At 53.7% G+C, this 140,548-nt stretch overlaps 2 protein-coding genes and 1 non-coding gene across 11 annotated transcripts in view; 1 reads left to right on the forward strand and 2 right to left on the reverse strand.

The window, feature by feature from the left end:
• LOC128123505 (U6 spliceosomal RNA) overlaps positions 1 to 63 on the reverse strand; it is a 107-nt gene extending 44 nt beyond the window's left edge. Inside the window, exon 1 of the small nuclear RNA XR_008222687.1 lies at positions 1 to 63. This exon is cut by the window's left edge and continues 44 nt beyond it. This is a non-coding gene — a small nuclear RNA (U6 spliceosomal RNA).
• An 8,752-nt stretch (positions 64 to 8,815) lies between these two features.
• Positions 8,816 to 66,747, reverse strand: Bahcc1 (BAH domain and coiled-coil containing 1). 6 transcript variants are annotated; one of them, XM_052756567.1, is made up of 27 exons: positions 66,519 to 66,747; positions 45,064 to 45,243; positions 35,844 to 35,966; positions 31,216 to 32,967; positions 30,884 to 30,992; positions 30,384 to 30,574; positions 30,095 to 30,253; positions 29,564 to 29,814; positions 29,070 to 29,400; positions 27,190 to 28,008; positions 23,629 to 23,831; positions 23,374 to 23,498; positions 22,651 to 22,779; positions 19,867 to 19,981; positions 18,654 to 18,946; positions 17,787 to 17,965; positions 17,403 to 17,704; positions 17,132 to 17,239; positions 16,904 to 17,051; positions 16,706 to 16,820; positions 16,532 to 16,607; positions 16,286 to 16,394; positions 14,571 to 14,690; positions 14,213 to 14,389; positions 12,895 to 14,066; positions 11,595 to 11,831; positions 8,816 to 11,385 (listed from the first exon to the last, which is right to left on the reverse strand). In XM_052756567.1, exons 1-27 carry the CDS (start codon positions 66,694 to 66,696, stop codon positions 11,179 to 11,181), a joined length of 7,908 nt encoding a protein of 2,635 aa, XP_052612527.1. In that variant the 5' UTR covers positions 66,697 to 66,747; the 3' UTR covers positions 8,816 to 11,178. The 6 variants fall into 6 exon arrangements, with proteins under 6 accessions (XP_052612527.1, XP_052612528.1, XP_052612526.1 ...); XM_052756568.1 differs by having other exon boundaries at positions 17,159 to 17,239; positions 23,362 to 23,498; XM_052756566.1 differs by having other exon boundaries at positions 23,362 to 23,498; positions 23,629 to 23,828; positions 66,519 to 66,746.
• A 552-nt stretch (positions 66,748 to 67,299) lies between these two features.
• On the forward strand, positions 67,300 to 114,209 carry LOC128121693 (collagen alpha-1(XXIV) chain-like). 4 transcript variants are annotated; one of them, XM_052756572.1, is made up of 6 exons: positions 67,300 to 69,609; positions 71,249 to 72,905; positions 106,121 to 106,212; positions 110,012 to 110,103; positions 110,221 to 110,361; positions 111,819 to 114,209. In XM_052756572.1, the coding sequence occupies exons 2-5, from the start codon at positions 72,233 to 72,235 to the stop codon at positions 110,291 to 110,293; spliced, it is 930 nt and encodes a 309-aa protein (XP_052612532.1). In that variant the 5' UTR covers positions 67,300 to 69,609; positions 71,249 to 72,232; the 3' UTR covers positions 110,294 to 110,361; positions 111,819 to 114,209. The 4 variants fall into 4 exon arrangements, with proteins under 4 accessions (XP_052612532.1, XP_052612531.1, XP_052612534.1 ...); XM_052756571.1 differs by lacking the exon at positions 110,012 to 110,103 and adding an exon at positions 76,936 to 80,138 and having other exon boundaries at positions 67,300 to 69,590; XM_052756574.1 differs by lacking the exons at positions 110,012 to 110,103; positions 110,221 to 110,361; positions 111,819 to 114,209 and adding an exon at positions 106,336 to 106,958 and having other exon boundaries at positions 71,249 to 72,921.
• The last annotated feature ends 26,339 nt before the right edge of the window (positions 114,210 to 140,548 follow it).

Genomic DNA, 140,548 nt, shown 5'->3' on the forward strand with positions numbered 1-140,548 from the left:
GGGGTCATGATAATCTTCTCTGCATCGTTCCAATGTTAGTCTATGTGCTGCCGAAGTGAGCCCAAGACGCCGCTTTCCTCACGTTCTCCTTTGCCTTGGATTCCTTGAGAGGTCAGTGTGACTTTATTTTATTTATTTGTTTTTTTTTTTTTTTTTTTGAGACAGGGTTTCTCTGTGTAGTTCTGGTGCCTGTTCTGGATCTTGCTCTGTAGACCAGGCTGGCCTCGAACTCACAGAGATACGCCTGGCTCTGCCTCCTGAGTGCTGGGATTAAAGGTGTGTGCCACTGCCTCCCGGCTAGTGTGACTTTGTTGTTGTTATTATTTGCTTGTTTTGAGACAAGGTTCCACTGTGTAGCCCTGGCTGTCCTGGAACTCGCTCTGTAGACCAGACTGGCCTCAGACTCACAGAGATCCACCTGCCTCTGCCTCCTGAGTGTTGGGATTAAAGGGGTGCACCACCACCACCTGGCTATCCTTTTTTATTTTTTGAGACAAGGTTTTACAGTAGCCTTGGCTTGGAGCTTATTTTTGTAAATCAGGCTGGTATAACTTACAGAGATCCACCTCCCTCTGCTTCTCAAGTGCTGGTGGGATTAACATAGTGTGCACCACCATGCTAGCTCGAGCCTTATCTTAGCCACAGTTATGATAGTTGCCTTGGGCACCTTCTGGTTCAAAGGAAGGAGTGCTGTTCTCTCTTGGTCCTGGGATCTCATAGGGATGCTCTGCTTAATTTGAAGCTGCTTCAGGACATGAAAGAAAATGCATGTGGCTCCACCCAAGAAACTACAAGTCAAGGTGTCCTCCTTTCTTGAGGTGCTCCATTCTGAGTCTTCCATGTTGTTCCTGGGCAGAGCTGCAGATGGGAAGGCCATGCCCTGGTGGGAGGGCCAATCCTTATCCCTGGGATCAACCCCTGTGGTCTCCCCTGTCAGAGTTGCAAAGGTCCCTCATCACATCAGCACATCACAGAGGAGTGGTTGGTTCTGAGGTTCTCTGTCCACAGGCAGGCCAGTCTGCCAGCCCACATTTTTTTTTTAAAGATTTATTTATTATGTATGGTGTTCTGCTTGCATGGATGCCTGCAGGCCAGAAGAGAGCACCAGATCTCATTACAGATGGCTGTGAGCCACCATGTGGGTGCCGGGAATTGAACTCAGGACCTCTAGAAGAGCAGCCAGTGCTCTTAACCTCTGAGCCATCTCTCCAGTCCCCAGCCCACATCTTATCCTCCATCTCCCTTGGCCATGGTTGAGGGTCCTTTTCCCTGAGCCACCCGGTGACATGCCGTAGTCCTCATGCTGCCGATGGCTAGGCTCTGGACACTAGTGTGCCCCGAAAAACCCCAAATTATAGCAGGCTTTTTTGGACTGCCAGCCCCCAAATCTTGACATGGAGACTTAATGTTGGTTATGAATGTCTGGTCTTAGCTTAGGCTTGTTTCTAACTCGCTCTTATAATTTAAATTAACCATTTCTATTCATCTTTGTGTAGTCATGTGGCTTATGGCTTTCACCTCTCCTTCTGCATGTCCTGCTTCCTCTGCAACCGGCTGGTAACGCCTCCTTTCCTCTTCCCCAAGACTTCTCTGTCCCCAGAAGTCCCTCCTAACCTCTTCTTGCCTAGCTATTGGCCATTCAGCTCTTTACTAAACTGATCACAGTGACACATCTTTACAAAGTGTAAAGGATTATTCTGCAACACCAACTCCTCTCCCTATTCCTGTAGGCCCTGCCCCAGACCAGCAGGGCCCTGGGTACCCAGGTCGTGGTGAGGAGGGGTCATGACTCAGCTCCTTGTGAAACTATTCTCACACTCTATTGCTGTGGAGATAGGTGGGGTGCTCTGCAGAGAGATCAGGGTTTGTCCAGTTCAGAGTAGTGTCCACTAAGGGCAGAACAGGTTCCTGCCTGTGCTACGATGGAAGGGCTCACAGAAGCGTGGAAGCATGATATCACAGTTGGAATCGAAGTATGGAGATTGTTCTTGGTTTTTCAAGACAGGGTTTCTCTGTGTAGCTTTGCGCCTTTCCTGGAACTCACTTTGGACACCAGGCTGGCCTCGAACTCACAGAGATCCATCTGCCTCTGCCTCCCGAGTGCTGGGATTAAAGGCGTGCGCCACCACTGCCCGGCTCTTGTTTTGATTTTTTTGAGACAGTGTCTCTTGTAGGCCAAACTACCTACAAACTCTCTATGTAGCCAAACTAGTCCTGAATTCTGATCCTCCTGTCTCTACTCCCCAAGTCCTGGGATTACCAGTCATTTGCCAGTGGGAATCAGTGGGAATCCAGGCCCACTGTGCACATTACAGAGTCCCATGATGGGGTCCTTGGTGCCCACAAGCCCATTAAGCAGGCCTCTTCATTTACTCATCTGTGCCTTTGGTGATGTGCAGCGTCAGGCACAGGCCAACATGTCTTCTGCCTTCTATGCCATCAACTTCCTTTAGCCTCAGACACAGAGACAATTGCCCCATGCTTTTTATCAGTCTTTGGAGGTTTGTTTTGTTTTGTTTTCCTGCAGAGAGGCACTATAAGGTCTCAATTGCCTACTTGAGGCTGGGCTACCACCCTACAAGGAGCTGTTTGCAAAGCTGGGCTGCCACACTTTTGGCTAGCAGGCACTTCTCAGAGGCCATGAACGTGTGGTGAGGGAGAGCAAGCATGACCTCTTTCGTGCACAACCTTTCTACCCCATGCAGGACAGCTGGGGTGCACCTGTTTATGGCCAAGGGGGCTGAGGCACACCCAGTATGAATTGGACAGTTGGATTTCACAGTTGCTAGACTTAACCAATAAAATCTGAATTAGTAGGCTAAATTCAACTTCAGCTAAAGAATGAGTCATTTTTATCATAAGTATATCCCAAATATTTCACGCAACATTTATGCTACAAATATTTGCTCCTTCTCTAAATTAAATGAAATCCAAAGTCCTGAAATTTATTCAGCACCTTATCAGTGGGTCTGGTTCTTGCCAGAATGTGCTGGAGTGATCACTGAGGGGCTAGGTCTATAGTATCCCTTCATGACCATTCCCAAGAAACACTTAAAAGCTGCCGTTCTCTAGGAGAAAGCCCTGATTGGCTCGTCCTGGGTCAGGTGCCCACCCCAAAGCCAATCACCATGGCTGGGGAAGGTGGAAGTGCTGTGATTGGCCTAACCTGAGTCATGTGACTAGAGAGGCACATGGCAGTCTACAGAACCAACTGAGAACAGGGAAGACTTCCCAGGAGTCCGTAGACACTGAGTAGGCTCTCCACTATAGCAGCCTGGGCACTGAGGCTGGGGGTTTAGATGAGTTCCAAACTTTGAAGTCCTGCATGCTAGAAGCTAGAAGCCTCCTAGCAAGCACCTCAGAGCACCATCATCTCTGAGGCACTCAAAGGCTAACCTCAGGCTGCCTGGTGCCCTGGGCCTCTTCCTGTTAGGCTCTCTTCCACACCCACCTCCAGCCTCTCCATTGGCCCTCTTGCTTGGGTTGTCCAGCTCTAGTCTGGCAGGCGCCCCCAAATGCGAGACATTCAGGGCTTTGAGGTGCCCTAGGCCTAAGAGCTTCACTTAGGGTCAGAGTGCAGCTGAGGACCTGGAGGGGGAAATGTAATTACCCAGCAGTGTGGCGTCTCCTCACTTGCCTGCTCACCGCAGCCCGAGACTGTTTCTCCTAAGTAGAAACAGATTTCCCAACAAGGGGCAAGATCACAAACTTCTTTGGAGGCTCCCAAATAAAAATGGCTGTTTTTTTAACTTTCCCTCCTCAGCAAACCAATTTCAGAAGGGCCTCTAGGCCCTCCCACGGCTGGGGGGGGGGGGCTGCGTGGAAACTTGGGCAAGGTGAGGCCTCAGGTGGGCTCCAAATCAGCCTAAGGAGGATGGAAAGACAGACAGCTCAGAAGGAAACAGGCTGTGTTATGCAGGTCTGGATCACAGCCTTGTCCTTAGAGCCTCTCTGATGGCCAGGATCCCATCACAGGACTCTTGGCAGTATGGCCAGTCCTGAGCTATTGGAGCAGGCTGGAGTGCAGGGGCTGTGAATCTGCTGCTAAGGGACTGAGTAGAAGGCGGTGGCCTGGAAGGCCTAGTCTATTCTTGTTAATTTCTCACACTCACATTCTGTGGATGTGTGCTGCCTGTCTTGGGGTGACAAGGCACCCCCACAAACAGATAAGAACATACTGCAGAGGAGCCTGTGGACTCCACAGCTGGAACGGCACTACTCCACACTCACAGGAGGTCAGAGACACAGTGGGGGTACCGAACCCACAGGGCTGCTTTCCATGTTCTGCACCCTGCGAACCCCCCTTGGCCTTGGCAGCTGCTTTCTGTTCTGCTGGGGTCTGCGGCTCCTCCAGCTTCAGGAAGGCCCTCCCCTAAGCTCTCAGGACTCCAGTGGGTTGTATGGAGGTCAGACGTGTCTAGAATGCAGAAATGCCATAAGTGCCCAAAGAACTCTCCTTTACTACTGCCCCAGACATAACAGTGATGGGATGGAGGCAAGGCCCATTCCTGTCTACACATGCTGGGTGCTCTCCAGGGTTCCTGTGGGTGGGGATGGGGGCCAGAGCCCCTGCAGAGCGGGTGGGGACTGCAGAAAGCACTGTTTGCTCCCAGGGCACAGCCCCTTCCCCATTGCCCTGTCTATAGCAGGATGGTTTCCAGCGCCTGGATCCACTTCTCTCCTAGGGCCAGCTCTATCTGAATCCCAAACCCTGACTCACCAATCTGGCTTTTGTTACCAACAGAGTTGGTCCATGCTCCTGGTGAGGAGGGTGTGGCTTCTCCAGAACTGTGCATGGGGCCACAGCACCCCTCCATTCCTTCGGGGGTGTGGTCCTCAGGTAAATCTGGTGAATATTTTCCTGAGATTAGGCTTGTGAGGAAAAGGAGATGTGCAGTTTGAATGACCCAGTTGGGACCCTCCTCACTTCTGGAAAACGCTCCCTACTCTGTCAACAGCCCTCCTGCTCTGCATGTCTCTGCCTCAGCCTGCCCAGTTGTGGGACCCGGGACCCTCCATGCTCCTGTCGTTTTGCTATTGCTCCCCCCGCCCCCCCGCCTCCCGCATGAGTGTGGAGAGAGAGGTCCATCTCAGACCTATCAGGTGGGCATGGCAGGTAGATGATACCTTTACAATTAGTGCGGCTTTCTGAGCAGATGAGTAAATGCAGGGCCCTCATGTGTCTGTCCTACAGAAGCAATACAGGGCTACACCCCAAGATAACCCACTGTCACCTAGTCCCCGAGGAGCTGCTTAGGAGAGAAGCTGGGACCACATCTCTTGACAGGAGGTGGATACCTATTTTCCCTATGTCAGTTGTCCAATTGAGGCCTCGTTATGTCTCCATGTCTGAGTCCCACCAGGAGATGTTGAAGCATTGAACCTGGGAATATAAAGGTGTTTTTCCTACATGGGAGCTGAGTTCGTGGATGCCCCTGGTAGGGACTGGGATAGCCCTGTCCACATGCTGATTCCAAACCCTTTTGACTGTCTCCTGTAACCCTCACCCTAGTCTCATAGCAGGTTGGGGACAAGGCCTGTGAAATCAGACACTGCAGGTCCTGGTCTTTTGCCTCGCCTGCCTCTCCCCAGAGTAGGCTGGAGGGCTGAGTCATGGCCTCTTGGTCCCTCTTGGTCAGCTACCGAATGGTGCTCAGGGGACAGAGTGAGGACTGGATGTGTCTCCCTGGAGGGAGGTTCATCACGGCTTATGCAGTTTTGAGCAGGTGGCCTGTGGAGACCCAAGGGGTGTGTGGTGTTCAGGAGTGGCCCAGAAAGTGTAAGGCTGGGTCTCTGGTTGTCAGAGGAGAAAAGTTGTGGTTCCCGAGGACCTCTGGGAGGTGAGGGGACAGTACAGAGGGAGAGTGAGACCACCTCTGGAGTCCTGGTACAGGCTTGGCCGCAGTAGTGGTAAGTGCAGGGAACTACAGTCATTCTCCTGGCTGGTTATTTCAGGAGCTTCCTTAGCCCACACATGCACCAAGGCGGCCCCTTCTTACCTGTCTCTTGCCCCTTGATGCACGGGATGCTCAGGCAGGGTTGTGACCCCAGGGCCTCCAAGCACCTCTCGAAGTTGAGCGCCGGTGAGGGTTCCCCTATGTCTGGCCTAAGTAGTTTCAATGCCCTGCCAGTCCCCAGCAACCTTGCCAGGGCTGGGGCCCAGCAATTAAAGCCCCCTCGTCTCCAATTGGTTTGTAGTATTAAAAACGAATTGCGATCGGCCAGGTTGTCATTTCTACCTGATAAAACATCACTTTTATTGATCTCACTCACCCAGGGCCATCATTTATCTTGCTTCAGCATTTCACATAATGGCTCGTTTGTCTTGCTCAAAGTGTAGTCGTGCATGTTTAACCCCCGGGGCGCCACAGCCTGTGTCCTCTCCGCGTGCATCCTGCCCTTGGACCAGGCCCCGTTCTGAGGGTAGCAGGTTCTGGAAGGCCAGGACCACAATGTCTGAGGCAAGGTTGGAGGAGGGAGGAGCAGAGGAGCAAAGGGAGGCTGGGGATGTGAAGCCAGTGAAGCCTGCTCCTGCTCGACTATGTCGGACCATGTCTCCTGCAGCTCCTATGGGGAGGTCCTGAAACTGGGCACTGACTCAAGTATGCTGTGGTCAGTAGTCGCCTGCCTGGGGCTTGTCCCACTTGGGTTCTGTGAGCAGCACACCTTAGTCCTGCCTTGAGCTCCCCCATACCAGGGCCTTTGTTTCAGTGCAGAATCCCTCCTGGAGTCTGGGCCAGCCTGGCCCCTTTAACCCTGACCCAGGGCCACCAAGAAAGCCACCTGTCCGTGGACTCTTGGCACCCTTGAGGTTACCTGCTTGCCAGCTGCAAGTCCCATCCTGCTAAGGGCCTTTACTCTCCGCCACCCTCTGGCTCCAGCCCCCCACCTCCTGGCCGCTGTCTCCCCACTACCGGCTCTGCCCTACCTGGGACTCCCTTCTCCAGGAAGCTGCCTAGATCAACCAAGGGACAAGCAGAGCTGCTTGCTTCACCAACCACGATTATCCCCATTAGTTCTAGAGCCCTGTGCAAGACACAGTACTGTTCTGGGCTGGAAATGGCAGGACCCACCTTGTGGTGCTGTGAGGGAGCTTGGCCACCTGGCCCCAGTGCAGCTGCTGGCCAGCTGTCCCCAGTCTCTCCCGTCTGCCTGTCTGAGGTCTTGGAGCCATGGTGTCTTGGTGGCTGGCCGTTCAGCTGCTCCTTGCCATGCTATTGCTCAGCACTGCTGGCCGCAGTGGAATTGGTTGGATAGAGAAGCCCAAGGCCTGCTGGGGGTTCTTCATGCCAGGCTTCATGGCAGATGTCACTGACACCCTCCAGGCTCTGGCCCCACCCACTTTCTCGCATCAGAGCCTCCTTGTATGACCTCCTGAGCAAAGCAAACTTTTTATGTTCTCTCTCTGCCTCTGTCTCTCTGTCTCTGTCTCCCTGTGTGTGATGTTACTGGGAGTAAACTCAAGACCTTGCACATTCTAGGTAAACATTCTGCCACTGAGCTACATTCCCAGCAAAATTGGCTCAAGTGGGCAAAGGATGACATTGCTAAAATTTGTCTCAGGGGCTCCAGGAGCCACGCTGAGGGTCAGCCCCACTCTGTGCCCATCAAGAACCCAAGCTCCTGCAGTCCTCAAGTCCACAGAGGGTCCCTGCGCCAGAGGCCTAGTGAAGTGCAGCTGTACCCTGGACTCCAACCTTGGTCACAGTGTCCACTGGGCAGCTAGGAACGACAGGACACCTGTCCCAAAGGTTATGACGTCTGATCATCTCAGGGCTGAGTCCACAGCCCCACACAAAGCTGACTAGTCTTCTAGCACCCCAGCACCTGTCTTTGTGGCCCTTACCTATCAGCTCTTGGTGGGCCTTGGAATCGGTTGAAGGGAGGATTTGGTGGCAATCTTTGTACAGGTACCTGCTGGACCATACAGGCATTAGACCATGTCCTGCTTCCACAGGAGGGACATCTCTGACCAAAATCGTTCAGTGGCAGGCAGGCGGGCGACAGTGGAGAGAGACCTGTCCGTCAGGCAGGGCTGTGTAGATGCATAACCAAGCTCTCACATATGGAGGTGGGAAGCGAAGGACCCAGCCTCGCTCCCAGAATCAATCTTGCTGTTCCACATCTGCCCTGGGTCCCATCTCAAGGTATCTGGAGTGAATTACCAATCAGGGCTGTCTCGCCTGGCCAGTGTTGAGCTTTCTTTGGGTCTGCAGCCTCCTGATTAGGGGACACATGGTCCTCTCCACTCCCACTTTACGCCCATTGCTTGACTTATAATCAATCCCCTGCTTAACAATTAGAACTTTTTACCCCCTCCCCATCAAGAGACAGGCTCTTACTATGTAATCCTGGCTGGCTTGGAACTTGCTACCAGGACCAAGCCAGCTTCAAACTCGGAGGCCCATCTGCCTCTGCCTCCCGACTAAAGGTCCTCATGCCCATCAGGCATTATGTATTATTCTCTGCATAGCTGTCTGGCAGAAATATTTTTGTTGAACAAATCCATTCAGACCCTCACCAAGGCATTGTTCACAGTATGGAGCAGTGTTTGGGGTCGCCCTTCCCCGTTGTCCTGTGTTCTGTAGGCTCCACATGCCTATCTGAACCAGTTCAAGCTGGACAGGTGACCAACCCATTTTTCATTCATACCCGACTAACAAGTCCAGCCCTAGAGTCAAGAAGGACTTGTGACTTGGGTGGGGGTAGGGTGGTGACTCTAAACGCATCTAGTCACTCAGCCTTCTCCCAGCCCAGACAGGAGTGACCACGTGACACAGAGACAGGAGGCACAGTCACAACCTGGACTATCGAGCACCTGTACAATAGTTCATATATTTATTCTTAAGCAAGTTATCAATAAAAAATTTAATACTAAAATGCCTTTACATAGAGTTTGCTGTTCATAAAACCTTTGTGTTTTTGTTTGTTTTGTATTTAGTGTTTACATTGAAGACAAAAATCCGACCAGCCTCTTAGTTTACACATTTACAAGGATCGTGCTTTCGCCACGGTTAGCCACGGTTGGAGAGAAGGGGTCACGCCATTCGCGTGTACACACAGAAAGGAAGGGGGGGGGGATAAAGACATAGAGAGGAGAGCTCAGCATAGGGAGAAAGAAACATCCAGAAGGCGGCCCACAGAGCAGCCTTTCCACTTGCTCCTGCGCCCCTGGGCACGGGGTTCCGAGCAGTGTCTTCCTAGCTCCAGCCTGGCGTGCTTCCTTCACTCACCGTCTGATTCCCTAGCTGTGAGCGGGACCTTGGCGGTCATCTCTTCCGATGACCACCAGGAATGAAATATTGCACTCATGTGGAGAACAGAAAGCCTCAGGGTGGTGGGACAGCCAGGAATGGGGTACCCTTGGTTATGCTGTGGGTCACCAAGAGTGACCCTTTGGGCAATTAGTGAGATAAATGAAGTCCTTGGAATTGAGACAGACTCCTGGTGGGCCTGAGCAAAGGAAGAGAGGCTGAAGGGTCCCAGTTAGGGTTGGGCTGGGTGCCCATCAATACTCCTTGCTTCCTGGGAAGCCTTGGCCTGGTGGGACATTGGGGAGCATGTGCGCCACAAGGCATTTTTGAGGACAAAGGCCTTCAGTCCATGGGTCCAGCCTGTTCTTTCCATCAAGGGAGAGGAAAGGCTGCTGAGCTTTCCTGGTACTTGGGGCCAGGGTGTGGGTACCAAGAGGTCAGAAGGGACTCTTGTTATACACTCCATCATGAGCCTGCCACGCCATCTGCCCCGAGTGCCTATCAAATAGGGCCAGAAACTGTCATGGGGTGGGGTGGACAGGGGGCCCCAGGACCAGGGGCTGGGGTAAGAGAAAGGGAACCAGATGGGCCTTGCCCCCTTGGGTGAGCAGCCCCTGACTTTCTACTGTTCTTTTTGACTCCAGTACCTCCGGCCCAGCCTCATCACCATCCACACTTGAGGTTAGCCAGAGGTGATGGGGCCCCGGGGAAAGTGTCTGGTGGGAAAAGGGGAGTCTTATTGGTGAGGAGGTACTCATGCAGAACTGTGGACCAGCCCCAGGTGGGCCCCAAATTCTGGCCCAGAAGGGATCTGGACCAGCTGCACCATTGTGGAAGCCCTACTGCTCTTGGGAGGAGGCAACTGGTGCCCTGGAGGACAAGGAAGGGGATGAAGTGGTAGGGGTGAAGGGGGGTGAGGGGCCAACTACACCCTGCTTGAGTGAGGCCAGGCTTCTCTCCCTGCAACAAACTGGCTGTGGAAACGGAAACCAGAAATAACTTGGAATATTCAGGAAAGGAAGTCTAAACATCCATTTTTCTTATTGATACTTCAAAATATTTGTTCGTTTGTTTTGTTCCAAACAGAGGTAAGATATATATGGTGCTGCCGTACTCCTGGGCTGCAGAGCGGGGCAGGCCGCCGGTCCTGGCTGTCCTCATCTTGTGGCCGGAACCCCTCTCCTTCCAGGGGCCTTCATCACTGCCCCTACCCCCAATACTTTTATGTACGGGATGTACTGAAAGGAAATAAACTGCAGTGTAATTTCCTTCACATAGTTGGCCCCCAAGAGACTGGAGGGTATGATTGGGTCTCATGTGACCACCCCATGGCCTTTGGCCCCCATTCCAGCAGCCTCTGCAGTCACAGATGCCCCTGTTGGAATTCACCTAGGCTGAGAACAGTGCATTTCCAAAGAAAACCCCAGGACAAAACCCTACACACACACACACACACACACACACACACACACACACACACACACACGCCCTGCACGCACGTGTGCATGGGCACACACCCACCCTTTTCACGAAGGTGGGGAAAAATCCTTTTCCATTTTTTTCCCATAAAACTTCCCCACAGAAATACAATATTTACATAGAGAAATAAATAGACAACACACCTGATTTCTGCTTTCCCTGGTGGGAGACAGTCGGAGGTACTAGGGAAATATGGCTTGGATTCTAATCTCTCGAGAACTGTGCTGCAGTAGCAGAGCAGCCAGCCCCTGTGGGACCAGCCGGCCCTCCCTCCCTCTAGAGCAGCTAGGATGGGACTGGGGTCCAGCCTAGGAGCTCTCTCCAGAGAACTTCAAGGAGAAGTCTGATCCCGCCTTGGGGGGTTGCATATTTGCTCAGACCAGCTCCTGGCTAGCTGACCTCTTGGCTGCAGCCATGGATGAGGGTGGGAAGAGGCAGCGGCAGCTTAGCACAGGATGGGCACACCGTCAGCTGTCACCAGGCGTCCAGTGGTAGGGTCATAGGTGCCCGCCAAGTAATAGAGGTCCTGCTGGTCCTGGTACTTGCGGCCTCGCATCATCTGCTCGTACTGCTCCCGCCCTACCACCTGGCACTTGTGGGAGATGGTCTGCACGTCGTTCTCATCCTCGTGGCAGGACTGGTAGAGCGCATTCTGTGGGGAGGGGCACAGTGTTGGGGACGGTCTCAGCCGACACACCCCGACACCGGGGGAGGGTCTGGGGCTTGGGAAGGGTCACCAGGACAAGGTGATGTTGGCTGCTGGTCTCATTACCGGTCTCCCATTCTCCCAAAGGTACCTCACCTTTCCCCACCCCGCCTTCCCACACCTTGCCTCCCCCCATCCCGCCTCCCCCACCTCACCTTCCCATCACTCTGCCGCTTCCCCAGCTTGGTCTCCTCGGGGTGGTAGAACCATTTGACCTTCACCACCATGCTGCCGCCCCATGACTCCCACAAGCTCTCGATGCGGCCAATATAGGGCAGGTTGGGTCGTCCAGCCGACAGGAAGACTGCACAGTCCCCGATGCGCAGCGTCTCCTTGCCTCTGACGATGGCCTTGTAGAACAGTTTCCTGGCCTTCCCCTTCATGCCTCTCCTCTGCAGGGCAGACCAGCAGACAGACACACAGTGGTGAGGAGGGACCCACGGACCTTAAGGAAAGGTGATAGCCAAGGAAACAGAGCATGCTGGAGGCACAGATGGTGTGTCTCTATATGTGTTTGCAAGGGCAGAAAATGGCCACACAATGGATAGAGAAAGGCCCCTGCCATATATTCCTTATGAGGTGGGCTACATTTGGATTCTCTCTGCATATTGGTCATGATAGAAAGACTGTAACAGAGCCCAAAGGCACACAGGATCTGAGGGCAGAAGCACATATGAAATGTTCACTGCAGTTTGGTTTACAAGGGTAAAAAAAAAAAACCCACAGGCAGCTGAGCAAAGGGGTACGCTGTGTCTTTAATTCCCACACTCAGGAGGTGGAAGCAGGCGGATCTCTGAGTTCCAGGCCAGCCTGGTTTACATATTAAGTTCCAGGCCAGCCAGGGGTGCACAGTGAGATTCTGCCGCAAACAAAAAAATAACACAACACAAACAGAAAGGCTACAAATAAGCACAGGTCCACTACAGACAGACACCGGCAAAGAAAGCTGTGCGTCCGTCCGTCTGTCCGTGCAGTGGTGACTTGCAGCCTCCCAAAGCTGGCTGGCTAAGCAGCAGGAAAGGCTTCTCGGACAGCACCGCGGCACAGTGCATGGAGAGCAAGCACAGCACGCTCCCCGTGTGTGGCTCTAACGCGCACATCAGTGCTGGTTATTGGTTGTATTAGATTACTGGTGGTTTTTTGTTGTTGTTGCCTTGGGGTTTCCAAATGCTTTGAGATTAAAAAAAAAAAAATTATGTCTATGTGTGTATACCCCTGAAACTGGAGTTACGGGCAGTTGTGAGCTGCCCTATGTGAGTGCTCGGAACTGAACCCAGGCACTCTGCAAGAGCAGAATTTGCTCTTTGCCACTGAGCCATCTCTGGCCCCTGAATGCTTTATTTGAAAGTGAAGAAGAAGAACCACAGAAGAAATGTTAGGGGTCTGAGGGAGCAGAAACAAGCCCATTTCTCTGTTGACACTATGCTCTCTGAATCAGGGAGACAGGCCCCCTACCTGTGTGGGGTTCCCGGACCACTTCCAGAGCTGCCGGGCAGGCAGGAAGGCTGAGATCTTTGGCCGGTTTTCCACGGAGGGCAGCCGCTGCCTCCGAGAAAGCTCTTTGGCTTTGGAGAAGCTCAGGGCCTCCTTGCGCTTGAACTTGGGTTTGCCACCACTGGGGCCAGCACCAGCACCTGCACCAGCCACGCCGGCCCTGGACAGGAAGCAGCGCTGGGCATGGGTGTGGGGGCTGCTACCCTTGGAGCGCAGGGCTTCTGGTGGGGCCAGGAGGGCGGGTACAGGGCGGGTGAGACAGGTCCGCAGCAGCAGGGCAGGGTCCTCATCATCTGAGCTGTAAGAGGAGTCCTCGTTATCTGAGGAGCAGAGGCTGGAGGTGGACATGGAGCCTGAGGAAGAGGATGTGGACGAGCCCGAGGAGGAGGAGGACATGGAGAGGCGGGTGAGGAAGCGGGAGGGCACACCGGCGGCCAGCCCCGGCCCGTCCTCATCCTCATCTGAGTAGGAGCTGGGGCAGTCACTGTCACAGGGCAGTGGGTACTTGCGCAGAGCCAGTCCCATGGGTAGTGGATGCACAGGTGCCCGTCCCTTCTTGTCCTTGCCCATGAGGGCTGGGTGTGCATAACTGGGGCTGGCTAGAGGCCTCCCCAGCTTAGGTCCAAAGTCTTTGTCGCCCATGAGCAGAGCCTTGCAGTTTTTGTTCTTGGGAGAGGTCACACCCTCATGGTCCAGCTTAACCAGGAACTCGCCACCTGCCCGCCGCCTGCTGGCCTTTTCCGCTTCAGCCCGCTCAGCCTTCTTGGCCCGAAGCAACTTGTGGGCTCCCCCTGGCAGACCTGCCCCAGCCCCTCCAACAAAGGGTGTGTAGGAACTGGCCAGGCTGCTGAAGGAGTCAGCGCAGAAGCTGTTACCGAACACAGGGGCAGCCATGCTGTGCATGGGAAACAGGGTCTCCCGGGCCCGCAGTTTCTTGGTGCTTCCGTTGAGCTGGAAGAGGTTCTGCAGCACCCCGGGCCCTTTGCCACCTGCTGCTGCAGCTGCAGCCACTGCTTTCCGCTTGGTCTGAGCCACTGCTGACCAGCTCAGCAGGGGACTGCCCCTGCGGCCAAGGAAGTGGTCTGAGGACCCTGTGGGGGACTTGGCACCTGAGGCTAGGAGGTCAACTTTACCTGGGGGTGGGAAAAAGCCAGAAGAGTCAGCTGTACCTGCTGGGCCCGCCCAGCTGTCTCCACTTACCCACCAGGTCCCATGTGCCTCCCAATGACCACACTCCCAGGAGCCCTCCCTTCCCGGTTCTCAACAGTTCTGCAAATACCAGCTTTGTCTTTGCTGATGGATTTCTTCCCCAGGGTCTTGGAAGCTTCAGGGCCATCCTGTACTTTAGGGGACAGGCTGGGAGAAGGAGCTTCGCTAGGCTGGGGGGCCTCGTTGGGTGCCTTTTTGGTTCTCCGGCAGCTGCTGGACACCAGCAGGGCTGGAGAGGGTTCTGTACCTGTGGAGTGGATGAGGGTCTCATCACAGGCCTGCTGGTGGATGACTGCCACCCTTTCTGAACATTGGGAACATATCCAGCGCCTTGGGAACATTTCCAATGTTAGTGAGGCCCAGGTAGAAAGGGCCTCGGGGAGCTGTAGGCGAGGGAGCGAGAGCCCCAATCTTAGGTAGATGCTCACACTGGATCTTGAAGTCTGGAGGCAGCAACCTGATGTTAGAGACAGCTATGTGGCCTGTGTCTCCATCGTCAAACTCGACCACCACAGAGTCCAGGTCCTCTTCTTCATCACTAGAAGCACCTGCAATGGGGCATGCCCTGAGCATGTGGCCAGCCCGGCTGGCCAGAAGGCAGGGGTGGGCAGGAGGACAAGAGATGCTGAGCCAGGGTGCCGCTGCAGCCCGACTACATTTGCACTCTGATAAACCAGCACCACTCCTGTGGGCCACCTGGTACTACAGCCACACACAGGCGCACACAGAGGTCCACACAGGCCCACACAGCCCCACACACAGGCCCACACACAGCCACACACAGGCCCCCACACAGCCACACACAGGCCCCCACACAGCCACACACAGGCCCACACAGGTCCACACAGGCACACACAGGCCCCCACACAGCCACACACAGCCACACACACAGGCCCACACACAGGCCCACACACAGCCACACACAGGCCCACACAGCCCCACACACAGCCACACACAGGCACACACAGGCCCACACACAGCCACACACAGGCCCACACACAGGCACACACAGGCCCACACAGGCCCCCACACAGCCACACACAGGCACACACACAGGCCCACACAGGCCCACACACAGGCCCACACAGGCCCACACACAGCCACACACAGGCACACACAGCCTCCAGACACACACAGGCCCCCACACAGACACACACAGGCCCACACACAGACACACACAGGCCCACACACAGACACACACAGGCCCACACACAGACACACACAGGCCCCCACACAGCCACACACAGGCCCACACACAGGCCCACACAGGCCCACACAGCCTCCAGACACACACAGGCCCCCACACAGACACACACAGGCCCACACAGGCCCACACAGGCCCACACACAGACACACACAGGCCCACACAGCCTCCAGACACACACAGGTCCACACACAGGCACACACAGGCACACACACAGGCCCATACACAGATACACACAGACACACACAGGCACACACAGGCCCACAAAGCCTCCAGACACACACAGGCCCACACACAGGCCCACATAGGCACACACACAGGCCCACACACAGATACACACAGACACACACACAGACACACACAGGCCCACACAGACACACACAGGCCCACACAGACACACACAGGCCCACAAAGCCTCCAGACACACACAGGCACACACACAGGCACACACAGGCACACACACAGATACACACAGAACACACAGGCACACACAGCCTCCAGACACACAAACACCGGAGCGAAGACTTCTCTCTGCAAGTCCTCCGAGGAGTACCCAGTGGACTCTTGTCCATTTGCCCAATCATCTTTAGACCAGGAGTCTTCCTGCCGTCAGGGCCCCCCATGCCGTTTTGCCCAGGGCAAATGGGCTGGGCTGTACACATGATGGATTTGGTGACCCAGGTTCTGGGATTCTAGGCCTGCTGGGCCTGCTGGGCCTGCTGATTAGCTGGACAGGGCAGTCTTCCCCCACCCCTCACCTCTCACTTTCTCATGGCTACTGGTGAATTGATCTGTCTGTCTGTCCACTTACAGCAGACCCAAGTCTGCCTTGCTACAACCCCCAGGAGAAGCTGGACTGTGGGTAGGAGGAGTCCCTCTCTGGAGCTCTAAAGGTCACAGAGGGGCCTTAGCCCTAGTCCTGGCCTCGGGTGTACTTACCTCGAACCACATTGCCTGGATATAGGCACCGAGACTTCTGACTCCAGTAGGCACAGACCCGGGTACCAGGTGGAAGGTACCTACTGGACTGTGGCCGGACATCAAGAACCTGCAGGGAGCCGTGGAACAGTAGTCTATCAACAGGAGGGTTGGGCCACAGGGCTCCCTGTAGGGCCAGGCCAAGGTCTTCCTAGTGGTGGGGAAAAAGCCACTAGGCTTGCCTCCCTAGGCAGGAGCCATCCTTACCGCCTCCTGCAGCAGCTGCTCCAATGAGTAGATACGTTGCCGGTTCCCTCTCTCACCCTCGATGACGATGCTGTAACTGAGGGCATTGTAAGGGCACGTGAGACTCCTGCAGGAGTCTCGCTGCCCGACAGGTCACACCCAGCATGCATTCCTCCCACCAGGCCCGGGCCTCACATGTCGGGGGGCTGCAGAGTCCTGACGCTGCCGGCATACAGCAGACTGTCCTCCTTAGGGATGAGCACAGGCAGACCGTCCTGCAGGTCCTCCTTGTGGATGGTGCAGGACCGTGCTGCAGGGGAGGACATCAGTGCTGGGCCTGCCCCCGCCCTCCATTCCCTCCCTAGTCAGCGGGCACCTCCTCAGCCTGCTTACCCAGGGCAGCGCTCTGCTCTGCACTGAGCTGGACACTGGCCTCCTCTTCTTCCTCTTCCTCATCCGAGAAGCTGCTGTCATCGTCAAACTGGAAGTCATCCTCCACGGCGAAGCTCTTCAGCAGCCGGCTGACGGCTCGGCCCTGGCCCTAGGTGGACCACAGGGGTCAGGGGAGGAGGCTGGAGGGGCTGGGCCCCCACGGGGCTCTGAGCCTGGGAGGGCTGCTACCTGCGTGCTGACTGTCTCTCTCTTCACCTTCGTCAGCTTCCTGCTCTTTCCCAGGATGGCCTTGGCATTGCGGGCTGACAGGGCGATGGACAAGGCCCCGTTCTTCCGCTGCTCAAGAAGAGAGGACGGAGGACAGCAGTGAGGACCGGAATGGCTTCTCTAGCCAGCGTGGGCTGTGACTCAGGGCCGAGTGGGGAAGGCGGGGAGGCTGGATTCTCCCCCTTTGGATGCCCCCTGACCACCCTGATGCCTACTTGACCCCCCGGCCTACCCTCAGTACTGGCTGCAACATGGCGCTCTTGCGTGTGGCTCTCTTGAGGCGCTCACTGGCAAGTTTGCTGCCTTCCTCTCGACAAGCAAAGGTCCGCGTGGGGCTGAAAAGGGCATCCCTGCTGGTGGCGGCCCCAGGCTCCGCACAAAGGCCACTTTTCGCCTTGCCCTTGGCTTTCTTCTTGCCTGGTGCACCTGGGGGCCTCCGCCCTGGTGCCCGCTCCAGCTTGGGGCCCCCCTTGCTTTTCACTGCCCGTCTTTTGATCTTAACCTCGCCCTCAGGACTGGATAGGCGGCAGGCCCCTGTGGGAGGGAGGGAAGTGGTCACTGGGACCCTCGTATACAGGGTGCACAGCAAACCAGTCTGCTCTGGTTTCTTGGTTACCTAGCAAACCCTGCCTCTCCTTTTTCTTCTTGGCCTTTTGGTTGGCTTCCATCTTGACCACGGAGGAAGGTGAGGGTCCCAGCACTGCCACACCGGCCCCTGGGTGCAGCACCAACCCAGACTCCCTGGGAGCCGCCTCTGTCCCCAGGAGTGCCTGGCAATCCTCACTGTCATAGCCACTGCCTGGGGGACAGCAGAGAGAATTTGGTAACTGATGTTGAACCTGGCTATTTGGGGTGGACCTAGGCAGTACGGCCAATGAAGACATCATCATCATCCTCTGGGCTGCTCGGGGGTGGGGGCAGGAACCTGGGGCACTGAACCCACCCTGAGAGTATTTGGCAGGAGAAGGGAATGGGATTTTCTTTCCTGCAGCTCCACCTTGCAGAACTGAGCTCCTCTCTGGGGAGTCCCTCCCTCCCTGTATCCGCTGGCCCAGCTGGCCCCTGCTTCCTGCCCCCACAGCAGCGGCGCTTCCCTTTGCCTTCTCTCAGCCTCCGACCCTGGAGGAGGAGCTGGGAGGGAGGAAGCATCTATTTTTCCAGGCTGTTTCTGGACTAGTCTGCTAGGGAAGGAAGAGATACCCCACCAACTCGCCGGATGCTGAGGGCAGAGGTGGGGGAGGCTATTTTTAATATGTTTCCAGGGTGTGTCCAGGGCTTCTTACTGCCCTGAACGGGGAACTACTGAGCCCTGGCCAGGAGACAAAGGCTCCTTCCCCAGCCTTTCTCAACAAGAAGTTGTCCCTGGACCTGTCCATCTCACAAACTCCACGGGGTTCCTGTGGTAGCCATGACCCCTGTGCACCCCTCCTTCAGTCCCCAGGTGACCACGACGGCTCAGGCTTCAGTCACTCACACCACCAACTTGCCTGCCTCATGTGCCACAGCCACTGCTGGCTGGGCTGGGAAACTGGGCATCTCCCTGCCAGCGTCCCCATCGGGGTGTGGCCGCCGTGCCGCCCCCGACACCGGGACACTCTTGCCTCTAGAGAGCTTCTGCCGGATGCGCCCACCTAGGGCAGCGTCTTTGCGCGGGAAGGCACCGAGGCCAGCGGGCAGCCCTTTGCTCTTGACTCTCGGCTTCAGCTGGGCCACCGTGCGGGCCACCGAGGACGACAATGCGGCCTGGCCACCACTCTTCTTGCACCGTACCTTCTCCTGTGAATAGGAGGTGAGAGCTGTGTGCTCAGGCACGGCCCCAGCCCCTGTCATTGTGGGGCCCAGAAAACAGCACCCCCGGGGACCTGCCCTGAAAAGGGCCCTGAGGACATCTGGCCTGGGACAGAGGGCTGCCTACCGGGCAAACACCACGCCCATCTACCTACCCCCTGCCCCCCATTCAACTCCGGATGGTAGAACAGGGGAAGCTGAGATCCGGAGAGCTCCTGTATATCATGGGTATATGCTGTGTGCTTTTGTGAAAAGAAAGATAGAAGGGCTCCTTAGGCAGAATGACCGGCCAGCACCCCGCCCGTGCCTACAGCCCGTAGCGGGCAGAGAGGGAGGATAGCTCCAAGTATGAGAACAGCATGATCTACAGAGCAAGTTCCAGACAATCAAGGAGTATGGAGGCAGAAACTGCCATCATCACCACCAGCAAACCACCCCCAAAACAAGCAAGCAAAACAAAAACAAAAACAAAAACAGCCTTCTGATGTCGCAGGCAACAGAACAGGCAGTAAGAGGCCCGGGACCTTGGAGAGTGAGAAAAGTGGGAGGGCCCAGGATTCCGCCCGGTGCCGGTGCTGGTGCCGTAGGCGTGGTGTTGAGAGTCAGGCACTCTGACTGGGGATTCCCATCCTCAGTACACTGCTATACATTTTACTTCTACTGGAGTGTGTCTGTGGCAGGGGACGGCTCAGGGGACCAGTGACAAGCCACACAGGAAAACGGTTGCCAGTGTGGTGGAGGCAACCACCCCCCTGGTTACTACATCTGCATATCTGTGGCATCACTTCCTTTAATCAAGGTATCAGAGGCTCCCCGAACACTGGCAGGTTCACCGAGCTCAGTGCCTCATTCCTGACATGGCATGTATGGCGCCCACCTGGGGTGAGGGTGGAGGGCTGGAGACTCACCGAGGAGGCCGTCTGCAGGCCTGGGTAGGCACTCTTTTCCAGTTTGCTTCTCTTCCTTGGGGGCTCATCACCTCGTAGCTCGGCACACAGCAGACTTAGGCTAGCACGCACAGCCCTAGGGGGAAGGCAGTGCTGGGCACAGGGCAAGCATAGCAGCAGGGCCTGTGTATCATATCCTTCACACAGTCCCTGAGGTATGTCCCGAGGGTGTCCAGCCAGTACTGAGCCTCCCGGCCAGTCCCTCCTGCCTACTGACTACCAGCTCCTGGTGGTCCGTGGGGCAAGGCTGTGCTGGAAATAAGACATCTTTCCCTTGCTCCACTCATATTTCCTCCCTGCTGGGTTGGGATGCCCTTGGGGTGTCCAATCATGAGCCAGTGACCTAAGGCCCAGGCAGAGGGATTTGGGAACTGGTGAAGACGTTGGGTCCCTGGGATACACCCCAGTACTTGTAAGTCAGGGCTGTGTAGTAGCTATCTAAACCTCAGTGTTTTGGGTCTGTGGCCTCACTCTCCACCTGGAATATGGGAGAGTAACATAGGCTCCTGTCTGTGGAGCTGGGGTAGGGAATCACTCAAGTCTGGGTTTAGCCCTCAGGATATGTATGGCCAAGTGGTGGCACACACCTGTAATCCCAGTGCTTAGAGGCTGAAGCAAGAGAGACTATCAGAGCCAGGCAGGAAGACCTGGTCAGACCTTGGCTTTGAAAAAAGGCGGGGAGGGGAAAAGGATATTGGGATACAAATAGGGTCCCCTCCCAGCAGGGGCAGGAAAGGACAACAGGCAGGAGTAGTGGGCCCCTACTCCTAGACCTCAGAGGCTTGCTGGGGGGCAGGTCCTCGATTTAGGATCCTGTGAAGGAGGCTCACACATCAGGGTCCATTTTCCAGATGGGACCAGGAAACTGGTGCAATTTTCTTGGGGGTGTCGGCCAGTACTGAGCTTCCTAGTCAGTCCTTTCTGGCTGCTGAAGCTCATGGTGGCCTTGGGGCCCCCTCCCCTCAATTCCTCCAGCTGTAATTTCCCCATGTCCCATGGTGAGCTATCTCCTCTAGGCTGATAGTTAGGTCAGGGGTCAAGATGGTCAAGCAGCTACGGAGGAAACAGAAAGAGGGGTCCTGCGCGATCCCTCCATATGGCTCGATTCTCATGTGGGCAGGCTTGTGTCTCCCAGACATCCCAGTGTGCTCAGTGTGTGATTCCATTTCCTTCCCAGTACCCCACTTCCCATGAGGAAACCAACACTGCTTGTCTGCCTGTGGCTGGGCAGAGGCTGGGGTATGGCCTCCCACCCGCCCATCCCTTAGCCCTCACAGTGTCCAAGGAAACTGGCTGCTCAGGAAAATGAGTGGCAGATGGGGACTGAGGACCTGGCCCAGCCCTGACCTCATATGGCCAGACACCGCTCTCCACCTTCCTGCCGGCAAGGAGGCTGGACCTCTGAAGGCAGGGGAGGCGACGCAGGAAGCCCCTGCAGCTCCGGGAGCCTCCCTGACCCCAGTTTCCTGCCGCCTTTCCTGGCCTCACACTTCCTGCATGGAGGAGGCCTAGCCCTGGGGCCCAAGGCCTGCTACCTCAATGGGTTCTGGAACAGGGCTTGAGAGTCCAGACAGAAGCTGGAGGTGGGGAGACTGCCAGAAAACCCACTCTTTGGAAAGAGAGGACCCTGGCTGTGGATCCTTCCCGGCCTCAGGCTGCTGGCTTCTCTGGGTCACGGGAGAACTTGGCTGCAAGGTGGCCATAGGTTAAGCTTACTTACTGGAATTTAGGCTAGAGTCTAGCATGGGCAATGTGGCTAGAGCTGGTCAGGGCCAGAGAGGACAAGGTTTGGGGGTACATTATTGGCCTCGAGCAGGCTCCCCAATGTCCTCCACTGCACCTCAACCTCCAGGGACCCTATCCTGCCCAGCAGTCTCCAGGCTACAGACTGGTTCTCAAAGGAAGGCCCTTGAGGTCCCTGCTGGGTGACACCTGGGTAGGACAACGGGACATCTCAGTGAGGCCCCCAGCCATATGGTGAATCCTCTCCATTGCCTGCAGCCCACACAAACTCCCCCGCCCCATAACCTTCTCTGCATTTGCTAATGTTTTGTGACATAAAGCCCTGAGATTAATTTTTTGCCTCTGTCTTAATTGAAGGAACCATTTAGTGCCGATTTAACTATTATTACCAAATCATCAGGATTGATGCAGTGCACACGCGTGCGCGCCAATCGTGTTTGGAGGAGCTCGGAGGATTTATGCAAATGGGCCTGCCGGGAGAGGCAATTTGTAGCCGAGAAGGACAATTATACCCGGCCCGGGAGTGCGCCAACGACTGCGCCGGGCGGGTAATGGATAATAACATCGCGCGGCAGCCGTGAGCAGCAGCGCAGCGTGACCAACGACTTTATACAGTGCAGATAAAGAGCCTTTTACGCAACGCCGCCTCGTATGCAAGGGGCCAGGGCTGGCTGGCGGCTCTGGTGGGGTGATGCCACCGCCTTGGCCACAACCAGGTCCCCAAAGTTGGTGCAGCCAAGCCTAGGCCGTGGCCTCCCAGGAGGGGGCGCTGATGCTGATGGCCATGCCGGGAAGACGATGTCTGTACTGGATGGTGCCAGTCCCCAGCAGGGATCTATCTGTTGGACACTTGTCAAGGCCTCAGGTTTTGAGAGGGGACACACTGGGCCTTCAGACGTTGTGTGCAGGGAGCCAGCAGTTCCTGACGCCATAGAGGAACTGTGACCCTCCGTGGTGACCAGGCCTGTCCCATATACTCCTGTCCCCATACTCCAGACTCACCTGGCTTTCCTGCCTTCACTCCTGGCAAGCTGGCCTCCAGGACGCAGAGTGGGCAGTGAGCTTGAATGTTTGCGCTTCCTTGGCCGGCCAGGCCCCCGTCGTGCAGGGCTCCGTGAGCTCTCCTCTCTCCTGAGGGTTACAGAGGGCATGTCAGAGACTTCAAAACACTCCATCCTGAGGCCTATTTGGAGGGCACTGCCCTGCGGAGGAATGTTGGGGACAACAGTACTCTCCAAGTGTCATGGGTGGCAGGCTGAAGGAAAGGCTCAACTAGGTCCCTGCTGCCCCGAATCTGTGTAAGTGTGCAGCGTTCTCCTGCCTCATCTGGGATCTAAGTGCCTTGGACACGTTGGTCAGGAGGCTCCCATTGCCCCTCACGTTTCTTCTCTCCTGGAGTTAGGTCCTAGCATCCTGATGGCTTCCCAGTCCTCAGTCACACTCCGTGGCTTTAGCCGCCATGGCCATTGCCTCACCATCTTGTGGACAGGCCTCTCTATGCTGCCTCTGCTGAATGACTGGCCCATCCACCCAGACTTTGCGCCTCGGTTTGTCTGCCCAGGTCTCATGAGCACCACGCACATCAGTCTCCAGGCTGTTCCAGCACAGCCTCTGCCCACAAGGTGGCAAACAAGGCCAGGAGCTGCCCTGCAGGGCCTCCCCAGACGCGGGGCTAGTAGGAAGCAAGGGTGCCATCCCCACCGGGTGCCATACTCATGGTCATGCCTGCGCTGCAGGCGCGCCAGCTCCCGCTGCTTCTCCTTGTAGCGTCTCTGCAGCTCTGCCAGCTGCATGCGCATCTCCACTTCCTGTGTATCCAGCCGGTCAATGGCAGCCTTCAGGGGACATACCTGTGTGCAAGAGTTCAGGAACCTGAGCACTGTGACCAGGCCTCAGGGTGGTGTGGGAGGCAGCCAAGGCATGCAGAGCTCTTACCACCTATCATGGCACTGGGTAGTGTGTGTCAGGGTTCTCACTTACGGGCTTGGTTTTGGGGGCCCAGGTGTCCTTGCGCTGCAGGATCTGCATTCTAGGGGTGAGCCTGGGGCCTCTGTCTGGGTCGGCAGCTGGGGCCTGCAGTGAAGTGACTGAGTTGTCCAGGCTAGCCGCCTCCACTAGGGACCAAGCTGTGGCCAGTGTGGCAAGGTGCTGCAGGTTGAAGGCCAGCACATCCTCATCCTCTGCTGGAGGGAGAGGTATGGGTCACACACTACCCCTCCAAGAGGCTTTTGATGTCAGCTCCCTTCCCAGCCTGGAGCTGCCCAAGTTCCTCAGGATGTGAGAACCGAGGGTGGAGTCAAACCACAGGGAACAGCCTGCCTGCCAGGCTACAGCTGGGGAGAGCCACCATAGGGCACAGTGCAGGGCGAGCAGGTTCACGCAGGCCCAGGACAGTGTCTACAAGCCTGCATGTGTGCACCCGCTCTTCTGGACACTAGGAAATGAGCCGACTGAGGATGATGAGGCTTCCACCATAAACCAAGCGCAAAACTAGGCAGACCAACTCTTCTCAAATCCTAGGCGGTGCAGCTGAGCTGTGCCCTAGAGCCTGACTTACAATCACATGCAGCTACCCACTACAGTCCATCCCACAGTCCGTCCACCCTCCCACCAGCATGAGCTAACAGCTAACCACAGAAGGAAAACCTGGGCTGGGACAGGGCAGAGGGTAGCATGGATTCAGGGAAGAGACTTGGGGCACAGACGCCATGAAGGATTTGGGGATGACTGAGCTGATCCCACAAGGGCATCTAAGAAGGGTCGGAGACGCAATCCAGGAGGAGCCCAGCGGGGTCTGAGTGGACAGCAACACCCCACCCCCCAACCCTGTGGCAGCAGGCACCGATCACTCCGGTCAGTTGCACTGACCACCTTCTCCATCGGAAGGAAATAAGGCTCCTCAGAGACAGCTGAGGCTAGAGGGCTGCAGGGTGACCCTGGAAAGCAAGGAAGTATTCCAACAGTGACAGGGGCATGTGGAACATACCCAAGGGCTCCACCACCCAAACCCAAGCAATTTGGTCATCAGAACAAAGGGTGACAGCAATGGACCACTGTAGCAGAAAAGACTCTATACCAGGAAGGTCGCTGAGGTCAGAATATCAATACAGAGAGGAAGAGACCTCCATAGCTCCACAGTGCTTCTGCACCAAGGTTCCACACTACTGAGGGGCAGGCGAGAATCATCTACACCAGGGGGAACCCAGACCACCAATGACAAATCAAAACTTCAGCCCTCTTGACAGTGGACTGATGCCTTGGAGAGGTGCACACAGCTTGCCCTGGAGGCCCAAAATTGCGCTACTGGAATCTAGTCAACAGGAACATCAGTGAAGCCCAGCCGATCTGCCCCACAGTGATGGTGAACACCCATGTCAAGGACATGAGGCAGGATGAGGCAGGGATGCACAACACAGGGAAAGACTGGAAGACCAAGGAACAGTCTCCTTTAAACGCTGCTGCTGGCTGGGCAGTGGTGGTGAATGCCTTTAAGCTACACTTGGGAGGCAGAGTTAGGTGGGTCTCTGTGAGTTCAAGTCCAGCCTGGTCTACAGATCGACTTCCAGGACGGTAAGGGCTACGCAGAGAAACCCTGTCTCAAAACAGGAAAAAAAAAGGGGGGGGGAGGTTGCTTCCATGATGCCAGGAGGTATCTGGACAGGCAGCTGGCAAATACTCAAACCTTTGGGCATAATTTTTTACCATGGGATACCTTCCAGCCTAGAGACAGGCTGTAGGTCCCTAGCAATGAGAGAAGAAGCAGGCCTGGCTTTCTCTTTAAGAAGAGGGCAGATTCAGCCGGGCGGTGGTGGCGCACGCCTTTAATCCCAGCACTTGGGAGGCAGAGGCAGGCGGATCTCTGTGAGTTCAAGGCCAGCCTGGGCTACAGAGTGAGTTCCAGGAAAGGCGCAAAGCTACACAGAGAAACCTGTCTCGAAAAACCAAAAAAAAAAAAAAAAGAAGAAGAGGGCAGGTTCCTTCACCATCTGCAAACCTAAGTCAGATGTGAGCCCTGTACCTCCTTTGCTGTGGTTGCCCTTGAGGCCAGGACTTGGCACAGACGGCTCTGCCAGGCCTGGGCCACCCAAGGATCTCCCTTTTATCCGGGTACCAGCAGCCTGGCCCAGCACCTACTTTTCCCATTTGTCTCCTCTCAGATTGTTTGGTGGAAGAAGCTGGCCTGAGTGACTTCAGCTGCAGCAGCTACCACACTTCGTAAAGCTACTATTCCAGCAATGGCTTAGGATCAGTCCATTACAGGAGAAGGGTAGGGTATGGTACTCTAGGAGGACCAGGTGGACATGGCATAGCTGGGCAGCTGCCAGGACTCTACTTTTTGGGATAGCACCCTGTGACTAAAGCCACAGCATGGCTTGGCAGCTACAACACCCACACTGGATGTGCACCCCCACCCCCGTACAGCTAAAGGTATTTACTCAATGAATGGGCTCCAGTCTTGCCAGCATCTACAGGCAGTGTGGCAAGAGCAAACACTGTGCCCAGCATCTGATTGGTACCCCATGAGTCCCCCTCACACTACTGTACAACCTTCATATGGGAGGCCCTGGCAGCTTGGCCTTGACACAGGGCATCCCACATGACTCAAATGAGGCCTCAGCAGGGGTCCAGCCAGGGTTCCTGGTCTCTCCCCTCTACACAGCCCAGCAGGAGCTCCTCCAGGGCCTGTACTTCCTGGCACTGCCCATCCCCTCCCCCGGAAGAACAGGGGCCTTCAGAAAAATCAGTTTTACAAGAACATTCCATCTATCTCCTCAGAATGTAAAGGCACAGGGGCCTTGGGAGCTTTAGGCATAAGGAGAACACAGCTGAACCCGAAGACTTTGTACTTTTTGCTATAAATGACATGTTGAACAACGGCTGTCTGGGATGCTCCTCAGTGAGGGGCTTCCTTTGCAGCCCCAAGGGAAAGGCTGCTTCTTTGGCACTGAGGAAGGGCAGCTGGGGACTGTGTGGGGTCTCTCTGCTGCGCAGAGACGGTTCAGGCCCCAGTCTCATCCTATTTTACTGAGGGCCTCTAAGTGGTTGGCTGGGCGAGTTTAAGAGCACCTTGTCTCAGAAGTCAGCCTGAAGCAGGAAACCCTGCAGCCGCAGCCTGGTGAGATATATGGGAACCCTCCTGAGGCTTAGGGGTTCAGCGATCCCAGTCTGGTGCCACCTGCCCTGACAAAGCAGGAGAGTGAGCTTCCTGGCCCCTCTCCGGCTCCTAGACCCTCATCTGAACCTCTGCCTCAGGTCTCAACATCTTCTGCTTGAACCTGCCAAAGAGGAGTGGTCCTAGTCCCAGAGGTCCTGCCCAGAGCCAGTTGGCTCCTCCAGGCTAGAGTGGATTCTGTGGCAGCTGGCACAGCTGCATCTGATTTCCATGAAGGAGGACCCATGAGGGCAGGAAGATCTCCTCCCTGGGGTTTTCCTTTCTTCAGGGACAACTGCACCAGGTCAAAGGCTACTACTATCTATCTGTCTGACCCTGAGGGTCCAGCTCCCAGGGTCCCAGGGAAGGATGCTGTAGCTGGGGCTCACCTTGCATGGCCAGTTCGCTCTTCTGCCGCTGGATCTCCAGGTCAGCTAGCTCACTGAGCAGGGCAATCCCATGAATCCCTGAGGTATGGGGCAGAGGGGCCGTGCTGAGGGGCACCGAGGCTGCTGGGGTCTGAGGATCTGGCAAGTTGATGTCGGGTAGGTCCCCTAGGTCCACAGTGGCAGCCACCAAGGCATCCAAGCCCAGCAGCGCTTTGGGTGGTGGGTGGCTGTGGTTGGGAGTCCCCCAGTCCTCCTCTGAGTCCTCCCCATTCTCCTCCAGCTGGGCTTCCTCCTCCTGCAGCTGGGTGGCATCAGTGACCTTCTGTGAACCTTCATCCTTGTCCAGAGCAACTGGGCTCCCTGCTATCTGTTCCAGTGCTTGAGGGGTAGCCCCCGCAGGGGGCCGTAGCACCCCCTGATCCATAGTCCTCTCATTTTGCATCCCTCCCTGAGTAGAATTAGTCTGGCCAGTAGCCTCAGTGCCCCCTCCCTCAAGGAGGTCTCCGAATCTCAGTGCTTGTAACCCTTCAAGTGGACTGGGGTCCTCTGCCTTTCCTGGTGGGAGTCCCCGCTCGACAGGGTGGGGTATGATGGCAAGGTCCTGGGTGGTCTCCCTGGCCCTTGAGAGCAGCCCGGGCTCCTCTAGGCTCCTGGGACTGCAGGGGGGTGGCTCCCCAGGTAGGAACGTCCTTGTGGGCTCAGGCCGAGTCCCTGGGGTAGTGGTTTGCATAGTTTTGGGGTCTGGGAGGTCAGAGGAGTGCACATCTGCAGTGAGGGAGAAGTCCACACCAGCCGTGGGGGTCAATCCTGGAGGCAGGTCTGTGAAAGAAGGCACATGTGAGGCGCCTGCTGGGAACAGCAAAAGCATGTTCCCACTACAGGACGGAGGACAGAAGCTTCCTGGCCTGAAGGACATGAGACACATGGATGTGGGTCATGCTACTCTGAGGTGAGGCTTCAGAACCAGCACCAATCAGGGACCCACAGGGATGGACCCTCAGGAGCAGCTCTGGTGTGGCTGTCTGGAAAAGAGGATGTGGTTTTGTTTTGTTTTTTTTTTGAGACAGGGTTTCTCTGTGTAGCCCTGGCTGTCTTGGAACTCACTCTGTAGACCAGACTGGCCTCGAACTCACAGAACTGCCTGCCTCTGCCTCCCGAGGGCTGGGATTAAAGGCGTGCGCCACCACCGCCCGGCTGGAAAAGAGGGTTTTTAAACCATGGTATTTGAATTGGGGTTTTCTCTGATCTAAAACAAGTTGGCAGCATGAGCGGCATTATGTCCTATTAATTTAAGACGAAACAAAACAAAACACTCAAACGTAAGACCTCTGCTGGCTCGGTCTCCTTACTATGGAATTGGGACAGGCTTTATGTTCATCAGATGGGTTTCCAAAGTGCTCAGCCTGGTTCAGAGAAAATCATAGGCTACTGGAAAGCTGGTGCGTGGCAGACACAGGACCCCAGCACGGCCACCTCTTCTTGCCTCAGGCAGGGCAGACTGTTCCTCTGGTCCAGATGGTGACACTGTCCCTTTGCTCAGCTTTGTTAAAAACCTGGGGTCACTGGCTGGGGACAGGTCCCCAGTCTGATGCCACCATCTGTGGCAGGCCAGGCACGTCACCACTCACAGGCTCCCTGCACTGGCCAGTGGACGGGGTGGATCTTGTTCTTATTTTGCCCCATTTACCCAGAGTAAAGGTAGCCTAGATCTGGGCCATTAAATTAACCCACGGATCACAGGAGGATTGTTCAGAGGGACGAGAGAGGAGGAGGAGGGGGACTTCACGGCCTCAGTATGGGAGTGCCTGGGTAGAAGAGGGGCAGCCCCACCCACCCAGGAGGGGTGAGACTCGCCAGACCAAAGCAGCTCATTCCCTCACCTGGTTCCAGAGTGGTGAGGTCGGTTCCAGCCCGCTGGCCCTCCCCACTCTTGTCCTTGGTGCTAGGCACCTTGGAGCCAGGCCCCGGGCTGCCAGGAGGACAGACGGATAAAGTGCAGGGGGCACTGGGACGAGGTGGTGGCGTGGGGCAACTAGCCGGGGTCTTCAGAGTGGACGAGTGGCAGCAGGGTGATAGCTTGACCAGGCCTTCAGTGGCAGATGAGGGGGTGCCCTTGGCCATGGGGGTTAAGGCAACTGGCTTGTGGGTGGACTTTGGGGCCTTCTCCTGGGCAGGTTCCTCCAGCTCCGTGTGGCGATCCTCAGGCTTGCGCTGTTGAGTGGGAAGAGAGGATCAGACGGCCACACCCTCAGTACCCCAGTGGCCCACTGCTTGGTGGGAGACATGCGAGGGTATCCTGGGGTCATCTGCATGGGACCTGGAGGGGTAGAATAGTCTTGGGTCTCAGGTTGAGTGGCTGTTGGGAGCATGGTACCTGGAACTGGGCCGCTCGCTGTAACTCCATGGCCTGGGTGGTCCGCTGCTGCGGCTGTTGTTGCTGTTGTTGCTGCTGCTGCTGCTGCTGCTGCTGTTGCTGCTGCTGCTGCTGCAGTGCATACAGCTCTTGCTGCCTAAGCAGCTGGGACCGAGAGTACACTGGCAGCTGGCCAGGGTGCTGCATGTGTGAGGCAGGGCCCCGGGCGCCATACATGGGGGGCCACAGTGAGGCCTGGTCCATAACTTCAGCTGCAGGCAGAGCCAGAAGACTATCAGTTCCAGCTAGAAATGAAGGACCCACCTGGGCAAATTTCCCCCTTATCAACCAGCTCCATCTCCCTTCAACCCTTCTGAGCCCATCCCTAGCCCTGTCCCTGAAGAGGTAAGTCACATACTTCATAGTTCTCTCCTGGGTCTCGGTCAGCACTTGCCTACTTGGTCCCATCCCTCCTACCAAGACTGATGCCCTCCTCAGATCCACTGCCAACAGCCCCACATGCAAACAGCCAGACTAGAGACGAGTCCTTACCAAGTGTGTGAGGGGTAGTGTGGGGTGTGGGTTCCGAGGGCAAGATGACTAGCTGTGTGGGTGCATCCTGGGGAAGAGGAAACACTGAGGGCATGGAGCCGGGCACAGAAGCTGGGAAGCCAGGGGGAAGGTTCTGGTGCAGGGCAGGGTGTCCGAGGCCTGAGGAGCAAAAGTGTAGTGTTCAGGCCAGACAGCCCACATGTAACTCAGGCTTCCCACTCCTGGGTGGCCAGGAGAGGAAGACCTCCAACCCCAAGACAGCCTCCCAGTTTGCTCTTGGAGCACTGACCATAGGAATGTCCCCCCATCCACAAAGAGGGACTTCGGGTGCGGGGCAGCCAGTGGGGGTGGGCTGGGTGGGGGTGGGGGGCCGGGTCCCCGCCCAGCTGGCCGCCTTGCATCATGAGGTGGGGGGGCAGGTCTCCAGGACAGCTGCTTGAAGGGTGGATCCGGGCAAATTCCACGAGGTCTTTGTTGTCTCTGTAAGATCATTAGAGTCAGCTTGGCCCCCCTCCCTTGCCCTAGCCAACCCCAACCCCTCAACAGACTGTCAACCTGCAAGGGGAAATGGAGGTGGAAGGCTCCTAGGAGACCCCAGGCTCTGGGCCTCAGTTCCCAGCAGTGGTGCTGCTGGCAGAGGGTAAGTTAGCAGAACCCTTTGGGAATGTTGGAATTCCGTGTATGCCCTGCACATGACAGGCCAGTGCCTGATGTCATGGTTATGACACTCCCTTCCTCCCATGAGGACTCTGGGCGGGCAAACCCACCAAGGGCCTCCACTCAGCTTACTGTAAGAGCAGTTCACGGCCAGGCAGCCCCAGGCGGTCATCACATATCCGGGTCCTTTCCTCCTCACTCTCCAGGTCCAGCGCGTTGGTAGCACGGGATCCTCCAGCAGCTGCACAGAGTAGAGATGACAGGAAAGTCAGGCTGTGATATCCAGAGCCACTGACTGAAGCATACCTTGAGTTGGGGGCTGATGCACTGAGGCAGGGTCCCCTGGCCCTGGGGGTTTTGGAGGATCTTCTAGGGGCAGAAGTGGAGAGTCCATGGGGTTCACAGACAGGGAAGGAACACTGTGGATGCTGTCCACCTTGCTCCCCTGACCAAGGATATCATACCTTTGAAGGTGGGGGCGGCCCTGCCCTGCCGCCCACTGTTGGTACTGTAGGCTGTATCGGGTCTGCTGACCGTGTCCTTTTGCCGGGCCAAGGCCACTGCAATGCCCACAGGTGGCTGCCGCACTTCCCCATCTCCATGTGGAGCCTCGTGTTCTCGGCTGCGGGCACAGTCAGGTCTCTCCACTGGGCCTGGGCCCTTAGTGGCTGGGAACTTGGCTTCCTGCTGGACACAGCTGGCCTTGAGGCCACCCAGACCCACAAAGGGAGCCTTCTGGCCCACGACCAAGGCTTGGTTGCTGTACTTGAGCAGGTTCTTCATGGCTGAGACCTCATCTGGTGGAGTGGGAAGCTCCTGGGACAGGAGGGTTGCCTGCTGCAGGCCACTGCCGAAGGGGTCCAGGTAGGCACTGCCTTTTCGTTCCTCGCTGATGGCCATAGAGGTGCTGTGGCTTGTCTGGACACCCCATGGAGGTATATGTGGCCCACTATAACCCAGAGAAGCCAGCTCCACGGACTTGCGTTTGGCCTCAGCACCACCGCCTCCTGATTCTACCTCGGGAGCCACCAAGTGCTGCTGGTGCCGGATCCTGGCCACCTTCTGGGCCCCTAGAGGGCCAGCAGGGACTTCTTTGCTGGTCATTTTGTCTAAAGTGCAGCAAGCCTGGGTGGCCTTCCCACTCAGAGAGTCTTGGTGATTGGGCCGGGCACAGTCCTGCGGAGGGGTAGGCAACTCGAAGTAGCCACTTTTGTCCAGACCACCTTTGGGAAGTCCAGGGAAAGCGGCCTCGGGGCCTGCACCGAGGTACTCCAGGCCCTTCAGCCGGGTGTGGAGGGCCGCCTCAAAGCCCCCAGGTCGCCTTTCACTCTTGCCCTCGGCCTTTAGGTGGGCATAGGAGACGCCATAGGGTGCACCATGGTCGGGGGCCATGGCCCCATCCAGGTGCCGGTCCTTGCCATCACCTGCCACGGCACAGGCCTCTGCTACTTGGAAAGGGCGGCTCTTGTCAGCCAGGTGTCCCACAGAAGGCACAAAGGTGGGCCCGCTGGCCTTTAGGTCCCGGGAGGAGACTTTGTCCTGCAGCGGGCAGAGCCCATCTGGACCTGCATGCAGCTGCAGGCAGGGGAAAGAGCCTGCAGGACCTGTGCTGAGGGGAGGGGGTGGCCCGGTAGGCAGGCCAGAGGGTACTGTGTAGGACACAGCGTGATGCAGCATCTGCCGCCGCTCCAGGCACTCGCCGAAGGCCGGCCCAGGCTCCACAGGGCCCACCACCTCCTTGGCACAGCGTCCAGGTGCTGCTACACCCGTGCTGGGTCGGCCTAGCATGCCCCCTGCGCAACTGGCCAGTGAGGCCTTGCCCATGTCACCATTGAGTACCTTGGTGTTGAGCAGGCAGGAGGTGAGGTGCTTGGGGCGGCCCTCACAGGACCCCCGGGGTGCGGGACCCCCCTCCTTGCAGGGCCCCTCGGTGGGCATGGGTGGCACCAGCTTTTGTCGGTCTTTGCCACTGTCCTCCTCTGCCACTGGTCGTTCTCTGCCCTCTGCTACCTTGCTGGCTTTTTCTTTGCCCAGCTCTTTACCCATGAGGAAGCGATCAAACTCCTTAGGACCCTTCTGCAGCGGGGCAGCCTCAATGCGGTCCCGGCTGCAGGATCCGATGGGATGAGCAGGGGTGGCTCGGGGCACTCCAGGGAAGTTGTGGTTGGCAGGTAGGATTGTGGGCTGTGGGGGCAGGTTTCGCAGGTAGAAGTTTTCTGTGAACCAGAAGTGCCAAGGTCAATAGGAAGTGGAGAGCAGCCAGCCATGAGCCTAGACTAGCGTCCACAACCCTGGAAAGGTTTTTGTTTTGTTTTGTTGTTTTGTCAAATCACAGAGGGGGCTGAAGAGCTGGCTCAGTGGTGAAGAGCACTCACTGTTCTTGCAGAGGACCCAGGTTTGGCTCCTAGCACCCACATGATAACTGACAACCATTCCTAACTCCAGCCTCAGGAGAGCTAACACCCTCTTCTGACCTCTGTAGGCATCAGGCACGCAAGTGTTGCACATACATACATGCAGGAAAAACACTCATGCACGTGACATGAAATTTTAAAAAACCAAAAAATATTTTTGAAATCATAGACACATATCTACAACATAAACCACCACCTTCAATTGTTCGGTTGGGGCAGGCCCCTAAGTACAGCTGGGGCATTACCACCATCCACAGCCAGAATTTTATTAACTTTCCAAACTGAAGCTTCCCTTTCTAAACACCAACCATCCCCTTCTCCCCTCCTCTGTTTTAGCCCTAGGAGTCTGGAGTTGCAGGACCTTGGCCCTGTCTTTTCCTAGCCAGCTCAGTGTCTTAGATTTTCAGGGTAGAGGTGGGTATCTCTTCCCTCTGCTACCTTGCTGGCTTTCTCTTTGCCCAGTTCTTTACCCATAGGAAGCGATCAAACTCCTTAGGACCCTTCTGCAGCGGGCAGCTCTACAAAGCTCCAGTGATGTGCAGCCTAGAACAAGTGCTGTGGACAGCCAAGTGCCCAGTGGTGCGGGGGCAGTGATGCCTGCAGTTCCTGCCCCTCTCCATACCAGGTGCTGTGACTGCCATGATAAGAGCGAGTCCAGCGTATCTGAAGATTGGATGGTGTGGGAGACCCACCTCTGGGACATTCTGAGGAGTGCCCCCCGACCCACCAGCCTACAACATCTTTTTTGACTATCTCAGATTAATAGGATTGGGGGGCAGGGCAGGGGGGGACGGAAAGTGGTCTCTGGTGAGACAGAATTGTCCTTCCTTGCATCCCAACCCCAGCAGCTCTAGGTCACCCAGCTTGCGGATGGTAGCTCCTGAGGATTCCCTCTGCAGTTGGGCCCTGGATCTGGGGCAAACCCTTCCTGTCCAGGTAGGGTCAGCTCCAGGTTGTCATCAGTAAGCCCTGGAGACACCCACTCTCTGCCAGCCAAGCTACAGCCACATCAAGCCTCTGGTAGACCCCAGGGGCAGCCCTGCCTAGCTGGGTGGGTGGACAGCAGGGCCACGGCCCTGGCTAAGGGAAAGTACCAGGCAGGGAAACAAAAGAAAAAACGTTTGCAACTTGTAAAACTGTCCTCAGTCATGTAAATTCCTTGTCAATTTCCTCTAATTAGAAACAAGGGGGAAGGGGAGAAGGAGAGGGTAGCCCAGGAGAAACCTAATTAGCTCAATTTCCAAAACCAAATAATGTTCTTGGATGAAGCTCCACCACAATATTGTGAAAGTGGAGAGGCCTGGCCAGCAGCCGCCAAGACACCAGTCAGCCCTACCGCCCAGAGGGAGTCCCTGGGCCCAGGTTCACCAGTCTGGTTTCTAGGGCTTAGCCTAGCCACCTGCCCACCCTTGACAGATGCTGTCAAAACAGCTGCAGGCATGGCGGGGGGGGGGGGGGGGGGGGGCGGGCTGTGTGACTAAGGGCTTGGTGGATCCAGCCCACAAGTGCTCAAGTCTGATCCCTGGGAGCATGTGACTGGTCTGTCTAGGATGGATGAAACCAGGCCCCTAAGTGGGGCTGGGGTAGGCTTCCTGGCCACACCCCAAGCAGGGCAGCCTGCACCATTCACAGCTAGCCCAGTACTAGCAAGGCCAAGGCTATTCTGAGCTTCAGAGACTCTAAGACTCTTCCATGTCCAAATGTGCAGAACCATTCCAAGGATTCAGACATGCTAGACACCCTCAGGTCCTTAGTTCACCTTTCTGGTCCAGGAGGGCTCACCAAAGGCAGTCCGTCCATATCTCAGTTCCTAATGACTACTGGCAAAGAGAGGGCACTGTCCTCTACCTCAAGTGGAGCTCTCTAGGGATTTGTTGAAACTACCTACCCTCACTCACTCTCCACCTACTGCACATCAGTGCCTTGTTACATGGGAAGCACCCATGTCTAGCACCCCCTGGAAAGCCCCTAGCCTCCATCTCTAAGCTGAGTTTACCTCCTCAAACTATACTTACTCAAGTAGTCCCTCCTACAGCCTGGGCTGGAAACTAGGGTCATTAGGAAGACAAACCCCTGCCCTGGTATGCCTTCCTGACGTCACTAACTCTGGCCTTATGGGACTCTATGTCTGGGTTTGTGACTTATCATGGGGCCACCTCAAACTGGAGCGTGGCCACTAATCCAATGCCAGCCCTGGGTCTAGCCACACCACAGAAGAATGTCCCAAAGTGCAAACAGCCCCCACAAAACAAAACACCTCCACCTAGTGACAGAGACTGAAATCTCTGACTTTACCCCCAGCCACCTCCAGCCAGGTGGGAGCTGATCCCTGCTCTTGTAATGCCTGCGTGAGGAACTGTCTCATGGGATAGGGCTGGAACAGGGGCTCCTGGCAGTCTAGAACCAGCTCAGACCCAAGAGTAAGCCAGGAACGCAGCTTCTGTGCCGACCCCCCAGGACACTTCCTGTCCTGACCCTTGGTCCTACGGGCAGGGAACGAGAGCTTGTGGGTCAGCATGGCTGCTTCAGAGTACCCTCAACTGAGTACTGCACCTGCACCTGGTGGTGGTGCTGGGACATCCTCCTCTGGGCCCCACCCTGCCTGGGGAGGGGGGCTCACCTAGTTAAGTTCATCTCCAGCATGCTCTGCACCCCACACCAAGCCCCACAGCACTTGCCTTTTTGGGTTCCATAGAAACGATGTTGCCCATAGAGAACATTGCTGTTTCCATGGTGATCCAAGTGGCTCACGGGTAGGAAGGTAGATGCCAGACTCCCCGAAAATCTGGGGTACGCAGGAGCTAGGGAAGCAAAGCACTGGCTGTAGAGACAACCCTTAGCTCCCTGGCCCTTACCACCCTGACCCCAAGGAGGCCGGAAGCAGGCAGGCAGCCCGGGAGCAACACCCCACAGAGCCTGCTCACAGCCCGCCAGTGGGAAATCAACCCATCAATACATCATATTAACTCTGACTCGACTAATACCATCCCTCCGGGGCAGTGCAAATTGAATTGCTGATGGGCTAGGGGCTGGAGGGGAGGGGCTGGAGGGGGGGCTGCCTTTGGTTCCCTCCCAGCAGTGCTTGGTGTGGCAGGAGTTTCCAGGCCAGGCAACAAACGGGCTTGGAGGGGCGGCTTGAAAGGAGGAATGCAATATGGACTCTCCGTGAGTTCTCAGCCAAGGGAGAGCCAAACCAGAGAGGGCCTCCAGCCTGCACCCTCCACAGACACCCAGGAAAGCAGATAGTCTTGGTAGAGTTGTGCTGTACCACAGCTGGTCTGGGTGACTCACACTCTAGGTAGTTGAAGCCAGGATATGGCCAGTTCCCACTTGTTGGTAGCTACGGGTCTCTCCCCTCAACTGGCTTCTCTATGGGAACCCAGCATCCTATGTTCCTGTCTGCAAGGTCCCTGGCATGCCACACGGCGTACAAGGCCTTAGCCCCAACGGCTACCCAGCAACATAGCAGCTCCCCTGTCTGCCCCTCAGAGGCAGCCAGAGTTCTGAAGGGCTGTACCTACATGGCACAGTAATGCCGACCACAGCCTAGAGCCAATCCCACCCTGCTGACCTTGGGCCTACAGTGGCTCCTGTCACCTGGAACAATGTTCCTTTTCCCCTGACTCATGAGGTCCCAGCTTGCAAGAAAAATGACCGATCCCTGACAGCAAGCCTTAGGAAGGGGCACAAAAGCTGTAGCACTGCGAGCTGGAGAGATGGCTCAGTGGTTAAGAACACTGGCTGTTCTTGCAGAGGACCTGGGTTCAATTCCCAGCACCACAAGGTGGTTCACAATCACCCATAACTCCATTTTCAGGGAACCCAGCATCTTCTTCTGATCTCAGTGGGTACCGGGCATACATGTGGTATAGACATATACGCAAGCACAATACTCACATACAGAAAATAAAATCAGTACATCTAAAATATTTTTTAAAAGGAAAAAAAGCTGCAGTATCGCAGACTCCTCTGGGGAGGCTCAGAAATGGAGACTCGGAGTGCTACCAGCCCCTAATATTAATGGCTTCTTGGCTGGTCCCTCCCATCAGGCCTGACAGGAGCCTGGGGACCTGGACCTCCATCAAACCCACCAAGGAGTCTTGCCTGCTAGTAGCTACCGACCCTACCCACTGCTGTTACCAAGACAGTTGCTAAGATATGGGGAGGGGAACTTATGTCTCCTCCAGTCTGGCTCACTGGCTCAGGCAGCTGGCTTTCTCTGTTAAATGGATCTTCGAGGACACTGGATCAGACTGAAACTATCCCTATAAGGGACTGCATGTCCTCAGCAGCATCAAGGTCTTCAGTCAGCTCAGTATGAACCTAAAGGCCAGTTGTGGGTACATGAGGTTGGGGTGCCCTGAGGGCTGTCATGAACATTAGGCAGAGGCCCTTCCGGGGTGAGCTGGGAAACCTGTAGGAGCAACTCAGAGATGCTCTGCCCGGGGGGCAGGCACTTCCCCACACTATAGAACAAATTAGAACAGGGCAGCAGGCTGGGCCTAGGGGGGTCTGCATATATGCTGCTCTGGACATGTCTTCATAGTCAGGCATCAGGACTCTCTCAGTGTCACAGTGAATTCAATGACAAGTCTCGCAGCCCAGCTTCACTCAGCCTTGCTTTACTTGGCTCCTCTGATTCTTTTACCACAGAACTCCCAGGCTGTTGAGATGGGGACTTCTTTGAACCCCTCATGGCTGAGAGTTTAGGAGAACGAGGTGACATCCTAAAGAAGCAGATCCAGAGCCACATGACCGCTATCTGGCCATGTTTGTCCTGTCTCCAAAAACTGATCTGCCTGGATGCTGAAGTCAAGGAGGCCTCTGGAGCATCCTTGACGCTCAGCTCAGGCAAAGGACTCAGAGCTGGTAAACAGTTCACAGCACACACACACAAGTCTTGGGCAGAGATCACACGCTACACCCTAATCCCATGGGACTACCACTCAGACCCCTGACTAATGACACTGTGGGACAATCTCTAGTTTGGTGGCTCTTGGGTGCTTCATGTAAGAAGAACTCTATCTTGTCTGACAGTGCAGTCTTCCATCTGAGTCACAAGGCCGGGGGGGGGGGGGGGGGGGGGGGGGGGGGGGGGGGGCGCACGGGGCGTGTGAAGACTCAAGAGATTTCTGTGACATGGAAACCTGCCCACACAGTGTAGCGCCATCTCTCAGATGAGAGTGTACCCTCAGACCACATGGGAGGACTTGGAGACAGTGCCCACTGCCAGGCTTCTTCTCTCTTGCTGTAGAGCAGGCTGAGACCAAAAGACCTGCCCCACTGGCCTCACATCTGCAGCAGATGTTAGCCAGATTAAACTCAGCTCCTGGAAGACTTGACAAAAGCCGAAAGAGAGGCCTGGGTGGGAGCAGCTGGGCAGGGGGGTTGGGGCCTAGAGGAGGGGGGGGGGGGGTAAACCACTGCAGCTGTCCCCTGTAATTGGCTGCTGTTAAATGTTTTACGGGCCTCGTTTTTTGGTAAACAGAAGTCTGTAAATTCCTCCTTCCCAGACAATGTTTCCAGGCTCAGAACCCCCCTTGCACTCCAAGGAGGCCTGGGCCTCTTCCTGCTCTCTAGGGGCAATGGGCACTTGGCTAACTGAATAAGGGACTCCCTTCCCACCCATGGTACTTAGGATGCTGTGAAAAGTTTGGTGGCTGATAATCCAGGGAGCGGGGCTGAAATCTACTGGCCATTCATGGAGGTTCTTCATCTCCCAGGCCTCAAATGGGGGAAATGACTAGAGGAGGAAAAGGAGAAGGGCAGAGTCTGGGGGATGGAGTGAGGAAAGGGGGGTCCTCTTAGCCCAGCAATAGAAAGGACCCTTTCTTTTCCCCAAGACTACTCCCTGAACTGAAGAGGAAAATAAAAAATGACTTTCAAATCCAAGCTCCTCTGAGATAGGAACCAGGGCTAGGGACACAGCATCCTGAAAGGGACACCAGACCTGGGATGGGAGGATCCTGGCAGGGAGCCAGGGGCACTGGGGAGACGACCCTAGGGCAGAGAGAACTCACTTCTGACCACCATGTCTACTCCGCCCGTTCTCCTGCTGGAAGGTCCAGATCCCAGGGCTTCCCTTTTCCCACAGCCTCTGCCCATCTCCAGCTGGAGCCGCCGGGATGGCTCCGGTGATCACATGACACACCTAAAGACACTCCTAGCTGACTTGGGGAAGGGGCCCTGGGTAGGTGTGGGTTGAGGATGTCCCATCCTGCCCTGCACTGCCACAGCTACCAGAGACACTGATGATGGTGAAGGTGGGGATTCCCGATCAACAGGCAGAAAAAGAAAAGAAACTGGCCAGCAGTGAGGTCATCTAGAAAGAGCATTCCAAGACACAAAAGACAGCAGGGTAGGCCGGTAAATGGGCAGCTGCGCAGGGGAGCCATGAGGCAGGGGCTCCTCCTGCCCACCCAGAAGATCCTCAGACTGGCTGCAAGTCTCCACCTTCCCACTGGGAGACATGGGGCCTGGGACCATTTGCTGTCACTTAGGATGCTGTAACATGTGGATGCTCAACAGGAACTTGGTGCTAGCCCTCTCCCGATAACACCCCTTCCACTGCAGTTTATTCAACGAAAGACCAGAGTGCTGGGCTAAGAATCCTAAAGCTAAATTCTCATGCCGCTTAATTGACTAGTAATGTCTGCCCTGGGAACAGACAGGATGTGGCAGCCAGTTCACAGGACGCTTGCCATCTCTGCTTTAGTGGCTGAAGGGAGTAACCCAGCAACAACCCAAGCTCTCCTGCCAAGTGCCCCCGCTTCAGGGTCTCCTCATGCTATTGGTCAGAATCCTAGTCATCGAGGCCAGGATTTCAAAGTGCAGCTCCCAGGATTGACCACCCAAGTGGCTGGAGATTAGAATGGCAGCCTTCAGAGTATGTCTCCTCCCTAAGGCCTGCAGAGTGCTGACCCATAACTGCAGGGAACAGGGCCCTGCAGTCTCCATGTCCCCAGGCTGAGAGGAATAACTAAGAACCCAAGGAGCCAGGCTCCCACGGGCAGGCTGCCCTGGATCCAGAGGGACAGTCCTCCACATCACAGGGAGAAGCACGGCACTGGGGCAGTGGGCAGAACTGGGGGGCTGGGGAAGTCAACCGAGGACGGGAAACCCCAGGGCAGGCGTTTCCTGATGTGGCCCCAACACCTTTCTGGCATCTAGGACAACAGTTCTGTCACCCACACCTTCTGCAGCACTCCCAGATGGTCTATCGTGCCTGGGACTCCACTCACCCATGGGCAGTGAGCATGTGCATCTGAATGGCAACTATTTTTGCTCAGGTGAGACCCAAAGATCCAGTAAGATCTTTGCTGGTGACCATGGCCACTGCCCAACCCACAGCCCCCAGTGTATATCTGAGAAAGGGTGCTGCAGATAGGAGCTACTCTCTGAAGTACTGGTCCTGTGTCGTTCTGTGTCCAAGCAGCTGGGTTAACCAGCGTGGTTTACAGGTGAAGAAACATGCTCGGAGCCTCTAAGCTGAGCAACTGAACCTAAGGCTAAGACAGTTCTTGAGGCTGTGACAACATGAGGATGAAACCCTGACACTCTAGCTGTTTCCTTCTGTCTGCAACGAGGCTGGCTGGAGGTAGCCTAACCAGTGGGACACCTTGATCCCCACAGCAGGGTCTAAGAGTTCACTCCATGATGGTCTCCAAATCTTAGGGTGGCCAGATTTTCCCAATTAGCTCAGCAGCTCCTTGGACATGGGGAGGGACACCATGAGATTTGGAGGACCGAGGGTGAGGCAGTGGACCAAAGAGGAAGGGCCAAGGTTCTGGGGGGGGGGTCAAGGGGATATTTCATGCAGCAGGTGTAGAGATGGCTCAGCAGTTAAGTGTATGTACTGCTCCTGCAGAAGACCCAGGTTCTGTTTCCAGCATCCACCTCTGGTGGTTCACAATTACCCGTAACCTAACTCCAGGAGACCCAATGCCCTCTTCTGGACTCATGAGCACCTACACTCACATGTGTATACACCCCCCCACAGAAACACATTTATACACATAATTAAAAATAGTATTTTTTTTTTAAGGGAAGGAGGAGAGTTTGCAGGGTACAATGGATCATGCCTACATATCAGCAACGAGGAGGTGTGGACAAAGGATCACTGCATTTTCTAGACCAGACAACCAGCCTTCACGGCAAGGTCTAGGCCAGCCAGAGTTACAGGGTGAGTCTGTTTCAAGAAAACCAAATGAAACAGCAAAAGAAAGGGAGAGAACGCCCAGGTCTGCAGAAAAAGTGTTAGGGCACGTGCAGCCACCAGGGGGCAGTTCCAGGGCATGGAGCCTGATGGGCCACAGAAGCCTCTGGCCCACCCATGTAGGTGGATGCTGGATAGGACCTGTCTTCCTGCTGGACATGTTCCAGCCCCTGCTTACTCCTGTGCTAAGTCTTGAGGTCTCATGAGGTACTGAGGGAGACAGAGGCAGCTGGAGAAATGTGGGAGTGTGTGGGGTCTGGAACAGCAGGGTACACTTGGTGGTGGCTCCTGTCTCACTGGGATCTAGCCAGGCAGGGGTGGTGAAGTGGTCACCAGGGTGGGCGTGGCTTTGACAGAAGCTGGCCAGGCAGCCAGCCAGTGCTGGCACATGTGTCATGGCTCCCCCTCCAGGTGGCACAAGAGACCAGGACTAGCAGGGCCGAGTCAGCCTGGAGCTCCTGTACCCATCCCCAACCCCCTAGCAACAGCATCCCCTTTCATTACCCTGTGGGTGGTCCCAAGCAGGCAGCTGGGGGCGGGGGGGGGGGGCGGGTGTGTGTGTGTGTGTGTGTGTGTGTGTGTGTGTGTGTGTGTGTGTGTGTGCAGGCTCGCTGACAATGGGGCCAGCTGTGCTGCACCACACCCCAACCCCATCCACCCAGGCCAGGTTGGCAGTTAGCCACTCACCTCTGGCCCAGGCTAGTTCTGCTGTCCACCCTACCCCAAGGCCTGGATGGTCCACTTCTGGCAAGACCCATCATCTTGGGTGAGCCAAGGGGCCAGAAGGCCTGGGGCTCAGCAAGAAAAGTCCTGCTCCAGGCCAGATGTTCCTAGGCGGCTCCTCCAACACCAGGGTGCATCCCTTGAACCCCCAGCTGTTCCAGGGACACAGGAAGCCCGGGCCCCCACTCTAGCAGCTGCCTTGCAGATGGTGAGGGGAGGGTGTTCTGGCGGTCTGCGAGTCCCTGTCAGGAGTAGGAAGGCACCTATGGCTAACTCCCACATGAAGTGCTACTTGTCGGCCCCATCCTGGCCTACCTGCCCTAGACACAAGAAGGCAGGGAGGAGGCTGGGCAGAGTCCCTGCATCTCTACATTCAGGGGGTGGCTGAAGGGGGCAGGACAAGGGCAAGGCTGGGCCTCCTGGCCGACTGCCCAGGAAGCCCCCATTGTGGACGGCCCTCTTTCTTGGGCCGTGTCGCGTGCTCCCGCCTGCCTCGCCCCCCACCCTCCTGTACACACATGGCCGAGAAACAGGCCCCAGCACGTGCAGCCAGCTGGCACCCCGTCAGACTAGCAGCCAGGCACGCTGCCAGGGCAGCCAGCCAGGCTGCCACCCGCTCCCGCCCCGCCCGCCCTGGCCTCCACCGCACAGAGCAGGCTGCACCATGTGGCCTGTCAGGGAGTGAGGCTGTAGCCGTAGAAGACAGGGGAACCCCGGGGGGGAGGGCATTGAGGGGTAACCTGAGGCACAGGCCTGAAAAGTATGGGTTGTCACATGACTCCCGGACAGACGCGGACTTGCTGCCACTGTCTGGGGGAACTTGGAAGGTTCCAAGTGTGCACAGCCCACTCCAGGACTGCTGCCTCCCCACACACCTGTCTCCAGCCCCCAGTGGGCCCTGTGCTCTGCTGTGGGGAGCCGTGAACATCCTGCTTCTTGTACTGTATGCACCTGTGCTTGCTCTCCCCTACCTGACTCTGGGAACTTCATTTTACACCTGCTACAGTGGGTGCCCAGCAGTGGGCAAAGAGACTCCTGCTGCCCTTGGAGCTGGTCTCAGAGACAAACGCTTTCTCCTTGGGACACAGCCAGGCCCCTATTCCTGCCTTGAATGTGGGACAGAGTGTGAGGGAGTGGTAGGACACAGCCCAGAAGCCCAGCTAGGCTCTATTCTCCATCCACAGCACACTGCCTGAACACCGGCTTTCACCAGCCAAGTGGGCATCCTTGGGGCTAGGGCATGAAAACAGAACCTATAGAGGCTGGGCTCCATGTCGGGGGCTGAGGTTTGAGGGTACCTAGGGTGGGTTATAAGCAATTCCACCAGACAACCGTTGATGTAAGGGGAGGTAAGTGGTTGTGGGTGCTGTCAGGAGGCCTCCGCCCACCCTCTTGAGTGAGTGGCCCAATAGGGAACAGGACTGGGCTCTAGGGCAGGTGGTACCACCCACAAACCACTCTTCTTGCTGGTGGTGTCTCCTGGGGTGGGATGGAGAGGAAGCAGGCATATGTGTCTTTACTGAGTAGGAGGTGGGCTGACATTCCCGGGCACTGATGGGGCACCGCTGGTTACAAGGATGGAAATCACGTCAGGTGGCCCAGGTACGCCAGTCCACCTGTGGTCAGTCCAGGGACGCAGCCCTTTCATGAGTGGCCTCCACTGCTGGTTCCTTCTGCTTGGCCACCCTCATCCTTCCTGCAAACATCCTGGGAGCCAGATGCTATGGCCAGCTGGGAGATGCCCAGCAGACACAAAAGGCTGGTTGGGGAACAGGGAGCAAGTGTTTCCTTCAGGGTCTGGGGCCACCCACAGCTGGCCGGGGAGTCTCTTACCAGGGCCCAGTTCTGTCAACCCAGACTCCACCCAGGACTCTGCTGGGAAGGCAAGGGTAGGTCTGGGCTGCAGACCCCACTCGGCCTCTTTGGTCCTCAGGACTTGGCCTACCCTCCGTCCAGGGAAGCATGGTCTCTTATCGCCTGTCCAGCTTGTGTGCTCTGAGCAGAGCCCGAAGCCAGATTACTCCAACAACTGCCCTTCCCTCGTCACCTGTCCTGCTTGGAAAACGGCCTCTTCTTGTTGCACAAAGAGGTTTCTCAGGCTTCCAGCAGTGCTGGGCGCTAATCTCTCTGCCTAGAACACGGACGGATGGACGGGCTGTGCGCCGTGTGTGGGTCCACTGCGCTCTGTAAACAGGACGCCTGAGCGCAGCAGTCATTGAGTTACAGCAGCGCCTGGTGCCAGGAGCGAGAGCTCTGTGTGCCCGCTGCCAACTGCAATTACCTCCCGCGTGCCAGTCAGGGAGGGGGTTAACCCTTCCTGTGCCGTGGGGGATGCACAATCAAGAGAGCACAGCAATGACCAGGCTGGGAGTACTGGGGACCTGGGGCCACCTCCCAAGTTAACCTCAAGACACCTGGACAGGGCACACCGCAGTCTGGGAAAGGCCAGGAGAGGTTCTAGAGACCATCCTGTTCATGATGTTTGAGAGTAACAGGTACTCTAAGGTGCCAAAGTGTACCAAGTGCAAGGCTGGTGGCCCAGGCGAGCTTTGTCACAGGCAGGCCTGGGGTTGGGGTGGGAGCAACAACGGTCTCTGCCTGCTGATAGCTTTCTTCTCCCTGCCTCTCCCTCCCAGCTGACACATCTGGAACCCATGCCTGCTTGAGTCTGGGGAAGTGGGGGGCAGCCCATGGTGGAGGGCACAGCCCAGTCCGGCTGGCCCAGCTGCATTCCAGATTTCCTTCGTTCCCTGGAATCCTCCCCGCCTAACATCTGGAGCACACATCTGGCCAGGACCAGTGCCTACTGGGGCCACCCCCATTTCCAACCAATTACCTACTCCTCTGAGAGACTTCCTCAGCAGGGAGGCAGCCCCCTGCCCTAGCACTCTGGGCAGGGCCTGGCAGCAAGCGCATCACCACTTGGCTCACGGTCCCTGGGGCACAGGGACCTGACTTACCTTCGTGGGAGTGGGAGAACCAGATCTGGGAGGTGGCAGGGTGGGATCCTCGGTAGGCTGGCTCAGAGGGAGAGGATGTAGGGCCACTGGGGTGTGCAGAAGCTGCTGATCCCAGGCTGCTGGTGAGGAAGCTGCCCATGAAAGAGGAGGCTGGGGGATTTCCCATCAGACGGCTGCTGGCTGTGGACACAGGACAAGAGTGAGTCTGTGGTGCCAGGAGGCACCTATTCCCCAAAGCCCTCCTCCAGGTGCCTTGCAGGAACCCTAACTCCCATAGGGCCCCTGTCTTCAAATATCCAAAAAAACCATGGCAGGAAAAGCTGCCCACACAAGTCCTTGACAATCACACCCAGGGTACTGAGCCTCTTGAATCTCTGGTGTCTTAGGAGTAAAAACCCTTTCACTTCAAAACCACATTACCATCACCATCTCCACCACTACCACCCACAAACCATTACTATACCCACAACAGCAACAACGACCACACCATCACCACCACTACCACCCACACCACCACCATCAACCACACCATCACCACTAACCACACCACCACCACCAATCACACCATCATCACCACCACACCACCATCAACCACACCATCACCACTAACCACACCACCACCACCAATCACACCATCATCACCACCACACCACCATCAACCACACCATCACCACTAACCACACCACCACCACCAATCACACCATCACCACCACTACCACCCACACTACCACCATCAACCACACCATCACCACTAACCACACCACCACCATCAACCACACCATCATCACCACCACACTACCACCAATCACACCATCACCACCACTACCACCCACACCACCACCATTAACCACACCATCACCACTAACCACACCACCACTACTACCACCCATACCGCCACCACTAGCCACATCATCACCACTTACAACCATATCACTACCATCCCACATCACCACTACCACCCCTCATTCATATCACCCCTCATTAACCCCACCAAAACCCACACCAACAACCACCACCACCTACATCACCCCCAGCACCACTACCACCACCCCATCACCACCACCATCACTATCCACATAATTTGGTCACCATCATGTCCTTAACCACCAGTACCACCCACATCACCGCTACCAAACAGATCACTACCATCATCACCATCACCATCCACTCCCATATCAGCATCCCTATCCCACTAACATCCATATCACCACCACCACCAGCTATATGACCACCATTGCCACCCATATCACCTCCACTATAAATACCACCAACAATTATATCACCTAGTCACCATCACTAACCACATCACCTAGCCGTCATCATTAGCGTACACATCACCCCCACTGTGACAACCACCATCACCACCAATTAATCACATTACCACCACCACCACCTAACAACCATCATAGCCTCTACCATCACCATCATCACCAACAAGGTACTCAGTATGACGTCAAAAGCACATTTAGGACTCTGGGTGGACAAACTCCCCTGGGCCTTCTCATTAGCACAGCTCTCAGGCCAGGCGGTGGCACCTGAAGGCCTCTCTGATGCCCATTGCTCTGTCAGCAAGCTCTGCTCATGCCTCACTGAGGGGCCCAGGAGACGCACCGGAGGCTGTAGGAGCAGAGGTCCCTGCCCTTTCCTGGGAAGTGTGGGAGAAACAGGCCTTTCCCCTTCCCCACACCACGTAACTGACTAGTTAGACAGGGGTCCCAGTCCCAGGTGAATAAGCGGAGATTGAATTGAAAGGAAGACGGACATGTCAGGCAGGGAAGGAGACCAGAACTACACAGAGCAGCTCTTCAAGTCCCCTCTGGGTTGCTCAGGATCAGGTTCTGACGGAGCTGGCATTGAGCAGAAGACAGTCATTTATCTGAGGCTCAGACACTGAGAGTCCCAGACTTCTTGGACTGGTCCAGCATTTTCCTCAGTGGCCTGTGAAGGCAGTAGATGGTGAGCTGCCCCTGGCTCCAGGCTGGCCTCCAGGGCCTGTGCACCCTCTTCTGCTGCCCACCAGCCTGATACATCCTCCACTGGTGGCTGTCATGGTCTATGCACCCTCTCTGCCGGAGTCCAGCAGTCAGGGCCAGGCCAAGTAAGTCTCCCTGGTTGTCATGGCTACCAGCTCTTGTCTGCACACAACATACGTGCATAGAAAGCCTCTGCATACACGGCCGCTCAGTGGGTGGTCTGGGCTGCACTGTTGGCCCTTTACCCCAGCATGGTACCCTGGTACCTTGCCACCTCTGTCCCTGGGCAAGAAGCCTAGTCCATGGCCAGCCCAGGGTGGAACGCAGAGCAGAGTAGGCGGAGCCTGGCCATCCCAAGGTGAGTCACAGCAGTAGCTTCCCGCCCAGGAGGCAGGGAAATTGGCGAATTGGTGATGCCTCATCTCGCCTGGCCTGGCCCTGGGAACTTCCCAAACACAGTGTGACTCAGCAGGGAAGCACTCAGGCTAGGGGAGGGGACTGCCCCCGTGGGACCCTGGCATCTATGCTGAGTTCCACTAGCTTCCAGCCTAGCGGTTGGAAAGTGGCTTCTTCTCTTCCTGGTGTGAAGGAATGGAGCACACAGTGGAGAGGACATGGCCACAGGAAGGGTCTGTGAGACCTAAAAGGGTCCTCTGCTTTGTGCAGGCCCATGAAGAACATGCTGACGGTGCCCAAGAGCCAGGGACTTCCCGGACAAGACCACATGGCTGGGGTTGCCAGGGGACCCAGTCCAGACCACAGGCGTGTCCACGACAGGGGAGGAGACTCCAGGCTGGGAAGGGAAGTGTTAGCCTTCTTGCCCTGCTCCAGGGACTGTGGGGGGCCATGCTTGTGGGCTGAGTGTGGCTGTTCCAGCTGCAAACTTTCTGCCCCCGCCTAGCCTGGCCAAGTCCCTCAGGCCTTTCTATTCCTCCTACCCCAACTCCCTCCTAGGGAAGCACCGCCCACCCTTTCCTCTCTAGACCATGGGAAGCGATAGAGTCCAAAAGTTGGGTCTGCAAACACAGTTTCTCCAGGATCTTGGCTTGGGAATGGTGTACCTTGAGCTCTCTCACATCACAAGATGTCACAAGATGTGACAAGATGGCATTGACCCTCAGCTCAGTGTCCCACAGGACCCATGGACCCACGAAACTGAGAGATGGCAACAGGTCCCTCCTAGTCTCCTGGCAGAGAGGGGGACCAGCACGGGTCTGGACATCTAGGTAAACGGCTCACAGCCTAGCAGGGTGTCTGAGTGCTGGGCCCCCAAGTCAGAGCCCAGGTTGTCTCAGGCCATCATGCTCCAACCCAGGATCCTGACCCTGAGAGAACTACGTTGACACTCTGCTCCAATATTGCCCCAGAAGAGGGTCCTTCTGACTGGAGAACTGAGGGAAAACAGCCTGGTCAGCCCCCTACCCTAGCTGAATGAAGGCAGGACCTGCTCCAGTGAGAGGCTGGCAGACCTGGGCCAAGCTCTTCCAGCCTAGGGCCCTCATCACCCCATACTGGCCTGTTTCTGATTTGGGGGTCTTTTAGGGGTGCTTCTTTATAGCTGCTTCAGCTAAGCCCATTAAAGCAGGGGCTGCTGTTTGCAGGGTCTGTGAAATTCAGGGGGTTGGAGCAGGTCACAGTCCTGCCCCGCTGGACCCTCTGACAAGTCACCTCCTATGGGTTTCTGGCTGTTCCTGGGAGTCTTCACTTCCCTCCCATTCCTGTTGAAAAGTGAAGGGCCGAGTACAACACCCTCATCACACATGCCACATCTCCTGTCCAAGCAGTAAAAGCAGCGGAGATCCCCAGCCCTAAGGTCACTTCCATGAGTGTTTCAAGGGCACTTCTGGGCACTGGTGACCTTGGCCTGGAGTTCTCCTACGGGGTAGCCAACTTCCTGGAGACGTCACTCCCTTCCACAGCTCAGGATGGCCCAGGCAGGCCCCATATGGGCCACAGATGATAGTGACCATGACTCTAACTTTGGAAGAATGGGATTCTCCTCGCCATCCTGGCCCTGGTGGGAAACCTGCGAGAGATCCTGTGGGCCTTGCCAAGCGGACAGCCTCGTGGTGGGTGGCAACTGTCCAGGGGAAGAGAAGCATTGCTATTCCTTGAGGCTTTCCTCAGCCTACCCGGCTTCTAAGGGACCTGAAAGAAACCCCAGGACCTGGGATCTGTGTTCCTATTGTCACCTACACCTTTGAGGACTGGTGTGATGGCACTGGGCCAGGCAAGCAGAGCCCTGGGCAGACCTGGCAGCCACCTTCTAAACTCTGCCTGCTGACCAGGAGCCAAGCCCAGGCAGGGCTGGTGCAGTGGCTGCCTGGGCGCCCAGTTCAGCTTGGGCCCTGGCCAGGGCCACTGCCTCAGGCCAAGTCCAGCCGGGAACTAGGCTGAAGGCCCTTTCCTCTTGGCAAAGTTCCCTGTCTATGAATGCTGTGGTTACCAGCCTAGGAAGGCCATGGCGAAGCCTGGTACCAGTAGAGAGGCCCAGAAGGGCTCCTGATGGCGAGGCCCTTCAGTCAGGCCCTCAGATCTTCACCCCAACCACACTGGGCCCAGGTCCTAAAGAATATGTTCTACCCTCCATTGCCAGTCCCAGCCCACAGCCCCAAGGACCACAGGCTGGACAGGTCTGCAGAATAACGCCACTGTACACACGCCATCTGAGTGTGTACAAGCCCAGCCCACTGACTGGGAAGTGTGAGGAAGTGGCCTCCAGGATAGGCAATTCTGTGCTGCATGTGCATCAGACATGTGCTGGCCACAGTGGACAAGTGGGCCCAGTGCACACATACCAGCGACTCTACTGGCCTGCAGCTCTGGACATGAGGCAGGTGGTGGTCCCAGCTCCAGGGATACCTCAGCTCTGCCCAGGACACCATGAAGGCCTGGCTTTGAATGCCTGGCTGGCTGAGAAAAACATTCTGGAAGCCAGCACCCGGAGGACCGACCTGACGCACCTCAGACAACACCGAAGGCACAGCCCTGTCCGCAGGAGGCTAGTCTGTCCCCATGCCAAGGCTAGTGATCTGCATGGGCCCACAGGCCACAGCTGGATCATGGCTACTCCAGGGCTACCGAGAGCAGGAAGACTGGGGAAACTGCTGGGCAGAGCAGAGAATGGTCTGCTAGGAAGTCCCTCGGCACAGCACAGCTTTCAGACCCCTTTCTGGGAAGATGGTATACCTGTGTGATGAATGAAAGAGAATGAGAGTCCCTGGGCTTGTCAGGGCTCCTTGGAGGACTGACCATCAACAGCACCACAGGGGAGAACAGCCCCTTCAACCTGGCACTTGGGGTTATAGAGGCTGCAGTCCTGGACAACCTGGTCCCGAGAGAAGCCTCGGTCAGGAACTGCCTAGATCAGGTTGGCGTGTGTGTGTGTGTGTGTGTGTGTGTGTGTGTGTGTGTGTGAGAGAGAGAGAGAGAGAGAGAGAGAGAATCTAGCTAACCGTGAGCCAGTAAGAAAGTCAAAGAATGGACTAGCAAGCAGCCTCCTTCCACGGTTTCTTCATCAAGCTCCTGCTTGAGTTCCTAGTTCGACTTCCCTCAAAGATGGAACGTGACCTGGAAGTGTAAGCCCAATAAGCCAAATGGTGAGGTTGTTTTGGGCCAGACTGTTTAATCACAGCAACAGAATGAAACCAGAATACCTGGAGATCTCTGACCACTGAGACCACTGTGTGGTCCATAGGGGTAGCAACAAACGGCACTGCCTGGGAGGCAAATGTGGCCTACATGACTAGACACAACTCTTGGCAGAGGAGGAAGGAGAGACAGCCCTCTTTCCTCTCACCTATGTGTGCACTGGGCCCACTTGTCCACTGTGGCCACGACAGTCCACGGACCTGATGTCATGGGGCAACCTGAGAGTGCCTAGGAGCCAGGATGTAGCCTGGAAAGGATGTCAGCTGAAGCCTTGGAGCACAAAGCCTTCTGGGTCTGACTGGCTGCCTCACACTGTGTCAAAGATCCCCAAGGATCTGGCCCACCAGTGCTCATTCCTGAGTGGCTGAATGGCCAGGTGCTAGCTAGTCGGTGCACCCGGCTCTCTGGCCAGACTGTCCCATCTTGGCATTCTGACACCATGGAGAACCAGTGGGATAGGGGGAAGCAGAGCCTCAGGGAACAAGCGTTTGTTTTGAGTTAAAGCAAGTCACTGAGACAGCATCCTCCTCTTCTGGAAACTGTGAAATGGGTTGTAAAAAAATAAAACCACAGCTCACTGAGATGGCGGCAGCTCCAGAGAAGCAAGTCCCTTCCCAGGCTCTCCCCGCTCCTGTTGCTTCCGGAAGCCCAGCTGACTGGCTGCTGGCATGGGCCTCCTTGGCTGTGTCTGGCGGCTGCACTCACTGCCTGTGCCAAGCTCCCACCCTCCTGTTCACACCCATTCATACTCCCCTCTACCTTCAGCATCAGCTTCTGGTTCAGCCTTCCTGGTACCCTGTAGGGCTAACCAGGCATCCGTGACATCTAGCCCACCAACTAGTCTTTGGTGTCCCCAGGAGACACCAGGAGTGGCAGACCGGAAAGATGAGCATCCCCGGGCAGTTAATGGGGAAGAGGGCAGGCAAAGCTCTCCTCTTCTCATACTGAGCCTGTCCCAGGGGGAGTAGTGGAGGAAGAGACAGCCCTTCTGCCCCACCCCACATTCCTCTCATTCCAGGAACCCTAGGGAGAACAGAACTTCCACACAGGGCTTTCCGCAAAGACAGAGGATCAGAAGAAAAGGCTCCAGTCTAGCCTGCCTAGTAGCTGGATGATATCTATCAATCCCTCTACTGCCCAGTGAAGAAGGGGTTAAGAATGGGGATGCCAGGCCCTGGTGGAGAAGCACTTCTGAGACTCCTCCCCAAACCAGGTGACTGGAAGCAACAGGGTTTAGAGTCTACCTTCCGGTGTGCACTTGTCTGTGGGCACACAGAGACCCGTGGCATTCCCATCTGCTGGAATCAACTAGTTGCCCCAGTACCTGATGATGTGGGGAGTGTGAGCTACACACATGGTAGAGGTGGAATGGGACCTGAGACAAGTCCTCGAAGGCTGTGTCTCCTGGTGTGTGCACATTTCTAAGTGTATGCCTATGACAATGTGTGTGTGTGTGTGTGTGTGTGTGTGTGTGTGTGTGTGTGTGTCTGTGAGTGTGTGACAAGCTGGCTGTGCATACATGTCTAGAGTGTGCAGCTGTGAGTATGCACCTATGGCTGCCTGCATACAGCCTTTACAAACTCCATTCCAGGGCAAGAGGGCACACAGACTGAGCACATTCTCCAAAAAGTTATTTCCCAAGTGCTGGGTCTTTACCAGACTCATACTGACTGGCCTGGGTGGACCCTGGTAAGTCTGCCCACTGCCTCCCCTAGTGTAGGGGCACATCCAAGCGACCTGTAGGAGAAGGGGAACAGAGGCTCAATTCAGCCCCAGGCTGCAGCTCCAAGACCTCAGACTCAGCATAGCCTTCCAGACGCCCCTCTTGAGGTAGGAAAACCTCAGACCCGAAAGTGGCTCAGGAATTAGGAGAGCTCTGGAAGGCAGGCCACATGGCCAGGGTTGTCTCCCCACAGCTCCTGGAGAAGCAAGATCCAGCTTTCCTCAGATTTCAATCTCAGACACCTCTTCGTGGGCTAGCTTGCTAGCAGGGACAAAAAGCCCCTAAAGCTTCAGGCCTACTGCCAGCAGGTGTTGGCCTGTGGCTCAGCATCATCAGGCTTCTCTGAACTTCCCTTTCTGCCTTCAAAGCCCTGGTCGTGTCTGAGGGCACCCGGTCTTCACAGGGCGCCCAACACCACAAAAGCCATGGACCAGCGTCACGAAGGTGGCTGGAGGAGGAGAGGCTAAGACAGGCCCAGAGTGGGAAACAAGAGGAAAGAGAGGAGGGAGGCGGAGTGGAAGGTCCTGGAACCACAGCCTGGGGCGGGGGCTGAATGGGAGGCCAAGAATGCTGAGCAGTGGGCGTTGGGCTTGGCCCATCCTGGGGACATGGGGGTGGCCTGGGAATGATCACCTCACCCGGGAAGCCCCTCAGTCAGTCCAAGAGAACCTTCCGGAAGTCCCAAAGGAAGCCTCTCTGAGGCCATAATAGGAAAGCTCTGTGGTTGCTGAGCCACTCCAACGGGCTACCATGGAAAAGGCCGGCAGGCAATGATGACAAGAGACAGGCCCGACCGACAGCCCAGAACTAATAAAAGAAAAGGAAAATCGGATATAAGTCTGGTTCTTATTAAAAGAGTAAATTTAGCCCTTTGGCTAGGACAGGAGGCGGGGTGGCCAAGGCTCCCCACTGCAGGGGGGGTGGGCTGGACTCCTTCCCAGAGTGATTCAGTGTCCCAGGACAGGCAGGCAGGGGCTGGAGCTGCAGGAGGGGCAAGGAGCACATACCCTCTCTTGAAGTCCTTCACACCTTCCCTTGTGTCTCCCTCCCTCCCTGGGCAGCTGGGTATCCAGGACCTCTCCCAATTGCCCAGGACTCCCCTAAGGGTGGTGGATGGGCAGCATGGGTGTGAGGAAGGTGACCAGGACTGCTCAGCACTGCTCTTTGGAGCTACACCCCCCAGTTTGGAGAGCTTCCACTACCAAAGCGGGCACTTCCCTTCCCACTGCCTTGAAATAAGCTAGCCACATAAAGGAAGGCCACCCCAGTGTAGTTAGTTATCGGGTCCTCACACCCATGCACGCTCACATATAAAGCTATACACACATATGCACCCGTGTTCACAGTGTACACTCACACAAACATATTTATACATATACTCTCATGGACCTACAAATGCACACACATGCTTGGGTCTCTTCTCAGGAGAAGCAGTGGCCCCATGAACAAGACTGGAGCTCTGACCCAGCTGTGGATATCCAACATGTTCTGTACCTAGCCTCTCACCCATGCCGTAACCCATAAGGATGATGACCCATGGTCAGGGGGAACAGACCCTCACCTGGTCACGCTATCAGCAGGATGGGAAACTCTAATGCTTTCTAGTTGAGTAACTGCACCAGGCTGGCTGGATTTCCCCCTCCTGACAAGTGGACCGGTGCCTATGACGCTGTATGTAACCCCATGTCGATCCAGGACACACAGTGATGATGTGGGCTGCATAGAGTAGATATTCCAAGGACAGGGTGGCCTGAGAAGTTAAGTGTGGGGGAAGGTGGGGATTATAGCTGCTTAGGGACAGCTCCCCACCCTTCCATGTGACCTCACTCTCATGGCTTCACTCACGCTCACACATCTCCTAGTCTCGCTGCCCAGAGGTGTGAGCCCTCGGTCCTTGCGGCTGGGGCCTAGCAATGTGGCCCACAGCCAGAGTGTGATGGCTCTGTGCACAGCCACACCCCCAGACCCACAGCACTGCAGGGACAAAGGGTCACTGAATGTGCCCGGTGCCAGCGCCAGTTTCTGCCTGTATTTCCCAGCACTTCTCCTGCCAACCCTCCCCACACCCAGAGGCTACCTCCATTAGATATCTACCCAGGCTTGGCCCTGGAGCAGCAGAAATTCATGTTGTGTCTCTCCTAGCCTGGGCCTCCTTGCTTCATAGGGCACTTACAACCGGAAAGACTGACTCCTAAGCCCCTTTCATGCATAAATTAATTGCAGGATTCCTTTGCCTGGCTGACACTGGTGGTCTGAGAAGAGGAAAGTACCACATCTGCTAGAAGTGAGGAAGGGCCAGTCACGTCCTCCAGACAGCTTCCCATGGTGCCCTGGGGCAAGCCATAATAAGGCTGAGAGCTTGGGCTGGCTTGTACTCCATGGAAGACCTGAGGAGCCATCCAGTAACACCTAGCAAGACTCAGGCCCACGGGGCACCTCTGGTACCTCACACCTAGGCAGGGCAGACACTGGCCTATATCGAAGAGCTTAAGCAGGTAGTATAGCAGTGGGAACAGACATATACATGGTGGCCATCGCCTCTGGCATTGGGTCAACTGCCACACTGGGCTGGGAGAATTCCAGCTGGCCATAGGAACCAACTGTCCTGATATCTGGGGAGGAAGGCACCCAGGGCCTGGAGTCCTGAGGGACACTATTCTTCAGGGATGCTGCAGGGCCATGGGCATTCTGGGTCCCTGATGTCAGAGCCAGAGTTGTGTCAATTCCCAGACAACTGTCTCAGATATGATGGACTCCAGCCACTCTGAGACTGACACTGTGTTCTCTTTCAAGGGAAACTAATACCTGCCCCCCACCTCAAATCCTCAAGGCTTCCACTGAAGATCCCTGACTGACCACTTCTCAATGAAAGGCCTTCCCTGGAATTCCTCACCACTCCCTTTCCCTTCTGCTGCACGTCCCAGGGGCTGAGGTGGCATCTGTCTCTTGTGGCACTTGGCTTTGGGCCAGGCATCACATCTAGGCTAACCTGGGGCAAAGGATCTCAAGCCTTGGACTAAGAAAGGGAGAGGGAAGGTCTAGGAAAGAAGCATGCACCACAGCGGCCTTGTGCTCTGGAGAACAGTAAGTTTTGGGCAAGGGAAAACAGGGAAGCGACTGTCAGACTCAACCCCAGTGCTCTCGCCTAGGGGCAGGTCCCGGTTCCCAGGAAGACCTCCCAGGCTTAGGTACTTCCACACCTGACAGGGTGGAAAAGGGAAGGATGGGGAGTCCAGAAGGCAGGGAGCAGCAGGCACGCACAGGAGAGAGACCTGGGCATACAGCAAGTGCTGAAAGGCTTTGTGGGACTCGACAGGCTCGGAGTGGGACAGAGGGGTCTGGGGTTCCATTTCTCAGTAAGGTTGCATCACTTTGCCGGGCTGCAGAGGTGGGGACTACTCAGCCCCTGAGGACACTGTATCTGGCCTGCAAGTCCACACCCCCTTTCAGAGGCACAGGGTATCCAGTACTAGCTTCCATGTGGAAACAGAGATCAGAAAGTTCAAGGCCACATGGTGACTAAGGACCACAGGACTCAGGATGTGCCCCTGTTTCAATCTTTCCTGCCTCAGGAAAAGGGCTCTTGCTCAGGTGTCTTGCTCTCCGGTGGTGCAGGATGCTTTCCGAGCAGTGCTGCTGTGGCAGACCGTCTGTCCCTGATCCCTTCCGCGTGGAAAGGAGACAAGGCTTTAGTCTCTAAGGGCACTATGAGTGGAAAGCAGACTTCAACCCCAAGGCAGAAATGTGGTGACTTCTTAGGATTCTGGTGAGCTGAGTGAGGGCATTTCTGGGGCAGGAAAAGTCATACCCACTGTACAGAGTCGCTCAGAATGGAGCCAGCTATCTGAGGCGGCCAGCCTAAGGGGGACTCTATGGACCTCATAAAGAGAAGATCCATCTCCAGAAGCCAGGTCCCACCCTTCACTCATCACAGCAGTCTGGCCACAGGGCACAAGTCATGGTGTCAGGGGTCACAGCAGGAGGAGTTCCCTCCTTGGTGCATACGTGGTGGGAGCGCAAGGAGATGACCTCACTGAAGCCCCCACTCTCAGGGCAGGTCCTGATCTCAGGGCAGGGGTAGTAAGGCACCAACTCATTTTTACCTTGTCTACTTAGTTTGAAGGCCACCGATGATCCTTGACTGGGGCCTGGTGTTGGGGCTGACCAGAGGAAAATGCAGTTCTTGGAGGTGTCCCCAACAGCTTTGGAGGACTAGCTTGGCCCCGACTGACACATTCTAACACCAGACCCAGGGCCAGCTGCCTACGATAGGGAGGTGAGGGCCAAGGGTAGGGTGCGGTCTACTTAGGGCCTTCCCTGGAGCCTGGATGAGCTCAAGGTCAGCTGTGGAAGCACCGAGGTGGTCCCAGGCACACTGACCCCACTTGGGCAACAGCTGGCAAAGGGAGGAAACAGTCCAGAGCCGAGGACACAAACTGTTGCTATCCAGGCTACAGAATGAGACAGACCTGTGTACCACACAGAGAAAGAAATTCTACCCCAGCTCATTCATTAGTTTTTGAGAGCCTATGTGGCTCCAGGGTCATCTACCCTCACCCTAGTCCAACAGGCATGGGTGGTCCCTGCAATGGAAGTCATGAGCAGCCCCAGTATCCTGACCTGTAGCCTAGGCCTCTTTCTCATACAAATCCACACGAACCCCTAGGTAGCAGCACAGCTGGAGAGCAGGCTTCCCTCAGAGCTCAGGCTGCTGGGCCTGTGGTAGACAGCAATGTTCTGACTGGGAAAAGTTCACACATTTCCAGGGGCTCTGCAGAGTGGGTGCAGCTCACAATGGAGTCTACAGCAATGATGGAGGGATCTGAAAGAGAAGCTGCGACAGAGATGTGGGGCAAGGGACGCATGAGGTTAGCCTTGAGATACCTAGGGGCTGAGCTAGACACAGACAGGAACAAAGCTGAGGGGCAGAAAGACGCCACTGAGAATGAGGCTTGAATTTGAAGGAATAAACCCCTAATAAGAGGTCTCTGCCTAGCCAGTATCCAGAGACCAGGGAGGGCAGGGGTGCAGGGGGCCTGTTATGGCCCTGAGTACCAGGATAGCCTGCAGTGTTCTGGCACATATCCTTTTGTATCCCCTTCTAACACATATACAACTGGTTGGGACCTCAGGTTGACTGTGACTAGAATGCCATGAAAACCAGGGGCCATCTCCTCCAAGGGAGTGTGCAGAAACCGTGGGTTCCATCCCACTTGCCCTCGCCTCTCATTTGCTGAGTAAAGCTGTTGCCAGGCTAAGGACGCCTGATGGCCCCAGGACAAGAACTGGTGAGGTGCCTGCAGTTCAATCCACCCCATGCCCCAGATTCCTGACCCACAGAATCCAAAATAATAAACATTTGCTGGTTTAAGCTGCTGACTTTGAGGATAATTTGATGCTATTTGTTAACTATCCTGCAAGAGCTAATGAATATAAAGAGACGCGTTCACAGCGAGCAGGGAGCACACAGGAAACCTCCAAGAAGGCAAAGGGGGGCACTGTAGTGGTCAGCACAGGGGTCAGACCTGCTTCTGCAGAGGAAAGGAGTACAGATTCAGGTGCGAAACCATCCAGTGTCCTCCCCTGGCTAGGCAGGGTCCTTGGGCCCCTGCCATCCTGTGGCCCTGCCTTTCCTAGTCTCTATCTGAAGGAGTGTTCTCTGCTCTCTCCTATTGAAGGGCCCCCTGGATTTGGTCATTCTGGGTTTCGGTTATTTACCACAAATCTGCAATGTGTTATAACGCACAAATATGGTACTGTGTACAGTTTTTTTTTTTTAACTTTATCTATGTTCAGAAATGATAAGGGCTTTTTCAGGGTTGGCTTAAGATATATTGTAATTTAATTAATTCTAGTATTACTTTAAAGAAAATTAAAAGTTGCCGGGCGGTGGTGGCGCACGCCTTTAATCCCAGCACTCGGGAGGCAGAGCCAGGCGGATCTCTGTGAGTTCGAGGCCAGCCTGGACTACCAAGTGAGTTCTAGGAAAGGCACAAAGCTACACAGAGAAACCCTGTCTCGAAAAACCAAAAAAAAAAAAAAGAAAATTAAAAGTTTATTTTTAGGATACCCAAAGGGTTGTAGAAAGTCTCAAAAAGGGGATTGACTTCCAGGCAAGTTTCCCACAAGGTGACCTGATGGCGTGGGGTGATACAGTAGTGCACAGTAATGCTGGCTGGTCAGAGCAGCTACCCCTATACAGAACTGGCAGGGCCCGAGGGCCAATACTCTAGGGGTCAGCTCACCAGCTAGGGACAGAGGGGTCTGCAGAGAGAGGGGAGAGGCAGGACGGGCTGAGCGTGAGCCCTTCCTGGACCAGGCACAGGGACCAAGAGCAGAGACAATGAGCGCTAACATGGAAGAGAAGAGAAATCAGGGCCTGGAGGGGCAAGAGGCAGGGCAGGGTTTGTTGGAAAGGATTTTGCTGAGACATAGAGGTAGGGTAGGGTAGAGGCATCATCTGAGAGAGGGACAGCAGAGCTAAGCCTGGGTGGCATTTCAAACATGGGGTTGGCAGAGTGCCAAGCTGGGGAACTGACCAGGAATCTGACACAGGGGAACAGGCTCACTCAACATGGGAACACCTTTGTGAAAAGAAAGAGTTGTGAGGGCAAGGCCAAGTTCAGGGGGAGCCCACAGAGGCTTCCACAGCACAGGGTAGGAGGGGGCTCATAGCACTTTCACACTTAGAAGAGGCCTTGGGTGGTGCCACAGAGGGTCATGGTGCCTAGAGCTCTGCTCCCTCAGTAGGTGGCAGAGATCAAAGGATGGAGCAGGTGATACTGAAGCTCTGGAGGAAGAGGACACATTGTCACCAGATGACTGGCTCTGCCACGGCCACTGGAATGTGACTCTCTGAAGGCCACTGGGGACCAGCACAAATGTGAGTATGAATACATACATATTGGGAGACCTGCCCCCAAGTGTTAAAACAGTGAGCAGGTGTGAACCGACACAAGTATACATGGTGGGTGTAGGTGTGCGTCACCCACAAAGGGCAGTGGAGGCAGCTGGGGAGCTACTTCAGGAAGAGGCACTTGCCAGGCCTAAAGGAGCACCTACCCTAAAGGGTGGCTCCTTCTCCACAGCGTCCTTCCTCCAAGTTTAGACTCTTTAGGTTTCCACCGTGGTATCCGCAGTGTTCACATCAGCTCACCCCCTCCCGCCACGCATTCCTCCTCACCCTGCTCTGCCCCTCTCCCAACCTGCTGGCCCTGAGGGACCCAGCCTGGATCTAGGAATGGGTGTCCACAGCTCCTCCTCTGAACCCTTCTGCAGAAGACAGGGAAAGCAAGCCCCTGTTCTACCACAAAAGCATCAACAGGTGAGGAAAAAAATGCAGCCCAGCCCAGCTCCTACATGAGGATGGTAGCCACCTGGTTCATTTACTTAGCAAAGCTGATTCTTCCCTTTGCAGCAGGGCACCCCAGAAAGCACATCCCCCCTCATGCTATCCTTTGCCTTTGCAGACCACCTCCCCCGCCCCCCGCCGCCAGCTGTTTAGAAGCCTTTAGGGGAGGCATACCCATCTTCCACACCATTGCCCTCCCTCATTTCTAAAACCTTCCCCTGAAAACCAAGTCCCTACCCCGAGGTAGGAGGAGTGGGCTGCTTTGCCTGCCTTTCCAGTTCCAGGCACACAGTGGTTAGCCTACCAATAATCCAGAAGGAGCAGTGCTGAAGCCAGCTGAAGAGCCTTCCCATCCAGACACTAGACTCTTTGTTGGGGATGGGGGCAGAGGAAAGGAGACAGGAGCCGACCCACCTGTTCACTCCCCCAGGTCAGAATGAAAGAGATGCTTCCTGGCCCTCGGATTCTGGAACCTAATCATGGAGACAGCTGCAGCCGCCACCTACAAACACCAGCTTGACGACTCTAAGCTTGGACATTAGACACCCCTCCACCAGGTCTGCTGTGAACCCAGAGCTGATCTTGTACCCAGGGCCTGGGCTCCCCCCCCCCCCCCCCCCGTTCAGCACCCACCAACACCTCCCTGAGCCCACACCCCACGCCGTGGCGGCAGCTGCTCCCAGGGCCACAGGAGGCAGTGATATTATATATTACGACAAACAGGGGCAGCCCACTGACAAATAGGCCTGCGTGATCTAAACGGTATATTATCCCATAAAAACGTCAGCGGGCAAAGCATCGGAGCCAAAGCGAAGTGCTGTCCCATGCCGGAGGCCCTTCGAGGCCTTGCTCCTTCCCAGCACGGCAGGGCTGTGAGGTGATTTTCTAGGCGTTGCACAGTGCTTGTGATTCTGTTTTTTGCTTGTTACGCCATGTCTGTTGGGGAGGGGAATGAGGTCCCAGAGGTTAATGGGGACCAGGAACCCCAGGGGAGACGTTCCCTGGAAGGCAAAGGGGTTGGACATGGGACAGAGCAAGTCACCTAATTTACCAAAGAGGCACGTGCTTTGAATTCTGAAGCCAGTTACAGCTTGTCTGCAGACTACGGAGATATACACACCCAACCTGGAGGCTCCTGGGCAGGCCACCTCCCCTGCAGTGGCAGGGACTTCAGAACCTCTGGACCCAGATCCAGGGGCCTGCCTGCCAAGGGCCTGAGGCAGCTGTGTCTGGGTTTCTCTTGGGAAACCTCCAGAATCATTCTGGTCCATAGTGCAGAAAGGCATTTCCTCAAGGACTCCCTAGGCAGAGACCTCCCAGCCATGCCAGGCCCTGGGCAGGGCCACCAGGCCCCTCCGATGTGATTCTGAAGGAGGACATGGGCTAACACAGGCTGAGCTGGGGCAGGGGTAAGGAGGTAGGGAAGAACACCCTTGGGACTTTGACCTCTACAATCAAGGCGGCTGCACAGGATCTAGGGGATAGGGCAGCATATCCCACTGTGGGGATTTATATTCAGATGTTTATGGTGAAGAGGAAGATATCAGGACTCCAGGGGCCCCAGAGGAAGTCAGGCGAGCAGGCACTGGGGTGACCACCATTGCTCCCTTCCGCTGCGGAAAGTTGTGATTCCCAGTGGTGCTGCTTGAACTTTATCATCTGTGCTTGGGTATTACCAGTGTAGAAACCCGAAGGATCCCAGGCTCAGAGTTGGGAGCTAGACCAAGGCATTCTGGGAAATGTAGTCCTTGGGGGGTTAGGAGGATCAGCAGGATGGGGGCTTGGGGTAGTTAGGGAAGAAAAGAGAGCCAAGGCTGCCACCCTGACACTAACTTTAGAGTGGAAGTTTAAAATGCCAGGGAAACAGATTCGTTTAAAATTTGCGTCTAATTCCACATGTTTTTTTCTGAACAAGAAGTCCTGGCCCTTTTATTTTGGTGGTGGTGGTGGTGGGGACCTCCTCTGAGAATAGGGTCCCAAATGAATCTCACAAGTGGAAAGTAGTGTTCATTCCCCACATCCCTTTCCTCCTCTCGCTAGGGCCTCCAGACACGGGGCGGGAGTTTGAGGGGTTGGGGTACGACCTGCTGCCTCCCCTCCGAGAGCCTGTGAGCATCCTGAAGCTCCCACATTATTTATGTTCACAGCCTGCTCTGATGACATATGTAAGTTGACAGCGAACATCCTATCAACTTGCTGGAGTGTATCTTGATTGTTAAAACACACTCTTAAAGGTGTACAATCATTTATCAAATTAAAATAGCCAAGCTTTGCTTGTTCCTTCTCTGTCTTCCTGGAAGAACACCGAGCAGCCTCCTGCCTCCTCTGGCCTCCTGCATTAGCACTGGGCTCTGCTCCTCAGAGACCTTGCCCCTGATGCCTGGGACCCTGGCCTTAGCACACCCTCCCCCTGCCCCAGGCCAGGGCAAGCCCACTAATCGCCAAGACGTGACAAACGCCAGAAGCCCCACCAATTAAATTTAAACTCACGCAAAGCTCAGTGGCTAGTAAATTATTATTTTTATTAGCTTGAACCAAGTTCCCGTAAGAGAGAAAGTCAACTTGCTCCCGTGAATGGCTCTTGTATAATTTATTTAACTCTGTGCTCTTTGCCAAAGCCTGGAATATTTTTAGCTCGTTCTGTTGTTGGATTTGGCTTTTTTATGTGTGTTTCTGAGGGGTATTTTTAGCTTCATCCATGTTATTCTAACAACCTCCTATGCGTTTTTGTCCTGTCTGTTCGGGCTGTTGAACCCTGTCTCACAGGGAGTTGAGGGAGATTTCTAAGAATAACTGGGGAGTGTTTGGGGGTGCGGCGTTTTCCGGGGGAGATGTGCTATCTGCACTGTGCCACTCCTGCCTCGGCCACCAAGTTGCCTTATTGCTCACGTGACATGGATATTCCAATGGAGAACTCGGCGCTTCCCTATAGGAATGATCAGACTTGGAGGCAGCACAGGCCCCACAGAGAAAAAACCCACATTCCAAAAACAGCTTTGGTGGAGCGGGCGCGGCTGCCACAGCCATCCCAGTCTATGCAGCCGCCAGATTCCCGGATCCCCGCGGCTCCGTTGGGCACGGCGGCAGCTTTGATGTCTAGTTCTGTCACTTATGGAGCAGGATGGGTAGAAGCTCGGAAAGTAACTCTTTTCACACCTACTTAATGTTGGTAACTGCTGCAGAGACACTCTATCGTGCAGTGGAGTTAATGAGGTATTTACGAAAATGTATTTTTCTTACAAAAAAAAAAAAGAAAGAAAGAAAGAAAAGAAAACCCCATGTGATGGGAGGAACACCTTCGATGGGGTCTTTTTTCACAAGAAAAAAAATTTTTTTAATCTATGGGGCTAGGTGGAGTTTGGGTGGTCGATTATTGTATTATTTTACTTTAGAGACTGGTCATCCAAAGTGCCTTTAACAGGAACTAGGCTGGCAGTCTTATTCCAGAAAGGGCCTGCCTGAACGCCCCCCCCCCCCCCCCCCGCCCAAAGTTGCAGCCAAGACACACGGCTGCACTGGCCAAGTTAAATCACATCCCAAAGCCAAAAGGGGTGGAGAAGAGTCCAAAAAGAGGATTCACACCAAGAAGTGAACCGGCCCCTTGGTGGAGCCCCAGCCTTAGGGGGCTCCAGGAGGACAGGACAGGAGCTGACCCAGCCGGAAGGGGGGAGGGGCAGGCGAGCACACAGCTCCCAAGCTTCTCCCCTGGGGCCAGCTGCCTCCTGATTAAACCCGTTCCCCTGGAGAGGAGAGATCCCCAAGAAACTCCAGGCAGTAAGACGGAGAAAACCTAGGTTAGTTCATGTTGATTTTCCTTTTTTGTGTGTTCCCCCATCCCTAGATTTCACAGCTTTGCCTCCGGACCATCTGTATTAAAGACAAAATCTAACACTGCACTAAAAATAATGGTTCCAAACATTTTAATTGCACCTCTCAGTGACAAGGTTAAGGGAACAGCACTTTTACCATAAACTCTACAGCTCGAATATAAAGCTACTGGCACTTTCATTTTTGGAAAACAATGGAAGAAACCTGGGAACCCAGCACCCCCTTTAGGGTCCCACAAGCAGACACCAGGAAAGCACCAGGTGGGAATGAAATAGGGTGGCAGTGGGGGGAACCTCAGCCTCCTCTGAGCAGTTGTGCCTGACCAGGCAGGTGGGGGGAGCACACCATACAAGGAAGCTGTTTCTGGGGAGCCGGGGGCTGCAGCCTGGATGTCTGCGTCCTACGCAGACACAGGGAAGAATCTTCCCTAGCAATTTGGCTTTCAGCTCAGCAGTTGGGGCAGGGAGGGGCAGGCTGGACTACTGCAGCCTTGGCCTTTGGGCCAAGGCCATCCACAGAGAGAGGGAGAGAGTACAAGACAGTGGCCGTTTGGAAATTTACACACAAAATCCACACACAAGATCCAAAGACAAATTCCTTAACTTCACCCCACCTTTTTCTTTCTAAATGAGGACCTACAAAGACACACGCTAAAGTACAGGGATCTCAAGATAACTCCTGTTTTACAAATACATGCAGCAAGATTCTAAAAACGAATACGAAATCCTGGCTATCCTGGCTCTTAGCAATTGCAAAAGGCTTTCAGCCCCACACAGCCCAGCCAGGCTTCGAATCACAACCAAGTCCAGGATCTCCAAACACAATAGGTTCCTCTGGTCCCCAAGGGGATGGAAACTGGGCCTTCAGAAGCACAAGACACAGGGCCCTCCAGCACTAAAGAGGGAGCCCTCTAGGGCCCCCAGTGTATAAGGAAGCAGGAAGGGTGTGGGGTCACAGACTAGGACCTGGTGCAGTTTCTCACAGCTCTCGGTGGCCTGTAGTCCAAGAACCACGTGGTCCAAGTTAGTATGAGCAAGACAAAGGTCCAGGCCACTTCCCCACATTCCCACCTGACTGGGTATTACCTAGATCTAGAAATAAGGGTGAAAAGAAGGAAATGGCTGCTGAGCAAGAGCTGGCTGGGCTGTGGACCGGCCAGTGAGGCCAGGAGGCAGCAATGGCCTGAACTGATGGGGAACTGGGCTTGGCCTGGCTGCCCCAGGGGGGCACAGCCCCAGCCAGCCTGGGCACCACTGTGACCTACCAGCCTGGATTGCACTGCACACTGGGGGAAGAGGGCAGAGGCTTCCTCTCCACGGTTCAACCCTGCAGACTCAGCCTGCCCAGCCAGGAGCTGAGACTGGAAGGGAAGCCGGACACTTGTCCCTGCGGCAGCCACCACCATGTCAAAGCCCTCCCTACGCTCCCCAGTGGCCCTGAGACGAGTGGGCAGCATCTCAGGGCAGCGGAGGGAATAGACAATAAGCACAACGATATGGGGGAAAGGTATTTTAAAACCACCAATTGCTCAGCCAAGTACTTCTCTTTCTCTTTCCAGTTATAAATCGAGAAGAGGGGAAAATGGAGAGAAAAGGGAAAAAAAAGCGATCTACAGAGAGCACAGCCTCCCCGAGCTCCAGCTGGAAAGGCAAGCGGGCACTGTGCGGCTGACCCCGCAGGAGGCTGGCCACTCTAGCCCAGGGCTGCTCACTCAGAATAAACTCGTGATGTAAAAGCTGGAGGCCCTTTAGCAATTAAGCAATTTCAAGTTTTTTTTTTTCAAGGAAATGCATTTTTTTTCTTTTTGACTGCCTTCCCTTCCAACATTTTTCCCTTCTAGCCCCGTTCTTGCCATCCGTTTTAATCCACACACTAATTGTTATCCCATTAAAGCAGATATAATTTTATTAGTATTCATGGTTCATCAAGCTAATAATAATAACTGTTACTGCCAAACTGAAAAATAAAAGCAGCAAATAATATTCCTGATGTTTAGAATAAACTGTAAACAAAAGCAAGCCGACCTGCGAGAGTGACCCAGCAGGTCCACGCGCAGTTCCTCGGGCTCCCCCAGCTCCACCCACGCTGGTCAGTGACTACCCCGCAAGCTGCGGCTTCTCTCCAAGAGACTGGGTAGGCGCAACCAACAACAGACCCTCCGGGAGGGGAACACAGGGGACTGCAACGCGGGCACGTGCCGGGGCTAGTCAGGACAGCTCAAGGTCTCTCTTCTTGAAGCCAAAGCGCGCGGACTCGCCTGCACCGAAATCCCGAGCCAGGCGCCTCTCTGAGTTCCGCGGTGCGGGATGCGCGGTCTGCACTCAGGCCACGCTTAGTCCGGCGTTAGCAGGATACCAGAGGCACTTGTTAAAGCGCATGCATCCCCTGCAAACCCATTCTCGCCCTGACACTTCAAGGCTTTATATAGAAACAGGATTTTCTCGTCTTACACTAGCAGTTCCCATTAGCGCTCCCGGGGCGCACACCATTCTAATCCGCGGGCCGGGCGCGCTCTGGCCCCCTCCCCCAGCCACACGGTCGTTCTGTCCCCCGCAGAAAGCGCCACGGTGTCTCAGACGCAGAACGTCTTAACGAGGTGAATGCAGAATGCAGAAAAGAGGCTTCCGCAAGAATTTACTTCTGCAGGAAGGGGTGGGGGGGAGGGTGGCTAGGAGTAGAAGGCTCGGTTTGCTGCCTGCTCTCGGGCTGCCCTGAAAGACCCAGGGTAGTCGGGGAAGGCTGCTGGAAACGGCGCAAGCCCGTGGGCTGGCAGAATGCACGGCCCGCCCGGCGCTGCGCAGGGAAATGAAACCAAAGCTCCAAGAACTGCTCCGAGGAGCGAAGGGGCCGGCGCTCCTTGCACTCGCCACAGTTGCCAGCTGCGGCGGGGCCTCTGCATCGCAACTGCCCGCCCGGGCTGGGCACTGACCTGTGTGCGACGCCATCGGCAGCGGCGACGGGAAGTACTTTCCGGGCTGGAAATGCGCGGCCGGCTGCGCGGCGGGGCCGGCAGGGGCGAGGCGCGCGGCGGCTGCGGCGCTGCGGTGGCCCAGGCTCCCGCGCTCCGACAGCAGATGCGGCGGCGGCGCGAAGTCTCGGCCATCCATACCGGGCCCCGGCCCCGGCCCGCCGCCGCCTCCAGCAAGCAGCGCGGCCGGGGCCTGGGGGCGGCTCGGAGTGCAGGCGGCGCGCGGGCGGCGCGCAGGAGGCGGCGTCTGGGGTCACCGGCGGCACAGACAGCAGAGCCGGTCAACACACCGGCGGACTGGGCTTCTCGGCGGGCGGCCGCGCTCCGAGCCGGCGGCCGCCGTGCAGGTCCATGGTCTGCAGAGGCAAGCAGAAGAGATTCGGTGACTCGGGGGTTCCTCTCGCCCGGGGGTCCCCGCCCCTCCCGCTACCAACCCCCTCCTCGCGCGCCAACCGGAGAGGCATCCAGACCGGACAGCGGGGCTGGGAGCGCTCCGAGGACTCCCTACTGCACACGCTTATGCGCCGGGTCACTGGAGCCGCCCTGCACGCGGGTCCGCGAGCACACACGCACCGTCCGAGCCACGCTTGGCCTGCAAGAGCCAGAAGCAACCCAACCGCGCCGCGCGCAGCTTCCCTTTCTGGTCCCTGAGAGTCCCTGCGGCGAAGGCGCCGTTGCGAAGAGGCTGCTGGCTCCGCTGGGTGATAAAAACCCAAATCTGCGAAGCCATCACGCACACTCGCACGCGCGCGCACACACACACTCACACACACCCTCTCCCCTCCCCCGCTGCCCAAAGGTGTCTCGGAGGAAAAAGCCCGGGGTCCACGCTCCCCCCACCCCCGTCTTTCTGAGGTCCAGCTTTTACTGCATTCCGCTTAACCGAATAACCATGCTAATTAAGCGAGTAATTTTATTGATTGTAACTCAAGAGTTTTTTTTTTTTTTTTTTAAATAACCTTCCTTTTCTCCTCTCTCCCATCCCCCCATGCGTCTTTCAGTCCATTCTTTTGAATGTCGTCCCCCACTCAGCCCCAGCGGGACCGGCCCCCCACCCTCAAGCATTGTGCCACAACCCCAGACTGGCGTCCCGGAGCCCCGGGCGCCCCTCGACCGCCACCGGCATCACCTGGGCCGCTACGCCGCAGTGCCTGGCCTGCTGTCCCCGAGCCCGGAGCTTCCTAGTGAGGCTGGAACAATCACCCCGCCCCCCAATCAAATTCGCCCAGGATCTTCCTCTGCGGATTGGGGGCTTTGGGGGAGGGGGCTCAGAGTCAGAAATTGTTTTCTCTCGGCCTCCCAAATCGGCCACGACGTTTCTCCATTCAGCGCCTGCCCTGGATCACCTAACCAAGGCTGGTCTCCGCGTGGCACCCAGATCGACCCTGCAGGAAGGGAGCAGAGACCAAACACAGCGCAGCTTTCTCCTGTGTCTGGGTCCCAGCAGACCCTGGTCCTCGGTCTTCCATCCCCACCTCTAGCAAGGCCGACTTAAAATGACCCTCCTCTCCCTTTTCCTCTACCCCTCCCGTCGTGAAATGTCTACTCCAGGGTGAAATCGCAGACAATTTCAAACTCTGAGAGGAGCAACCGAGCACGCGATATAAACTGTACACCACCATGCACGTGCGACCAAAGTCTCTGCCATCCTCCATTTCGAATACTTTCTCCTTATTTCCGAAATACGAATTGTTTTAATGCTTGGTCTCAGCTCCAATAGAAAGGAGGTATTCTTAATTGTGAACTTTGCAGAAAATCAAAATCTTTTTTTAAGTCATCCCACCGTGACAACAAAGCGATTAAGATGTTTTCTATTTCGTAAATACCATTTAAATTGCTATATTTTATGCTCTGGGTTCTACACTGTCTTATTTGCACACTATTTTGTGTCTGATTTAATCTATAACCGAAAACATAATGTATTAAGTGAATACATATTTGCTCAGGTGATAAGCTTTTTTTAATATTTATTCGGAGAATTTTGCATTGTAAATAAACGGGACTACACAAAGACTTCTCTTTGTGTTCAAACTGCATACAAAGGGGTTTGAGGCTCTCTTCCCTCTGGGGAGTTTCACTCTCCCCGGGTCCAACAAATAACTCGCCTCTCCACCGCGCCGGCCTGCTCAGCGATCGCCAGGGCGCGGGAGGCGCAGGCAAGGCCCAGGCGCTGCCGGCGCCAGGGTTAGGGGAGGGGCTGCCCAGGACCGGTGAGGAACTTGCGCGCCCCTACCCAGGCCGGCGCCTCTCGAACCCCGGAGGGCGCTGAGGAGGACAAAGGGAAAGAAGGAAGGGGAGGGAGGTCAGGAACCTGCCGCTTCAAAGGCGCCGAGGGCCGGAGTGGGGTCGGAGGCTGCGCGCGCGGTACAAGGCTTCGCGACGGCCTCCGGGGAGTCGTGTGCGCTGGGCTTTTGTTCTGCGCCCCCACCCCCAGTAAGACATTTCAAAGTAGGAGCGAAAGTGGGGGCTGCACGCGATTCTCGGGACGCGGGCTTTGAGCTCACGGAGCAGCTTTACTCTCCACCCCCTGCGGGCCGATCGCTGGCTCGTTTGTGCCTTTCTCACAAGCCCACTAGACTTTCTACGCAAACAAGGGCTGGATTATGTCGCCAGTACCCGCTGCTGCGCTTCTGACCGGACTGGAGGGGACTTTTCTTTGTGTTCCGTCCTGCCGGAGAGCTGCCGCGCCGCCCAGGTCTGCTGGCTCCCTGGGCCTGGGAAAGCCGGCTCAGTACGGAACGAGGAGGGACAGCCACCGGGGCCACCGAGCGAGGGCCGAGGCCCGGAGCTGCGATGCAGCAGTCCCCGAGTCCCGAGGCTCTGAGGCCTCCACGCGCCCAATCTCCGGACAAGACACCGCAATGGACCCCGGACAGGGTTGCACCGGAGGAAACAGAAAGTGGCAGAGAGCCCCGCGCGGCCGAGAGTCGCCGATAAGAACAGGTCTAAAGTACCCGGACCCCAAAAATCCTCCCCCGGATGCTGGGCGTGACCCCCAGAGCCGCAGTTCCTTCAGAGGCTTGGCCAGCACTGGTACGCTCGGCTTCTCGAGGTTTGCTTTGTTTTCAAATTTTGCATCTAAAAGCCGAGTCTGAGACGCCTTTGTCCTCCCATGGAGGCCAAGCTCTGGGGTCCGTGGGCTCCCTCCAGCCGAGTTTCCCGCGCGGGTGGGTTCAAAGGGGCCTGCCAGGCCAGGCCGCAGTCAGGAGCGCACCGGACGCGAGTGGCTCCAGCGTGGCTGCACAACCCGCTCCCTGCGAAACCCGCCCCCCCATCCCGGAGAAGAACGAGAACGCGGTGGTGCGAGACCCCGGCTCTGGGAGATGGACCCATCCCTGGACCACGCCACTCGGGTCGTGGCCTTGAGCCCGCGTGCTGCCCAGAACGCACCGCGTGAAAACGCCCCACTGTTCGGCCCCCCTCCTCCACCCCCTCTCCTCCAGAAGAAGAAAAAAAAAAAAGAAAGAAATGTTCCGAAAAGAATTAAGTCTGTGGGGAGCCAAACCTGAAAACCCGCCAGTACCCCTCCAATCCCCTCTCCCCTCACTGAGGCCCAGAAAGCAGCGGCCGTGGCCACCGAGAACCGACCGTTCCCTGCGCGGGGGAGCGACCGGGCGGGGCCCATTCAAGACTGCTGGGGGAGGGGAGTAGGATGGGGGAGCAAATAATTGGGGTTCGCTCGTGGTTCCTCCAGAGCTGGGCTCTCACTGACTGCCCACTCGGGGCTACCCGCGGGGCTCTTGCTGAACGAAGCGTGGCGGTCTCTGTCCTGTCTCGATAATTTATTTTTAATGTAGGGTGTCGATCGAGACAACAAGCGCTCAGAGCAAAGCAAGGACGCATTACGGGGGGAATTTTAAACCGATCGATAAAATTTTTCAGAGAAAAAAAATATCGTACTCATATATATAGTCCATCGGTTTTTTTTTTATAAAAAAAAACCTTTCAACATCATAACGGATTTTAAAAGGGAAGATCTATTATTTCTTAACACCACAAACCTGAATTTCTTTTGCTTAAAAAATGTAAATCCCCAAAAGCCAAAATAAAATAATAAAATAATAAAAATACAAAAAAATTTTAAAAAATGAAAGCAATTTCAGTTACTTACTGGAGGCTGTTTCCTGGATACAATTGAATGCAATACAATTAAATCAGTAAATGTGACTTTGGTTTGTATTCCTATTGGTATTTTCAATGTGCTGACTGTTGCACTGTGAATGCACGGCTTCCACAACAACGACTCTAGCGAGCCCATCCAGAGCGGCTCTCAAACCTGCAGCCCGGCGCGGCGAGCCACGGGCCCTGCATACTAATAAGCTCGTGCCACTCAACCCGGAGCAGCCCGCGCGCTGATTGGCCGCGCGGCCCTCCACGGCCCTGAGCTCGTGCCACTCATTCGGCGTAAACAGGCCTCCCAATAGGCTGGCGCCGGGCCAGGGAGCTGCCAATCAGGGAGCAGCAGGGCTACTACCAAGCCTGATGGCGCCTAATTCAAGCCCAGCGACTGCGCAGCTCCTCTGCGCAGATCATTGCTGCTGAATGGGAATGTGGTGGCGCAGGGCGGGAGAGGAGCACCGGCGAGTGAGCGATTGAAAGCGCGTGTCCATGTCCAGGGGAGATTCGGGGATCTGTTTTTCCTTAATTTGTCAGGTCTAACGTTTGGGGTTTTGTTTATTTGTTTTGCACAGAATAAAAAGAACAGCCTTACGCCATAAACCTGAAGCCGTGTCCACGCCTGGGGTCTGTCTGGCAGGTGACCTGGATGCAAGAAGGCCCAACTTCCAAGCGCAGAGGCCGGATTGTCTTGCTGTACCTCCACTCCCAGGCCGCCACCCACTCGCACCCGAGCCGGAGAATACACTTGGGTCTGAGGAGTGGCCACACAAACTCCATGAATGCTTGCCTGGCCCTTCCTCCCTCTGCCTGAGAGGCAGGGAGATGGACCTTTCTTCTCCAGCCATCTATCTGTCCGCTCTCAATTTTATCTCCCTCTGCCACGCTCCGCAGCGCAGCAACAATCGAAATGAAAATCAAGGCTCTGTTGCTAAGATAAGGATTTACTTTTTTCATCAGCTCCTAGATTTTAAAAATATCCTCACTTGATAATTTTAGGGTGGTTGTCATGGTGTGAAAACCGTGCTTAGCATTTCTCAGCGCCTGTCCTTACATATTCACAAAATTTCTCACTACAATGGAAAACAGCCTCTAAACAATTCTCTTTATCATAATCAGAACCAAAACCACTTTTAAAAATATTCTGCAAGCAAATATTTCGGTTAGAATTTGGTTGCCTACCCAAATGTTATTTATTTTCAAGGAGTAGAGGTGATGTCTTAGTGGCGATGAATACATAATTCCTGCTCCTCTTTTTCCGCGTTTGTTGGGGGGGGATATTTAAGTAGATGCCAAACAACACCGCCAGACTCCTTTGGATTTCTCCTGTCTCTTTCCGGAGCGGACACAAAGGAGTTAAACCTGAGATCTGTGGTCGCCACTCTTTCCCCGCCTTCCTCGCTTCTGCGGAACCGCCATGATTGGTTGGCACTCGGCCAGCGGGCTGTCCATCACCAAGTGTAAACAAGGCGCTGATTGGCTGTTATCCAGTCCGCACAGGGCCTCCTGAAAAAAGCAATTACTGGCTCCGCGGTTTCAAGGCTGCCCAAGGCCGCTTGATGAAAGGAGATAAACCGAGGACCGTTTCCAGGATCCCCGCGGGCCGACCCAGGCGGCTCCCGAGCCGAGGTGCGGCGGAGAGCCCGGGGATCAAAGGCATCTGGAGAGAAAGGGGAAGCGAGCGCACTGCCGGGCCGGCCTGGCCCCCCGCGGGCCGCGCTGACCTGGGGTGGGGGCGGCGGGCGGGGACTCCGGGATTTCCCGCCCGTTCGGGACGGGGCCTCGGCCGGCGCCCGCTCCAGGTAAGCCCGGGTCTCGGCGCGCTGCGCCAGGCCGCTGGACAGGGCACGCGAGCCTGGCTGCGGGCTGGGGACCCCAGCGGTCAGCGGGGACTGGGTCCTCGCCAGCGCGGTGGCCGCGGCGCCGGGGAGCGCGAGCTGCGGGGAGGCTCAGCTGCTGGAGATCGGATGAGCGCGCGGCTGTTCGCTACGCGATCCAAGCAGGCCAGCCTGTGCGGGATGGGCGAGGACGCCGGCCCGCGGTGCGCGGTGGTGCCCCGACGGCCAGCACAGGTCCTGCCAGGCTTGAGAGGAGCTTCGCTGCTGCAGTCCCGCCCGGCGGCGGGCAGCCGTTTCCCGCTTCGCACGCATGAGGAGGAGCGTCCCGGCTCGGGAGAAACCGCTGCGAGCACCCCTGTCCGCTCACGGTCGGCGCGCGCATCCCTGACAAGCCGTAGGTTTTCTGCGAGGTTTGGAATCCGAGTTCCTCATTTTCCTTACCAGATCTTATTTTTCCGATCTAAGAGTCGTTATGTCTAACTGTATCCCCATTTAAAGTATTCTCTCTCACCTCACCCTCAAAAAGAGAAAAGTGTAAGGAAAATCATTGGGTCCTCTGAGCTGCTGCATGCTCGTGGGACCCGGAAGGCCGGGGTGGGGGAGGGGCGCGCCTCGATCGCTCCGCACCCTACCCTCCCACTGTGGGTAGCGGGGGGTCGTCTGGACCTGGCCGGAAAGATCCCTGAGCCTCGCATCTACCCCCCTTCCTCGGCGGGTGGAGACTGGCAGAAGGGCAGTAATCCAGCCGTGTTCAGAAAGGCCTGTTAGGCATGGGAACGTGAGGCTTCTTTTCCTCCGCAAGCCGGTTTAGGATCTTGGGGATCCCTAATCTCTGGATCCCTAAAAGTTAGGCTTGAGGATTTGTTTCGAGCAGCCTCACGTGCTGCCTCTTACCCCTCCCGCCCCCGCCTTCTGTGTCGCTTCCCTGAGAAGCTCCCCGGGTGTGAAAGGCCTCGGCTCCTTGCTGTCTCGCTCCCACCTCTGCGTCCTTTCTAACCCCAGCGTTCACTTAAGTCTAGTGGCCTTTTTTTCCTCTCCCTCTCAATAGTGTTTCAAAATAGTTGTTACAGCAAATAGCTGCCGATATGCCTCTGGATGCCGCCAGCAGCTGGCAGCTGCCCAGCGCGGGCGCACAGCCCCCGGCAGTTCCACAAGACCAAAATAAGCTCCCGTGTTCCTCTCGCAGGGCTCGGCCTCCCGGGCGGGCCCGGGCATGTTTGGCTGGGCTCGCTATCTGCTCAGAGCAAACCATCCTGGTTTCCTACTTGACTTCCTGCTGTCCGAAACTAACAAGTGTTTTTAATTTTAGAAGAACATGGCGTGAGGAACGGGGTACTTCTAGAGCAGTGGTTCTCAGCCTTCCCAATGCTGTGACCCTTTAATACAGTTTTTCATGTTGTGACCCCCAACCATAAAATTATTATCGTTGCTACTTCGTGACTGTAATTTTGCTATTGTTATGAATTGTAATGTAAATATTTTTGGAGTTAGAGGGTTGCTAAAGGGGTCGCGACCTACGAGTTGAGAAATCTGTTCTAGAGGGAAAGGAGTGGGTAGGGTTAGAAAGAGGAGACTAGACAGGGTTATAAGCCAGAGGTCTCTGCTTTGGAGTGTCCAAATCTGTGCAGTCGCCTGAAGTCTTAAAACATCGTAGGTTATTAACGCTGCAGTCACAGATGCCCAATCACTAGCCCAGGGCACAATAGCCTCTGAATGCCTGGGCCACTTCCACAGCCTGACAGATACCCTCCATGGTCTCCTCTAGGCTAGGGTGCCCTACATAGCCAGCTGTGCCCTGGCACCAGAGCACAACCACACAGACATTACACTTCAAGCAATAGCATGTGTACCCATGGACACCTGTGCAGTTTTGGATGTGTCCTCAGTCTACATGCACATTCTGTGGGCTCACATCATCCATATCTAGATATACCATGGGCACACACGTCAGTCTCCCATCACACTACCCACATTTGTATGCATACAAAAAAGCAAACTGGCAAGGTGGTTCAGCAGGCTGACACTTGCCAAACCTGACCACCTGAGTTAGGATCTCCTGGTACTTCCATGGTAGAAGGAGAGAGCTGACTCTTGCGGGTTTTTTGCTGACCTCACACTTGTGACATGGGTACAGGCAGGTCGGCAGCGTGCAGGCACACACAAAAACAAATCCATGTAATTCAGAAGGACAGTTTGAGTCTCACACACAGCACCCTGACACACGCCACACATGTGCAAGCACTCTCAACTACAGTGGACTAGACTGTAGTGGAGCAGCCGTTACCCACAAACCCTAGTACCGCCTCCAGCGGTCCCCACTGCCCCTACAGGGCTGACGACTGGAAGCAGGCCTAGGCCTCCCAGCTCCCAAATGACCCAGAGCCCACTGTGTGAACTCATTGAATAAATAATCACTTTTTAATACAAGGGGGTGGGGGTGTATCTCAAGTTACATAAAATTGTGAATTAGTCGCTGCTCCAAATAAATGCATGCTTGGGCCAGGGAGCAGCAGAACTGCACTGCGGGGTAATTGTGTGTTGGGTGCCTCTCCATTGTTCCCTGGGCCATTAGTCAAAGGGCAAATTAGAAACAATTTCTCGACGACAAAAAAATTGACTCTTAATTCTTCCCACAGAAGTGAAAGGGACAGGTCCAGAGGCCTAAGGCTGGAGCTTGGTCTGGAGGGTCAGGGCCCAGAGGGAGACTGGAACTGGGTTTTGCACCTGGGCAGTACAATAGCTCGAAGGTTTAATCCAGGCTGGGGAAGGATGGACTGGGGGTGGGGTGGTTCACAGCACCTGTTTCTCCCTCAGTGAGATGACAGTCAAACTCCATCCTCGATCTAGAATCAGGGCTTGAAAGGACGGCTGGAGACATTGGGATATTGCACCCTTCTTCTCAAAAGGGGTCAAATTCAAAAGCCTCCGGAGGTACTGGCCTGGTTGGAAGAGGAGGTCCTGGATCAGTGAAAATCCTCTACCATGGCAAGGTCTTGCTAGAAGTACTCCCGAGGTCCTAGAAGGAATACTGTGGAGAAAGGTCTGAGTGTGGCCAAGTCCTCAGTTACCTGGGTCACCCGAAGGTAACTGCTTGGTGCTCTGTGCCTGGGAGCATGGGCATTCTTTGCTAGATCTTCTGTCTTTGAGGCATGAGGTTTATGCACAGACTTGACTGGAAGGGGAGAAGAGAGTTGGTATGCCCTAATCCCAAGATAAACAGGCTTCTCGCCCCCCAAAGAACAGTACTTCAAACAGCCCATTTATTCAGCTGGGCACAAGAGGTGAGGGAGCAGGAGGTGCTGCCTTGCTCTCTGGGGATATCCCAGCCCCCAGCCCCTGTCCCCTCCCAACTGGAGAAGGGGCAAAACACAGAAACAGAAAAGAAGAATTGCACGATCCTATCCTATCAATACGGTCTATCGGTCTATCGATCTATCGTGCTGAATGTCCCCTGTTCTCTACACACCTCTGGAGGCCTGGCTGTGCTCCTAGCCAACATCATCCCTGAGGCATTTCCCTGACACAGCTCCAAACCAAGCCAGGAACTTTGCTAAATTGAAGCTGGCTCAAGCCGGAGGGACCCCTGTGGGAGGCACAGGTTTTCCCTTCAAGGCCATAGACAGATCTTAAGACCTGCTTCTAAGTTTTAAAAGGCAAGGAGAAAAGCCCCAGACCACTTTGAAGTCAGGTAAACAGCTTCTCCAGCCTCTGCAGCTTCCTCCCAGGGAGGTTTAAATTCTGTTGTTGCTGATTTCCTCCAACCAGGTCAGGAGGCTGCCCAGCCCCCTCCCTGCAAAGGAAAGGTGCTTGTTAAACACAGTCGTAATTTGTGGCTAAATATAACCCAGTGTGTTCACACGGAAAGCATAATTCAGAGGGCTCATTGCATGAGGTTATCAGTGAGGAGACCCATCTGGGTTAAATTAAAGTGATTTTCATAAAGGGCAGAAGCATCTATTGCCAGGCTTCTCCTGGCCCTTTCACTAGTGATAGAGTGATATTTGTGCTAAAGGGGATGGAGGAAGGTGGGAGGACACCCCCGCACCCCAGGGCTGAGGAGGCAGCTTCCTGGGCCTGAACACTGGGCCTCCCCATTATAGGTCTCTTCATCCAAGGCTGGATGTGGTTTCTGCTAAGCCTGAGAAGGTTCTGGAAGAACAGGGCAGGCTTTGGGGGCATGGGAGAATAGCTTTGGGGGTCTGCTAAATAAGAAGTGATTGATTTTCCTGTTAGGCTGACCCAGATAGCCCTCAGTCTTGGCAGTAAGGAAATAACCACCACTACCACCCCGCGCCCATTATAGGAGCCCAGGAGGGAAAGCCCAGATAATCGGAGAGCTTCTCAATAATAGGTCAGGATGGCTAAGTGACTTCAGCATCCTTGCTTAGGGACAAGTGCCTGGTCAGTCTTTGTGTTCCTTGCAGGTGTGGCCCCCAAAGTGAAGCTGGCTTCAACCCTCAGAGACACCTGCTTCCACTGCTGGCTGTGCCAGGCCTGGCTTGGAAGGAAGTGCCGTGGCTGCAGGGTTACAGATTTCAGTGTGTGCAAATATGTTCACACAGGGCACATGGCAGGCTGTGTCTGGGGTGATTCTCTGGAGCCAGATTTCTGCTGCCTGGTCTCACCGTGCTGGGGACTCCTTGGATGCAGCTTTGCTGAACTCGGGGTCCAGGGCTTGCAGTTCTGCCCCTCTTGCCATCTCAGTTCTTCCGGCTCCTTACCCCCCAGTCCTGTCACCCGACCGTCTCCTGTTCTCTTCCTTTCAACCTCCCATACTGTGACAAGCCCGGCTTTAGCCAGACTTCGCCACCACCGTTTCTGCCCCACAGAGGGGACCTGGTTGGAACACCCCACAGCCATGGGACACTCTTGTTCTGGAGCTCTGCCTCCCTCTACCCCTAGCTCTCTGGTGGTAGTCCCGCTTTGGGCCTAGGACTTGACACTCAGCAGAAGACCCCTTCCTGGGGGTTTCCACCAGTGGTATGAGACGCACACTGTCCTCTTTCTCTCTAATTTCTGGGGAGATTTGAGCCCTTGGCTTGGTTACCTTCAATATTTATAAGCCAAATAAAATTTCCCTCCAAGTTCCCACTGAGCATCAGGTCCTGTGGCAAAGCTCTGTCTCAAGCCTGGAGGCAAATGGGCCACCTGATTGCTGGCTCCTGGCTGAAGTGTGGCATGGCCACCGTCTCTTTTTGTTAACAGGACAGTTGATCCATTAAATTAAAAATAAGTCAATAGATCCATTTTTTCCTAATGCGTGTGAATACACATAACACCCTAATTCTCAGACATCAATGCCAGCAGGGATAGGAGACTTCCAGGGGACATTTCCACAAGTGGCCCCAAAAGGAAACTACCGGGATAACCTCTTCACCAGAATCCAGGATGGCCAGAGAAACCTGCCTAGGGGCCATCACTGAGCGCTCCAATTCTCCCACCCACTTTCTAGCATACTCCACCTGGGCAGATGCTGCAGCGCAGAATGCAGAGCTCTGTACCAGTCCCAGTGTGGCACTGGGAACCCAGCGTGAGACCTCTTGCGCTTCCCTGCACACTACAAGGGAGGCACAATTCGAGCGAACGGGGTAGCAGGATTTTCAGATGCAAACAAAAAGCCTCCAGAGGTGGGCGGTTAAAAAAAAATCAAAGCCTCTACGTCCGAGTCATAAACAAAAGCTCTTTGGAAATGCCGCGGCGGGGAGCGTATCTCTCTCGTGGAGCTAGCTACCCGGACCCGCATCCGGAGAAGGAGTGGGCAGGCGCGGGTGTCACCACCTGCTCGTCGCTCAGTCCTGTCCCCGAGAGGAGGAAAGCGGCCAGAGGCACCATAACCACAAATTTATGGCCTGGGTGACGTGCTTTCCTCTCCCACAATGGGGCCTGGTGACATTAAACAGAAAATTGATGAGAGGGAAGCGAAATCTAATCTCTTTCTCTTCCACATCGGCTCTTCGCGCTTTTCGGGGAGGGGGTTGGGGCGGGAGGAAGACAGTGGTTGCCTGGAGTTTAGAGCCTGGGCCAGAGGCTTCTTTCCATCTGGTTTCTCAACACGGGTAGGCTGGGGGGACTGCGACACTTCATAGCCTGCCCACTCGCAGCTGCATTTCGGGTGGGATTTTGGAGCCAGGCACCCGAGTGGAATGTGCTCGGAGGCCCCGGACCCATGGGACATCTCCGGTGCTCGCCCAAGCCCCGGCTCCCAAGAACACCCCATCCAGAGCAGAGCACCCCGCCCCCACCTTGGACACTAGCGCCCACTCCCCTCCGCTGCCTGCTGCACGGTTCCCCCGGGGCGCACCGGGTACCTCCTGGCACTGAACTGCGCTGAGTCCTTAAAGGAGCCGCTCTTCTTCAGCCTTTGTTAGAGCGTCTAGGGGAAGGTCACTCCAAGAGGATGCCAGGACAATGCCCTAAGGGGCCCGGTGGGGAAACCTAGGCCCAGCTGCCCCGGGCCACATATTACCTAGACGCTCCGGGCTAGGTGATGCCACCTGGGCTGTGCTGGCACAACTGACTGAGGTCTGAGCTTTCAGTGAGAGCGCCCCTGGGCTCCAGGGGGTGAGGCTTGAGCCAACTCATACCTTGCTTGCCTCTTGGACCTATATGAGAATGTGAGTGTCAGATCTACCTCTGTGAACACTCCAGACTTCTCAGGACCCACCTAGGGAGAGGATGATTCGCATTTTACAATCACTAAATTAAGGCAGTTTGACAAGTAACTTGTCCTCACCCAGGATCTGGATATGTAGACGCTTGGTCCTGGGTCCTGACACTCATGGAGTTCCGTCATTCACCTTGATAAGCCAAGAACAGAAATATGTGGGCCTAGAGACCAGCATTGGGTGTATTGGACCACCACACCCAAAGAAGAATGTTCCAGAAGTCCATTTTCCGGGATCAGCCCCTCTGAAGGCTACACTCAGCACCCTGTCTGAGTCCCTGGGATAAAGCCTAGCAGGGCAGTTCTCCCTCTCAGAGCCTGGAGGAATAGCTGATATACAGTGGGAATCTGGAAGCCAGATTCCAAAGGGTCAGGTTGGCCTGAAACCAACAAGGTTACGTTTAACAGGCTTGAAGTGAACCTCTACTCCTAGGTTCAAAAATCGGTTGTAAAAATGCAAGCAGCTTCCTGCTGTGGACAGGAGGAGCCAACCGCAGCTGCTGCACCATTCAGGCTGGGGACACACACACACACACACACACACACACACACACACACACACACACACACACACGCCTATTCCCAGCCAGCCCCCTTGTGAATCTCCCTGAGTGCCTGCAGCTGAGGCTGGCCCCAAGGGTGGGGGCTCCCAGGATGTCTGACCCAGAGCTTCTGATGTCAGGCCCTCTGGGGGAGGGGACGCAGCTGGCGACAGCAGAGAATGGGGTCCTTGTGCCACTGTCATCAGGCCCAGGGCTTCGATGAACACGGCTTTGTTCGAACCCACACCCCGTGGTGACCACGGGACCAGAGGATCAGTGGGTCTCAGAACGAGAACTGCCTGCCTTTTGGCTTTTTGGCCTTTCGGCCTTGGTTAACTCTTAAACAGATATTGGCCGCAGTCTCCCCAGCCATGTGCCGAGGGGCAGGCAGGAGAGATGAAAATTCAGCCCGAAGTCTAAGGTCAGAACCAACTTTGTTCAAGTTTTCTGTTAAAGTGACTGTAGCCAGTGGTGGAGGTAAAAAGTGACTAGGTGAAGGGATCTGTGTAGGGTGCAGCTGACTTCCTCAGCCTCCCTTCGGATTTCAAGTGCAGCTGGCAGCAGACGCCCAGTGTAACTCTGTCTGGCCTGGCTACAGTGTGGAGCAAACCTCCTGAGAATTCTTGGTCATCCTGAGAAAGGTCCCACTCCAGGCATTGAGTAGCCAGACCAAGCCTTAGTCGTGATAAAGGACCCTCCTACAGAGGGCCTTGTGGTGACTCCAGAGCAGGTGGGTTGTGGATCAGTCCTCAAGGGATTCCCAGAGGATAAGTCGGGGGGGCTTTTCTGAGGCCTGATGATGAATGGCAGCAGTGAGTCTGGTTTAGAATGTGGGCTCCTCCCTGCGTTGTGTGTGAAGGTTTGGAGTGGTGAAGACATTGGACCCTGGGGACTGTAGTGAATGGTCTGCTCTTGGGTCAACAGTCCAAGGACCCTGGGGACTGTAGTGAATGGTCTGCTCTTGGGTCAACAGTCCAAGGACCCTGGGGACTGTAGTGAATGGTCTGCTCTTGGGTCAACAGTCCAAGGACCCTGGAACCAGGGTAATGGAAGGATAGGTGAATTTTATGCCATTTATAATTTTTCCTATTTCTCAGTTTTCTCTTGAAATGTATTTATTTTGTAATCAGAAGCAACCAATCAACACTACCCCGGGAAATACACAGACCTGAAAGTCAGTGTCTTGTAAAGGTGGATCCTGTGCCTTAGCTGTAGGACCCTGTGTGGTCTCTGTTCCCGTCTTCATTTCTGCCCCAGTGGTTCCTAGCACATCAAGAAGGCTTGCAGGGAAGCTGCAAATCAACTCCTTCCCTGCTCCCCCACCCACCCCCCCACCTCCCCACCCCCCACCCCCCACCCCCGTATGCAGCTGGTAACAGTTATTTTAGGAACACACACAGAGAGGCACCTCATCCAGGTTGAGGTTCCTGACCATGAGAATCTGCATGGCTCTGGGAAGGGCAAACCAGTAACATACAAATATGCATGTTGAGACGAAAAATGTACCAGGGATCCACTGTATGGGGCTTACAGGTCCTGATCTTCAGGCTAGGACTGGCTTCCGTCAGAACTTCCGAGATGAGGAGCAGCCCCAGCAGTTCAGCGTCCTGCCCTTGGAGATGGGGCTAGTCAGCTAGCCCATACTTGAGCCATGCAAGTAAGCAGCTGCTAAACGTTGTGGGCCTTGGCAAGGCTGGGGTCCCTTCCACAACCCTTCACAGACCCCTACACCCTTGTGGTCATGTCTGTCTGCCTCCCCACCCCACCCCCATCTCACACCAGTCTCAAGTCTGCCCTGTGACTGGTGATAGTCTGGCCCCAACCATTCCCCAGTGGGAGGGTCCTGTAGGATTTTTGTCAGGGAGTGGGTGGGAGGTGAGCTCTAGGCGTCACTGACTAGGTACAGGGCCTAGGTGTGGTTTGTAAGCAGAGTAGTCCTAGGACTCTTAAAAACTCCAGGAAGGGTAGGGAAGTTTGGAATCTACAGCACCAGCAAGAGGAGGCGTGAGGTCAGATGGCCTGCTGCCACTCCACTGGCGAAAAGGAAGGGCCAGACACAGCAAGGCCCCACGCCTCCTAGTGACAGCTTCTGTGGGACCATTGGAGGTCCAGCACATGAAAAGGAGGGAGTCAAGGCTCACTTCCACAAATCCTCCTAGGGAGGACACAGGAGACCTGGATGGACATGAACCCAGGTCATACAATCCCAGCCCTGAGAACCCGGAGTATGAGGTTCAGGTTGTACCCATGGAGTCCCAAGAAGGACCTACTGGCTACTGGCTCAGGATGACTAACATTGACTCAGGGAGTCCCAAGCAGCCCAGAGGTGAGCATTGGGGGTTGTCTTGAGCAGATCCCATCCCCATTCCCCTTCACACCACAAAGCAGACCCCAAGATGCAAATGGGGGCCTGCACAGGTTCTCATGCCACCCGCTGTTTACCGCCTTCCTCACATGACAGGCTAAGTGGGGTGCTGGGGAGGAGCCACGGCCCAGGGGAACATGTCTGAGAGTTGGGTGGGGCTGTCCTGCAGGGGAGGGGAAAGATAAGTGTCTTGCCCTGATTTTGTCATTGCCCTTCTACCAGGTAATTCACATTATTAATAAACCGCAGGTCCAAAGCTCAAAGGTTGGAGTGGCAAATTGGAAACAGCAAGTGAATGTCTCTCGTAGTGAAGCAGGTGGCCTGTCCCCATGTGGGGGGTGGGGACAGAGAGACCCATGTGTAAGTGGAGAGATCTGCCCCACCACATCTTGAACTGCCTTGACCACCACCCATGCCTGTGACCTTGTCCCTCCTCAGACAACCCCCAAGGCCACAACAGAGATTGCAGACTTATGGGCCACCTTGCTCTAGAAGCAGGGGCTCTACGAAGGACACCCCTCTTCCCTATCCCACATGACACTCTTTCCCATTCCTCAAGCCCCTTGGTGACCTGGCCGTCCTGGAAGAGGCCCTTCACTGTCTTCAATTACACAAGGTGACTAGGCTGTGACTTGCATGTGCACACAACAGACAGAGATGCAAAGCCCAGGTCTGCAAGAAACTGGCTGGGAAAACAGGGTCTCTCACCTCATCCTCCCTGTCCAAGTCCTTACAGGGAAGAGCTCCATAGGGATTCAAGGAACTCGGTAGATGGGCAACCTTCACTAATGTTAGGAAACCCTGCTGCCTGACCGGATGCTTTCTTGCCACTTTTTCTCTTGGTAAAAACACCTGTCCTGCCGGGCGGTGGTGGTGCACACCTTTAATCCCAGCACTCGGGAGGCAGCGGCAGGCAGATCTCTGTGAGTTGGAGGCCAGCCTGGTCTACAAAGTGAGTTCCAGGAAAGGCACAAAGCTACGCAGAGAAACCCTGTCTCGAAAAACAAAACAAAACAAACAAAAAGAAACACCTGTCCTGACAAGCATGGTGTTACACACCTTTAATCCCAGCACTCAAGAGGCAGAAGCAGGCTGATCTCTGTGAGTTCAAGGCCCATCCTGGTCTATATAGCAAGTTCCAGGATAGCCAGGGTTACATAAAGAGACCCTGTCTAAATAAATAAATAAATAAATAAATAAATAGGTTCAGCCAGGGTTACATAAAGAGACCCTGTCGAAAAAGAAAGAAAGAAAGAAAGAGAGAAAGAAAGAAAGAAAAAGAAAGAAAGAGAGAAAGAAAGAAAAAAAAAACATCCTCCCCCGTGGTCAGGCCCTTGCCTTCGGCCCTGCTTCCCAGCTCCTGTCCAGGCTTGTCCCTCTGACTGCTGGTGACTTGGCTACAGCTCTCAAACCCACTTCTTGGTGGTAACCCTGTAGCCACAGGCAGCACTAGAAACATTGGTGATGTCTGCACTTCTTTCTGGTAGGGGGTGGGGGTACACATGTCAAGGACTCCTGCCTAGGAACAAGAGAAAGGTGGTGATTAGTATCATTGTTATTTTTGAGACAGAATCTCACACTATAACCCAGACCAGCCTTGAATCTAGGCAATTCTCCTGCCTCTGCCAAATGCCTAGGAAGCTAGTCCGTGCTACACATGTCATTGGTCAGCATTGGCTGGCCATCTCAAATTGGAAGATTTTCAGGTAAGTTGGAAAACCCTGGGGTTGGGGCACAGGATGATAAGCAGGGGCATGTCCCCACGTGCTGGAATCACAGGCAGGTGCTTTGGGAGTCCCACTGTAGTGAGTTAAGTGATGCCCCTCCCCCCTAAAAAAGGAAGAAAGAAAATCCTTAGGCAAAGTCCACTCGGACCCGTGCTTGGCTTAAACTGCAGAGTCTTTTCATATATATTGAGATTAATAAGGATCTGGTGATGAGGTCATTGTGGGTTTGGGACAATGTAAGAGAGAAACAGGTACATTTGATGCCTTGAAGGCCCTCTGTGGGGCTGGGGGAGATAGAGGCAGAGAGTAAAGTGATGTAGTTTTAAGTTAAGGAGTCTCTGGGGCCACCAACAACCAGAAGCAGCAGGTCTTCCTGGAGGAGGCGAGGTGGAGGGTAGTTCATGTTGACTCATCTACGTAGGGTTGTAGCCTCCGGAACCAGAAGAGCATGAACCTCGGGTTAAGTTGCCTAGCTTGTAGCCCTTCATTATACACCAGGACACTGCCCACGAGGCAGTTTGCCTGTCCTTGCACAAAAGGTATGGATGTGTTTCCCTGAAAAGATCCAGAGAGACAGGCCTGTGACCAGGGTGTGGGGACTTGGCCTATGTGGGGCATAATCACCAACTGGTTAGAAAATGGTGGAGGTCTCCAGACCTGCTCCAACAGGTCAGGAGAGTGGGATTCAGTTGGGCAAGGTTTGGAAAATGTGTAGGTTTCTAAATTGGAATGTGAGCAGTTCAAACTAGCTTCTTCCCCTAGAAAAGGTGGCAAAAGCCAGATGCCAGGGACACCTGGGTAGAGGGAGCTGCCTCCTTCCACACGTTCCTACAAATCAGCCTTTGGTTCCGTGGGTGACTGCTGCCTTGTCTATGGGAAACTGTCTTGGGAACACTTGGGTGCTCAGTGGCTTCTCCAGGTACCCTCCACCTCCAGTCGGCAGGGCATTGTTTTTGTAGACTGCAAAGAAGGCAGCTGAGACTCAGCTCTGGAAGGCAGAGGGGACTAGCCTGTGCCTGTGTGACCCCTGCTCTTGAGTTACCCACCTTTCAAACTAGCGTGGTGGTATGCCCTCATGATCCCAGCACCTGGGAGGCCGAGACAGGAGGGCCACCTAGATTCCAGGCCAGCCTGGGCTATAGTATGAGTTTCTGATTCCAACAAAACAAAATCCCCACCTTTCTCTTGCCTGGCTGCCACCGGGGTGAACCAAGATACCGCCTGGGTGACTTTGCTTTTCTTTCTGGAAGAAGTTTTGAGGCCTGGAGCACTTCCAGTGGCTGGTGATCAGAACGACCTTCTAAGGTCCTCACTGACTGGGAAGGCCTCAGCCACTTCCGTCAACTGGAGAAAACTCCTTTTGGGGTTCCGATTGTTCCCCAGACACCAGAGACACTGAAAGAACTCGCTCAGATCTGTCATCTGGCATAGTCACAGGGTGTAGAGAAACGGTCTTCTGTGAACATGTGGAGGACAATGGGGTCCAGAGAGGAGGAGTGACTTGCTCCAAGTCACACAGCCTGTGAGGGACAGCCAGGCTTTGGTTTTGCCTCTTTCATCTAGTCATAGCCGTCCCTTGGGCTGGAGGTCTAGCCAAGTGGTGCACTGTCTGGCCTCAAGCCCCAGCCTTGAAAACCTGGATGACTCCGGGATAAGGCTAGCACTGCATTTATTTAATTAATTGATATTTACTCATTTAAATTTATATTGATTAATTTTGTTCTTTGACAGTTTAATACATGTATATATTCTGATCACCCTATCCCTCTTTTCTGTCTCTACCAATCCTTCTTCCCTCATCCCTACCAATCCAGAGTCAGCACTTTTGGTTTTATTTTATATTTAGTTAATTAGCTCAGTTTTTGGAAATAGGGTTTCATGATGTAGGGCAGGCTGGCCTTAAACTTACAGAGATCCTCCAGCCTTCACCTCTGCCTTCGGGATGCTGAGGTTAAAGGCATGGACCACCATACCTGTCCTATTTAATTTTTTAATTATTTAATTAATGATTTAATCCAGACTGGTCTCAAACTCACTACATAATTGAAGATGGCCTTGAACTTCTGATCCTCCTGCTTCCTCCTCTCTCATGCCAAGATGACAGGCCTGTGCCACACATATTGTTTATGTGGTGCCTGAGGCTGAACCTTCAAGTGCATGTAGACAACCACTCTGTCATTTCATCAGTTCCTATAAATAATTAAAATCAGCCTTCTTACTTTTTTTGTTTTTTATTTTGCTTTGTTTTGTTTTGTTTTGAGATAGTGTTTCTCTGTGTAGCCCTGGCTGTCCTGGATCTCACTCTGTAGACCAGGCTGGCCTTGAACTCACAGAGGTCCACCTGCCTCTGCCTCCTGAGTGCTGAGGTTAAAGGTGTGCACCGCTGCCGCCACCCGGCCTTTTTACTTTTTATATTTTGGGTCTGTCTACATAGTTCAGGCTGACCTGGAACTCATTTATATAGCCCAGACCGGTGTAGAGCTTGCTGCAGTCATCCTGTCTCTGTCTCCCACCTGTTGAGATTGCAGATGTGAGCCACAGTGCCCAGTTTCTGTACTATATGATGTGTCCAGTGCTGTTGTCTTTGTGGCCAGGATCAGGCAGAAGCACAGCTCCCTTTTTCCAGGCTCTGGAGGAAGCTTTGGGGGTTCTCAGCCTCTGAAGGAGGAAAAAGGTGTGCTGTGGACAGAGAAATATGGCCCGAGGCCTGGCAAAGCACACGCAAGCAGGAGGCAGCCCTGCTCTGCAGGGAGAAGATTGAAGAGGAAGAAAGAGCCCCTAGACATGAGGCAGGGGTGCAAGTGACCAGCTTCACGCCAAGGAAAGTAGAGATCCCACAGCCTTCTAAAACTGAGACAGTGTGAAAGAATCTCCCTCAGGGCTTCCAGGAGGACCCAACCCTCCCCACAAATGGACTTCAGGCTTCCAGCCTCCAGAACACTGAGGCAGTAAAGGTGTGCCCTGGGCCTGAAGCTGGTACGTACACTCTTATTTGGTCACATAAACCCGTGTTTGTCTTCTGGATTATCTTGGGGTTCTCTGGACAGACACGAGTAACATGAGTTATGCTGACAACTATGCTGATGTCCACATAAAGAGACTTGTTAACAATGCTTGTCTCCTGTGGTTATGGGATTGATAAGTCCAGCAGTGCAGGGCAACAGATGGTGCTGTTCATGTTCCAGCTCACTCGGACTGGAAGAAAGTCCCTCTTACTCTAGAGAGGATCAGCATTTTTGTTCCATTTGGTTCTTTCTTCAACTGTTCATCAGGAAGGGCAGGCCTCTGTGCTCAGTCTACACGGACCCTGTCAAAGGATGCCCTCGTTTGGACATACCCTCAAAGACACACCCAGAGTCAATGTCTGGGCATTTCCCAGCCCAGTCAAGTTGACACAGAAAATGAGCCATCACCTGTTAGCTACAGCTAGGAGTGTGACACCATCAGGCATCAGAATGTGTAGAAGTGGCCAAATGACTATTAGAAGTCATTTGCTGGGTTTGGGGATTTAGCTCAGTGGTAGAGCATTTGCCCAACAAGTGCAAGGCCCTGGGTTCGGTCCTCAGCTCCGGGGGGGGGGGGGGGGGGGGGATCATTTGCTGTGCACTCTGTGAACATGAGGAGTACCCAGCTGTTTCCAGTCGCACTGACTCAGAATTGTCTCTCTTGGCTTAGCTGTTCTAGGAAGTATGAGGTGACATCCACAGGACTTCAGTGTCCCTTTCCCTAATGATTGATAAGGCTGGCCATTTGTTTACCTGCAGGTGAGCCATTTTGATGCCTTTTGGGTCTACAAAGTGAGTGTTTGATCATTTTAAAAACTGTTTGCTTTGTTGTTTTCTTACTGGTTTGTAGGAGTTCTTGGTATAGTATGGATGCAAAATCTTGACAAAACATCTGTCTATTCACCTATCAAGATACACAGAGGTGTGCTGGGCGGTGGTGGCGCACGCCTTTAATTCCAGCACTTGGGAGGCAGAGCCAGGTAGATCTCTGTGAGTTCAAAGGCAGACTGGTCTATAGAGCGAGATCCAGGACAGGCACCAAAACTACACAGAGAAACCTTGTCTGAAAAACAAAAACAAACAAACAAAAAGATACACAGAGGTAGGAAGGGATGTGTGGCTCACCTTTTCACTCCTAACGGCACCTCCAAGTTCCTAATGTTTTCCCTGCTCTGTGGTACCAGGGATCAAATCTAAGGCCTTGTGCATTGTTAGGTGAGCATTTTACTACTCAGCTGCACAACTAAAAAAAATTATTACTGATGCTGGAGCAGTGGTTAAGAGCACTGGCTGCTCTTCCAGAGGACCCGGGTCCAATTCCAGCACCCACACGGCAGCTCACAGCTGTCTGTAACTCCAGCTCCAGAGGATCTGACGCCCTCATGGAGGCAAAGCACCGATGTGCATAAAATAAAAATAAATCATTAAAAATTGTATTTATTTATCTGTGTGTCTGCACGTGTCTGCATGTGTCTGCATGCCAGGGTTCACATATGGAGGTCAGAGGACAGCTCGCAGAAGTCAATTCTCTTCCTCTACCATGCAGGTCCTGGGGCTTGAGCTCTGGTCGGCAGGCTTGGTGGCAGGCACTTTTACCCACAGAACCATCTTGTCAGCCTAATGTTCACATTCTTCTTTCATGGTTTTCACGGTGACTGTCTTCGGTGCTACCGCAGCAATCTGCTGAGCACACTGCCTGGAAAAGCTCCTATATTTTATTCTAGAAGACTTGGGGTTTGTTTCTCACCCTCCAGTACACGATTCACTTTTAATTATTTATATATATATATGTTGTGATGCTGGGCTGAGGGCAGTTTTTCCTGTCACCGTCCAGCTGATGTGGCACCCTAGAATGAAGGGCTGGGCTGCCTGCTGCACCGCAGTGGTCTTTGTTATAAATCAGCGGGTGGGGGAGGGGTGGCTTCCTGGACCCGCCCTCCTGTCCACTGGTCTATTTGACTGTGCTTGTGCCAATCATCTGGGCCTTCACTGGCTACTCAAAGCCCACCCACAGGTGTAGGCAGAAGGCCTCCGGGTGAGGCTGCAGGCAGGCTGCAAAGCTTGTCAGTGCTCTGGCCCCATGTCCACTCGGCTCCCTCTCCCTGCAGAGTTAGCTACATTCTCTGCTCTGTACGAACCTCAGGCAGTGAACTGAGCTGCCTGACTGGGCAGCTAAAGGCCTGACCAAGGTTCCCGGCTGCAGTTCCCAGGTAGGGCCTCCTCAGGCCTGATCCAAGCTAGACAAGCCAACCTCCAGTCCACCCTACTCCAGAACTGTCCCAATTAGGGTCACCTGAGGTCTATCCTGAGGAGACTGGACATTAGAGGGGACAGCTGTAGGAAAGAGGCATGCCTTCCTGCCCCCACTGCACAGTTCAGCCACCACTCATGCACCTAGGGCCTTGTAGGCCTGGCACGTGTACAGGAAAGAGGGATCCCACATGGAGCCAGACACTGGGGCTTATGAGGAAGCGAGGGTCAGCATATGAACGAGCACACATGTTGGGGCTGCCTGGTGTCTGGCAGGCCATACAATGCTGCCATTTTAAGTCAGGTCATGCTGACATCTGAGGACAGCTGCGGGAGGTGAGAAGCAGGTCCTACAGGTATGGGGAGTACTCCGGGAGGAGCAAAGGCCCTGAGGCTTCCAGAAGGGCAAGGAGGCCAGGAGCCTTCCTGTGGGATAGGAAGGGGAGAGGGAAGAGTGATAGCCTGGAGGATCTGGAGGGTAGGGACAGAATGGCTGGATTCCAGAGGTCTTTCAGGCCACCAATGCCTCTAGCTCTGAGACTGAAACGTAGGGAGCCAGGTCAAGGCCTTGAGCAGGAGAGGACAGTAACGGCTGCCTCTGGAACTAGATAGGAAGGGCCATACTTAACAACAGGGTAACAAAGAGAAGGGTATCGGTAGCCAGGGAGAGGAGAGGTGCTGGCCGGGAAGGACAGGGCTAGGACTGAATTTTGCATGATTTCTGGGGCCCCCAGGGATGCAGGGGTTGGAAGGGTGGAGTCACCCATGCCTGCAGCCTGGGCCTGATCCTCTGATCAAGGGTTGGAGAACCTCTAAGAGACCTGGGCTCTCTCTGTGTGGCAGTCCACCAGACTTGACAGTCAGGAGCCGAGCTGTGTGAAGTGTGCCCTCCCTGATGGGCACATGACCTTAGGGACATAACAGAGATTGGAAAACAGTAATGCAGATAGGGTCGTGGCAGGGGTGGGAGGGACAGGATGGCGCCTTAGGCAGCAGGAGGTCAGTGAGGGGACACCAAGAGGCAGGTCAAGGTGGTGTCAGAAAGCCTGGAGAGGAAGGCTTCTCTGGGAAGGAGTCACCCTGGGACCCTCAAAGGAGGCTTGAGCGGTAGCCGGTGGATCTGGTGCTGTGGTGGCAGTTGGTGACCCTCACTGACTCCTCATATCCATGCCTCAAGCTAAGTCCTAGCCCATGGGGCTGACAGCTGTGTGGCCACTGAGCACCAGGTTGAAGCCCTGGAGCCCGCTCACTGCCAGGTCTTCTGGCCTCAATTTTTTGACACATGAATATATACATATAGGCAAAACACTCATACACACTAAACAAACAAACAAATAATAAATACTTTTCAATAACCACAAGCTCTGCAGATTAGTCAACAAGAAATCATTTCCTCACAGTTGGGGAGGCTACAAACCTGAAACTAAGGAATGGAGGGAGGTGCCTCTAGTTCTGAGGGCTGCGTCTGTGTCCCAGGCTGATCTCCACTCTCCACTTTCCAGCATGCTAGTCAGGTGGCAGCCTCGATGTCCCTGCTGTCCCTGCTCCATATTCATGCAGTTCCTTGGTCTCAGATGCTCCTCTGCCTCACCCAGGCTTTCCCATATATATATATATATGATATATATATATGATATATATATATATCATATATATATATGGGAATATATAAAAATATACATATTGCTTTTGTTTTTTGAGACAGGGTTTCTTTGTCTTCTTTTTCACAGAGGTCTGCCTGCTTCTGCCTCCCAAGTACTGGGATTAAAGGCATGCGCCACCACTGCCCAGCTTCCCATATATATTTTTAAAGTTTTATTATTTCATGTGTATGGATGTCTTGTCTGTCTGTATGTCTGTGCACCACATGTGTGCTTGGTGCCTGTAGAAGCCAGAAGAGAGTGTCAGATCCCCTGGACCTGGAGTTACAGAAGGGTGTGAGCCACCATGTGGGTGTTGGGAAGCAAACCTGGGTCCTCTGGAAAAGCAGCCAGTGCTCAGCTGCTGAGCCATCCATCTCTTTGGCCACATTTTCCCATATTCTTCCAGAAAATTCATGTTGCAAGATGAGGAAACAGAAAACTTGCCTGGTTGCAAAGGCTGGTGTTGGAGTTCCAGCCAGCCTGACTCTGTGTGCGTACACACCGTGCTGTCAGACTGCGTGTACCTCTAAGCCCGCACACAGCTTCTCTTCAGTTTTGTGTGTCAGTACACTGAGAACTGTTGGGGTGTCATACAACCCAAAGGAAGGATTTTTTTTTCTGTGTATATGTTCCTAGAATGCTATTGTGCTGACTCGGTTTATGTCAGTTTGACATAGGCTAGAGTCATTTCAAAGGAGGGAACCTCAGTTGGGAAATGCCTCCATAAGATCCAGTTGTAGGGCATTTTCTCAAGGAGTGATTGATAGGGGAAGGCCCAGCCCGTTGTGGGCGGTGCCATCCCTGGGCGGGCTGACCTGGGCTCTATAAGAAAGTAGACTCAGAAGCCATGGAAAGCAAACCAGTAAGCAGCATCCCCCCATGGTCTCTGCATCAGTTCCTGCCTCCAGGTTCCTGCCCTGTTTGAATTCCTGCCCTGACTTCCTTGGTGATGGACCATTTAACCTGGAAGAATAAGTGAAACAAACCCTGTCCTCCCAAAGCTGCTTTGGTCACAGTGTTTCATCACAGCGATGATAACCTAAGACAGCTGTGTTCCTATTAGTATTAGTTGTGTGTGTGCACATATGCATATGTGGTCAGAGGTCAACAGTAAGCATTGTTCCTCGGGAGCCAATGTCTTAGTTCTTGAGACAGTGTCTTGCTGTGTAACTCTGCATGACCTGACACTCATTATACAGACCAGACTGGACTTAAATTCATGGTTGTCCTCCCGCCTCAGGGCTCCAAAGTGTTGGAACTACAGGTGTGTGCCATCGTGTCTGATTCTTATTTATTCTCACTTATAAACTGTGGTGAGAGCAGGCAAGATATCTCAAAAGGCAGAAGTGCATGCTGCACGCTACCAAGCCAGATGATCTGGGAAAATCTTTCTTTTTGAGACAGGGTTTCACTGTGTAGATGTGTCTGCCCTGAAACTCGCTCTGTAGACCAGGCTGGCCTCAGACTCACAGAGATCCACCTGCCTCTGCCTCCGGAGTGCTGGGATTAAAAGTGTGTGCCACCACTGCCTGGCTAATGATCTGAATTTGAACACCTGGGCCCACAGGGTAGAAGGAGAGAACTGACCCCAGCAAGTAGTTCTCTAACTTCTACATGCTTCATTACCCACGCCCCCTGCCAATAAATAAATAAATAAATGGAATAAAAACTGTTACTCTATATATATGTAAATAAATTTATATTTTAACATCTTTTTAGAATTATTTGGGGTGTGTCAGGGCTACAGAGATGGCTCAGCAGTTAAGAGCACTTGTTGCTCTTGCAGAGGACCCAGGTTCTATTCCCAGCACCCACATGGTGGCTCACAACCATCCATAACTCTAGTTCCAGGGAATTCAACATCCTTTTCTGGCCTCCCAGGCACTGCATGCATGTGGTGTACAGCCATACATGCACACAAAACACCTCCACAAAAAATAATAAATTAATTTTTGGGGGGGCTGGGTCATGGTAGTGCACACCTTTAATCCCAGCACTCAGGAGGCAGAGCCAGGCGGATCTCTGTGAGTTTGAGGCCAGCCTGCGCTACCAAGTGAGTTCCAGGACAGACACCAAAACTACACAGAAAAACTTTGTCTTGAAAAAAATATATATATAGTTTTTTTATTTTAGGTGCTTTTCCTACGTGTGTGTGTGTGTGTGTGTGTGTGTGTGTGTGTGTGTGTGTGTGACCTGGATGCACTGCCTGCAGAGGACAGAAGAAGGCTTCAGATCTCCTGGAATCGGAGTTATAGATGATTATGAATGTCATGTAGGTGCTGGAAACTGAACCTGGGTCCTCTGCAAGACCAACAGTGCTCTTAAGGCCAGCACCTGTCATCCTGTAGGAGCTGGGACTCTACTTCTTCAGGTCTCCAGGAGCAAGAGGCAGCTTCCCCAGGCACCCTGTTGTCATTGTGGCACCCTGAGAACAGAGGCATTGGCCACCACAACTGGTCAAGCTCACGGCTATCTCTCTTGTCTTCTTGTCCTTGCTGAGTGATCCCTCATGAAGACAAGAGCTGCCTGCCAGCTAGCTGGTCCAGAGCCATTCCATTCCCAGTGTCCCCATGAAGTAGCTCATAGGCCAGGCAGTGGTGGCGCACACCTTTAATCCCAGCACTCGGGAGGCAGAGCCAGGCAGATCTCTGGGAGTTTGAGGCCAGCCTGGTCTACAGAGCGAGATGCAGGACAGGCACCAAAACTACACAGAGAAACCCTGTCTCGAACAACCAAAAAAAGTAGCTCACAGCCCCCAGGACTGCAGTACCCATATGATCTAGAGAAGGCTAGCAGTTTGCAGGATCCAAGCTTCATGACCCTACACCCTTCCCAGAGGAGATGTGATAAGCAGAAGGAACCAGGGGCCAGCAGTCCTGTGGCCTGACTCTAGGAGACTCAGGGTACCACACTCTGCCTAAGTTTGCCTTGGATCAGTCTGGCAGAGGTGAGGCTCATCAGTGGCTTCTAAGTCACCCCATCATGCTTGGGCTCCTCACAACACTGTGGATGAGACCTGCCTTCACTGTGGAAGAACACCAGCAGCTGTTCCTTCCGCAAGCCACTGCAGTCTCCAATCTATATAGGGACCACCATGTGCCCTGAAACCTCTAGAGGAGCCACACAATGGCAGGACAGATAGCCTGCCTGTTCCTCCCCCAGCCCAGGGCAGAACAGAATCAGTCCAGATATCCACTGGAATATCCACTGAAATGTGGGTCCAGGGATCATGTTCCTGCTCCCTCTTGTCCGTGGGGGCCAGCCTCTGTTACCCCTCTGCCCTCTATCAATGAGGTACAAAGCCCAGGCAAAGCCAAGAGTGGCCTGACTGAAAACAATTTACCTCTCGGCTCTGTGGGTTTTTTTTGTTTTGTTTTGTTTTTTGTTTTTTGTTTTTTTTTGAGACAGGGTTTCTCTGTGTAGCTTTGTGCCTTTCCTGGAACTCGCTTTGGAGACCAGGCTGGCCTCGAACTCACAGAGATCTGCCTGGCTCTGCCTCCCGAGTGCTGGGATTAAAGGCGTGCGCCACCACCACCCGGCTTGTTTTTGTTTTTCAAGACAAGGTTTCTCTGTGTAGCCCTGGCTGTCCTGGAACTTGCTCTGTAGATCAGGCTGGCCTCAAACTCAGAGATCTGCCTGCCTCTGCTTCCTGAGTGCTGGGATTAAAGGTGTGTGCCACCACACCTGGCTCTTTCTTTTCTTTAAAAAAAAAATTATTTTTTTAAATGTGTACATATAATTGTGTACCAGTTGGTGCCTGATGCCTAGGGGTCAAAAAAGTACATTGGATCTCCTGGAACTGGAGTTAATAGATGGTTGTGAACCACCATGTGGGTACTAGGAATCAAACCTAGGTCCTCTGTAAGGGCAGCAAGTGGTTTTAACTGCTGAGCCACCTCTCCAGCCCTAGCTAAGGATAACTTAGAACTTAGGATTCTCCTGTCTCCACCTCTCACATGCTGGATGGCAGGCATGTGCCACCATTCCTGGCTACTTCTGAGAAATACACTTAGGTGCTTTCATTGTAGCTTCTGGTTAGTCTTGCCACATCCTTCTTTCCCACAGCTCACCAAGTGTCTGTAGTCAGAAGGTTTTTCCAGTCCTGCCCAGCCACGCAGTCGGGACAAATCTCTCTCACCTGAGGTCTGCAGCCGCTCAGACCCAAGTAAATACACAGAGGCTTATATTATTTACAAACTATATGGTCTATGGCAGGCCTCTTGCTAGTTAGCTCTTACATCTTAAATTAACCCATTTCTATTAATCTGTGTTTTGCCACGTGTTCTGTGGCTTACAGGTCTGCTGGCATGCTGCTCCTTGGACAGCAGGCTGCCATCTCTCTCCTGGCGGTGCTGGCGTCTCCCCAGACTCCGCCTTTCTCCTTCCTGTTTCTCTCCTTAGATTTCCCGCCTGCCTCTAAGCTGTCTTGCCATAGGCCAAAGCAGCTTATTTATTAACCAATGGGATCAACATATATTCACAGCAAACAGAAAGACATCCCCCAGCCAGTGTCCAGGTATCCATATACCCAAGTACTCAGGCATCCAGGTACCCGGGGACCTGGGCCCCTCACAGCCCTGCTGATAGGACAAGCTCAGGTTGTCGGGCTTGGAAAGCAAGCACTGTTCCCTGGTAAGCCTTCTGACCAGGCTCCCTTTTCAATCTTTTTTCTTTCCTTTCTTTTTTTTATTTGTTTTCCCCCTCCCCATCCCAGTGCTGAGGATGGAATGGAATCCAGGGTGGGGACTTTTTCATGTAAGCTTTTTACCCCTGAGCTACATCCCAGATCTACAGAAATTTTTTTTTCCAAAAATTTGAAGGACATAAAAGATTCTAAAGTGCAAGAACCATGCAGGTGTGCGCGGCTCCGCCTGAAATGTCTATCATCATACAAACACAGGCAGCACACTTGGTTTTGGCAGGGACAGCACACGTGACTCAGTAGTTTGAAGATCTTTTACCCGGCTTCCCTGTTTCTTGTGGTCCATCCTTTGTTACCTCCTTCAACCTACCTCGCTCTAGGCTCTGTGCTGGAGTCCAGACCAGCTGTGGTGAAGTGGTTCCTGTGTGCCTTCCTTCACACCTTGTTGAGTGATGGGATGAGACTGGAAGAGAGATCCTTAGTGGTGGAGCTGCTGGGTGGGCACGCTCCATCTCTGGGGTGAATGTTACTGGACAGAGGACCCTGAGAAGTCTTATCAGCTTGTCCCATACATACATGGGGCTTACAAGGAAGGGCAGGCCCAGGTCATGGCTCCCAGGATACCAGTCTGGCTGTACACCAGCTCAGCCTTGGCTTCTGCCTGTGGGCATCTTGCAGAAACCCACGCCCAGTCTTGTCCACAGAGAGGCAATGGAACAGGGTGCCTAGACTTCAGGAATGTACGCCTATCCCTAAGGTTGTTGATGGACATGCAATTAACTCGCCTGTGGTTATGTGGGCAACTGAACTGGAACGGGAAGTTAGTGTGGAAACTGGGGCCTTTCAAGTTATGACAAATTCATCAAACATATGAACCCATGAGCAGGGAGAGTGCCACGGCCTCCATCGGGGAGCAGTGTCTGCGTCAGCCCAGGGGACAAAGCCCTTTCTAGCCCTTTCTCTGAGGCCAGGGCCCAAACAGACCAATTCTCTGCAGCAGCTCTTCTGGTTTAATGCAGTCGCTGGCAGATAGGGTCCAGTGCAGGTCTGGTGCAGACCCTGGTGTGTCTTCTGGTGTCTGTGTCTCTTTCTAAGCCACCTCTGAGATCAGCTCAACATTGTCTGGTGTTTTTCTTGGATCCCAGATGCCAGAATAGGCTTGAAGTAGCTAAAACCCCATCAGGAGCCCGAGAGGAGAGGAAGTTTAGGAATCGATGCTCTCCAGGAGTGCCGGATACCTAGCCTCCTGCTTGCAAGGGGAAATGAACCCGAAATGATCATGGAGGACTTGTGCTCACTGCTCCTGGGGTATCTTAAGTTTTATGGGGAGGACAGATTTTGGGGGGGTTTTGGTGGTTTTTTGGGGGGAGGGGTTGTTTTTTTGAGATAGGGTTTCCCAGTGTAGCTCTAGCTGTCCTAGAACTGGTTCTGTAGCCCAGGCTGGCCTCAGACTCACAGAGATCCGCCTGCCTCTGCCTCCTGAGTGCTGGGATTAAAGGCGTGGGCCGCCGCCGCCCTGCAGGGGTGGGTTTTAAGATGCTCTGAAGCCAGACATGGTGATAGCAATAGGATCTCAAGTTTAAGTCCAGCCTGGGCTACACAGTGAGTTATTGATTTACAAAGTAAATAAATAACAAAATGGGCTAATGCCTGCTAAAGTCAGAGCCACAGCTGCCCAGTGTGGGGTATGGACAGGAGACTGACTAAGGTGGCCTCTGGTCAGACCTTTATCTCAGGGGTAGGAATCTGAGCATTAAAAGTCCTGCTCTTGATTGGGCAGTGGTACACACCTTTAATCCCCGCACTCGGAGAGGCAGAGGCAGGTGGGTCTCTGTGAGTTTGAGGCCAGCCTGGTCTACAGAGTGAGTTCTAGGACAGCCAAGACGACACAAGGGAGAAAAAAGTCCTGCTCTTGCTTGAGCAGCTGAGCTCTCAGGGTCTAGCCTTGGAGGGAGGCATTCAGCTGACCCCTCAGGGACCCACATGAGTATGAGAAAGTTATTCCAACTCCAGTGCTGTCCAGCTGTCCAGTGCTGAGGTTGTCCCTCCACAGCTGAGCAGCTCTCCGAAAGGACTGGAAAAGGGATGTGATGCACAGAGCATGCTGCTGTCGGGGAGAAGTCCCCAAGGAGGGCTCCTGCCTCTGTGGCTGGAGTGGGCAGTAGCCCTACCCTTTGAAAGGCCCCTGCCCACAGCCACTCCCATTGCCCTTTTGGGTAACGGTCTCTGTCCCTGGATTGAATTTGGATCCAAATCAAAATGTCCTAGAAGACCACAGTTGCAAGCCCTGGGGGCTCATCACAGACAAGGAGTCCTGACGACTTTGGATTGCATCTCCCTGGGCTACATAGCAAATTCTAACCCAACAAGTTTGGTGAGAGGTCTCACCAAAACCAGAGAGACAGAGAGAAGACAGAGACAGAGATTGATTTTGAGATTGAAGTGCTGACCCCCAATACCTATGACCTTGGAAATAGGGTCCTTGGACATAACCCAAGGTTAAGGTAGTGCTGTTGACAATTGAACTGGGCAGCATGATTGATGATAGAACCGTGGTTCAGACTCAGAGACTAACATCCTTACAAGGTGACAGTATTTGCATGCAGAGATAAATGGCCTCGAAAACAGATGGAGCTGCACACCTGCAAGTCAAGGGCACCAAGGATCATCACTAGCACCCCGGAAGCTGAATAGAGCACACAGTGAGTCCTCTCTCAGTTTCCCCCAGGAAAACTGCCCTGTATATACCATACCTCATTCTCAACCTTCCAACTTCAAGATCCCAGTGAAAACAAATGTCTGTTGTTTAACCCCCAGTTTGTGGTCATTTGGGACCCCAAGAAGGTCACATCATTCCTTCTTCTTCTCTTCCATTCCCTTTCATGGAACCCAAGAATCAGGGAGTGGTTCTGAAGAGACAGGAGGCCATGGAGATGTGCTCTCTCGAGCCACTGAACACCGGTAAGTGACTTAGGATAACGGTGTTTGATGCCCCTTGAGGGGGGTATGGGCACTGGGAGGAGGGCAGTGCTGGGCTGCAGCTGTGGCACTGGCGTGAACTTGGGTTTCTTATTATAGACAGACCTAGAAATAGACATGGGAGAGTGTATGTCTAGGTCTGGCCCAAAGGCAGCAAAGTCCCAGCAGCAGTGAACAAGCCCAGCTCGGAGACGCCTTCTCAATCCTGAGCTAACAGAAGTCAGGGGCTCTGGGAGGAGCCAGGCCCAGGGCTGGACACAAAATATGCAGGATGAACCCAGATGCCTCCGTGTGCCAGAAAGCCAGGAAGTGCTCAGGGGACAATGGAACCTCAGGGAAAGGCAGGAACTGGCCGGAAGGGCTTCCCTTTGGCCAGACCTAGGACAATCTGAGCAACACAATATAGTAATGGATTGCTATCTTTATTTACCATGTAAATAATTCATGATAAAAATAAATGATTGAATACGTGAATGGGGGAGAAAGCTGACTCCCAAATGTAGGAGGAATAATGGGACTAGAGAGCTTCCATTTGGCGACCAGCTTATTAATAATTGATTCAGGGAAGAATCAACAGCGGATGCTCCAACTCCTGGTGAAAGGTCAAAGGAAGCAGGCTATTTACTTAGCCTTGACTATCTGCTCTCAAAGCACTTGCTAATTATTACTTAGTAATTAGTAAGTTCAAAATACTAATTAATTAACTGCACCATGGAGGAACCTGGCAGACATCACCTTCAGCCAAGTGGCAAATATTAGTATCACCAGAGAGGGATGAACAGACACCCGGGAGCTCCTCACATGCTGTGGCAGAGGCATGCAGCATCTCTTCTGAGAGAGAAATGGGACCTGACATGACAAAGAGACAGACAGTCTGAACTCGGGGGTATTTTACATCGTCTGCCTGGACTCTTCAAAAATGAAACACAGAGAAGGAAAAACTCAAAAGAAAATTTACCGAGCTGTGTATGGGGGCATATGCCTGTCATCCCAGCACGCGGGGGGTAGGGTCCGGAGAATCAGCAGGGTTAGTCTCAGCTACACAGAGAGGTTGAGGCCAGGCTGGGCTACATGAGACTCACCTTCAAAAAAGAAGGAGGTTGCCCAGGGTTTTTTCCAGGGCTGAGGAGCAAGCTCTTATTGGGTTTTAGGCATTCTTGGGAAATGCTCTACTACTGAGCTACAGCCCTAGCCCCAAATTAACTTAATCATGTTTCAGTTGAGATGTTTAGAAGTGACCCTCTGAATCACCTTGGCTACCTTATCAAATGACAGCCACCTCCAGATGTCCAGTTCTAGGCCTTTGCGGTCTTAAGGAAAAGGCTGACACGCCCAGGAACCTCACTGTGGGCAACTGTGAGACCTTGAGTGAGCTCCCTGGCTTCCTGCCTTCATGTACACATCTGCTAGACATCTTCGCCAAGCCAGCCTTCCTCCCTGAATTCCAGGCAGCTGGTCTAACTCTCAGACCAAACCGTGGAACAAAATCTTCACAGGACCATGTCTCACAGGAAGACTGAGCTCTAAGTTGACGGGCACTGCAGAAACATGACAGCAACCTTGAAAGACTAGACTGTGTTCTTGACTTACGAGGACTTCAGTGGGCTGATTGGTAAAGCAGGAGCTGGTCTGGCATTCTCAGCTGCCTCGAGGTCCTGATTTGGATGGCTATGCTGCCTCGGTGTGGGGGCTGGCCAGGAGATGGCGGGCAACTGTGTACAACAAACTCTCAAACTGTTCAAAAATAGAATAAGAAAGTGTGGAAAGCGGCTGACACGTTAGGAATCAGGGTGAATAGGATATAGGTGTTTTTTTTTTTTTTGCACTAGTCTAACAACTTTTCTATAAGTTAGAAATTATTCAAAAGTAAAAGCTAAAAAAAAATGCTGAGGCCGGGCAGTGGTGGTGCACGCCTTTAATCCCAGCACTCAGGAGGCAGAGGCAGGCGGATCTCTGTGAGTTCGAGGCCAGCCTGGTCTATAGAAGGAGATCCAGGACAGGCACCAAAACTACACAGAGAAACTCTGTCTCAAAACAAACAAACAAGAAAAAAAGAATGGGGCTGGGAAGATGGCTCAGCAGTTAAGAGCACTTGCTGCTCTTTATGAAGATGTGGGTTCAGTTCCCAACACCCTTGTGTGGTGGTTCACAACTGGCTGTAACAATTCCAGAGGAATCTTCTGCCCTCTTCTGGCCTCTGTGGGCACTGCACACACGTGGCCTACAGTGAGACATACACAGATACACATAAATAAAATAAAAATAAGTCACAAAAACAATGGTTAAAAAAAGAAAACAGTATAGAAGATGAGCAAAAAGAGGATGAGTGGCTATTTCCTTAGAGGTGAAACAGATGGCAGATAAGCAGAGACTCCAGCTCCTCCTTTGTCAGGGAAATGCAAATTAAAACCACCAGAAGAGATCAGTATATTCCCATCAGAATGGCTAAAATAAAAAATGGTCACAAAAGCATATGCTGGTGAGGATGTGGAGAAACAGAATTAGTCACTCATTGCTGTGAGAATATAAAATGACGCAACTTTGGAAAACACTTTAACCGTTTCCTTGGAAACAAACTTGCTATGAAATAACCGCACAACCGCGTTCATGGGAATTTGTCCCAGAGACATAACGATTCATGTTCACACAATATCCTGAAGGGCAATTCACACAGCAGGGGATGGAGAGATGTCTCCGTGGTCAAGAGCCTCACGGCGCTTCCAGAGAACAGAGTCCCAGCACCCATGCCAGGCAGCTCACAACTGCCTGTAAACTCCAGATTGAGGTGCCCTCCTGGGCCCTGTGTGTGCTTCACTGTAGTCACATTATACAATAATTTTGCCATTTTGTTTTGTGTCTTTTGAGAAAGGGTATCTCTATTATGTAGCCCTGGCTGTCCTGGAACACTCTTTGTAGATCAGGCTGGCTCTTACATAGCTCAGCCTGACTCTGCCTCTTGAGTGCTGGGATTAAAGACATGTGCCACCACCATGCCATGCTGATCATTTTGAAAATAATGAATCTTTGCCAGGAGTGGTGGTTCACATCTTTAATACCATCACTTGGGAAGCAGAGGCAGGAGGATCTCTGTGAGTCTGAAGCCAGCCTGTTGAGGCACTATAGATCTGGGCAAATTAGAGCTAGTTTTTGAGACCTTGTCTCAAAAAAATTAAATGTAAATAAATAAATCTTTAAAAAGTAAAATTCACACAGTGATTTTGCTCCTTGCTTTAGTTACTTTACTGCTGCTGTGAAAAAAAAAAGAAAAGAAAACATATGACCAAGGCAACTTATAAAAGGAAGGGTTTATTTGGGCCTATGGTTCCAGGATAAGAGTCCATCATCATCACAGATACTGTGTGAACATGGATCTTTATGTCTCTGGGACATAAAGTCTCTGGGATAAAGTCCTAGGAATGAAATTGAGTATTATTTCATAGCTGTTTCCAAGGAATCTGCCATACTGTTTTCCAGAGTTGTGTCATTTTATGCCTTTAATCCCAGCACTTGGGAAGCAGAGGCAAGCAGATCTCTGTGAGTTTGGTGGCAGCCTGATCTACATAACAAGCTCCAAGCCAACCAGGGCTATATGGAGAAACTCTGATTTAAGGCAGAGAAAAAGTTTCGTGTTGTATAAGGCTGTTGATACAACATCTTTGAAATGACAGGATTATAGATGAGTAGAGAGAGTCATGGTGACTGGGTCTAAGGAAGGGGGAGCTTGTGGCTATACAGGGCAATCTGAGATTCCTCACAATGGCTAAAACAGCCTGAGTCATGGCTCTACCCACATCAGTGCTGGGGTTTGGTGGGGAAACCAAGTCAAGGGCATTCTGATCTCTTAGTGTTGTTTCTGATAACAGCATGTGAATCAACAATTATTCCAAAGTAAATAGCTTTACTAAATAAAACATCCTGACAAATTTGTGTGTGTCTGCACATATATAAGATATATATCATAGGTGTGCGATTTTATGTAATTGCTAAATACACATTGCTATATTTATTACACACATTGCACACACTTTAAAATTATAAGTGATTAAAAAAAAAAAAACAGGTATTCGAGGTCCCCCAGAGCCTCTATCGGCCAGGATTCTGAAGTCAGCCTATTTCCAGGCTGATTCATGAGTGCACAATAGTCTGAGATCCAGGAAGACCCCAGGTCTGTAGAGCATGGCAACATGCCTTCCAGATCTCAAAGTCTACCAGGCCATGGGCTGCTGTGGTCTCTCTCCTGTCATGATGGAATGGCCAAGGCAGAGGCAGACACTGAGCCAAAAGGAGGGCCCTGCCTTTGTGCTGCTCATAGACAAGGAAAGTGGCATAGATGTTTCTCAAATGAGGTGTCCCAGGAGCCTGCATCCAAGTCACTCAAAATAGAGCACACTCTGTGAGCCCCCTAGGTCCCACCTAAGGCAAGACCCAAACCTCCTAGGCATGGATCTGAATGGTAAACCCACCTATAGATAGCCACGCAGAATCTTTGTCCCTGGGATCAAGGCAGAGGAATGGAAAACACTTCCTGCCAGCAGCAGTTTTGGTGCTCCTCATCCTGACCTCTTACAGTGCAGGCCTACATCCTTTCCCCTCGAATGAAGTTGCCCTTGGTGGCTTGGAGGGCTGGTCTAGAACAGTTCTGCAGCTTTGGCCCAGTGAAGGTATTGTGCTGTGAGGAAGTCTATGCCCAGGTCCCCACTGATGTAATACCAAGTGAAGAGGTTTCTAGATGGCTCTGGCCCTGAGTCACTTGCAGTGGTTGAACCATACACTGTGAGCTTAGGATTGGCTGTTATTCAGCATTATGTACCTAACACAGAAGATGTGAAGAATGCTGCAACCGAAACAGGATGCCCCAGGCTCCTGACCTCGGGGACCTGCCTGTATATGCTGTTTTTCCTCTGACCTACAAGCCAGCCCAGGTCCTTCCCTGTGAACCACAGGAATCCTGACCACTGGACTTGGCCACAAGGCACTGTGGATATCCAAGTGAAAGTGACCAGAAGGCAGGACAGAAAGCAAGCGGCTGTGGCTGGGAATCGGCAAATTCTCAGCATGTAGGTGCAACTAAGAAATCAACCCCCAAAAACAACCATCCAGAAGAGCATTCTGAGAGGGAGCAGGGGGGAGCAGATGGCCATTTCAGAGGTTTGCAGTGAAAGGAAGTCGCCAAGATCAGAGAGAGAAGCAAAGGGGCTGCTGCTGAGCATGTGCCCCAGAATTCATGTTGCCAGTTTAATTCCCAAAGTCATTTGAAGATAATATTTTGGAGGTCATGAGGGTTAGATGAGGTCACGGAGGTGGGGTTCTCACAGTGGCATAAGATTAGAGAGATCCACGGCAGCATCCCTGTTCTGTCTTGCCATGCTAGGATGCCAGACTGTGCTCACAGACTTCCCAGCTCCTGTACCAGGTGCTAAATACACTTTATAAATTTACTCAGCCTGAGATGTTTTGTTATAGCAACAGAAATCAGATTGATGGGGACAATGTCAGTGAAGAAAAAGTATAGAAACCAACAAAGAGTTGCCGGGGGTGGGGGGTGGGGGTGCTGAGAAGCCATAGGTCAACTTTGGGGACTTTTGTCAGAGCATGTAGGGATAGAAGCAGATGTCAGTTTGTGGGGTGGGGCTTGCTCAGTGTGCTTGAAGCTGAGTCCCCGGCACACGTGGGTGGCAGGCACAGAGAGCAGCCCTGGTGGCCCTGATGGCCTCAGACACACGCCCACCCAAGCCGCTGCTCCCCGTGTCCACGTCAAGATAAGTGCGGGAATTGAAAGGGAGCATTTAGCATTTTTATAGCGGTCTGACAGTACCGCTATGCTTGTTGGACCTAATAATAAAAAATTAGGGCCTGCATGTTGGATGTCTTTGGGGATTTTTTCCCCATTTTTTTAGTAATACTTTTTATTTTATTTTACAAGAGTGTTTGTCTGCAATGGATTGGGAACAAAACAAAACAAAGCAGAAGCCAAGCACGGTCTATTCTTTCCAGATGCTTTCATGAGAGAGGAGCCGGAAGGCCGGGGCGTTGACCGGAGGGGTGTTTGGTGTGGAGGGAGGTGTTTTGAGTTCCACAGTTTACTGTTGCTTGTGTCCAAGATATTTATCCTAAGGAATGGAGAAATTGAAACATGTTTATAAGATGAGAAAAATGCTTGAGAAAAAGATGACAGGCAGCAGAGGAAGAAATAACTGATGGAATAAGTCACCTCCTAAGCTGGGCCAGAAAAAAACAAAACCAACAACAGCAAAAAAACAAAACATTAGAGGAGTTTGTTTGTTATTTTGTTTTGTTTTTCAGTGCTGGGGATTGAACCCAGCACCTTGTACATGCTATGTGAGTGCTCTAGCAGTGAGCTACACAGCCCCAGCCTCAGACTTAAGACTTCTTGTTGCTGTTTGTTTGTGTCAAGACATGGTCTCACTACACAGCTCTGGCTGGCCTGGAACTCACTATGGAGATCTGCCTGTCTCCCAAGAGCTGGGATTAGAGGCATGTGCCACTACAGCCTGCTTCAGACTTACGATTTTTAAGTAGTAAGAATAAAAAACACATCTGGGAAGGCTGGCACACACCTGTTATCCCATGTGCACTGATCCTCACACAGATACACACACCAAGAATTTTATAAATGAAATCTGTGTTCTAGCCCCGCTGTGAACACAGACACAAAATCTCGGATGCTGGGCTTCTCTGCGCCTCCTCACCTGGTTCCTTCCATTAAAGCGTGATGTGTCCCTTTCTGCCTATTCTGTTTTCTAAATGTACCTGAAGTGTTGTGTTTTTAACTTTCTTCTCCAGGCTCCGACACAGGTTTTGAGGACTTCATCTTCTTTTTCTTTTAAGACTTATTTATTTTATGTGTGTGTGTTGCCTACATGTATATCCACGTGCATGCCTGGTGCCTGTGAAGTCCAGAAATGGTTGGGTCCCTTGGAACTGGAGTTACAGATGGTTGTGAACCACCGTGTGGGTTCTGAGAACCTAATATGGTTCTTCCCACGCAACAGGTGTCCTTAACCGCCGAGCCAGCTCTGCAGCCCCTGCTTCTTCAATCATAAATAATTATTATTGGGTTTTTACATTTTTCTTTATTTTTTTTTGTGTGTGTGTATATACATGTTCATGTGTATGTGAGCTAGTGCGTGTGTGCGTGTGCACACATGCACGCACACACACACAGGTGAGCACATGTGAAAGTCAGAGGGCAACTTGCAGGAGCCAGTTCTCCATTTCAAGTATCGAACTCACATTGTCAGTGCCTTAACCCATGAGCAATCCCCTGTCCCTGTCTTGGTTTATGAAATGAGGGGTCTCATGCTGGCCTTGAACTCTGATCCTCCTGCCTCCACCTCCTGAGTTCCAGGATTGCAGGTGTGCTCCACCACACCTGATTGGCTTTAGGTTGTATTTGCCATGGTATCATGTTGTCTCTATGACCCAGCTTGTCTCCCATTTCCTGCTTCTGTGAGATATATCAAGTTTCTGCTCCATTTATTTAGAAGATTTACATCAAATTCTATTCACCTAGTGGTAAATTCTTCTAAACTAATTGATCGTTTTTATGGTGCCGAGGATGGAACTCAGGCAGGGTACATGATAAGCAAGTGCTCAACACTACACCACCCAACCCTAGCCATTCTGTGTGTGTGTGTGTGTGGTGTGTTCATGTGTCTGCATGCGGGCAGATACACATGACTCCCAGAGGCTGACAACAGGTGTCTTTCTCAATCTTTCTGTACCTTAAATATTTTTAAGTTTTCACTACTCTTTGTTTGTTTATTGTTAGGGTGGTGCATGTGGAGGTCAGAGACATTCTTGGGAATCAGTTCTGTCTTTCTACCTTCACGTGAGTGCCAGGAATCGACATCAGATTGTCAGGTTTGTATGGCAAGTGCTTTGACCGGGTAAGGCATCTTGTGGGCTCTGCTTTCTCTCACTCCCTCTCTTGATCTCTCACTTTATTTGTTTTGTTTTTTGTTTGTTTGTTTGTTTTCGAGACAGGGTTTCTCTGTGTAGTTTTGGTGCCTGTCCTGGATCTCGCTCTGTAGACCAGGCTGGCCTCGAATTCACAGAGATCCACCTGGCTCTGCCTCCCGAGTGCTGGGATTAAAGGTGTGCGTCACCTTATTTGGGTGGAGTCTGTCACTGAACTTGAATCTCAACTGGCTGTTCACGAGGTCCCAGGATCTTCCCGTCTCCACCTCCCCAGCAGTGAGGTCTCAGGTGCGCACCCTACACCTGGCTTTCATGGGTGCTGAGGAGCAAACTCAGGTCCTGTCGATTACGAAGCATGCACGGGACCGACTGCGCTATCTTCCCTAACCCCCTAGTGCCTGCATTTTGAGCAGGGACTTGGCCTCCCCTCTTTCCACCACCTAGAGTCATCGCCCGTCTTGCTGATTCATTTCCCCTCTGTCCCAGGGCACTGTCCATTCTGAGTTCACTGGGATCCTCCCCCCAGGCCACCAAGAGCATTTCCCAATATAGTCTCTGATAAAAGCAGACTCAGCTCCGTACCCCTCCTTGCCTACCTCTTGAATTTGTTATTCGCTTATTTAGATTGAGTCCTCCATCTAGCAATTATTTCAGATACTATGTGTTGGAAATAAATTCTCTGAACACTTGGCACAGCCAAAAGTGGTGTTTGTTTTCCCCTGGCACTGAATGGCTGTCAGGCCAGGCATGAAACTTTAGGCTCAGCTAATTTTCCCTATGGATGGTGAAGGTGCCCTCCATGTCTTTGAATCTTGAGTTCCCAGCATCAGATGTCTGCTCCTTTCTTTTTTCTGGAGGTAGCATGTTTTCCCACGGGAACCTGCATCTCTCTTCCTTATGTTCTGAAATGTTTTCCTAGTGTCTCCCTCGGCCCTGGACAGTTTTATTATTTCCTTAACTATTCCTTCTCCTTCTTTTCATTCCCCGGAATCTCATTTAAATGGCCTGTTTTGCATGTTGCTTAGTTTTTCCTTCACACTTTTTTTAGGGGGGAAGGGCCTTTCACTATGTGTTCTAGAAAATTCTTCAGCTTGACCTCCTCCCTCACTGATGACCCGTGGACCAGCCCATCCTCTTCTTTGGCTTGCTAAGAGCATTTTTTATTTCAATGGGGAAATATTTTATTTCCCAAGACATCTAGCTGACTTTTGGAAAATATCTTTTTAAGTTTATTTTTATTTTTCACATAAACATGATTTTGTTTTTTCCTGAATACATAAATAATATATTCTTGTAAATTTCTGAATAATACATAAAATTGTAAAGAAGAAAGTAAAATACCACCAGAATATTCAATTCCCCAGATTATTGTATTATTTTGTTCTTTTTTTTTTTTCTTTCTTTCTATTTTCAGATTCTTTTCGAATCCAGGGCGGGGCCTCACATATATTGTCCACACTCTGTCATGGAGTTTCATCCCAAACCCCTAGCTTGATGATTGTTCAATTTCATATAGTCTCACCACATAGCCCGGGCTGGTCTCACAGTCACTGAGTAGCCCAGGCTGGCCTTGAATTCATGACACCACGGCCTCAGCCTCTTGAGTGCTGGGTTCATAGGTGTGCACCACTTCACTGCACTGTTGTTACGATTCTTCTCTCTGAAAATATTACTAGTGCTGTTTTAAGACATCCTATATGGGGCTGGAGAGGTGGCTCAGCAGTTAAGAGCATTGGCTAGTCTTCCAGAGGTCCTAAGTTCAATTCCCAGCAACCACATGGTGGCTCACAACCATCTGTAATGAGATCTGGTGCCCTCTTCTGTATACATAATAAATAAATAAATCTTTAAAAAGAAAAAAAAAAGAAAAGAAAACATCACAAGTGTAGCTGGAAGTTTTTCCCATGTGTTTTGGAAACTCACTCTTCTCATGTTAGTGCAAATCAAATCTCTGTATCCAGCAGACCCCAAGCTTGGATGCCCATGACATCACAACAGTTTGTTCTTTCTGGCCTACCCAAAGCAAGTGTTCTGGTTGAGGGCCTGACATTCCAAGTAGCCAATGGGGTCTGAGAACTGATGGCTGCCCTGCCATCCCCCAGGTGGCATCTAAAGTATCTGTCTGCACTCTAGTGTGGGAAGGGGACATCAGAGAGGCTAACGTGTGCCTGACACAGGTACAGTGTACCTGCTACATTGTGTGGTGACCACACCTGTTACAACCGAACCAGGAATGTAGCCCAGCCAGAGTACCTATGAGAAGTACACCTTTGGGTGGAAAGATGGACATTCAGAAGTCTTTTTTCTGGTCTCCTGATATCTGTGAGTGCCTGCATCAAACATTTCAAACACGTTTAAAAATAAATGGCTATCCTGTCTTGGGGAGATAGAGTACACAGAGTCTCTCCAGCCAGCAGGGGACATGTTATTCAGTTAACTGCTACTCTCTACATGCCTGTAATCTGAGTACTACTCTGGGGTTGTTGCAGGCCTAAGTCATGTGTGTGTGTGTGTGTGTGTGTGTGTGCACCTGCATGCACTTGTGCACACACAAATGCCATGGCATCCATGCAGAGGCCAAAGGACAACTTGTGGGTCGCAGGATCAAACTCAGGTCATCAAGCTTATCAACAGGAATTTTACCTGTGGAGCCATCCTGCCCAAGCAGGCCTAAGTCCTTTTACTAGACCAAGCTGCCTTGATCATTGGCCTCAGAACAATAACAACCACTTCTACAGGTCTGGAGGTTTAAACAGTGCCCTTTCCAACCTGTGACTCCACAGTACCAAGGTGCGTTTGGTTATACCTGGCCTCATTTTCTGCAAGGGGCAGGTGGCGGGCTAACATCCTGGCTCTTGCCTCCCTTCTCTCAGTTTTCCCCAGTTTACTGCAGGGTAACAAGAAAAACATGCTGTTATTTTTACCTCCTCAGTTTTCCTATATATATAACCATCTATAACCCAACTTCTAAGATGGAACCACGTGCTCAAGATTCCTTCTGCCCAGTGTCCTTGTCTGTATTAGTCAGGACAAGAATCTTAGCTGTCACCACGACAGTGCTGCTTAGAGTACCACAGAAAACGGCTTACAGCACCAAATTCACACTCACAGGCTGAAGTGCTGAGGTCTGCTGTCTCCTCCTGAGACCAGGTCCACCCCGTACATTCTTCCATGAGACTATCTCCTCATAGTGGCTCCCTGGCATTCAATAGAACAAGGCTGATCTTGCTAGCACATTTCAAGCTTTATCCACTTTACATCTGGTAATGATCCCATGTGCCAGAGGGAGCCATATTGCCAAACCCAAAGTTGGGAGGAGGGGCAGAGCGTCTTATCGCTGTGGTAAAGAAGTAGTCGTAGAATCAAGACTCAGACATTTAACCTAAGATACGTTTAAGCTGAATTAACTCTAAGTTTAATTGCCTGAACACACAGACTCTGGGGGTGAACAGTCCAAGCAAAAGCCGAGATTCCTCTTAGAAGTAAGGCCAGGGCCCTCTTTTTAGTTTCAACTCCTAAGGTCACTGATGCTCCCACCCTGATGCTCCCACCCTGGTGCTCCCACACTGGTGCTGGTCTTGCCTTCCACATGAAACTTCTTGGGCCACTCTGGTAACGACCACTGGGTGTAGCAGAGCAAGAGGCCTAGTCCTTTCCTCGCTTGGGCGGCTGCCCACATGATCACACTCTTTGCAGGGGAACTTGAGAAGTGTAGTACAGCCACCCCCCCTCATCCCCCCAGGAGGAAGGAGACAGGACAGTGGTGCCAGGCGTCAGGCTCAGCAGGTCCAGGGCGTTAGTGTCTCAGGTTGACCTGTCTGGCGCTCCTCTCAGGTTAGTGACTCCTTTAAAAAACGGTTTTAGATCTATTTATTTTATGTGTGTGAGTGTTTTGCCTGCATGTGTGTGTTTATATCACGCACATACAGTGTGTGTGCTTGGTTTCTGCAGAGTCAGAAGAGGGCCACCGGATTCCCCTGGGACTGGAGTTACAGACAGTTGTGAATCACAGTGTAGCTGCTGAGAAATGAACCTGTGTCCTCTGCCAGTGCGACAAGTGCTCTTCACCACGGAGCCAACTCTCCAGCCAGGGTTAGTGGTTCTAAGTAGCACTGCTCTTTGTGTGTAAGGTTTTGGTGAGTCTCCAGACTGTGCCCTGGGCCTCCTGTGCTGCTGAGAGGACAGGAGACTTCCTCCTCCAGGTGCCAGTCTCCAGTGGTATCTGTTTAGTTTCAGCCCACTGCCGCAGAGCACAGACCAGGGAGAGAATGTCTCCGCAGACTTCCCAGGATCCCACAACTTCCTCTGAGCAGCTCCCCTTGGACCCTCCTACTGGCCAGCAGTTTTCCTTCTGTGCCCCAAGGCTCCCTTCCCGCAGGAGCACTGCCCTCTCCTGTCTCCATGGGCACCATCCTTATTCTCTGATTATAATGGAGTTTTAAACTTTTCTATCATTTCTAGGGATTGAGGGTGGGAAGGGAGGCTGTTAGGAATTATTTAGATCATTATCTTGATTCAATTCCTCTTGGTCTCAAAATCCAGCTTGTGTCCAACCTGGGATGTGTAATCCCTGGGAGCTCGGAGGCCGTATTGATCAGGTCTGTGGCTTCCAACCACAGCTGGAGGAGCCCCAGCTCCTGAGAGCTACAGTCTGCCCTTCAGTTAGCCACAGGCCATCTCAGTATCCCTGGACTTTTGAAAAGAGGACTTTCAAAACAGAGCCATAAAGGTGGCTGAGTACTGCCTTTAGCAACAAGGAATTAGATGTTGGCTTCTGTGACAACAGCGTGGGAGATGTGGGGATTGATAGTTCTCAGTGGAGCCCTGCGGGCCACGGATGTAATGCACCTCATTTACTTCCAGAGCTCAGCTTTCCATTGGCGGCAGCAGATTGCAGCCCCCACACGAGAGGGCTGTTTCCTTTTCTACTTGGTTTGTGATTTCACTTTGAGCCAAGGTGTAGGAAATGAGAAAAGGTTGGGAAACACCTCCAGGTCTGAGACCAGGACTAGTGGACTCTCCTGTTCACTGCTCAGAGCCTTCCGGAGGAGACACGGTGTGCTTGCTTATTGAGGAGGTATCAGCTTGGCTCTGGGGTTTTTTCTGCACCTGCTGCCCCACAGGGCTTGGTGGAGAGAACGCCTGAGAGCTTTCCTTCACGGTCTCTGTCTAGGGGCAAGCCAGCCACGCAGCTCTCTCTGGCTGTGGTCATTTTGGTCTGAGTCTCCTTCATGACCTATTATTTCCCAGCTCAGAAGGCAAATGGGTCGCTGCCCATTAAGGTGAGCCTGGGGCAGTGGCCCCCAATACTATAGTCCTCCCTGGGAGGGCTTATGCGCCTCCCCTAACTCTGGGATGCCTTTGAGTCAGAACATCACATTATTGACCATTCGATCTCAGGGCACCTTCCTGACTTCCGGGGACGCTGCACCCACTGAATTTCAAAGTGCAAGGCAAGGCGTGACCAGGGTGCTAAAGGGCTGTTCTAAATCAAGTCCCCTGGGGCTTCGGGACTGACTCCGTCTAAACCGCCTTCCCGCTCTCCACAGGTCGGACGTCATCCTCTCAAACTTCCTTCTCGACTTTGGGGCATCTTTCCTGATAGTGGAAAGGGATCCTAAATTCAAAATTCCATGGCGGAGCCAGCTCGAATCTGCAGACATACTCTGGCCCCAGAGCCCGGGTCCTGCAGCTTGCGGGTTTGCAGTATCTTCTCCCGGGAGAGCCTCCCCTTCGGCCCCACCTCCCAGATCAGCTATTGGCCAAGCTGCGCACCGCCCACGCGACGCCATTGGTTTGCACCGGCTGCCCAGACAAAGGGAGCGGCCGCTGCGGGAGGCGATTGGGCGGAGCTAGGCGGGCGCGCAGGACCGGGCGGGGACGCTGCCCTCGCGGAGGCGGGGCGGGGGCCTCCACGTGGGTGGGGCTGGGCGCCCCCCGAGGGCCGTGGCCGCGGGGCGCTGGTAGCTCGCCCGCCCCTCCGCCGGGTACCCCTCCCGCCCGGGGCCTCTGCCTGGACCGCGGCTGCAGCCGCCTCTTCCCGGAGGCCTCAGAGTTCGTCCCGGTCTCGCCGTTGGGAACGTGGACACGCAGGAGCCTGGATGCAGAAGGGCGCGCGGGAGCCTGTAGCTGCAGCGCGAGCCGCAGTCCTGCGTCCAGGCCGCACCACTCTCTCCTGATCCCGAGGAAGGGCCACGGGGAACCCTGCGCGCGGACGGCGGCCTGAGAGCTGGCGCGGGCCTTGGCGCCAGAAAATGGATCCTGCTCCCGGAGAGGCGGGCCAGTGTCCCGCTCCTGCTTCCTGGAGAATTAGCCCGGCGGTGTGCGTGGCCGGGGAGGGAGGGAAAGGCCTTGGGGCGCCTAGCCGGGCGGGGAGTGGCTTCTGGGGGGCTCCCTCGCCTACGGAGGGCCCGCGAGACTGCCCTCGGAGCGCCTCCAGGTACGTGCGATCTCCCTGTTTCCCGCTCGCCCGGAGCGTACTCTGGGCAGGGGACGAATAAGAACCTAGGAGGTGTGTGCGAGATTTCGCAGCAAACGTGCCTTTCAGAGGGGTCCTGGGACGGCAGCCGAACTCGGGGTAGCCCTTCCGGGCTCTCCACCACCCGCAGCGCGGGTCCTGGAGGCAGCCCCTGTGGAAGCGCGCGTCGCTCTCCTCTGAGTCCCACGGGATTCACCCAGGACACCCTGGGTGCCACAGCACGATGGCTCTGTTTCACAGTCGTTCATACGGTTATCCCCAACCCAGAAACCCGGGGTTCTCGTTTTCAGATCCGGGGTGTTTACTTTGAAGGTCTAGGGGCCCCATTGGGGGGAACTCGCAGTGGGGAGCCCTGGCCTTGGCTACTGCTGGGTGGGTGACCAGGAACGAACTCCTCCTGGACCCGGGAACCTCAGATTTGCGCGGTCAGGAGACACCCGCGGCAGACAGGATTTTTTTTTTTTTCCGGGTCAGAAGAGCCTGGTAGCGGGCCTGGAGCGGCCCCGTCCCGTCCCCTCCCCCATACCCACTTCAAACAAAAGAGCTCCTCGGAGAGTAGTTTTTAGGGGGAGAGCGCTCCTCAATGTGGACGCGCAGTTCTCCCCGCCCCCGTTCCTAGGAAGGACAAGGGTTTTGTACGTGTGTTTAAAACAAAGGAGAAGCTTGGCGCGAGTTGCAGGGAAAGGGGCGCTTTTATTTGGAGTTCCTGAAGAATTCACTTTCTTTTCTCCCCAAATTAGCCGCAGCTGAGTCAGAAGTGTCCCCACTGTTTTACCTTATAATGGGATTTTACGCGGTCTGCTAAGGGTGGCTTCGTGAGACGACCATTTCAGAAGAGGAAATGGGCCTCTGACCGGTGGGGTAAAAAACCCCTATGGAATGAAAAGTACTCCCAGCCGCTTTGCGCAAGATTGCAAAGTAAGGTGGGTTTTGTATTTTGTTGTGTGTTGTTTGTTCCATCCCCTCCTCCCTGTAAATTAGAACAAAAGGCCCCCAAGCGAGCAGGACCTGGCGGACGTTTGGAAGCCGCGAGTGGAATGAATCTCGTTATAAAAACCCCGGGACCCCAGGCACACCTACTGTCTGTCTGCATCGCAGTTTGGGTGGAGGAAGAATGTGACTCCCCTGCCCAGAGGCGGGTTGGGCACCGATTTCGCCCTGGAGAGAAGGGTCCCGGCGTTGGGAAGGCCCCTCTTTCTGGGACCGAGCGAGCCCTAACTGGCCACCTTCCGGAGACCCGGGCGTCTGGCTGCCCGCGCGGCGCTCGGCGGGTAGTCCCGCTTCCACCAAAACTCTGGACTTCGTTTCTCTCAAAATAAAACTCAACAAGCCATAAAGCCTCCGGACGCCGATGGAGAAGGCGCCGCGGATTTATGGCCCCCCTGAATTCCCCACTCTCTAATTATCCCTGTTTTTAGTTGACTTATGGGTAGTGACCAATAAAATCATTTTCTATTTCGGATTTTTTTTTCTCGCCAACATGAAAAATTCAAGTTTCGCTCTTCTCACCCGCTTGTGCAGATCTTTTTTCTGGGCGGGGGTAAAAATCCTTCCTGTGCCGCCTCTACCAAGGGCTGACTCCCCCCCCCTCAACTCCCTGAGCCCTTCCCGCGCCACGGATCCTACCCTAGAAACCCTGCTGGGCTCAGGCTCTGGACCCCTTCTGAGGACTGCAACGCCCACCCAGGCCCCGTGGCGAGTCTCCCACGGTCTCAGCTCCTGTCCGGCCGCCCGGAACGCTCACAGAAGCACGAGCCTCGGGCGTCTTGGGGGCTCCAAGCCGATGGGGGGATCCCCCAGCCGCCGCTGCCTGCCTTCCCATCCCCCATCCTCATCCCTTTGTTCGCCTCTCCGGACACCGAGTTGAAGGTGGCAGGGAAAAAAAAAATAATTAGATGGAAATCAAAGATTAGACCGGGTGCGCTGGCCGCCCGGGCGAAGCCGGCCCAACACTCCGCCGGCGCCTCATAAATCTTTTTCGCAGGCCTGACAAAAGCCACGTCCGCCGGTTTCCTGGGAATCCAGAAACTTATCGATCTCCTCGACGTCCCCCAAACACCCCTCTTTGAGATCGAGGGCAGAGAGTCCTTGGTGACCCCCCACTTCTGGCCAGCCCAGGACGCCCAGCCCAAGCCCGGAGTTAATTTACAGAAACGGAAGAAGGCGTCCGAGGGAGAGGGGCCGGCCTGGGCCCAACTCCCTCCCGGGAAGGGCAGCAAACACCGCCACCCGGCATGCAAAAACGAGAAATTTTAGGGTGCTACGTTTCCCTTGCTCCAGCTGCCTGGAAGAGTATATTCTGAGAAGGGCGAGGGGAGGCTTAACCCCTCGTTGGCTACTCCTTTGTCTGGTCCAGCCAGTCCTGGAACCAGCGGGGCGCCTGGGGCTGGGGCTAGGGCGCGCAAGCCGGGCTCCGCGGCGCCGGTCCCTGAGGTGTGCCGCGCCAAGAATCGCCTAACGCTGCTGATGCAGGTCCGAGCCGCGGGTGTGTGCGGTCCACGTGCGATCCACCCGGGATTGCACCCCAGAGCCCTCCGCCTGAGCAGGAGAGAATTTAAGGAGCCTTCTTGCGTTTAGTTTTTAAAAACTTGAGATAATTGGGGAAGCAGGGTGCCTCCCAACGCGAATGGAGATGTCTTAAAAATTATATCCTATTGTTGAATCAGTTGTTTCTGACCTTGGGTATTAAAGAAATGTTGCCACATTTAATTTTGGTTGCCATGAGATAGAGAGGGGGAGCCCAACATTTCGAAGTAATTTGATAAGCCTTCAAGTAGCAAATCCGAAAGGGAGGCTGGTGGCCCAGGTATAGTTTCTTTATAACCTGAATTTACAATGAAAGCATTCTCCTTTATGGATATAATAGATTAGATTTCACAACTTAATTCTCTGCAATGGCTCCGTTTAAGGGAGCTCCGGCTGATTTTATTACGCCGAGCCAAATTGGATGTTTGTGGTCTTAACGAAAAGTGATTGTGACATAAAATATATAATTTTGAAGTAAAAAAACCAACGGGTTCGACCCTATCCCCTCCCCCCTTCCGCCTTCCTCCTAACCCCTGCTCCTTATTCCCCAGTTTGGGAAATGAGGGAATCTTTGGTGTTGGTTGGTTTCTGCCTGGGAGATAGGCGACGCCGGCGGTGGCTGGGCGGCCTGGAGGGCCAGGCGCACGCGGTGTTGTTGGTAGCCCAGGCCAGACCCTTCCCTCTGGTAGTCGGAAATATGGACACTCCCAGCACAGGCCCGGGAATCTTCGGGTACTCAGGTCCTGAAGCCTCTGCCCACCTTGGTGACTTCACGGCTTCCCCAGGCTGGCGCGGAGCGCCAAGGAAGCGCGCTCTTAGCCGCACCGCGCTGGCTATCGCAGGGAGTTTCCTCTCGAGTGCTGCGTGGTGTGGAACGTCTGTCCTCCACGCCAGAGGCCACCACCAAGGCTGTACCCAGAGCTGGCCCCAGCCTGTCTGTGTGCCCCACCTGAGCTCTCTCCACCTACAGCAAGTGTGGCCGGTGGGGACTGGGCGGCGACTGGAGGAGCTCTCCAGCCTCCCTCCCCTGTGCGCCCGGAGCCAGTCCTGCAAGCCGCAGCCCACAAGGACAAGGGTCTTTGGGCTCCAGCCGACCTGGCCTGCCAGCGCCCGCGGCCCACTCTGCCGTCACTTCTGATTAAGGTCGGGCTGTGTTCTCCTGACAGAGCCCCTCATTTCAGAATGCTTTGTTGGAGACTGATTTAGCCCCCCAGAAGCTCGGGGCAGCAAGCAGCCTGAGTGAGGTCCGCTCACGGCCCCAGGCGACTGTGGGCCGGCCCCAGACTCCCTGCTGAGACGTCTGGAGCTAAGTCGGCTGCGCCCGACTCTCGGCGGATGCAGAGACAGCCGGGGTGCCCCCGGGTTCCCACAGGCTTCGACCCCGCGTTCGAAGGACGCGTGCGTGCTGGTGCGTGGCCCGCAGGCCGCGGGGGCGCACCTTAAATTAAATCTTTGCAGCGCCTGACCTTGTTTTTTCCTGGGGCGATAACGGCAGCAGCTGTTTTTTCCAGAATTCCTGCTGCTGGGGGAGGGGCGTTATTATTATTATTTGGGGTTGTCACTGCCTCCTGGAAATCTTCCATGGCTTTGGAAAGTGCAACAATAGCCCAGCAGATTTCTAGAGGAAGCCCCCTCCCCTGCATGCTCCAGGGACCACGGTGTCCTCTGACTGAAGTTGGAGCAACCTCTACTCGGACCATTCTGCTCCTTGGCCTTCAGACTCCAGCCAGGGTCCTAAGTCCACCTTGTCCCACTTATGCTCGCTGGCCTCTAGCGACTCTTGGACAAAGCTCTCATGGAGAAAATGGGGTAAAGTTAGCTGAGCCCTCCAGCACCTGTGGGGGCATCCTATCCTGTCTGCTCCACGTAGTCCCCCTCCAGCCTTCCTTTAAGACGTCTCTTTCCAGCCCGAAGCTCTTTCCTCCCAAGGGAGGTGCCTAGAACTGGGAAAAGCCGGCCCTGTTTGTTTCAGGGGTCAGGGTTAGCCCTGAAGCAGTTAAAGATTAAGAGGCCTGGGGGAGGGGAAGCGGGCCTTCCAGGGACTCTGGCTCAGGTTTTGTCCCTCCAAGGCCCCTCCCTAAGAAACCTAGCCTCTGCCTACAGTCCCCCAGTTCACCAGTGTCACTGCCCTACCCCACCTGGAGAACCGAGCAGTGTCTGGGTCCAGGAGGGCCGTTGCTGGGTCCCTTGTCTGTTGAGGGGAACTGGCAGCCCTGGTTATTAACTACAGTCGGTAACCTCAGCCTCTGGCTCAATGTACCCCTGGTAAGTCCAGCATGCCCACAGTGTGGAAAGAGGCCTTGGCCCTCCTGGCTGCTCCCCCAGCGGGACAAGGAGCCCATGAATGCCAGGCGGGTTGGTTGGCCTTCTGGGTAGGGAGTGCATGTGCTGAGTTGGGGAGCAGCCCCCGTCTAGATCTCCCCCTTCTTCCCGGCAGGAGTCCTGTGTGGTCAGGAAGGGGAGGCCATCCTCCCCTAGTGGCAGAGGTCTCTTGTGTCCCAAGTCCCCCAAAACCTTTCACCTGACCCTTTCGCTGCATGCTGCCTCCTACCCTGTAGCAGGCACCTGGTCCTGCCTGCCAACGTACTTGCAATTCCACTTCACCGGGTTTGTGGCAGACGGGGAAGCCAAGTTTCACGGGGATGATGATGGCTCAGGCAGGCGCTCTACTTCACTAATGGTTGTGTGGTAACAAAAAGATAAAATGGCCCCAATTTTGCAATTTAAAAACACAGTTCCACCCCTGAGTACAAGGGAACCTTTGGAGCTGGTGACAGAGACCAGAGGTGAAGTGACCAGAAGAGCAGGAGGTGTTGAGGATGCTGGGGCATCCCTGCCCTGCTGCAGCTCAGGAGGGGCCTACAGAGAAAGGCCATTCAGTGGCCTTGTCCTCTGGGTTGCTCTGCAGGCCTGGGGGAGCATTCCTGAGCCCACATCCGGAAGACAGCTGGGGCAGACAGTGCCCAATAGATACTCAGGCCTTAGGCGAGGTGGCTTGCCTCTCTCTCCACTCCACAGGCTGCTGGGCAGGTTCCTCAGTCCAGAAACAGCTGGAGAGCTCTCCCTCTCTCCCATCATCAGAGACCCCTCTTGGGTCTGAGAGGAAGAGGAGGAGGAGGCACAGTGCTCTGCTTTGAGATTCCCTCTTGTTCAGTTGGATTCTTGGTTCCTCTAGTCTCCTAGGGAAGTCAGTGTCCCCTTTAGGGGCTTTTGCCTGGCCTGGATGCCACATGCATTTCTGGGGCTTAACAGCCCATATGGCCTCTGCAGGTGTCTCCTTGCTCACCTTCACACTCTGGGCTACTCTCTGGATCCTGCTGGGAAGGGAGCATTGCCCTCTGACCCACCCCAACCACACACAGATCCCGATGAACCCCGATGGTGGAGTGGGAGCCACCAGAAGAGCCTAGGCCAGCACAGGGGATGCTGGGTATGCACAAAAGAACTGGAGAAAATGGAGCTGAGGATGTAGCTCAGAGTTGAGCATTCACCTAGCTAGGCAGGACCTGGATTCTAATCCCAGCACCAAAAAAAAAATGGGGGGGGGGAATAAGGGTATGAAGGGCCAGACCTGGAGATTGCTGGGTGGGCCGTCTTAAGTGCCTAAAGTACCTTGGCCATGAAAGTCATAGCATCTCAACCACTGTTGGTTCCGGTATTCCAGACCAGCACTAGGCTTCTTCAGCAATATCCAGAGAGCCATGAGAGCCAGGGTCCCCAAGTCTCTGTGTCTCCCACTCAGCCTTCCCCCTCTACATTTGCAGAACATCACAGAGCCCTAGAGGACCAGGACTGGGGCAGCCTTACCCTTCCCTACCTGCTGTGGGCTGGGGCAGCCTCCTGGCCAGAGGCCTTGGCCTTGTCTGACCTTCCAGGGTCCTTAGGATGCATTCTTCACCTGCTGCCCCTCCCCCCCCCCCCCGGGGCTGGTCTGGGCCTCTGCCTCCTTCTTCTTTTTACTCTGGGAGTCTTGGTGCGCTAAGTTAATTGGCAAACTTTCCCAGAAGTAAACTTGAGGGATGAAAATTAATAATTTTCCCAGTGTTGTACTCATTGCTAATCAGGCCAGCGTGGGGGAGGGGGCCTGAGCATATGAGAGGACCCTGGAAAAGCCATTAACATGAACAAGATCTTCCAGGGGTGAGGAGTCCCCTGTGCAGTTTAGCAGTTTCATTGCTGGGCACAGCAACATTGGGGGTTGGGATGCTTGGGAAGGAGTCCAGCCATCCCTGCCCCAGGGCCAGACAGCCTGTTCCCCGGCCACATGATCTGGGTCAGCAGGTCACCTCAACTACTTCCAGTGGGCTCTCTCACTGACCCCAGAAAGCCCCTCACCAGTGGCAGCAGACAGAAAGGGGGGGCCCTAACAAAGCTGCAGGCTGGGTAGGGCCTGGCCCCAGAAAAGGAGCTTGAGGAGAGTCAGAAAGCCTGCCACCATACACTCTACCCTAGCCCTTCCTTCCCGAGGACCACTCCCCCCCGTCCTCCAAGGTAGAAGCATGAGGTGTAGCAGAACCTGCCTCCAGGATTCTCCTGCAGGAAGTGCAGCCCCAGTGTCTTAGGATCTATCCCTGACACATCAGTGCCCACTAGGCCTGTTAGTGCAGCCAGCAGGAATGGGGTTGTGTGTGAGGCTCAGGTGGCTACTTCTCCATGCCCTTGGGAGCCACAGCTGAGTTCCCGACAGACATTTGCTGTCAGCTGCTTTGCCAACTCCTGGCTGTACCTTTATAGCCTCAGGAACAGTTTTCCAGGGACACATCTGAACAGTCTAGCTAGCCTACAAGACACAGGAGTGGACACCAAAGAACCTGGACAGTTTTGACCCAGGCGGTCCAAGAGTTACCCCATAGGGCCTGGACTGGACTATACACCAGCACAGGGGAAGGGAGAATCACATGTACACATTGTGTTAGAGTGAAGGATGGATGCATGGGTGCATGGATGAAGGCATTAATGATAGAGGACTTCTGAGGACTGAAGATGACCTCCTCACCTGTTGACAGGCTACTCTGCTTCCTACCAACCGAGCTGACCTCCAGGCCCCATCTGGAACCCTACCAGATAGCAGCAGAGTTAACCTTTAGGAAACTGTTCTTTTTGTTTACAGTGACAGAGCTCAGGCATGTGAGTGGCCTGGATGCAGCTCCACGTGGGTAAATGTGGCCTGCAGGAGCTGGGACATGCTCATGGCAGGAGGGAAGACCGCATCAGGTATGGTTAGAGGCTTGACCCCTAGTTTGTTGGCTCCAGGCGAGCACCAAAGCAGGGCAGGGCATTGCCTCAGCCATGCCAGTCTTCCCCAGGCAGTCCCAACCCTCCTAGGATCTGCTGGGTTCATGGCAGCCCAGAGTGCCAGCTTTCTGGAGCTTGACAAGCCTGTGTCCCTCAGCCACAGGGTTACAGATATGAAGGAAGAGAAGGCTTTCATTGACCAGTACCTGGCTTGATATATCTATAGCAAGAGAACTCTAGGGCCTCATGGCTATTCTGCAACAGAGACATCACTGTACATGAGTACAGAAAAGCTCAGTTACTTGGCCAAGGCCACATAGTAGAATTTGAAGCAGGTCTGTCTGATTGAGAAATGTGCTCTTTTTGTATGATACAGTCTTAAAGATTAATTAGGATCATCATTGCACCTGACATATCTCTTCTTTAAAAAAGATATATTATTTGTTTATGTGTGTCTGTGCACGCGCGTGCGTGTGTGCATGCATGTACATGTACACACACTCATATGTGGCCTGTGGAGTCCGGAAGAAGGTATCAGATCCCCTGAAGCTAGAGTCACAGGCAGGTGTGAGTCCTGACACAGGTGCTGGGAAGCACACTCCATTTCTTTGTAAGAGCAGCAATCAATTTCAACTGTTGAACCTCTCAGCCCCCCAACAAATCCTTTCTCCTGCCCAATACTACCTGTGGTCTTAGGACCTCCAGCTTTCCCAGCTTACACCCTGCCTGGCAGCTCTGGGGCCTGAGACCCCGGGGTAACACAGGTGCATTCTGACCATTTTCCATGCTATGACACCAGTTCTGAATGAGATCCCCTGTCCAGTGGCTCCACTGCAGTGGCTGAAGGCCTCAGTGCCTGGAGCATCCTGTCCCTACAGTGTCTCCAGCCTCAAAAGGACACTCCCCGCTGACAGGCACTGTGCAGATGCAGCAGCTCAGTCACCATTCCTGGAGGACCTTGGCACTGTGGGGTTATGGAGCCCAGACCAGCCCTCTTCCACACTGGGGCTCCCTGTCCCTAACTGGACTCTGGCCTGGCCTATGGTGTCTCTTTTACACTCAAGGTCACTTCTCAGCCTGGTCACTTGTGCTTCGTGGCGTCAGTGCCCCACCTTGGCCCTGACTTCCCTCAGACGGCTACATGTCACTTGTCTTCAGTCCTGTCTGGCTTTACTGACCCACCTTAGGCCCAGGGGTGTCTTTCCTATGTCAAAGCACAGGAGAGCAGTGCTGGATTGGTGAGAACTCTCGGAACTGAGGCGACAGCAGAAGACGGGCTCAGGTCATCCCCTCCCACCGTGTCAACGCTAGCGGGTTTGAGCCGGTGCGGCTGGGGCCCTCGGTGCTCCTGAGGCAGCAGTAGGCTGGATCCTAGGGCTTGGGAGTGCTGGGATTAAAGGCGCGCGCCACCACCGCCCGACAAGATGAAAAATTTTAAGTCAAACCATCATTAGTCTGGGACCATCTGTTTATTACAGTTATTCCCAATTCAAAGACCAGAAAGTTTGCCAGGCAGTGGTGTCTGGAACCTTTAATCCCAGCACTCGGGAGGCAGAGGCAGGCAGGTCTTTGTGAGCTCAAAGCCAGCCTGGTCTTACAGAGCAAGTCCCAGGATAGCCAGGGCTACACAGAGAAGCCCTGTCTGGGAGAAACAAACAAACAACAACAAAACCCTCCCAAAACCAAAATGAAGATTGAAGAGTTCAAGTGTCAGAATTCTAGGTACAGTGCCCAAGGATCCCAGCAAGGGAGTGGGGCTTAGTCTTGTTAGTCAGTGCCCCCAAAGCCTGTCTGCTGCTAAGGACTGATCAATCTCTGGGATGTGCTCCTCCCCACAGTGATGTGCCCTTGACCACCTCTGCTCAGTCGCTGTCCAGGTTTGGGCTGAGGGCCTTCAGCTCCTTCAGCTCACCTTGAGCCTGAAGAAGCCCTCAAGGCTTCCACAGGGCCTGGTTATCCCAGGATTGCCTTTCCAACCTCCAAGCCTGACACCTTCAGTGTTCTCTGCAGCCTGAGGCAGGAGGATGACACCCCTTCTCTGGGCCAGTGCTATGGCATGTGGGGTGTCCTCCTTCAGGCCCACTCTTCTTGCTAAGGCCACAGCAGTGGCTGACCACTTGACCTCACCCCTCCCAGTCTCTTCCTAGTCCACTTCTGGTAATGTTATCCAGGGTCTCAAGCTCTGGTCAGTGCCTTAAACAAGCATGTATTGCTTCATCTATCTGTCTCCTGGCTATAGCTAGCAGGCGCAGGAAAGAGCTTACATTCCTATTATTGTGTGTGCATGGTGTGTGCATGCAAGGGTGCATGCATGTGGTGCACAGAGGCTAATGCCAGATATCTTTCCTTATCACTCTCCACCTTATTTATAAAATATATATTATTTATTTGTGTGCATGTATGTGTGTATGTGTGTGTGTGTGTGTGTGTGTGTGTGTGTGTGTGTGTGTGTGTGTGATTCCCTGGATCCCTGGATCTGGAGTTATAGGCAGTTGTGAGTCACCTGATATGGGTGCTGAGATCTGAACTCAGGGCTCAGGAAGAGCAGCCAGTGCTTTTAATTACTTAGTCATCTCTCCAGCCCCCAATCGATCTTTTTTTTTTCTTTTCCAACATTTATTGATATCAAAATTCCTTTCTCCTGTTTTTTATATAATGATTAACATTTTTTCACCTTATTTTTGAGGCAGGACCTCTCACTGAATCTGGACTGGAGCTCACCATTTCAGCTAGACTGGCTGGCCGGCAAGCTCCTGGGAACCTCTGCCTGACTCCCGAAGTGCTGGGGTCCCAGACACTCTGCCTGGCCTTACACGAGTGCTGAGGATCTGAACTCAGGTCTCCACGTCTGCTCAGCAAGCCCCTTTGCGTCCTCTCCCCAGCCAGGAGTGTGTGCTTCTCTGGAATGGTGGTTGGGCTGGAACCCAGGATGCTTTCTGCACTGGTGTCGGTCACGGGCCCAGCCAGCTAGTAGGCACTGACCACTAACCATCCTCTTTTTCTTTCTTTCTTTCTTTCTTTTTTTGAGACAGGGTTTCTCTGTGTAGTTTTGGTGCCTGTCCTGGATCTCACTCTGTAGACCAGGCTGGCCTTGAACTCACAGAGATCCGCCTGCCTCTGCCTCCCGAGTGCTGGGATTAAAGGCGTGTGTCACCACCACCCGGTTTATCATCCTCAACTTAATCCCTGCTGCAGGCCACATCTGGGCTGGGAGCCTGTGCTTTCCCTTTGTGGAAATTTGTCCTTTGTCCTACTCTCCTTTTGAAGGCTCTGGCTTCCTGGAACCTGGTGATCTAACACTGCAGCGTCTTGGGGTGCACAGTCTTGGGGTGCATGGTCCTGGAGTGCCACTGCCACTTGCCTATAGAAGAGAGCACCGCAGTTTGGACACTGGTCATGACTCCTCCAGCTGACACTGTCTTGGTTTCCTGACCCAGAACGCCTGCCCTCATGATCCAGGTAAGGTGCCTGGCTTCTGGGTTTGGGGGCAAGAGGAAGGAGCTCTGAGTCTTTGGGGCCCACAGGTGATCATGGACCAAATAAACATCCAGAGGTAAGACACTGAGGCCCAGAGAGGGGCATAACCTGTCGAAGGTCACAGAGCTCACAGGCGGAAGGCAGCTGTAATGCCAGGTCATGGCTAGAAGTCAAGACAGGTGCTCCAGGAAAGATAGAGGCTGAGATGAGTGCCCAAGGCCCACCCAGATTCCTGTTCCAGGCCTGGGGAGAGGCAGCTGGTGTTTCAGAGTCTGGGAGACAGCCAAGCTGGCCCCAGACACTGGCCTGAAGCCTGTGTGGGTGTGGGAGGGAAGCTGCAGCCAGCCACACCTGTCCTGCCTCAGGCCTTGGACTGGGGTTTCTCATCTGCTTCTCACTTCACCTGGGGCAGGGGTGCAGAGAAGGGGGCACAGGCTAGCCATGAGTCATCCATCCCTCCACTAGCCTGACAAACAGGCAAAACCAGTGGGAAGGGTCTGCTGTGGAGCATCCTTTCTGGGGCTGGGTGGCTCTTTCCCCTGCAAGAAAGAGAAGCTCCCGCAGGGCAGGTACCCTCCTCCCTCAGCCAGGCACCTGCAGCGTGGGAAAGGTACTGAGCTGGAGGGGAGCCTCCCACATCTTAGTTTACCCAGGCCTGGTGCCCTGCAAACACAGGCAAGACTTAATGGCACATGCCTGTAATCCTAGTCTGGTCTACAAAAACCACTACAGAGTGGTGGTTTTTGTTTTTTAAATTTTTTTTAGATTTTTTTATTTTATTTTATGTGTATAAGTATTTTCCTACATGTATATATTGCAGCCACCATGTAGGTTCTGGGAACTGAACCCTGCTCTTCTATAAGAGCAGCAAGTGCTCTTAACCACTGAGCCAATCTCTAGTCCTACATAGAGAATTTGAGGCCAGCTTGTACTACATAGTAAGTCTGAGGCTAGCCTGGGCTACGTAGTGAGACCCTAATTCAAACAACCAAGATATAAAAGGGAACAAAAACTGAGGTGGCATCCCTGTGGTCTGTTTTCCCTGCTCTGGGCTGTGAGTGGCCAGGGCTGTCATTCACAGAGGGCTTACCCTGTGCCAGTGCTGGTCTTTTCTGCCCTGACAGAGAGATGAGGAAACTGAGGCTCAGGCCCTGCAGTTGTGGAGGAGACACATGTTCTGAGCTACAGACCTGCCCAGACTCTCTGAGCCCTTCACACCTCCAGAGAACCCTCTGGACCCAGAGAAGGGATGGAGAAGGAAAGAGTTACTGCAAAGACGACCGTGAGGGTTAGACTCTGGTCCAGAGGAGAGGAGAGGAGAGGACAGGACAGGAGAGGACAGGACAGGACGGACAGGACTCAGGCCTGGTAAGTACAGGGTCCCGAGTTCCACCCCAGCACTGCAAATGGTAATACATAATAATAAGACAAAATCTGGGTCAACAAAGGGAGAGAGGTTTGGTGTCACCTAAGAAGTTCAACATAGAATTATCACAACTCAAGAAATGCCACTTGCACGTAACCACCCAGACCACACTGTTCTCTGCAGAGCTCCTTATTCACAAGAGCTGAAAGATGGAAACAACCCACATGCCCATCCATGTGTCTGTCCACGTGCCTGTCCACGGAAGAGTGGATAACAAAATGTGGTGGTCCAGACAACAGAATAGTTAGTACTTGGCCTTGAAAAGGAAAGGAATCAGGACTGGAGAGATGATGGTTCAGGGTTAGACGTGCATACTGCTCTTGCAGAGGACTTGAGTGTGGTTCCCAGCTCTCTCATGTGGGGCAATTCACAACTGCCTGTAACTCCAGCTCCGTGGGATCTGACATTGTTTTCTGGCCTCCACAGGCCCCTGCACGCATGTGCACATACTCATACACAGACACATATGCATACACAAAATTAAAACAATATTAAAACAAAAAAATTTAAGGAAAGGAATTCTGCAACCTGTTAGCACATGGACCAACCTTGAGGACATTATGCTAAGTGCAAGAAAACAGGCAAAATGGACACCTCAGAATCCACTCCTGCGAAATACCTGAAACAGGCAAATTCATGGAGACAAGTGAGGATTAGAAGGTACTAGAACTAGGACACTGTGCCTAATGGGAACTGAGTTTCTGTTTGGGAAAATGAAAAGTTCTGCAAATGGTGCTAGCAGCAGCTGAACAATAGTGTGGGTATCCGGTGCCACCAGCCATGCCCTGAAAAGCGGCCACAATGGCTACTTTTGCAACATATATATATCCATCCATCTATCCACATTAACAAAAGATTTAAAAAGAAAGTGCCTGATGTTGGGCGCATAGCTCAGATTGGTAGAGTGCTTGCCTAGCATAAAGCTGATGTGCTGATGGCTGCTTGTAATCCCAGAACCTGGGTGGTAGACGAAAGAAGATTAAAAGTTCAAGGTCATCCTCAGCTATACAAGAAGTTGGAGGCTAGCCTTGACTACATGAGCGCCTGTCTCAAAAAGAAAAACAGAGGTCCATGAGAGGCATGAAAGTATTGCCTGAGGCTTTTCCCGGGGTTCCCTCTAAGGGCTGGAAGTCTAGAGCCTCCTAGCCCACTCCAGCATTCAACTCTGCTTCAACAGGAGATTCAAAGCAGCCCTGACTGCTTTGGTGTGTGTCCAGAGACTGGATGGAAAGCAGAGTTTGCCGGTAGTGCAAATGGGGTACAGGTCCTCTGTGATTTCTCATGCAGTGTCTTTGCTGTGGCTATATTGCTTTGCTGCTACCCCAAGTAGCTTCCAGGACCCCAGGAAGTGCTAGCCCTGGTCATGGATCAGGCAGGCCTCGAACTCAGAGATCCGCCTGCCTCTGCCTCTCTGAGTGCTGGGATTAAAGGTGTGTGCCACCACCACCCAGCTGCATCTTTTCTCTGTTTAGCCCACATCTCATTGTTACCCACTGCCAAGGAAACCTCTCCAAGGAGGCGCTCAGCTCCATCCATGCTGTAAGAGTTGCCTACTGTGGTCCTGAACGCTTGTCCTGGTCCATGGCTTTGAGACGCAGTCTCTAGAGTGTGAGCTGCATCAGTGCCTCTTCTGTCTCTGCCCACTGTGTGATGCTGAGTCGTGTTACAGCCCTTCTGGGCTGCCTAGTCCGCACAGAGCTGTCTGGATGAATAACTACCTCCACGTACAGACACGAGACACACAGGCTCACAGTGGCACCTGGAGACACTGTTCTCCTCTCTGCCAGGCATCCATGCCCGTATTTCTGGCACCTGGAAGCACCAAGCTTCTATTGGTACTTCTCAGGCTTTGCTCTACAGCAAAGCACAGACCTCTAAATCAGCTACTTCACAGCTGTGCTGCCTCAAGGTGGATTGCTTGCCATCTCCAAGTCTCACTTAAAGGATTAAAAACAAAAACAAGCAAAACAAACAAACAAAAAACCCAACTTTATTCTATTTTGCATGTGTGCGTGCACACCCATGGTCACACAGGTGCCCATGACGGCCCGAAAAAGTTGTCAGATCCCCTGGAGCTGGAGTTCTAGGTGGTTGTGAGTTATCTGACATGGGTTCTGGGAACTGAACTCTGGTCCTCTGCAAGAGAAGCAAGCACTTTTAACTGCTGAACCAGTTTTCTAGTCTCTCACTTAGGGATCTTGAGATGAGGTCATGCTGGGTTGGAGTGGCCCCTAAATCCAATAGGACATGTTATAATAAGGCAAGAGATGGAGAAAAGGTCCACATGAGGGAAGAGGGCTGCATAAAGGCCAAGGCCAAGACCGGAGCGATGCTCACAGAACCCAGGGTACCTGAGGCTCACTGAGATGCTCCAGATGCTGGGACAGACAAGAGTAGGTCTTCCTGGAGCTCCCCAGGAGCCAGTGCCATCATAGCACCCTGATGCTGGACTTCTGCTTCATGCTTGTTAGAGGACAAATCCTGTGTAAGCCCCCCAGGCATGCCTGGGTCCCATCATTCTCAGCACGGTGCCCTCGGAGTGCGGTGGACTATTGCCTGATGGTCCTTCCCCAGCTTCCCTCCACAGCTTGTGGCATCAGATACACCCCTGTACCCTTATCTGATGGAGTTTCCTTCTGGAAGAACCCATGTCACTGTGAGATGCTGGGCTGTCCCCAGCCACCCACCTCCTATCACACCATTAGTTCTTTGTTGTTGTTGTTTTTGTTTTCTTTTTTAAGATTTATTTATTTATTGTGTATATAATATTCTGTCTGCACATATTCCTACACCCCAGAAAAAGGAACCAGACCTCATTATAGATGGTTGTGAGCCATCATGTGGGTTCTGGGAATTGAACTGAGGACCTCTGGAAGAGCTGCCAGTGCTTTTAACCTCTGAGCCATCTCTCCAGCCCTGTTGTTGGTTTTTTTCGAGACAGGGTTTTTCAGTGTAGTTTTGGTGCCTGTCCTGGATCTCACTCTGTAGACCAGGCTGGCCTCGAACTCACAGAGATTCGCCTGGTCTGCCTCCTGAGTGCTGGGACTAAAGGCGTGTGCCACCACCGCCGGCCACATCATTAGTTTTTAGGGCCTTGCTCTTGGGCTCCAGGAGGACAGTCAGAGCTGCTGGCCACTCTAGCTGCTGGCACTTGCTGTTCATTTCCTGTAACCTGTCCCTCTGGGGTCAAGCTTCCAGGCTCTTTTATGGGGGCCTGTGTCTTTGGAGCACAAGGTACCAGGCCGGGTCCTCTATCATTGGGTGTGGGGTGCCTGGACCTGCTGTGAGCCTCAGTTTCCTTCTTGGCTAAGTAGGGCAGTTCCTTTCGTGAGCTGCTGCAGTCTTTTCCGTGTAGATGGAGAGACCTGACGTGCTGCCACTGCAGTGTGTATTCAGACAGCTCCCCCAGAGGTGAAGAGCCCAACAATACCATACAGGATGAGAGACACAGTAAGACTCCTGGGCCACACAACCTGGATGTAGCTTTGCCGACCAATTTTTAGCTGTAGTGCAGACTGCCCTGGCTCCCTCTTAGGCCCAGTGTGCTGAATTTTTACCCCACCACAGGACTATCGGACCACAGAGAGAGTAAGAGCCTAGCCCCTGTCCTGACCATTCTTGCCCTGGCAGAAAGTAGGCCAGACACAGAGCCCAGCCGGGGTGTGCAGAGCCCGGCTGGGGTGTGCAGCCCGTTTATCCGGTAGCTTTGCAGCTGATCAGTTGCAGGTGAATGGATGGCACGTGGTTTGTGTTGTAACAATATTTTGGGACAATTAGATTGAAACCACATTGTTGGCGGCCCTGCTGGCGGCTGGCCGCCACACTGCACTCTCTCTGCCCTTTGCGGCTCCTGGGCTGTGGAGCTACCCCCAACTCTCTGGGGCCCAGGGCCAGCCAGGCCGGGGGGGGGGGGGGGGGGGCAGCAGGGGGACTCGCCTGCTGGAGGGGTAAGGCCTCCCCCACCCTGCTGGCCTCTTGGTGACCTCAGCCTCCAGTTGTTCCAGAAAACAGCTGCTGCAGCTATGCATGGCAGTGCAAACCTGTAATGCCAGCACTTGGGAGGCTGAGGCAGGAGGATTGCTATAAGTTCCAGGCCAGCCATTGCTACACAGTGAGACTTTGGGAGTTGCTTGGGACATGTTGGGACAGGCAGCCTGGGGATTGAGTAGGATTTGGTTGTGGAGGGATGTCCAGCCCCCAACAATCACATTACGGCTCTGTTTCCCACCCCACCCCCCAGGAAGAGAACACAAACTCCTTCCTGCCCTGCCCAATGTCCCTACCCCACCACACCTTCTCCAGGAAAGTAGGTCAGAATCCTGCGGTGAAGACACACCAGGTGTCCGGAGGGCTTCTCCTGTGCACTCTCTTCACCCTTAGCCCTGGGCAGAGAGGCTGGAGACTGTAGCCTCCTTTTCTGCACAACTCTTCAGAGTATCTGTCCTCCTACGAGGAGGGAGGTCCTTGGAATTATAGCCAATAAGAACTAGGCACAGAGGCCTGAGTGGGAACCAGACCTGCTCCAGGCAGCAGGATCAGTAGTAATACCTGGACAGGGCTGCTACAGTTGGGGTTCCAAATGCAGGGACCACAACGCCTACTTAGATCTGTAGACCCATCGAGGGCAGGTGGAGGGATCAAGGGATGAAGGAAGCATTGTGGAGCAGAGGGGCCATGGGAGAGTAACTGTGGGGGGTCTAAGGTGTCAAGTCACACTGTAGGGAATCAGCCCAACCAGGAGCATCCTGGGATAGACTCTAGGTGGAGTATGGGGAGTCTGACTCCACTTGCCAGGGGAGAGCTCAGGCATCCCCAACATCCAGGCAGTTTTAGCATGGGCATCCTTGGCTTCCAATGAGGCTCAGGCGTCTACTTGCATTCTGGTGGGCTCGCTGGGGTCGCCACAGTGTCCTGAACAACAGGGAAGCTGTGGAAGGGGATTTTTCTACACTTCTCCTCATTGTCCTCACCTCAGCCTTGACCTCCTCTCCTCAAGGGTCTGCAGCTCTCTGCCCTGCCTGCCCAGATGTGACACAGGTTCATCAATGACCAGAAGGGGGAGCATGGTGAGGAGTTAGAAGGTGAGGTGTGGGAGGATGGTGGGCTGAGCCTGTGTGTTGCCATGGGGTCCCGATGCCCTCTCTCCTTGCTCTGCTATTCTTTCCTGCCTTGGGGTAACACACTGGCTCCATCTTGAGGGGCTCCTGGCTTTGGGGCACAGGGCTTGGGCTATGGAGCCTACTCAGCCTCTAGCTATCCTGACTTCAGGAGAGACAGTAGGGTAGGTTTGGACTGTGACAAGGTCCCTTTCTGCCACTTTTCAGGCCCAGGAGCAGCCTCACTTCATGAGACAGCCTTTCCCTTCCCCAGCCTGAGCCTGAACCTTTTCAGGCCTCCTTCAGGTGAAGGCCTAAAGCTAAAGAAGGCCCAAGCTTCCCCAGCTCAGCCCACTAGAGCTGGGGCTCCATCCTGGGCCTCAACCCCTCTGGCAAAGCTTCCTGGATGGCTGGCAAGTAGGGTCAAAGTGGCTATACCCAGTTCGTCTTGTGCCCTGACTGCTACAGGACCTGATCAGGTCTGACTTACTGTTTTGAGTGTCTAGATTTGGAGACACACTCAGGACCTCATGGGTGCTTATCAGACATTGGTAAACTCTATCAGACAGCCTGAGTCTCACTGAGCCCTGCTGGGGTTCCATGAACTGAGTGCCATAGTCTAGGGTAATGTGCTAGACTGGACAGGGCCACCCCATTTCTGGCCTGAGGTTTGGGATGTGGAATCTCTGCAGTCTTTGCCAGTTCCAGATGTGGCCTGGGCCTCTGCCCTCCTGAGCCCCACTTTGACCACTGTCTGAGGCCTTGCTGAACATGAAGGCCTGTTTGATAGGTTCCCTTTTTACTGTGTGTAGCAACTGGGACAGATAGGTGGGGGTGGGGACAGTGTGTAGAGACTTAGGGCCAAGTTCCTAGAAAGGGGTATAACTTGGTGTGGCAGACACTTCTATACCTCTCCTACCCTGGGGACCAGAACACAGAAAGCCAGGGGATGCTTGTCCCTCTCAGCAAGGAGCCCAGGCTGGAGGGGCCTTGGTTGGTACACGGATGGCGAAGGAGGTGACATCAGTAAACATATTTGGATTCCCAATGGCATAGACCAAGCCACCGTATACCCGCAATGTCTCTAGGCCTCACCATGAATGAAAATAACTCCTGTCTCCATCCACACCTTTATCCTCATCCAGGAAGTAGGTACCTGTCCCCAGAGACACAGCTGTCCATTCTCTATCCTACAAGAGGATGTCTGTCACAGTGCCTACAAGGGCACAGACACTCTGGGTGTCCCAGGTGCCCCACAATCCCCAGGACAACAAGGAAGCAGAGGTAACCTGCAAAGCTTTCTTGGGATGGCTGAGGCCCTCCTGACACTCTACCATAGACAGAGCATGCTTAGAGGCTTCTGGGTCAGAAGTACCTCCAACTCTATGACTAGGCCGGACTGCAGCCACGCTACACAGGTAGAAAGGAGAAAGGCTTTCATGTCTGCAAGAAGAGCTTGATCCAAACAATGCACCCACAGACAGCTTTTCTTACTGACCGCTTCTTGATCTGGCTGTCAATCACAGTGTCCTAGCTCGCCTGCCTAGTGTGACCAATCAGAGCGGACTATGCTTGATCCTGAGCCAATCAGCCTTCCCACCAGAGACTGAGGTGGCCAGCAGAGGGCACCATTTGTGGGTGGGCCCAGTTGTTTTGGGGGCTGCTGCAGAGATTAGGTCTCTCTCTGGTAAGGAGCCCTGTCTCTTTAGCTCCTGACTCTCCATTGCCTTGAGTTCAGTCTTCCTTTCCTGGATAGCGGAGTGTTGGGTTTCTGGGGATTGTGCCTGAGGACGCACATTCCCCCACCACCCCAGCATAGGTGAAGAGAGGGTATTAGCAGGGTCACTGTGCACAGTGTTGACGGCCTCCATAGAGGACTTGGCCTGGGGCAGTGGTTAGGAGTGTGGCTCCAACGGTTGTCATCCAAGTCCTGTCAGTACAGGATCCTGTCTACTGCTCAGAGTGGAAATGGGTTGGCTGGGCTTGTATTTGGGCTTTGGTGTTGTTCAAGTTCGAACCATGTTTGGGTGACAGGTGGGGCCCTTTAAAGGCCAGGAAGACAGGATCCTCCAAGGAGCTGAGACTGCCAGGGCTGCATGGAACAGGCAGGTGTATTTGTAAAAACAAAACACAGGGCCAGGAAATTAAGAAGCACAAGTCTGAGAAATGCTCTGTCTGGCCAGTGTCTGGGGCCAGGGGAGGTTTGTGCAGTTACTGTAGGATGAACAGAACGTAGGAATTCTTTCTCCTTTAAGCTGGTTTTGGTGAGTTTGCTTTGTGTTTGTTGTTGTTGTTGATTTTGAGACAGGGTCTCACTACACAGCTCTGGCCTGGAACTCCCTCTGTAGACCGGCTGATGGCCAACTAACAATGGGTATACTTGTGGCTGGTGTTTGCAGGCCTCTCAGGAGGTTGCAGCTACTCAGGAGACTGAAGCAGAAGGGTTGAAAGTTCAAGGCCTGCCAGCCACAGAGAGTTCACGCTCAGCCTGGGTACCTTAATGAGGTACTGTCTCAAAACAGAAGGTAAATGGAGAGCAGGGCCAGAGCTCAGTAGTAAAGCACTTACCCAGCACCCAAGAGGTCCTAGGTTTGATCCATAGGACCAGAAGGAGAAGAAAGTAAGTTAAACAAAATCAAACACCATGTTGTCGGTGGCGGGTAAGTGGGGTCAGACACATTTAAGGACGCCTACCTGTCCCCCATTTGCAGAGAGAATGTCTAAATGCTGGAACAACATGCTCTCCACAGAGTTCAGTTTCCATTTTATGTTCCATTGTGCTACCAGGCTCACTTACTCTGTGTGTATATGGATTTTATAATTAAAAAAAATATTTTCTAGGAAGTGTGACCTTGATCTACAGAGGCAGGTGGGTGAGGCCTCTGAGTGACAGCCTCAGTTGGCAGGCTGTAGGGCGGAGAGTCCAAGGCTGAAGACTTCAGCAAGAGAGGAAGGCGGGAGGAGAGGGAAGGGAGGATGTGTTAAGTTCAAGGCTGGGCAGTTGGAGGCAGGAGATTCCTGTCCTCCTTTCTTTCCTGGGAGGTGGATCAGGGTCCTGGACCCACCTTCCGGAGGTTGGCCCCTCCTGCTGCCGGCAGCCTTGGGATTGTTAAGCAAATTGCCTGGTGGGGCCCTGGGCCCAGCTAATTCCAGTGTCTTAATGAGCGGGAAGATGAGGTTTTATTCATCACTGGGGCTTTAAAAATTGCAGTAAAGTGGCCCACTTTATAAAGAAAAAAATCAATCGCAAAAAGAAAACAGGAGTATGTAAATGGACGGGGTGACAAAAAGCGGGCCAATTACCCCCAAAATGAGCCGCAGTTATGGCTCCATTAACTCAATTATATTTTCTAAAGGATTTCTTACGAGGCCCCCACCCCACCCCAGCCGTGTGCCTGTAATTTTTACATCAACTTCAAGCCATTAAGTTGCATTAAACTATTTGTGGGAGAGAGCTGTATATCTGGGAAGAAAGAGCTCCAGGCCGCCTTGTCCAGCCTCCTTGTCCAGGCCGCCTTGTCCAGCCCGCCTTGTCCAGGCCGCCTTGTCCAGCCCGCCTTGTCCAGCCCGCCTTGTCCAGCCCGCCTTGTCCAGGCCGCCTTGTCCAGGCCGCCTTGTCCAGGCCGCCTTGTCCAGCCCGCCTTGTCCAGGCCGCCTTGTCCAGGCCGCCTTGTCCAGCCCCACTGAGGAACAAGAGTCAGGTGTAGGCAGGCAGGGGCCTGGTGGCTGAGAACTACAGACTCAAATCTTCAGTCCTGAGAGAAGATGAGAAAAGAGCCACTAGGTCCTCCCTCCCTAGTGACGGAAGCAGAGGCTGCAAGCCACTATGGTTCAGATCTTCGGCCTCTAAGCCTTGTTATCCCTTACCTGCATTGAAGCTCCCCAAACCTGAACCTCCAGCCCACATAGCTCCAACCTTGCAAGCTTCCCAAGTTTTCTTTTGTTCCATCAGTTAGAAAACTTACAGTTTTTGAGACACAGAAAAAAAAAATTTAAAAAGAAAAAACAAAACAAAACAAAAAAAAATTGGAACCAAATGGGACTATGTTCCATGCCTATTTGCCTTACAGCCCTGGGCAGGCCAAGGAAACCTAGAACACAGAAAGTCCGGAGTAACCTTGGCATGGCTTGTTTGTCAAGTCCAGTCACCCTCGGGTTATCTCGGATGGGCTGGGCAGGCCCCAAATCCCAGTGTCTGTTCATGGCTACTCATTGTTTCTTAGAGCATGCTGGCCTCAGGCCTGGTGGCTGAAACTTGCTTTCCATGTCAGGTGGCCCCATGAGCCAAAGCTGCCCTACATAAGTCTATTCCTGGGCTGTGGGGGGATCTGGTGCTTAATATCCTGGAGTTCAGATGGAGCTGAGGAAGAAGAGGAGGAAGAGCAGGATGGTGTGGTAGAGAAAAGGGGGGTGTTGAACAGATCTAAGGGCAGTGACCATTATGTCTAGCTCAGGATGACAGACAAAGCCAACAAAGCTTGAGTTAGGGTGACACTGTGGCACAAGCTAGTCCTCCTCAGGAGTACAGGGCTATGGAGGAGTGCTGCAAGGTTAAAAGGTTAAATCACGTAGGAGAGGGAAGAAAATCTACCCACTCTGACTTTGGGACAATCCCAGGGAGGCAGCAAGAGAACCCACACAGGACAGAAAGGGGAGGGGTGTACAGTCTAGCCTTATGAGGTTCCCTCCAGCATTCTATTGGCCAGAGGGCAGACAGGAACAGCAATGGAGGAGGGAGGAAGGTAAGCAAAGGGACCCCCTCTACCCTCTACCCCAAGTAACCCTCTTGTGGGATAAACGCGTCGGCTTCACAACCTCATTGCCTCCTTGATTATCCTGTTCTTGCTGAGCACACATAGCTTCAGGACAAGTCTCCACAACCTATATTGAGAGCTTAAGAACAGAGGACAGTGGGTGTGTGTGCTTGTATGCGCACATGTGTGCACTTGTATATATGCATTTTCATTGAGAAGGATGCACAACCACTGGGTATAGGGACAACCAAGCTACTTAGCTTGGCAGGGTGTGGCCATGCTAGCACTGGGGAAGAGTTCTGAGGAAGGAGTGGGTACCACAGCAGAGGCCAGGTCAAAAGAGGGGTTGAAAGGCCAGTTTCAAGGAAGATGGGGAAGCTGAAGCTGGGAAGTCAGGAGATTTGGGCAGTTTTAGGGTCCCAGAGACCTCAGCCAGGGAAGCTGGGAATGCTAGGGATGAGGTATCAAAACCTGGACCTCTGGGGACTTTGTAGGTTAGTAATTAGGGGACATGATTGGAAAGGCTGGGGGCCTATGGCTGTGCTAGCATACCTTGGGCATGTGCTAACAGCTAGACCAATCAGACCTCAGAGCAGCTACAGAGAGAGCCTGTGTTTGGAGGTGCCTCCTTATTCTTGGCTGAGGGATGTAGGAATGAGACAGTGGTGTGTGTGGTCACCTGCAGATTTTTTTTTAAAGATTTATTTATTCATTATGTATACAGCATATGTGACTGCAGGCCAGAAGAGGACACCAGATCTCATTACAGATGGTTGTGAGCCACCATGTGGTTGCTGGGGATTTAACTCAGGACCTCTGGAAGAGCAGTCAGTGCTCTTAACCTCTGAGCCATCTCTCCAGCCCCTCACCTGCAGATTTGAGTCCAGGCTCAAACCTGGTGGGAACTCTGGTCTAGCTGAGCCCTGAGAAGGACACACCTTAGCTCCCTGGGTGGAGGCTGGGCAGTCTCTGGTACTGCTCTCCCAGGAGACTGGGCTATACCCTCAATGGCCTATATTCCAAGCCCCAGATCCCAGGCTGGTTCCAGAGCCCTCCATATCCAGACATGCAGGGTTCAGAAGACAGGATGGAGAGGAGGTCTGGGCAGCTGTGTCCTTGAGCCTTGGAGACTCACCGTCCACACACGGGTTTCTGTCGTGACTTCTGCATCTGGGAGGGCAACCGGGCTGGCTTAGCCGGCACCATCACTGACTTCCCCTTTTGGTTCTGCCCAGCTTCCGTGTCTCGAGTTCTCATCTTTAACCCTTTCCCTAGCCACATGGTCTCCATGGTCTGTTGCTTTGGCCACCAAGCCTTGCCTGGGAGATCATGGGCTCCATGATCCTCTCCCCTAATAAACTGGCTTCCAAAGTCTGGGAGCTTTGCTGCATCCAGCACCTTTCTGAGACTAGTCCCTTATAGCATCTCCCTCATCTCTGGTCCTGAGGGAAGCCCGGGTTGCTAAGTTAAGGTTCTCTTCCCTTCTTTTGGTTTTTGTCACCACAGGGAACATTCACCTGGCCCCCTAGAGTGTGAGAGGTGGTGACCCTCAGGCCTTGGGGGCACTGTGGCTGTGGCCCAGTGGCTAAAGGGATCAGCTAGACAGCTCATAGCTGGGGAGCATGGAGACCCCAGGAGTTCATGAGGGACACAAACAGATACTGACAAGATCCCAGCCCAGCCTGGTTGTCCACTAGCTGGCCACGGGCAGCCTCCAGAGCTGCCTGGCTGCCTTTTCTCTCCCATGAGATGGGCTGGCAGCAAACAGCTGGATTGCATTGGAAGCAGTTTGCAAGAGGTCAGGCCCAGCTCTGCCGAGCTCCTGGAGTCCAGAGGTGTCGGCCTCCATTGTCCAGAGGAGTGGGCTGCAGGAGGCCCCTGCCCTTCGCCTCAAGCCTCAAGAGGCCCCTGCCCTTTGCCTCAAGCCTCAAGGGCTCCATCCTAGGTTTCCAGACCCTTGAACTGGGCAGCTGCCAGTGGTGGGTCACTTTGGAGGGGGCAGTTTCTGGCCACACCACAGCCTGCCACCTTCTCTTCCCACACCGTGAGCAGGCTCCCAACACAGATATTCAAGGTGAGAAGGGTGTCCTTGCTGGCTCTAGCGGCTGCACACTAAGGTCCTGGCACCAAGGTCACCTCCAGCAGCACAGGAAGAGGGGAGGAGTGACTGGAGGTTATGCTCTGGAGGGAGGGAGGGCAGAGAGGGGGAAATAAAAAGAGATTACATTTTTTAAAAGGCACTCTAGCTGTCTCCTGACACCATGCCTGGTCTCCATCCGGTTTACAGCTTTCAGGCTCAGCAGCTGGGCCTGTCTTCCAGGGGTGGGTGGAGGGGTGAGGGTAGGGAGCCAAGCCTCCCAGGCTGCTGGGCCATGCCACTTCTCCCTAGTGTTGCTGGGCAGTTGCAGTCTGCTCAGTGGGGGCATACAGTGCAGGTGGGACCTCGGGGTGACTGGAAGCCACCCTGGAGGTAGTGCTGGCGCTGCCCATCTATCCCCCTGACAGGTCAATTTTCTCTCGTGTTTTACAGGAGCTTTCAGGGCAGGAAATGTGATAGGGCAGCTGATTTATGTCCTCACCTGGTCTTTGTTCACAAACCCTCACTCCTGCCCCACCCTGTCAAAGTCTGAGGGCTCTTCTCTCGAGGGAATTCCTGCCCTGGCTCCTTCCAGGGACAAGAACTGACTGCTGGGTGCAGAGGTCACCTCTGACATGGGACATGATAAAGCATCTATGGCGGCCCTCATGGCATGTTTTCTTTTTCTTTTCTTTAAAAATGGTTTTTAAAAAATTTACTTTTATTTTCAGTACATTGGGGCTTTACCTACATGTATGTCTGTGTCAGGGTGTTGGGTCCCCTAGAACTGAAATTACAGACAGCTGTGAGCTGCTATGAGTGCTGGGAATTGAACCCTGGTCCTCTGGAAGAGCAGCCAGTGCTCTTAACCACTGAACCATCTCTCCAGCCCCCTAAATTTTTTTTTTTTTTTAGTCAGGGTTTTGCTTGGTAGCCCAGGTTGGCTTTGAACGTTTATGGATCCCCCGTCTCTGCTCCTGACTGCAGGGATTACAGACGTACACAACATATCCTGCTTTGCAGTATGAATTTGTTCAGGGGGTGTTTTCTTCTTGGTGGCACCTGGCTTTCTGTCACAGTCACCTGCAGAGTCAGGGACAGGATCTAGGATTGCCCTCTCAGCCTGCGAGGGTACTGAAGAAAGAAATGACCCAAGGGAAGTTTTCATTTCTTGAACTCAGAGGTCTCTGTTGTGCAGACCTGGCCCCTGCCCGTCAAGAGTGGTGGATGGATCCTTGCCCCCTTCTTTTCTGAAGGAGGTGGCTCCAGGTTACTCCTGAGAAAAAGGCAATCTTTGATTGGAGGCTCTGACTTATTTTTTTCCTTCTTTTTTTGTTTTTCAGCCCTGGCTGTCTGGAATTTGCTCTGTAGATAGGCTAGCCTCAAAGTCAGACATCTGCCTGCCTCTGCCTCCTGAGTGCTGGGATTAAAGGTGTGTGCCACTACTACCCAGCTCTGATTTCTTATGGAGTAGCACAGAACATATTTAGAAAGCTTGGGTCTGGAGAGACAGCTCAGCGGTTAAGGGCTGCTCTTCCAGAGGTCCAGGGTTCAATTTCTAGCACTCACATGGCAGTTTACATCCTGTGTGAGGATCTGACACCCTCACACAGACATACATACAGGCAAAACACCAACCAATGTTCATAAAATAAAAATAAATACATTTTTTAAAAAGCTATTAAGTAGCTAACGGGAGGGAAAGAGCTTGGCTCTGTGCAGACCCTTGCTGAACCCTCTTCTGCCGGTCAGGTGCCCTAATTTTTCTCAAGGAGAATTCTGGAGCGTGGGATGAAGGCCTCATTTCTCCTTTAGCAGCGTTCTGTGGCGTGTCATATCCTGGGATCACACTGTTTAAGGAAAAACAAAACAAACAAACAAAAAGCCAAGGAAGGACAAAAATCAAAACAGGGTCTCATGTAGCCAAGGCTGGCCTTGAACTTTTGATCTCTCCACCTCCCTAAGGCTGCTAGGATTATAGGTTTGAACACAATACCCAAATTGACACTACCATTCCAGGCAGGGGAGGTGCCCCACTTAGCACATCTCCCTAGGGCCTGGGGTTCTCCTTCAAGGAGCTGTCTTCTATGCTCAGGGGTCCATGACCCACCAACCCCTGTTCTCTACCAGGCCATCAAATGTATTTTAACACAGGGGTATGTGGGCATATCCAAAAGGAAGGTTAGTTTCCTGCCCTGTAGGGCTCCCTTTGAGGTTGAAGAGGCAAACACAACATACTGTCTATCTGGAGACCCCACTGTGTGGCATTAGGTTCTGCCTTGGAGACTGATGGGGACCACTATAATTCTTCGCTGTGCCGGGCTGTGGTGGCGCACGACTTTAATCCCAGCACTCAGGAGGCAGAGCCAGGCAGATCTCTGTGAGTTCGAGGCCAGCCTGGGCTACCAAGTGAGTTCCGGGAAAGGTGCAAGGCTACACAGAGAAACCCTGTCTCGAAAAACAAAACAAAACAAAACAAAAATCTTGACTGTGAGAGGACCCTTGTAGCTGTGGGGTCTCCAGTGGCCAACAAGCAAGCTGAGATACTAGGTTCACTTCCCTGCAGCTAGGACACATATGTGACCCAGGCCTTTGCTGGCTGGCAGACTTTCCATGGCTCCTGACTAAGTCACTAGGTGATATACCAGACAGAATACAGATGGGACAAGAGTCAGGCCAGGCTTGGTATAAATACTCTCCTAACTTAGACTTTGCCTCTCCTAGGCCCCCTGCCCACTGATCACACCCTGTCCTAAGCTTTCTCTTCTTGCCCAGGCTCTGCCTTCATGCAGGCCACCTCCCCCTGTCCACTCCAGCCCTGTCCCTAGTGTAAGCCTATTGGAGCCCTTGTTGTTCTGGCCTCTACTTGCCTGTTACAGGCTTTCACACCAGCTCTGTCTGCATGGTCCTTGGCACAGCTGGGGAGGCTAAGGAGCTGGGCCTGGGCCTGCTACATTCCTGCATACCTCCCTGGGGCCACTGTGTAGCCACCTTTGAGAGCACAGGGAGGTGCAGGGAGCTCAGGGTTGCAGTTGCTGATGCATGGGGATCTGAATGCAGCCCAACTGTGCCCCAGGACTCTCAGCTGTGTCTACTTGATCCTTGGACCCCCAACATGGCCCCGTCTCTCAACCTAACAGTGAAGGGGCACCTGGAAGAGGCCTGGGGGTTTGACACCAGAAGTGTCTACAGTAGGGATCCAGCAAGCAT

This window comes from Peromyscus californicus, unplaced genomic scaffold (genome assembly GCF_007827085.1).
Source record: "Peromyscus californicus insignis strain IS unplaced genomic scaffold, ASM782708v3 Scaffold_3__1_contigs__length_106647218, whole genome shotgun sequence".
Lineage (NCBI taxonomy): Eukaryota > Metazoa > Chordata > Mammalia > Rodentia > Cricetidae > Peromyscus > Peromyscus californicus.

What these genes read in the sequence shown, in the direction of transcription:
- Bahcc1 (XM_052756565.1), bottom strand. Translation starts at nt 66,696, where the DNA reads ATGGATGGCCGAGACTTCGCGCCGCCGCCGCATCTGCTGTCGGAGCGC. An exon ending in GTTCTCCCACTCCCACGAAG is followed by an intron (nt 35,967 to 45,063) that starts GTAAGTCAGGTC and finishes TTGCTTCCCTAG; the next exon opens with CTCCTGCGTACCCCAGATTT. An exon ending in GCCTGCAGACGGCCTCCTCG is followed by an intron (nt 18,947 to 19,866) that starts GTGAGTCTCCAG and finishes TCCTATTCACAG; the next exon opens with GAGAAGGTACGGTGCAAGAA.
- LOC128121693 (XM_052756571.1), top strand. Translation starts at nt 72,233, where the DNA reads ATGAAAGGAGATAAACCGAGGACCGTTTCCAGGATCCCCGCGGGCCGA. An exon ending in GCGCGCATCCCTGACAAGCC is followed by an intron (nt 72,906 to 76,935) that starts GTAGGTTTTCTG and finishes TGTTCCTTGCAG; the next exon opens with GTGTGGCCCCCAAAGTGAAG.